Source organism: Cherax quadricarinatus, chromosome 56 (genome assembly GCF_038502225.1).
Source record: "Cherax quadricarinatus isolate ZL_2023a chromosome 56, ASM3850222v1, whole genome shotgun sequence".
Lineage (NCBI taxonomy): Eukaryota > Metazoa > Arthropoda > Malacostraca > Decapoda > Parastacidae > Cherax > Cherax quadricarinatus.
In genome coordinates this window covers 20,642,287-20,778,191 of record NC_091347.1, presented here as the reverse complement: position 1 = coordinate 20,778,191, position 135,905 = coordinate 20,642,287, and the positions used below count along the sequence as shown (strand labels likewise).

Here is a 135,905-nt window from a genome sequence, read left to right as displayed (position 1 = left end):
CCGGGCTGTAGCAACTTTCATTCTTCTCTCATTTATTTACTCCTTATTGCCTCCTCGTTATTTTAATCAAATATTGCTTTTAATAATTTGTATATTGTGGTTATGTTCCCTCTCTCCTAGCTCCTTTCTCCAAGGATTTTCTTTTCATACCTCATGTAAATTTTTCACTTTTATATTTTATTAACATCTCATTGTATGTACACTCTACGGCGATTCTACGTATTCGGTGACTGGTTTATCATACTTAATTTAAATAATTTCGAATGCTTCCTTATACTCAACGCCATTCTTACATAGGAGAGTTGGCATATTACCGACCACGTTATTCAGTTTTCATGGGTTTCTGGTGATAGGTTAGGTGTAATGGTTTCCTCCATCTAATGCATTTACTTTGGTCTCATTATTCCCACCGAGCGTACTGGGGATGAATTCTAGTGGCCACTTTCCGACCAAGCTTGAGACCCGCCCAGATCTCGCAGATTTTGGCACTAATCATCAGTGTTTGTTCTCCTCATTAGTTTCGCGTTATCTGCAAATGTTGCCATTCATAATAGCACAAATAACATGGGCGCCAGCACGAACTCTTGAGAGATAAATATTTATATCTCAGGAACAATATGGGATGGCAGCACGGACTCCGAGGGCCCCACCACTAGTTATAATCACCCTTCTGGACACTTGTTTTCTTACGTTATCCATTCTCTTACTTTCCGATTGTATTTTTGCCTATTTCTTAATTTACCCATTAGCCTTCAGTGTGAACGGAATATAAAACCTTCATGACATCAAGAAATATGCAATCAGCGAGTTGTATTCTCTGGATAAGCAGCACTTCCTTCCCTACCTTACCAAAGCTCTGATCATAGAAGTGAAGAATAGCAGCATGATAGCGAGCTCCAGCCACTGGAGAAGCTGTATTATGCTATCACGCGTTATTCTGGATAAGCAGCCACTGGGGAAGCCCAACCAACCTTCCAATATAACTTATCAAAACTAGCCTAATGACTCGTCTCGCACCCGTGGGAAGCGCTGCAAGACTTTTGCAATGTTTATATCACCTCGAGGGATGGTGGACGTCTCTCATACTTCCTCAGTGATACACAGGATGGTACACACCTCGCAAAGAATGGTGTATTTGCTAACAAAAATATCTAAATTTCCACACTAGTACTAGACATTTGAGGAGCTTGATATAAGGAATTGCACCTGCCTACCTCTTCCTAAGATCGAACCTGATTGCTTCCTCTTCCCCAGGCGCCATGAGACCTTAACAACAGTATTAAGGTGGCGTGTTCATCTTCCCCTATAATGTGTGGTGTTAGTTGTGTTGGGTGACAGTTTTACGATAAGGTGAACCAGCTGAACGTTCGTACGTTATCTGCGCCTGTCTAGTGAGCAGGTTCATCCAGGAATCTGACGCAGCTGTTTCTTCCACTAAGTGTGATGTCAATTTGTGAGTACCTCGCATGCATGACTCCAGCTCATGGCCCCCATCTGAAACATTAATGGTATATACGGTATATATACACACTGAGAGATATACATCTTTTGGTATAGATATATACTCAGAGAGATTCATCTGTGTGTGTGTGTGTATAACAAGATATACACCTCTCGGTGTATACACACTGAGTCATATACACATCTTGGTGTATATACCCAAACCCCATCATGCTTTATCCAAGAAAAATACATCTGCCACCCTACACACATATATCTTACACATGTATCCACACCTCTGACACCTTACACATGTATCCACACCTCTGACACCTTACACATGTATCCACACCTCTGACACCTTACACATGTATCCACACCTCTGACACCTTACACATGTATCCACACCTCTGACACCTTACACATGTATCCACACATCTATCTTACATATGTATACACACATCTGGCATCTTACACATATATTAAGGCATATGCCATCTTGCTATCACTTCTGAGAATATTTCTTCACGCAGTTATCAGCTAAGCCACGAATGCCAAATTAATCTGAACATAAATAGCGTAACCTGGGTTCTAGATCACTACGCTCTCCTCTCTTTTATATCCAGTTTTTTTGTTTTTTAAAAAGTATCATGCGTGACCTTTTTTGCACTGTTGTTTATATGAGACAAAATTTTTCGTGTCTTAAAAGGTTTGTCATATGTGGGGGGAGGGGCTGTAGCTGGTGAAAGGGCTCTTGATCCAGGGACTTAGAAATATGTTTTCCTTCCTATGCCTCAGACTTAATAATAATTATATTATAAAAAGTCACAGTGTATATACGCTAAGCGGTCTAGAATAAGTCACAGTGTATATACGCTAAGCGGTCTAGAATAAGTCACAGTGAATATACCTGGAGTTTACCTGGAGAGAGTTCCGGGGGTCAACGCCCCCGCGGCCCGGTCTGTGACCAGGCCTCCTGGTGGATCAGAGCCTGATCAACCAGGCTGTTGCTGCTGGCTGCACGCAAACCAACGTACGAGCCACAGCCCGGCTGGTCAAGAACCGACTTTAGGTGCTTGTCCAGTGCCAGCTTGAAGACTGCCAGGGGTCTGTTGGTAATCCCCCTTATGTATGCTGGGAGGCAGTTGAACAGTCTCGGGCCCCTGACACTTATTGTATGGTCTCTTAACGTGCTAGTGACACCCCTGCTTTTCATTGGGGGGATGTTGCATCGTCTGCCAAGTCTTTTGCTTTCGTAGTGAGTGATTTTCGTGTGCAAGTTCGGTACTAGTCCCTCTAGGATTTTCCAGGTGTATATAATCATGTATCTCTCCCGCCTGCGTTCCAGGGAATACAGTTTTAGGAACCTCAAGCGCTCCCAGTAATTGAGGTGTTTTATCTCCGTTATGCGCGCCGTGAAAGTTCTCTGTACATTTTCTAGGTCAGCAATTTCACCTGCCTTGAAAGGTGCTGTTAGTGTGCAGCAATATTCCAGCCTAGATAGAACAAGTGACCTGAAGAGTGTCATCATGGGCTTGGCCTCCCTAGTTTTGAAGGTTCTCATTATCCATCCTGTCATTTTTCTAGCAGATGCGATTGATACAATGTTATGGTCCTTGAAGGTGAGATCCTCCGACATGATCACTCCCAAGTCTTTGACGTTGGTGTTTCGCTCTATTTTGTGGCCAGAATTTGTTTTGTACTCTGATGAAGATTTAATTTCCTCGTGTTTACCATATCTGAGTAATTGAAATTTCTCATCGTTGAACTTCATATTGTTTTCTGCAGCCCACTGAAAGATTCGGTTGATGTCCGCCTGGAGCCTTGCAGTGTCTGCAATGGAAGACACTGTCATGCAGATTCGGGTGTCATCTGCAAAGGAAGACACGGTGCTGTGGCTGACATCCTTGTCTATGTCGGATATGAGGATGAGGAACAAGATGGGAGCGAGTACTGTGCCTTGTGGAACAGAGCTTTTCACCGTAGCTGCCTCGGACTTGACTCTGTTGACGACTACTCTCTGTGTTCTGTTAGTGAGGAAATTATAGATCCATCGACCGACTTTTCCTGTTATTCTTTTAGCACGCATTTTGTGCGCTATTACGCCATGGTCACACTTGTCGAAGGCTTTTGCAAAGTCTGTATATATTACATCTGCATTCTTTTTATCTTCTAGTGCATTTAGGACCTTGTCGTAGTGATCCAATAGTTGAGACAGACAGGAGCGACCTGTTCTAAACCCGTGTTGCCCTGGGTTGTGTAACTGATGGGTTTCTAGATGGGTGGTGATCTTGCTTCTTAGGACCCTTTCAAAGATTTTTATGATATGGGATGTTAGTGCTATCGGTCTGTAGTTCTTTGCTGTTGCTTTACTGCCCCCGCTAAGCGGTCTAGAATAAGTCACAGTGTATATACGCTAAGCGGTCTAGAATAAGTCAGTGTATATACGCTAAGCGGTCTAGAATAAGTCACATATACGCTAAGCGGTCTAGAATAAGTCACAGTGTATATACGCTAAGCGGTCTAGAATAAGTCACATACGCTAAGCGGTCTAGAATAAGTCACAGTGTATATACGCTAAGCGGTCTAGAATAAGTCACATATACGCTAAGCGGTCTAGAATAAGTCACAGTGTATATACGCTAAGCGGTCTAGAATAAGTCACATATACGCTAAGCGGTCTAGAATAAGTCACAGTAAACACCGTCGCTGGAACAGTTTACGAATAATAGAGGAAAATTTACTCTACTCATTATATTAGGTATTAAATTATCCCTCAGATGACCAAAAGCTCAAGCTGTGGGTCATCATAATACCCGCGTCAGGTAACACTTGTCCTGTTTCCTGACGAACCTGACTTAACCTAACCTAATATGACCAAGAATCTTAAACGGGTCAACTATATGATTAAGACCAGTGTCAGGAGACACCTGTCCTGTTTCTTGACGAATAAAACAACAGATATCCCCCCCCCTCCTCATTTCTGTCATGTTTATTGTTTGAATTATACTTTGTCAACATGTATAACGGAATCGTGTTTAAAATGAGAGGAACTAAAAAAATATCGCCATAAAAAAGGATAAAAACACTCATTTTGAGGTTCTTCTCTTACCAGGTCAAGGTGACGTTTATTCTCTCTCTCTCTCTCTCTCTCTCTCTCTCTCTCTCTCTCTCTCTCTCTCTCTCTCTCTCTCTCTCTCTCTCTCTCTCTCTCTCCCTCTCTCTTCCTCTCTCTCGCTCTCTTTCTCCCTCTCTTTCTCCCTATCTCCCTATCTCTCTCTATTTACCTAGATAGAATTATGTCATCATTCTGCGTAAACTAACACGAAATAAAAACTTATCGAAAAATAACTCCTACACACTATTATCACTCATAGCAACAATTGTCAGAAGTCTTGATAAAGCAAGGTGGCCATGTTACATACAGTCAGTCAGGTTCTGCCTGCCACTTGCTGCTGTGTGGTCTAGTGCTAGTGCCTCTCCCTCTGAATTTGCTTTAATTTCAAATCAAACTGATTTCTGTACGCCTACCCATCTACTTACGTAAAAAAAAAAAGTTCTTAAAACTAGCCCCTTTTATGTAATGATCAGATATACTCACAGTCGCAAGACTCACTATCCACTGAAAAGATTCACATGTGATGTAGGTTATTAGATGATATTAATGTTGAGTGATGATATGTGAACACTGAGAGGCAGACCTAGCATGGGAAGAGGGTGTCTATTATCTCCCATCGTTTAAATCTTCGCTTCTTGGTAAGTTATTGATTTTTGTACTGTCGTTGTAACAGATACGTTATCGTAGTAGCCTTCTAGATTGTATATAATTTGACACATCTTGTGGCAAGGATTTACGACCAGTGGGACACTTGCAGTCCCTGAGGACCACAGTTGTGGCCCTTGATGACTTGTGTCAGAGAATTATAACCTTGGCTTAAGTACGAACATAAAGATATAAAAAACTGGAAGTCTTCAGTATGTTTTGAACAAGTTCTATATAGACTTCAAGAAAAAAACATGAAGTTATTGCAATTCTTGAGTCAGCCAGTCTCTGGTGAACCACAATGGAAATATATCACTTTGACTTTTTGGGGGGGTTATTCTAGGTAATCTACACATATGCTGTTATGCAATAAGATCACAGTAAAAGGTGATTTCAGAATATGCAAAACAACCACTGTGAAAGAATAGAGAAATTCCAAGCGCTTTCGTGACTACTCACATTATCAAGGAACAATTATTGTTTCTTGATAACGTGAGTAGTCACGAAAGCGCTTGGAATTTCTCTATTCTTTCACAGTGGTTGTTTTGCATATGCTGTTATGTATGATAATTTATGTAACTGTATTTATGTGTACCTGTGCCTGAATAAAAACTTACTTAAAACGTTTTATAAATCAACTTGACGGTACAATGTACTTTTGGTTTAAATGAAACCTGTCTGTTTGATCATTAGAGTAATAACACATTTCGCTCAAAGATTATGGAAGGAACTTATTCAATTTTTACAAGATTATCACTAATATTTACATTAAAAATATTATGGGTTTACATATGCTTATCTGTCTCCACTTACACCTGCTAGCAAGCATTCATCCTCTCAAATCTCAGCAACTCAAAATTTGTAACTGACTTAATCCCTATAGTTTATAATCCACACTGCAACTAACAACTACGAAATTTGATCCCAACCTCAAAGAAAAGGTTAGGTAAGGTTCGTCAGGAAACAGGACAAATATTTCCTGACGCGGGTCTTAGTCAGATGATGACCCGCCTTTGGAGCTTTTGGTCATCTGACCGAGGCCTTCCGCTGGCTTACCGGTCCACCCCTTTAAAAATTATGGTCATTTATAACCATTGTTGTATTACCTCAAAGAAAATTCTTGCGGAGAAATAATGTGTAAACCACACCGAGAAGTTCCCTGTCAATAGTAAGTACAGTATTTATTCTGCCTGTACAAGCTTGGGTCCGAGGCTAAATGAATTCTATTCAATACTATATATCACATATCAATAAGCGATTAGAATATATGATTTAACTTTCAAAAAGACTGGTATCTGTATCAATGTAGCCTCACTCATGGGTGAATTTTTCCATATTGTCCCAGAAGTCAAACGTCTGCATCACTATCTTAGGCTATACTGTTATATTTCTAAAATTATTAGTTACATTACACGTTTGTAATACATTTCGATATATTACACATTTTTATCAATAACATCCTAACCGATCACAGACACCAGAATAGTTATTGTAAAAAAAAAAAAAAAAAAAAGGTATATCGAGCTTTCACAACTGCCTTCACTTCTCGGCCATTTTGTAAATCACAAACTACAGACATTGTTCAACAAGCTAGGAAAAATACGATGTCTGGACACGGCTCCCGATGACTATCATAAATATAAAGATAGCTCCAGCATTTCCAGTTCACTGATATTTATTTTTCCCGGATAAAATTAGTTATGTAAAATAATGTTAGCACTTTACTCCACCCAAAATAACAACAACAATCAGTGGATGGCATTATTCTTTGGGATCAAATTTTTGATAAGGGATCAGAAGCACGAACATACAGGAGAGTGCTAGGAATTAACTCTTAGGTGTAGATAAGTACCCAGGTGTTAGTTTCCTTACACCTGCCCTTATTTACCTAGCACTTAATATACTCCCTGAGGGACAGAACCTAAAGTCATTAACGGGAATGAGTCACAATGATTGGCTTTCATTGATGAATTTTCTTCTGCAAGAGGTTGCTTTGGAGTGTTTGTGAGCCGTCATCTTGACTAGCTGGAGGCAGCCTGGAAGACTTGCACACTAGGCGGAGTCCTAGAAAATTTATAGGCTAGGTGGAGGCCTCCCCTGGCAACCCTGTAGTTTATCCGGAGTCCTTTTAGAAACCTTGTAGACCAGCCGGAGTCCTTCTAGAAACCTTGTAGACTTGCTGCAGTCCTTCTAGAAACCTTGTAGACTAGCTGGAGTCCTTCTGTAACCTTGCAAATTAGCTGGAGTCCTTCTAGAAACCTTGTAGACTAGCTGGAGTCCTAGAAACCTTGTAGACTAGCTGGAGTCCTTCTAGAAACCTTGTAGACTAGCTGGAGTCGTCCTAGAAACCTTATAGATTAGCTGGAGTCCTAGAAACCTTGTAGACTAGCTGGAGTCCTTCTAGAAACCTTGTAGACTAGCTGGAGTCTTTCTAGAAATCTTGTAGACTAGCTGGAGTCTTCTAGAAACCTTGTAGACTAGCTGGAGTCCTTCTAGAAACCTTGTAGACTAGCTGGAGTCTTTCTAGAAATCTTGTAGACTAGCTGGAGTCTTCTAGAAACCTTGTAGACTAGCTGGAGTCCTTCTAGAAACCTTGTAGACTAGCCAGAGCCCTCACAGAAACATTGAATACTAGACAGATTACTCCTAGAAAACTTTTAGACTAGCCAGGTTTCTAGTGAACCTTATAGACTAGCCGGAGTACATCTAGAAACTTTGGAGATTAGATTTAGTCTTCCTAGAAACCCTTACAAATTAGCTGCAACCCTCACAGATATCTTGTAGACTAGACACTTGATAAAGACACAGACGCAACATAATGTGATCATTTTTAACAATGTTTCTTTTACGCAGTGGACTTTTTGACGCTCACTGCATGGGTGAAAAGTTGTCAATAAAGAATTGATTTACACAGCATTTGTGTCTTTATCCTATGTGCCGATATTTTCCACCATTTCTCTCCTAGACACTTGGTACTTGTGGTAGCTTTCAGTGTCCTCCCTCCTACAGGGACCTGGGAGAATAATAGAAATTGGAATCGTTAGGCTGTTCAGAGTACTACAAGGACCCTACAGAAGTAACTATGATTTTTGGGGGACTACTATATATAATTTACACATGTAATCATCCAAAAATTGTGTTAAATTGTACCTAAATAAATTGTTTATCAACAGCATTATATTAGGAAATGGAAGATTTATATGTCCTTTCTTCAGACTTAATGGAGAGAAGTGTGTGCTAAGTGGAGTGATTGTCGATAATGTTGTGACTGGTGCTACAGTAACTACTGGTGCTGCAGTAACTGCTGGTGCTGCAGTAACTGTTAGTGCTGCAGTAACTGCTGGTGCTGCAGTAACTGCTGGTGCTGCAGTAACTGCTGGTGCTGCAGTAACTGCTGGTGCTGCAGTAATTGCTGGTGCTGTAGTAACTCCTGGTGCTGCAGTAACTCTTGGTGCTGCAGTAACTCCTGGTGCTGCAGTAACTGCTGGCGCTGCAATAACTCCTGGTGCTGCAGTAACTATTAGTGCTGCAGTAACTCCTGGTGCTACAGTAACTACTGGTGCTGCAGTAACTGCTAGTGCTGCAGTAACTGCTGGTGCTACAGTAACTACTGGTGCTGCAGTAACTGCTAGTGCTGCAGTAACTCCTGGTGCTACAGTAACTACTGGTGCTGCAGTAACTGCTAGTGCTGCAGTAACTGCTGGTGCTACAGTAACTGTTAGTGCTGCAGTAACTGCTGGTGCTGCAGTAACTGTTAGTGCTGCAGTAACTCTTGGTGCTGCAATAACTGCTGGTGCTGCAGTAACTGCTGGTGCTACAGTAACTCCTGGTGCTACAGTAATTGCTGGTACTGTAGTAACTGCTGGCGCTGCAATAACTGCTGGTGCTGCAGTAACTCCTGGTGCTGCATTAACTCCTGGTGCTGCAGTAACTCCTGGTGCTGCAGTAACTGCTGGTGCTGTAGTAACTGCTGGTGCTGTAGTAACTGCTGGTGCTGTAGTAACTGCTGGTGCTGTAGTAACTGCTGGTGCTGTAGTAACTGCTGGTGCTGCATTAACTCCTGGTGCTGCAGTAACTTCTGGTGCTGCAGTAACTCCTGGTGTTGCAGTAACTCCTGGTGCTGTAGTAACTGCTGGTGCTGTAGTAACTGCTGGTGCTGTAGTAACTGCTGGTGCTGCATTAACTCCTGGTGCTGCAGTAACTTCTGGTGCTGCAGTAACTCCTGGTGCTGTAGTAACTGCTGGTGCTGCAGTAACTCCTGGTGCTGCAGTAACTGCTGGTGCTGTAGTAACTGCTGGTGCTGCAATAACTGTTAGTGCTGCAGTAACTCCTGGTGCTGCAGTAACTGCTGGTGCTGTAGTAACTGCTGGTGCTGCAATAACTGTTAGTGCTGCAGTAACTCCTGGTGCTGTTAGGTAAGACACATATGCAACAGTTAGGTATCTTTATTTTGAAACGTTTCGCCTACACAGTAGGCTTCTTCAGTCGAGTACAGAAAAGTTGATAGAAGCAGAAGATACTTGAAGACGATGTAATCAGTCCACCTCAAAACTTCAAGGGTGATTGACTGATTACATCGTCTTCAAGTATCTTTTGCTTCTATCAACTTTTCTGTACTCGACTGAAGAAGCCTACTGTGTAGGCGAAACGTTTCGAAATAAAGATACCTAACTGTTGCATATGTGTCTTACCTAACAACCTGTCGGTATTTTATACCAATTTAATGTTCAACTCCTGGTGCTGCAGTAACTCCTGGTGCTGCAGTAACTCCTGGTGCTGCAGTAACTCCTGGTGCTGCAGTAACTCCTGGTGCTGCAGTAACTCCTGGTGCTGCAGTAACTCCTGGTGCTGCAGTAACTCCTGGTGCTGCAGTAACTCCTGGTGCTGCAGTAACTCCTGGTGCTGCAGTAACTCCTGGTGCTGCAGTAACTCCTGGTGCTGCAGTAACTCCTGGTGCTGTAATAACTGCTGGTGCTGCAATAACTGCTGGTGCTGCAGTAACTGCTGGTGCTGCAGTAACTGCTGGTGCTGCTGATGATGCTGGTGCATTGATGCTGCTGCTGCTGAAGTGATGATGATGCTGACGCTGCTGGTGCTGCTGTTGATGATTCCTCACGTTTCTCACTTGCCTGTATCCCCAGGGGTATGTCTGGCTCTCATCTCTGTTTTCAGTTTAGTTTAATATGTTTATTATGCACCCCATACCCATCCTGTGGGCGGTAGTCAAAAGATTACAGAGGTACATAATTGGTCCAGGGACTGGGCCTCAAAGTTTTGATAGCTGAGCAAGTTACAGAGGTAATGAATTCACAATTTACAAAGGCAATGAACTCACAATTTACAAAGGTAATGAACTCCAGGTAGGTCTAGTCACAATCATGACAAGTTACAAAGGTATTTACAGATTACGGAGGTACACAATGGGTCCAGGGACCGGGCTCCAAAGTTTTGATGGCTGAACTAGGTACAAGGTAATGAACTCACAAGTTACAAAGGTAATGAACTCACAAGTTTTCAAACATCTATAATGCACAAGTAGGAACTACTTCTGGGATCCTCTCGTAGGTATCTGTTGAAGAGGTTCCCAGAAGGAGGTCGAAATTTACAGGTCAGTTAATCTCCTGAGTTTCTGTCTCCATGTGGGTTATTATTGGTCACTGACAAATGTGTGTGTATATATATATATATATATATATATATATATATATATATATATATATATATACAGAAGGGTTGGATTCAAGTGGGACTTGCACATGAGTTAATAGATTTATCAGAGCTTATTGTTAGGGTAGCAATGAAAGTGGGTTGGGCACAGATATTCTGTTAGTGGGTTGGATTTGTGAAGGACCTGCCCAGTATGGGCCAACAGGCTTACTGCAATGTCCCTCCTTTCTTATGTTTTTATGTTGTACAGTGCATAATACAGCACAATAATATTTATGTCACTTGCAGATGAAAGACTGTCGGAATGTCTACCAGAATCAGGACTCCTCAAAAGACAGATGGACCAGTTTAAACCAACATGAGAACATAACAGTGGGTTGTGACCGCCTTAAAGGGAGTCTTCTTCACCAGCCACTGGACAACTTTGCGCAAGAAATCAGTTCGCTCAAAAAATGCAAGGGAAATTTTCGAGTATTGCACAGCATACCTTGTTATATCACAAAGGAAGCAGGAAAGGAAGGCCTGATATTGACGTTAGTTATGCTGCTTCACCAGCAGTGTGTAAAGAGGGAAGAGGATATTGAACATCAAATCCTTGGCTATGTCATGTGTTATTATCCAGAACTGGAGGTCATCACCTTAAATTCTGTGAATAATCCAGAACTGGAGGTCACCACCTTAAATTCTGTGAATAAGAACAATTCAGTTAATAATAGTGAATCAGTAACGCAATCAACAAATTCAGTAAACTGGGGTATTTTTCTTGGAGTCATAAGCTCAATTTTATTTGTATACTTTTTAATTACAATAATATATGTATTAACAAAGATATGCAAAAAGAGAAGAAGGGTCAGGGGCATGTCTACTGACCTTGAAAATTATGAGGCTTTCCTATGAGTAATGTAAACAGAAGCTCATAAATTGATAAACTCAGTAACAGAGAGAAGAAACGTATATTCAGAGGCCAAAGAAACTCCCAGAGCCTGTAATTTATTAAATATAAAATGGTGCTCCTTCTTAAGTGGGTGTGACTTGGACCTGCCTAACATGGGCCAGTAGACCTACTGCAGTGTTTCTTAACTGGGTGTGACTTGGACCTGCCTAACATGGGCCAGTAGACCTACTGCAGTGTTTCTTAAGTGGGTGTGACTTGGACCTGCCTAACATGGGCCAGTAGACCTACTGCAGTGTTTCTTAACTGGGTGTGACTTGGACCTGCCTAGCATGGGCCAGTAGACCTACTGCAGTGTTTCTTCTCTCTTATATACATATAAATCTACAGCAACCAATGACGGCACTCAAACAGTGGTAGCTCACATGAAAATGTAAGATATGAACAATTGATTGTAGGCTAATTGCGTTTAAAGTCTATCGGCTGGCTACATGTGGCCTATTCCATCAGTAGAAAATATTGTAGTTAAATAAGGATCAGATATAAATTTAGTGTATATAAATACACTGAGAAATATAAAACTCTCTGTTGCTTATTTCTCAGTGTACATAATAATAATAAAGGTAAATGGTTATAACTATGACCATAATTGTTAAAGGTATGAACGGGTCAGCCAGCGGAAGGTCTCTGTCAGATGACCAAAAGCTCCAGCTGTGGGTCATCATATAACTAAGACCTGCGTCAGGAAACACTTGTCCTGTTTCCTAACAAACATTACCTAACATAATGTACATAACCTCGCATGCTAGATCAAGTTATGTTGAAAACAGTGAAGAAATATAGAGCAGTGGAAAAATAGAATAGCGTAGCGTCAGGAATAATAGATAACCTGCAAATGAGAATCACATTCATGTATACTTGTGAAAAAAAGTGATAAACCCGTGTGGGTTATATACAGTGCTCGTTTGTGTATAAAATAGCACAAAAAAAATGTTTCTTATATAACGGGTATGTACAATAGATATACAATATAAATAATAGAACTGTAAATTACTGTCGCTTTGAAATTTTAATACACTAGGCTGTTTCTTTTTTGGGTGTAATTAACATTATTATCTGTAACGAAAAGTTGATGTATAGTAGAACCAAAGATGTGCTTTTGTATTACACTATAAAAACCATCGAGTTATTTAATGACTTTAGCACTTTAAATATATTTTTCCACACGGCTTTAATGCTTATTTTGATAATAATAAAATAATATTCATCATTATTATTATTATTATTATTATTATTATTATTATTATTATTATTATTATTATTATTATTATTATTAATTTCCCTAGTTATAGGTAATTTTGGGGGGTCAGCGCCCCCTCGGCCGGGTCCTAGACCAAGTCTTCTGACTGACCATCTCCTTAGTTTGCACTGATTTTTCTTCAATGGGGCAAATATTTCATTTAATAAGGAAGTACTAAACCCATAGGGCAGAGATCATGCAGCGCCCGAGGAATGGAAGGTAATCAAATTTGATCCAAGGAAGGAGAAGATGGCCTCCCACCCTTCCCTTTGAAGAGACTTAGAAACAAAGACAGTGTGACTTCCTTCGTCTATTTAAAATTTTAGAACAAGTACAAAATCCTCCTAGCGTTAGTGAATCAAGAATTTTGTGTAGCTGTAAATATAGGCTGGACGGGTATAGGAATAGGCATGAGTTAAACTAGCCTAGCATGGGCCAATAGGCCTACCACAGTGTTCATTTTCAAATTCTTCAGAATTACCTGATGATAAGACATTAGAGTATAATTTATGTAAATATATGTGTCAGCTTTTACTTCGACATTTTGTCCATATTCCTCCGTCCTTATAATCAAGGACTGACTTACCTAACAATCACTGAGGATAGTTGTCCTTGGCCAGAGGAACAATTATTTCTTCCTGCTCCATTATGTGTTGAAAAAATCATGAATTCACGAACTCATAAATGTTCACTGAATATCAAAATATTTTATCCATAGTGGGACTTTCCCGGTAATTCTGGAAACATATCTTAAGTTTATTGTTATAATAAGGCACTGGACAGGCACCTCAAGTCAGTATCTGATCAACCTGGCTGTGGTTTGTACGTCAGCTTGCCTTCGGCCAGCAGTAACAGCCTGGTTGATTAGACCCTGATCCACCATGAGGCCTGGTCTCAGACCGGGTCAGGGGGCGTTGACCCCCCGAAGTCCTCTCCAGGTAACTGCTTAAACTTGTCTAAATTCAACTACACCATGTTAAAATATTGGGTATTATAAATAAATCATGACCACAAATAAACTAGTATATTTTCTACTGTTAGGTGTTCTAGTGGTACACTCTGTAATTATTATTTTACTACATGTAAACCACACAATAGCCAAATTCTGTAAACTCAGCATTGTAATCCTTATAGAGAATAAACTTTGAATTTAAATTTGAATTTGAACATAAGTCGTTGTTACTAATGATTGATTCATTTACATCATCTCAGGATCTCCCAGGTTCATTACTACTGTAATCTGTTATCAGACATATTGGGGTCTAGTTCCTGGGCCCATTAGGGGCCTCTGTAATATTTTAACTACTGTCCACACCATGGGTATGGTGTGTACAATAAAGTTAATAAAATACCATACTTTACCACAAGATTATTTTCCTGCCATAGATCACACTAGACGGTTGACTTCTTTATGTAATGAAATCTATCAGTCTAACCTATGATACCTCTACAGGATGATGATAATACCTTTATTATTATTATTATTGGGAAGCTATAAATCCGTAGGGGGTCATACAGCTCCTAAGGAATGGGACGCAATTACGTTTCTTGTATTATTATTATTATTATAATCAAGGGGAAGCGCTAAACCCGGAGGATTATACAGCGCCTGGGAGGGATGTGGAAGGCATTCAGGCTTAATTCGGGGAACTGGAGCACAGATCCAGTTCCCTAAATCAAGAGCCCCTCACCAACATCAAGGAACCTTCCTTGAGGGGTACGTTTCTTGTAGAGATTTGAACTTCAGCTTCTTGGAAGAAGAGCACTTCATTAGCATCAACAGGACCACTCCCACGAGCCCTCCTGGGGCGAGAAAGGTGCCAGAGCTAGAGCTTGCTACTACCTGCACCTCACAAGACTTCCACTCCCCAGGAGCCTCCCTGGGGTGGGGAAGATGGCAGACCAGAGGTCTAACGAGCCTCGTGAGGGCCGGGAATGGAGCTAGGCCTGGGGACAGTTGGTTCCATTATTATTATTATTATAATCAAGGGGGAAGCGCTAAACCCGGAGGATTATACAGCACAGTTGGTCCCAGAAGATGAGGAGGTACTTGTACCTCCTCCCATGGCAGACATAGGTCTGAGACACTCCCAAGACAAGGTGTCAAGGCCGGGTCACCATCTGGAAAAGACCCGGACCGGGAGAGTACCGGTGAATCAAGAACCAGCAAGACACCTTGCAGTGGGGATGGTGTTACAAGGTTAGTTTTAGTTTAATATGTTTATTATGCACCCCATACCCATCCTGTGGGTGGTAGTTACAAGGTTTATGTTCTGTATCTTCCGTTCGGAATTCCTCTAAGGGATTAGGGTCGAGTGACCCCTAATTAAGTAAGTTTATTCAGGTATACACAAATACAGTTACACATATTACCATACATAGCAGCATACGTGTACAGAACCAAGGATAATCCACCAAAAAGTCAGACAGAATGACAGAAAAATTAACATTTGGTGATTTCCCAGATTCTTTCCTGTATCTTATATTTCATTGTAACACTGACATTATTAGTTACCCTCATGTCCCAGAGGATCTTATTATCACATCCTAATTATAAACGAGATAGATACCTGTGGTATGAACTTTCTTTTTATATTTCAATATGTCATTTTTGCTCCTTGAACAGCTTGTTGAATGAGCGAAGTATATCAGTTAATAGTTGTTTGCAAATTTGTAAACTGAATTAATTTTATACAATTTCCGGTCTGAATGCAAAAAGTAAATGCTAAGATCCTTATTCTTTATATATAATGGGTTTAAAATGATCAAAACGTCTTAGCTTTGAAATTAAAAGGAGTTCTAGGTATGACCTTCCTTCTGCAGGAGGTAATACTCCTGAAGGCTACCTGTACTGTACACACCCAGGACGAGCCAGTGTAACCTGAGATGTGGTAGTGACCTGAACCTGTAGTTAACGTCATGTGCATGGTAAGAACTGATATTATTATAATCATAACTAAGGGTCGTACACCGTTATGGAGACTTATTCTTTGCACCTGTGGATATTCTAGTGATCTTCAGGTTACATATAAATTATTTTAGCCATTACATGTGCAGATAGGAATATTTAGTAAATGTTAGTTTTTGCTAGTAACTGAGAGTATTAACTGTGTATTTGTTGCATTATGTAAACTTGTAATTAAAACTTTTTTTTTATGAAGTATGTTTTTTCTTTAAATTCATTAATTTTATTTATGAGAATTTTGTGGCCTGTTATCTTATAGGTCTCTTAACTGCATATAGTGTAAGTTTATTCAGGTATACACAAATACAGTTACATAGATTATCATACATAGCAGCATATGTGTGTAGAGGACCCCAATTGAAATAAAAAGGACCCCAGTGGAAATAAAAAGGACCCCCAGTGGAAATAAAAAGGACCCCAGTGGAAATAAAAAGGACCCCAGTGGAAATAAAAAGGACCCCCAGTGGAAATAAAAAGGACCCCAGTGGAAATAAGTCACTTTGACTTTTTTTGGGTTATCTTAGGCTCTCTACACATATGCTGATATGTATGATAATCTATGTAACTGTATTTGTGTATACCTGAATAAACTTACTAGAACCTAGGATAACACAAAAGTCAGTAACTTATTTCCATTTTGATCCTTGTGATGTGGATTATATATTTAAAAGTTAAAAACAGGTACATATCTTAACTATGTAAAAGCAGTTATGTTAAAAGAAGATATACTAAGGGAGAGGTAAAATTAACATTAAAGATAAGATCAGATTATAAAATTTCTCTTCCCTTTCTGTAGCCTTATTCATAAGGTTCATTTTCTCTCTTGAACTGGCTCATGCTATGACAGGCTTTGATTATTATTATTATTATTATTATTATTATTATTATTATTATCAAAGCTAAGCGCTAAACCCACTAGGGTCATACAGCACTGATATGAGTGATGAGAATATTGAGCACTGTGCTGGAGGTCAGTGGTGGGGATAAGAGATAAGATTTTTAGATTTTTAACCCAGAGGGTTACCTACCCAGGATAACCAAGGAAGGTCATTGCATCATCAAAGACTGCCTTATTTTTGTTGGGGTCCTTCAATCATGTCCCCAGGAAGCAACCTACACCAGTCGACTAACACCCAGGTACTTTCTTGCTAGGTGAACAAGGACAACAGATGTAAGGAAACACACCCAATGTTTCCACTTGCCAGAGGTCGAACCACAGACACTCTGCTCAGCATATGAGGTGTGTTGTCTACCAGGCAGTGGGGAGTCTACCTGGAGGGCATTCCGTGGATCAACGCCCCCGCGGCCCGGTCCACAACCAGGCCTCCTGGTGGATCAGGGCCTGATCGACGAGCCTGTTACTGCTGGCCGCACGTAGTCCAACGTACGAACCACAGCCTGGCTGATCCGGGACCGACTTGAGGTATCTGTCTGGTAGGAGCAATGTGGTTTTTCTGCTGTTGGCATAGATTGCTCACGGCGCATTGTCCTCTTCGCTTTCGGGCTGAGTGGACGCACTGCGCAAACAGCTCTTGCTTTCTCTGGTGCGCAACTTCCTGTTTTCACCAAGATGGCTGCCAGCTACCGCAGGAGGAGCAACACCGTGTGTGTTGACCTTGTTAAAGGGGCAATATACCCCACGAATGCCCCTGTATTATTACCAACGATTATACGGGACACGTTTGGCATTGATGTTGAAGACTTACACGGAATAGCACTGAATGGATCATCACGAATCTTCATAAAGTTCTGCACAGTGGAGGCATATGAAAGGACGGTGACTCAGTACCAGGAGAAGAACATCATCGTATCATCTGGTCTGGAGGTACGCCTGCGGGATGCCTCAAAGTACTACACCTGGGTGAGGATCCGCAACGTTCCTTTCGAGGCAGACGATGTAGATATCAGAGAGACATTTCAAAGATATGGTGAGGTGCATGACATTACTTTAGTTCGATGGACGGAGGGGATCTATGAAGGGTTGCCGGCTGGATCTTACACCGTCAAGATGTCTTTAAGAAGACCTATTCCATCGTATGTTGTCCTGGAGGATTTTAGGACACAGCTGTACGTGACCTACGCGGGACAACGAAAGACGTGTCGCCTGTGCGGCGCTTTTGACCACATGGCGGCCGGATGTGGTAGAGCAGCAGCGCCGCGGCCTTGGGAGCGGCAAGTAGCCACGGAGTCTCAGGCGGAACCTTTACCGAAGAATTTGAGTGTGGCAGGCAAAGGTAATTGGGCGGACGAAGTGGAGGGCGTGTTGGAGAATTGTGTGACACTACCAGTGGCTTCGGATATTCCCCCGCAGGCGGGCCCGGGAGTTGAGCAGCAGCCTGTGGGGGTGGGAGAGACCGGTGCTCCACAGGAGTTATCTACGCCCCTACAGGAGATGATTAAGTCTTTCCTGGACGTGCCTGCGGAGGAGAACCCAGCTACAGACAGGAGCATTCTGACGGTTGAGAAGGACTTGATTGAGCAGATTCCAGAGCCTCTGGGGTCAGAGCCTGGCATGTTGCAGTTGATACAGGTGGAAGCTGAGGTGCACAAGGGCAATGGAAATACTGATATGGAAATTGAGGGCACATCTAGAAAGAGGGCTGGAGGCTCGTCGGATGAGGAGGTTATAACACCAGCTCAGCGTACAGGGACGAAGACGTGGGCAGGAGTGATTAAGAAAGGGCGGAGTAGTGTACAGGGGGGGAGGGGGTACAGGCGGGAAAGAGTGTACGAGAAAAGACAGAAGCAGCAAAAAGTGGAACAGACAGGACACAGAGACATAGAGGAAAGCCACCCTTTCTGAATCTTTAAGTGTCTAACGATAAACGTGAATGGCCTTAGAGCTGACGGTAAACGAGTATGGTTGGAGGATGTTTTGCGGCGTTTTAATATTGATGTGTGTTTTATTCAAGAACACAATTTCAAGTATGGCAGAGAGTTGAGGCTGAACGGTTTTAGGATGTATGTTGGTAGTTCAGGGAAATTAAAGGGTGGGGTGGCAGTGGCAGTGAGGGAGTCCAGCCCATTCCACATGCTCAAGTGGGAAGAGGGAGGGGAGGGGAGGGTGGTGAGGGTGGAAGGGATATGGGGCGAGATTAGAGTATGTTTTCTGGGGATATATATGCCGGCAGATAGTAACATACGGGTTAAGGTGAATTTTGTAAGGGAGGTTTTGCTTTTCTACATGCGGGGTTTACCAATGGTTTCTATAATAGGTGGGGATTGGAATTGTGTAATCAGGAATAAGGATGTGGAACCGAGAGGGGCAGGGTGTGTGCTTGGGGTATTGAGGGATTTGTTGAGGGATGCAGGGGTTTATGACATAGTCAGGGGCGATGGGTGGAAAGTAGAGCACACGTTTCTGCGGAGGGGTTATGCTGCCAGGTTGGATCGTATATATATAACTCGAGATATAACAGTAGAACGTGTAATGACGATAGATTTAGGTTTTTCGGACCATCGTGCCGTTTTGGCAGAGATGGCATGGGAAGGGATGGTTCGTAGGTATGTGGGTTATTGGAAAATGAATGTGAGGCTACTCCAGGGAGAGGAGGAGGGGTTGTTTTTTAGGGAATGGTGGAAGCAACTATGGGAGGCTCGCAACGAAGAGGAGGATGTTTTGGAATGGTGGGAGAAGCACGCTAAATTGCAGATTAGGGACTATTACCAGCATAGAGGAAGGGATGAGGCGAGGTGGAGGTATGGTTTACAGAAATATTTAGAGGGGCAGCTAAATGATTGTTATGAAGGGGGAGGGGGGGCTAGACATGGAGAAATAGAGGTTTTTAAGGGGAAGATTGAGGGATATACAAAACTCTCGTTTTGATGCGATACGTGTGAGGGAAGGTTTAGAGGAGGTTCTATGGGGTGACAAACCGTCAGGATGTGTTTTGAGGAGATTTAGGAATAGGCAACAGATGACCACGATTATGGGATTAGAGGTGTGTAAAGGGGTGGGGGGATATAGGGTGGGGCAGGTACTTAGTACCACCGATGGAATGAGCAATTATGCTGATTATTGGTTTAGGGAGAATTTTAAGCAGAGGGAGGGTGGAGAGAGGGAGGGAGAGATTCTGGGAGAAGGAATTCGAGGTTTTTTAGGGGAGGAGGAGAGGGCGGTAATAGAGGGTAGGATCAGTGAGGAGGAGGTGGAGGAGGCGATAATGGGCTTGAGTAGGGGAAAAGCGCCGGGCATTGATGGAATTCCTAATGATTTCTATATTACACATTGGGATTGTATGAAGGGATGTCTGGTCCGGTTGTTTAACTGTATGAAGGAAAGAGGAGTGTTGGGGGAATCGCAGGGCACGGGGGTAGTAGTTTTGGTCTATAAGGGAGGGGGGGGGAAGACCTTGGGTGCTTTTAGGGCGATCTCCCTCATGTGTGCAGATTATAAAGTTTTTGCGAAGGTTTTAGGTAACCGTATGAAAAAGGTGCTTGACCGAGTCCTACATAGAGGACAGTGTGGAATTCCAGGTCGAAGTATGCGTGAGGGGCATGGAAGAATTAAGGATTTTGTGGAGGGTAGACAACGGGGGGGGATCTTGGGGATTGATTGGATGCAGGCTTATGACAGTGTAGATAGACATATGTTGTGGTGTATTTTGAAAAAACAGGGTTTTGGTGATGAGATGGTGCGCTGGGCGACTACTTTGTATACGCCTGCAACGGTCAGGGTTCAGGTTAATGGGAAGTTAGGGTTGCCAGTGCAGATGGGGATGGGTTTGCGACAGGGTTGCCCCTTGTCTCAAATCCTCTTTGCATGCATGCAGGACCCTTTTTATAGGCTTATAGAGGAAGGAGTGTGGGAACAGGGAGAGGTGGGTCCTGGGAGATGTGGTATTGTGGGGTATGTGGATGACACCACAGTTTTGGTTGGAGGGGAAATAGGATTGGGGAATGTGGGGCGTATAATAGAGATTTTTGGTGGGGCGACAGGGATGAGGGTTAATGGAGCAAAGTCAAAGTTATTAGAAGTAGGCACGTGGGTGGGGGGGGGTTTGGGGGAACAGTATGGGTGGAACGTAGTGGATAGAATTAAGATATGTGGGGTTGTGTATATGGCGGACGCTGGGGAGGCACAGAGAATAAATTCCAAAGAAGTAGTGAGTAGAGCGATGGGTAGGATGCGCGGGTGGAGGGCTGGGGATATAACATTGCAGCAGAGGGTGGTGGTAGTAAATACACTTGTGTACAGTAAAGTGTGGGGCGTGGCAGAAATATATCCCCTGAGGTCGTGTGATATTCAGGAACTGGAGAGGGTGGTTTTGAGGTATGTGTGGGGTTATGGGAAGCCATGGCTACGGAAGGAGGTGGTGACGATGGGCGTGCGGCAGGGTGGGCTGGGTCTTATACCTTTGGACACACGAGTGAAGGCAGTGTATGTGAAGCAGCGATACTTGAGGGTGGGAGGGGAGAGGGGTAGAAGGGTGGGAGAGGTCATGAAGGATGTGCGAAAATGGTGGAAGGGAAAGGAACTACTGGAGTGTGAAGATATGGTGCGAAATTTGTTGGCAGTAAGGGAAGCAAAAAAAGTAAGGGTAAGTAGGCTTGGGAGGATAGGTAGGCAGGATACAGTGATACAGGGAGTAGCTACATACCCAATGTATGATTGGAGGGGCATTTGGGAAGACTTTCGGAAGATCAGATTAAAGCCAAGGGTTCGTGAAGTGGTTTATAGATTCTTTATGGGAATTCTAGCTACAAGGTCAGTGTTATATAGAATGGGTTATGTAGGTGCTGGCACTTGTTTGCATTGTGAGGAAGAGGAGACGGCTTTTCATGCCATATATTTTTGTGAAACCTTGGGTTTTGTAAGGGCTTGGTTAGCGAGAGTTCTGGGTATAGTGGCAGGAGGGGCAAGAAACATTTCGACTTTGAGGGCTTTGCATTTCGATGTGGGAGGGGTTTCCAAGGACATTCGGAGGGCAGTGATGTATATAGTGGCAGATTTTTTGTATGTGTCTTGGTGCATGCGGGAGGTGGGGGGTGAATATAGGGTGCGGGCGCTTGCGGCGAGTGTGTATCGTACAGTATGCAGAAATAGGCTACTATATGGGAGGTTGTGGGTAAATAGTTTTCCCTTGGGTTATCGTAATCTATCGGTAGGTGTAATGTTAGGGTTGGGTGTAGTTTAGAGCTGGATTGGGCTGGTTCTCCCTAAACTGGCATTTTTGTTCTTTTTTGAGATTAGTGGAGGATGGAAGGTGGAATAAAAGTGTGTGGTAGTGGAGCATATGGGTGTAAAGTCGTTAGGAAAGGGGGGGGGGGCGTAGGGGGGGGTGAACTGGTGACATTTGGTTGAGACAGGGGTTTTATGACTTTCGACGTCAGGTACGAACGTGAGCATGGAAGGGAACGTGAGTTTGTGTGTTTTTTTTTTTTAATACAGATAGCATGGGGTCAGGGGATGGCAGGGGGTGGCTTTCTGAAGTGTCTTTTGCCAGGTTGGTTTTGTTCATGATTGAGGTAGTACTGCCCGGTTCATGTTTTATTAGGAGCCATAAGTTATATTGTGTAACTTAGTGCATGACAGAGTAAGTCTGATATTGCTCTGGAACATTGTTTAAATGGCTTTAGATTTAAAGGCATAATACATCTCTAAGTTTGCATGAAGTGTATATACTAGACTTAGTACTGAATCTAACATTGTACAAAACTTTTATATTTAGCATAAGATGTTTTTGACGTTTTTGTATTGTGTAAAAGTTATTGTTGGTCCATTTATTTGAACAATTTTTCATATTTTGTTAGTTGTTTGTTAGTTTTTAGTTTTTTATAACTTTTATAAAATGTAAGTTAGTAAATGCTAAGATCTGTTAGTTTGTATGTACTAACTGTCAAAAAAATAACATGATTCTTTTTGATTTAGGTTATACACTTTTGTCATGTCATGTGTATAAATGTACATTGTTTCAGGCTAAGTACATGAAAAGGGGGGGGGGTTACCACTATTATGTGGCTGCAAGGGTTTATCATCCTGCACATTGAAAGGGATTGAGAGAGAGATACTATAGTGTAAGGGTTTAGTTCAATGGATTAGGTATATTTTGTGGTGAGATTATAAATTGTGTAAGTTTTGTTTTCTTGTCTTTTGACAAAAACAGTTTTTATGTCTATATTTTGGTACCATGTAAGTTTTCAATAAAATATAAAAAAAAAGATTGCTCACTGCTTTATTAAACAAAAATATTTCTCTTGATTTTCCAAAGGAAAATTCTATGATGAGAAGAATAAGAGGGTTGTCCTTGTGCAGTTAAAGCAGGAAGATGGTCAGTCCCAAGTTAGGTTATGCTATTGGTGGTATCAATACCAGTGAATTTAAATACCTGCTCTCCATGTTCATCTAGCAGTAAAATAAATACTTGGGTGTTAGTCAACTGGTGTGGGTTGCATCCTGGAGACAAAATTAACCTCTTAAGTTGCCCGAAATGCTCTGCATAACCAGGGGCTTTCTATATAGTATGTCACAGATGTCGGTTAGGTCTGTATAAGTACCTATACCTATTGGTCATTCTGCCAGTGACTGGCAATATTTTGCAAAGGTGGCTATAACCAATAATTGCGGCATTTTGAGTTTCCTCACCACCAAGCATTTATGTTTTAATTAAGGAGTGGAAGACAGGGAAGTGGTATTTTTTTTAATCAGCCGAAGCGTTAAACCCATAGTGCCTGGTAAATAGGAGGCATTCAAGTTCGAGCCAAGGAAAGAATCCAGTGCTTTATATGAGAACCCACTCATCAGCATCAAGAAACCTTCTTTCAGTATGCTTTAATAACCTGATAATTATGGGACAGTGTTAAAACTATACGAGGTCACACATTGCTTGGAAAATGAGACAATCGGGTTTGATCCAAGGAACAGGAGGTTAGCTCCAATTTCTTGAAGCAAGAGCCCATCACAGTATGGTATAGTATAGGTATAGTAGGTGGCGAGCCTGTAATTTCATTGGCAGCGCTCTCGCCTCGCACACACGGTGTCCGTGGTTCAATCCCTTACTGGGTGGAAATGTTGAATGTGTTTCCTTACACCTGCTGTCCCTGTTCACCTAGCAGTAAGTAGGTACCTGGGTTTTAGTAGACTGGTGTGGGTCACATCCTGGGAGACAAGATTAAAGGACCCTAATGGAAGTAAGACACAGTCCTTGATGACACACTGACATTTTCTTGGGTTATCCTGGGTGGCTAACCCTCCAGGATGAAAATCTGAACAAATCTTATTTTAAGGTCCAGGTTGGATTCCCATACACAGAGAATCATATGAGCAAGTTTCCTCACACCACCAGCTCGCCTAGTGATACAAGTAGGTACATCTTTATAAAGTGCACTGTCGTGGGTTGCCTCCAGTCAGCCAGCTTGGCAGCATCAAGACACCTTTCATGGAGATGAAATGGTATCATACTAGTTTTGAGTGGTAGCTTACATATGTTGGTTATGAGGAAGGTAGGGTAGTGATCACCTGTTATAGTCCATATGTGGTGTTGTGGCTGCACTTGTCTCAGCAATACTTGGTTTAGTTACAGCTGGTGGAGAGGAGCCACCTGTGTAACACCCAGAGGTGTGCCACGCTCCTACAGGGTGTGTGTGATTGAGACCAAAGAATCTCTTTCAGCATAAATGATGGAGGAAATATCCGTGGGTTTAATTTTGCAGTGACATAGCAAATGACTTATAGAAAAGATTTGTGGATTTTTTTTTCGAATGAACCAGCTGTATCCCACCGAGGCAGGGTGACCTAAAAAGAAAAACAAGTTTTTCTTTTTAAATTTAGTAATTTAGACAGGAGAAGGTAATACTAGCCCCTTGCTTCCCCACATTTTTGTCACCTCTTATGACACACATGGCTTATAGATCAAGAATTCTTTTCCACTTCCCCATGAAGAATTTATGGAATATGAATAATTATTTCCATAATGATATGATTTCACATTAACAGCAAATACAGTGACTAACAAATGTTTGTGGAAAGCATTGAATAACAAACTTTTTAATACATGTACTTTAAAGCAAAACCTCCTCCTGTCTCTCTATTTGCTCAAGGTTTTAACAATATCATGATATCTATTGTCTCCTCTTTACCAGTGTAGTGCTACAACTATGGCATCATATATGAACTTTACCTTGACCCATGATAGATCCCCTAATTATATTTAACTGCATAAAGAGTAAAGTATTATTAGCAGTCATTTAAGCTGCACTGTAAAAAAAAAATTGTTGTAAGGACAAAAAACTAAGAAAATAGGCATACTTTTTATTAGTCAAAAAGTTAACAAAATCAGCATGGATGCTGAGGCAACATCTGGTAAGTTTATATACTTAAGAGATTCTCCCTTCAAAGGGGGTTACCTTCTTGCTGTTGAAGGACTTGATTTGAGGAACTGGAGCTACCTTCTCCCTGGGTGAATCCTGATTACCTTGCATTACCCATGAATGATGTAGCTTAGGCCTAACATGTCATTAGTAGAAGAGTTCACATAAATTTACATGATTATTAAAAAAATAAATTAATGTAAAATTTACCAACATTCTGGAATTAAATTCAGTATGGATGTTGCTAAGCAAATATACAGTGGACCCCCGCTTTACGATCAGCTCCCAATGCGACCAATTATGTGAGTGTATTTATGTAAGTGCGTTTGTACGTGTATGTTTGGGGGTCTGAAATGGACTGTTCTAATTCACAATAGTATTCCTTATGGGAACAAATTCGTTCAGTAATGGCACCTGAACATACTTCTGGAATGAAATAATATCGTAAACCGGGGGTCCACTGTATCTTCATAATTATGAAAATAGTTAACCAATATCACAAATGTTCATGAAGACTAATATTTTCCCAATCTGGGTAACAATGAGAAATTTTTCTTTTAAATTTAACATGACAGACCACTGCCATTAAATACAGTAATACTAAATATTTACTATTTCACAAAACTGACTCTTAAATTATTGCATTGTGAGGTTCTATATAAGTTAATGCTATACATCAGACATAAAGCATCTTCAGTATAAATGCACTTTCAACAGATTAGGGAAACATTAAAAAGAAGTGCAATGAAACATATTTACTATTAACATTCTTTATATTAAAAAAATATCTTCAGAAATGAAATTTATCTTCTTCCCAAGCAGCTGCAAAAGGGGGGCTATAGGATGATTTTGCTTTCACAGGCAGAAATAATGAGGCAGGTTATGACATTATAAAGAATAATGTACAATAGTAGATAATGGAAAAAGTAATGAGAAAACACAAAGTTGGCAGACACTGCTTATGGAATGATCACAGAAGAGCACAGTTTAGTACTGTATGAAAAAAGTGTGCTTCCAACTTCTCTCCTGGTAGTATTTCCAAGTCATGTATACTTGCATATAAATAAAATTAAATTTAATAAAATATTTGAACAATGTAAGCAATTATGTACATGTACGTATATTCAACTGAGATTTTTATTTTTTAACACATCGGCCATTTCCCACCAAGGCAGGGTGACCCAAAAAGAAAGAAAAAACTTTCATCATCAACTGAGATACATGTATTTTGATTAAAAAATACATGGGAAGTATAATGTTTGCACTCTAAAGGAGTGGTTTGGGATATTGGCGGTTTGGAGGGACTTCTAAATCTGTCGTATTTGAGTGCCCCTGCAGAGACAGTGATTATGTATGGGTGAGGTGAAAGTGTTGAATGATGATAGTATTTTTTCTTTTTGGGGATTTTCTTTCGTTTTGGGTCACCCTGCCTTGGTGGGAGATGACCGACGTGTTGAAAAAAAAAATATTGACAACACATGGTTTATAATTGATGTATGTACAATATACAAATTAAATTTCCTTAATGCTTTTGAACAGTGAGTTATGTATAAGGAAAGGTTACAATCACAGATTGGTTTCAAAATTTTTCACTAAGAGCATAACACTCAAAGTATTACTCACAAGTGATCTCGAAGCACATTAAACTCGCCATTTACTCAAATGTATATTCATAAATCTTTTCCACTGTGAATTATTACTTAGTGATTTATTTATAGCTTTTCTACATTTTGTGCATTTTGCTGGTGAAAGATCTGCAACATTTCCTTTTCTGTACAAACATGAAAAATCTGCAAGTACATACTGTACTATACATCAAGATAACCTACTAAAATATTTTATAATCTAAAACATTACAGTACAGTACCATATATCTCAAGATGGAACTATATTGCCTGTATACAGTACAGATTTAATAAGAATTTGTATTGCAGTTTCAGTCAAACCTCACTAATCTAAAACTTGTAACACACACTAATTTTTTTTTCAGAGAATTTGAGCTTGGGAATTTGTTTAAATTATTCTTTATTTAGTATACCAATTTTTTTTCAAAGCACACATGCCTTCATTCAAGGAACCTTGGTGTTAATGAATGACTCTTGATTCAAGAAATTAAACTACCCTCCCTTACCTTAGATTAAGCCTAATTACTTCCAATTCTGTAGATACTGTATGGGCTTAGCACTTTGCTATGAATACAATGCACAAATTCAATACACACAAATTGTCCTCTGGAAAATTAAGTAGTATTTTTTTTTGCTAGACTTTCAATATTGTGACTTCAATGAATCAGGTTAAAACAACGTGCACACACACATTTCTTTAATTTGTAGTACCATATAATAAAATTGTAACACCGATTTACCGAGAAGTGATGCTCTGGCACCTCTTTTAGTCTAGACAAAATTACAAGATTATACGTTTTTTGCCAAAATAGTTTAATTAGCAGCCACAGATGGCGTTATGCAGTACATGCTCACTTATATTGTTTAGACTACAGTTGTTGACGATCCTCAATTTTTTGCAATTCTTAGCATATTTTGCTAATAATTAACCCTAACTATGGCTAGTGATTAGCTCAGCAGCTACATTACAACTCTAAAATTTGCCACTTTGGGAGCAGAAGTACTGCAATAATCTTTGTAAGTACAGTAATAAATAAATGTTTCATTTATACTGTTTAATTTAAGTTTCCAGCAGACAATAGTGGGTCAGAGATGTATTGTTGAATAATATAACCTCTGTTATTCTGGCAAAAATTAACATACATACTGTACAGCAAAGCCTAGGAACCAAGGGTTTCGGAAAATTGGTGTTGTACCTGTATTTGTTATCTGTTTGTCCATCTTACTTGGCAAGTGTGTAAATAGCAACTAATTTATGAGATAAAACAGAATGAAGCTCAGCTGAAATGTATATTGTTTGTTGGACTGGGAAACATTTTAATTAAAAAATGCCTTGGTATCTAATATCAGATTAAGAGAGGCTTGACTGAAATGAATAAGCTGATTTTAATGAATGATTATACATGTGCAATGAGAACATTGAGCCAGAGGCAAGATTCTAAAAGCAGTAAGATAACCACAGTAATTTCCAAAGCACCCAACATTTTTTTATCCATAATGCGGGAAAATTTACCACAAAGGGGAAACTTCGCAATTTGTGATAATGCATCAATACTGCAGTTCCTAGAGATTGATAAGCTGTAGCACATAACTATGACAATTTGAAAACAAAGGTTTTTAGTACAATAACAGTCAATCCTATTTACAAATTTTCTGAACAATGAATAAGCTACTTTCAGTAGCATATCCTGTAGCTGCAGTAGAGGGATAAGCAATTATATTACAGGATGGCTAAGAATGTTGAGGAAAACTTTCATGGAAACTGGTCAAAATGATCGATACAAATACAGTAGCTGTATTTTAGGTTATGCTGATTAAAATGATACTCTACTAAAGTAACCAATATCAATGGTATTTGTCATAAATATTAAAGTATAAAATATATACCAAAATGGTTATATAACTTACAGAACAAATTCTATTAAAAATTACAAAGGTGTCTTACAACCTTTAATGGCACTGTATTTTGAACTAATTTTTTTTTTTTAAATACTATAGTACATCAAATTTAACAACTTTGTTAAATGAAATAAACTTTATTTTGCTTAAATACCTATCAAAAAGTCTCGCTGCCAAGTATTCAAGAATTTAAGCCACTAAAGTACTGTCACTGACATACTGCAGCTGCAACTAATAAAATATTTGAGGATAATTTATCCAAGCTACACTATCACACAGCAATAACTTCCACAGTCCCTCTGTAAAAAGGCAACAAGTCATTGGAGGAACTGGTGAAACACTGGAAATATTTTAGCTGAAGCAGTTAGGGGACTTACCTCAAGCCCTTCAACACAGCAGCTGAGGCACACTTCACCATCCGTTTCACACAGTAGCTGGATGCAAGTTTTAGTTTGAGGTACTAGCAGTGAGAAGAACTTCACCAAGCCTGTAGTTGTGGGATGTTGGCATAAAGGTCAAGCGAGTCAGGATTGGAGAGGGCAGCCCTGTTCTTTACACACTCTCCTTGAATCATTTGTCTCACTGCTACTTCCACCTTTTTGCCACTCACTGTGTACTAAAAATTTACCATTTAAAAATTAGTCTTAATAAAAAAAATTTAAAGATTATTTCTCTACCATATATACAAAGTATTTCAGGACAAATTAGAGAACTATATTAATTGTGATGACTATTTTGAAAACTTTTACTATGTAACAGATGAGCATAAAACAATTTTAATCTTATATTACATGTCAAATTACTTTGTACCCATATTAGTGCTTCTTTTTGATAATAATAATAATAATTTGTACCCATAAATGACCCTTTCAGATTTAACACTTGTTTATATTATTAATTTATGTACTCAAACTTTATAGGAATTATTAATCTTTACATCAAAAAACTAATTGAAAGTGGGAACAAAAATACACACTAGAAAAAGACCCTTGTCTGATAATTCACTCTATTCAGATATACTCTCTTATATTTGTCACTGAGGGTAAAAGTAGTAATTCTTAGACACTATAGCTTTCTGCTTTCTATTAATTTTCCCTTAAATAATCTTATCTTACACCAATTGTTACATTGCTAAAAAGAGAACTGCTTACTGGAATTTCAGTGATAGGAAGAATAAGAGCGGGAACATGTCTGGCTGAGAGTTCAGAGCGTATGGCCAATACAATTCGGCGTACAAACTCTTGGGTGAATTCCATACATGGATGAAGCTTCAAGAACAACACTACTCTTTCTTCACCAGCAGCATTCCTCTGGCCCACACATACACTGTCACTGACTTCTTCAAACTGCTCAACTGATAAACAGAAGATTCAGCCTTTCATTCAAAGTGGCTTTGAAACATTCAATAAATGCAAGTCAATACATTTTATCATAATATGCTCAAGAAAACTCTCAAAAGGTAAAACACAAATCTTATCCACAGTTTGTGCCTCTTATATATTCTTTATCATCCTTATATCAATCTCTTTCCATATTTTCTCTTACCAATATTATATATCTCTGCACTGCCAAACCTGACACCATTTGGATTAAGAGTACCATCACTTCGTCCCAACATGGTTATCCCTCCAGTTTTTGAGTTGATAATGATATAATCTCCATGGGTCCAAGTGTTGGGATACCTTAAAACATAAATGTTAAAAACTTAAACATAATATTAAAATAATTTTATAGGAATATGCTTTAAGCCTTAAAATTTCAAAAAGTTGATGTATGTATATGAATGTTCAGGAATTAAATTTTCCCGACAAGATATCCTCGAATCAAAAAATATCTTGGTAAATTTGTATGTAAAATTTAGTTAAGTGCTTTTCATAAAGATGAAAAAGTGATTAACTGATCTTCTTACTTTGCAAAATAAGCTTTTGTATATTTTATGCCACCATCGTCATTCCAGAAATGTGTTGGCATAGAAGGAAATGGTTTGGTGCACACTAGCTCTCCTCGTATGTTGTATACAGGCTGCCCATCTCTGAAAGCCTCCACAGCCATGCCCAAATTCCTTCCTTGTATCTCTCCTTCAAAGACAGGCAGGTTGGGGTTGCTGCCCATGAAACAAGATATAATATCTGTGCCCCCTGAAAAATAAAGATACAATAAATAGATGAATGGAAGCTAAAACAGATACTGAATGTAAGACAAAATTCCTTAAGCTACCAATTTCTAGTTTTGGAGGGATATGTTGTGTATCTTTATATGTATATGCTTCTAAACTGTTGTATTCTGAGCACCTCTGCAAAAACAGTGATAATGTGCGAGTGTGGTGAAAGTGTTGAATGATGATGAAAGTATTTTCTTTTTGGGGATTTTCTTTTTTTTGGGTCACCCTGCCTCGGTGGGAGACGGCCGACTTGTTGAAAAAAAAAAAAAATCATTTAAATTATTATGTTAGTGGAGAAATATATTCTGTATGGGTTACATAATTCCTAGGAAATGGGAAACATGTTTAAATGAAAAAAAGGATTAATTAGCTTCAATTCCTTAGATCAAGAGCCCTTCCTGAGTAAATCAACGTACCCCCGTTTTCCTTTGAAGAAAGGGCGATGTAATGAAAACAGATCTTTTTACCTCCATCTACTATTCTAGTACAGTGTACTGTATTATACTCACCAGTAATGCTTCCCAACATGACATCCTCTTTAATATTATTGTAAACATAATGGAAGGAATGTGGAGCCAGAGGAGAGCCAGTGGAGAGTATGGCTCGCAATGATGACAAGTCGTGCGTTTCACGAGGTATAATCCCTTTTTCTTCCAGTACGGCCAACCATTTAGCACCTGTACCCAGCACTGTGACTCCTGAAACATGAAATAAAAATAATTATAAACAACTAGCATACCTAAAATATTCTCTGAAAATGCTTTCAATGATGCTAGTAGGAATGGCTACTTTAAGCAAACAATAACCAAAGGACAAGAAATCAGCAGAAGATCAGAATAAAGTGTTAGAAAGAAATATGACAGGCAATATAATTAATGTTTTTTTCCAATATTGTAACAATTTTTTTTTTTAACCCTGGCTGCCTCCCACCAAGGTAGGGCAACCCTAAAAAGAAAACATCTACCATCATTCATTCAAAAGTTTTCTTGCCAAAAGTGCACAGACATCACATTATAGTTTGAACATGGGAAATGAAGGATAACAGGACATTTTGGCAATTGATAGTGCTAAAAAATTCCTTATGAAATGTAAATGCAATGTAAACAAGCAAATTAGCAAAAAATAAATAAATGTAGGCAAATCAGAGTTGCAAGTACAGGTTGGCCTCACTTTACAGCACTTCACTTTACAGTGTTTCTCTAATGCAGCAGTTTTCAATTATACCAATTTTTCATTTATTCAGACTTCCTACAGTAAATATATTCATCACTCGCTATAAGCATATGCATTTTTTAGGCCTAGCTCTATTGCTCACTTAATATATGACATTGTAAACATGTTATCAGGCTTTTATATTCATTTGAAAGTGAGAAACAGTTATGTTTCACTTTACTGATTTTTGCTTTATAGCAGCAGCCCAGAACCTAACCTGCTGTATAAGTGAGGGGGGGGCCCCCTCCCCCCTGTACTATGTGTGAGTCAAGCACTGACTTTTTCTTCAGATTTTTATAATTCCAATAAAAATAACTCCAATTTTGTGCAGCTTACCTAACTTGTCAACCAGATCCCAGAGCACATTGGGAGTGGGCAGAAGAGGAGAGCCATCATACAGAAACAGTGAACAGCCAGAAAACAAGCCCACTACTAGCCAGTTCCACATCATCCAACCAGTCTAAAAAATTTGGCAACATTATTTTTTACAGTAAAGCACTTTAATGTTTATTACTTAGCATTGACAAGTGTTCATTTCACTTTGGTTATCCACAGAATGTATTTTTAACCCTTTGGGGGTTTTGGACGTACGTACTAGTACGGCTTACGCGTAGGGGTTTTTGACGTACTAGTAGCATAAATTCTAGCGCTGTCAAATCTAGTGAGAGAAAGCTGGTAGGCCTACATATGAAAGAATGGGTCTATGTGGTCAGTGTGCGCAGTATAAAAAAAAATCCTGCAGCACACAGTGCGTAATGAGAAAAAAAAACTTTGACCATGTTTTTGGATTAAAACAGCGACTTTGCACTGTATTTTTGTATGGTATTTATTGTTGTATTCTAGTTTTCCTGGTCTCATTTTATAGAATGGAAGACATATTACAGAAATTGAGATGATTTTGATTGATTTTACAATGAAAAGTACCTTGAAATTGAGCTCAAAATAGCAGAAATGTTCGATTTTTACCAAAGATCAAAAGTAAACAAATCATACCAAGCGTCCAATACACGTCAACTGGTGAGTCTAATATTCTTTCACAAGTGCGCTGATATTATTTATACCATTTCTACACTAATGCAGTAATCTGCATAACAGTAAATCTTCTAATTTTTTTTTTTTGTGAATAAAAATTCAAAGTGGAAAGCAAAAGAATATAAGAGGGGCATGGGAACGTGACTAATGAACAGAGGAAATGTTATTTTAGTGCCAGGAATGTCTTTCTTGTTTATTCTGGACTCTATTTGGAAATTGGCATCTTTTGAAATTTATGTGAAATTGGCAAAATTGCTAAATTCTGACCACTGTACATGTATTGGATAGTTGAAATCGGTAAATGGTTGGTTTCTTGTACTCATTCGATAGAAAAAATGGAGTTCTAGTGAAATAGTTATGATTTTTGTCAACTAGCACACTGGAATTGGCCGAAATTAGGGCTCAAAGTGGGCAAAATCACCGATGCGTAAACATAGCTGAGACCGCTAACTTCACGAGAGCATATTTCCGTAAGTCTTCCATCAAATTTCATACTTTTGGTGTCATTATGATTTACCTGGAGTTGGGAAAAGATTCTCTATCTTTTCATAAGAATTTTTTTTTTTTTTTTTTTTTTTTTTTTTTTGAAATTTGGCCGACCCTGAGAACAAGTCTCTGAGAGGACCTGTCAACCCCCAAAGGGTTAAATTATAAGACTGCAATTACTTACACAGTAAAAACTGCAGAAATGTGTAAAATGAAAACAGTTTCCCATGAAAATTATCTTTAAAATGTATCAGTGTTAGACATCCCATTTTGAGTACAGCATAACACAAGCACTGCTAAGCAAATACAGTGGACCCCTGGTTAACGAACTTTTTTCATTCCAGTAGTATGTTCAGGTGCCAGTACTGACTGAATTTTTTCCCATAAGGAATATTGTGAAGTAGATTAGTCCATTTCAGACCCCCAAACATGCACGTACAAACGCACTTACATAAATACACTTACATAATTGGTCGCATTTGGAGGTGATCGTTAAGCGGGGGTCCACTGTACAAGGAATCCTTGAATGAACTTATGAATACATCTTAGTAAATTGATCATCCAGCCGTACATACCCTTGTGTTCTTCCACCTGGTTGCTCGACTTGTCATGAGGACTGAACCTTCAGAAGGTCATTACAGTCTTAATTTAATACATGATATAGATAATCATCCCAAAATTAAACCCTCTTGAATACTAAGACAGTCTAAAGACCATAAAACAAACAATTCCAACAGCAACAAGTCAAGCAGAGTGATCACATAAAGCATAAGGAAGTAATAAAACCTTTTAACATTACACAACAAATGCATTATAACCCAATACAATATCATGATAAATACTATTAAAAGGAGCAAAAATACTGTGCAAGCCATTCCTCTATTAAGAACTTCACTAGTGACAGCTGATTTGCTAGACAGGAAAGTATTATAAAAAAAAAGACGAAAAAATCTAATTTACACATGAGAAATACTAAATTACACACTGAGCAGCATTTCACTCATCTCTGATCTAGTAAATAAACTATCAGTAATGCAAAGTTGAATACTTCTTGAACCTTAACTCTTCAGTTCTTAAAATTTGTATTTATTTTTTAAGCCAAAATTAAAGTAAATAGTGAAATGCAGTCGACTACTGTATGTACATGTATACTTGCCGTGGTGTAGTAAGTAAAGACATCGTCCCGAGAGAGATCACAATGCAACACATGCTCTTTTGCTATCTGAATGAGGGTACCCTGAAAAAAGTCAAGCAAAAGGCTTTATCAAAATCTATGTAATAATTTTTTATAGCTATAACTAAACTGATTAATAATTAAGAAATCATAATGAATTAACTTACAATAATTTAAGTTGAACTAAAATAATTGTTTAGGAATATTCATGCTTGTCTGTAATTAAACATCAATAAACAAATAAACTATTTCTGTAAAGTGGAGTACTGTAAAGAATGCAGTTATGATAACTGACTTTTATAAACTACTCTACTGAAAGCCCCTTGTTATGCCAAGCATTTCTGGCAGCCTTAATAATAATAATAATGGGAATTGACACAGTTACTTTTTGCTGATGATACTGTGCTTATGGGAGATTCTAAAGAAAAATTACAAAGGCTAGTGGATGAGTTTGAGAATGTGTGTAAAGGTAGAAAGTTGAAAGTGAACATAGAAAAGAGTAAGGTGATGAGGGTATCAAATGATTTAGATAAAGAAAAATTGGATATCAAATTGGGGAGGAGGAGTATGGAAGAAGTGAATGTTTTCAGATACTTGGGAGTTGACGTGTCGGCGGATGGATTTATGAAGGATGAGGTTAATCATAGAATTGATGAGGGAAAAAAGGTGAGTGGTGCGTTGAGGTATATGTGGAGTCAAAAAACGTTATCTGTGGAGGCAAAGAAGGGAATGTTTGAAAGTATAGTAGTACCAACACTCTTATATGGATGTGAAGCTTGGGTGGTAAATGCAGCAGCGAGGAGACGGTTGGAGGCAGTGGAGATGTCCTGTCTAAGGGCAATGTGTGGTGTAAATATTATGCAGAAAATTCGGAGTGTGGAAATTAGGAGAAGGTGTGGAGTTAATAAAAGCATTAGTCAGAGGGCAGAAGAGGGGTTGTTGAGGTGGTTTGGTCATTTAGAGAGAATGGATCAAAGTAGAATGACATGGAAAGCATATAAATCGATAGGGGAAGGAAGGAGGAGTAGGGGTCGTCCTCGAAAGGGTTGGAAAGAGGGGGTAAAGGAGGTTTTGTGGGCAAGGGGCTTGGACTTCCAGCAAGCGTGCATGAGCGTGTTAGATAGGAGTGAATGGAGACGAATGATACTTGGGACCTGACGATCTGTTGGAGTGTGAGCAGGGTAATATTTAGTGAAGGGATTCAGGGAAACCGGTTATTTTCATATAGTCGGACTTGAGTCCTGGAAATGGGAAGTACAATGCCTGCACTTTAAACGAGGGGTTTGGGATATTGGCAGTTTGGAGGGATATGTTGTGTATCTTTATACGTATATGCTTCTAAACTGTTGTATTCTGAGCACCTCTGCAAAAGCAGTGATAATGTGTGAGTGTGGTGAAAGTGTTGAATGATGATGAAAGTATTTTCTTTTTGGGGATTTTCTTTCTTTTTTGGGTCACCCTGCCTCGGTGGGAGACGGCCGACTTGTTGAAAAAAAAACAAAAAAAAAAAAAAAAAAAAAAAACAAGGTATACAGGCCTAGCTGACATCAATGACATACTGTACTACTATACAGAAAGCCCCTTGTTATGCAGAGCATTTCAGATAAATTAGGTCAGTTTTGTTCCAGGATGCGACCCACACCAGTCAACTAACACCCAGGTGCCTATTTTACTGATGGGGAACATAGACAACCGGTGTAAAGAAACGTGCCCAATGTTTCCACCCTCGCTGGGAATCGAACCCAGACCCTCGCCATGTTAAACGAGAGCTTTAGCCACCAAGCCACCAAAAGCTTAAAGCTAACTAATAATTACCATACAATGACTCTAGTATTTGAGAATAAGAATACTTAGTTTATATTATATTAAAGGTATTCAGGGTTTAGCAGATAGCTTTGATTATAATAATAATAGTAATGAAGGTATTCAGTAATTTAATCAAATCTAATTAAATATATATTAAGGATGAAGCTAGGTAACCGAACTGATAAAAAAAAAAAACTGGGTTTCTAATAAGAAATAAGAGTTGAAGGAAGCATGGAACAAGAGCAGGGAGAATACTGAATAAAAGACAGCTGACAGGGTGACCCAAAAAAGGAACACTTTTGCCAACATCAACAATATCACTATAGTAGTTTGCTAACTTCTGAGGATCAACTTACACCAACAGAGTGGACCATGCACTTGGGAATACCAGTGGTTCCAGAGGAAAACATAATAAATAAAGGGTGATGAAAAGGAACCTGTTCAAATTCCACCTCTTCATCGCTCTCCCATTCAGCTAGAAAGTCTTCTAGGAACATACTGTGGATAAAAGAACAAAGATCACTTATGAACATTTAACAAGAATGTAATATAGTGTAATATACTGAATGCCGTATTCAAAGCTTTGCAATAAAATGTGCACAAAAACAAAAATGAAAGTGCTGTATATCTGAACACAGAAAATGTTCCTGGTACAGAACTATCGAGCATATTTATTCTATCTTTGCACCATTACATTCTTGCATGTTAACACTAAGAAACTGCTAATTTAGTTAAAAGTGAAACATTTTTGAAAAAAATTACATATGAAATTCAAGAGTGATATTCTGTTTTTTTATAGACAGTATGTATTTTAACCCTTTAACTGTTTCAGTCGTATATATACGTCTCATGAGGTACCATGTTTGACGTATATATACACTCATAAATTCTAGCAGCTTCAAATCAAGCAGGAGAAAGCTGGTAGGCCCACATGTGAGAGAATGGGTCTGTGTGGTCAGTGCGCACCATATAAAAAAAAGTCCTGGAGCACGCAGTGCATAATGAGAAAAAAAAAACTCCGACCGTTGTTTTTTTAATTAAAATGCCGATTTTGTGGTCTGTTTTTGTATAGTATTTATGGTTGTATTCTCGTTTTCTTGGTCTCATTTAATAGAATGGAAAACATTTTATAGAAATAGAGGTGATTTTGTTTGATTTTACTATAAAAAAGAACCTGGAAATGGAGCTCAAAGTAGGGGAAATGTTTGATTTTTGCCGATGTTCAAAAGTAAACAAATGATGTCATTGTCCAATAAATGTCCAACTAGCCATTCTAATATGCAGTCATGAATGGGTTGATGTTATTTATACAATTATTACAGTATTGCAGTAGTCTGCATAACAGTAAATCTTCTACTTTTTGTTTGAATAAAAATTCAAAATAGAAAGCAAGAGTTATATCAGAGGGGCCTGGAGACGTGACTGATGAACAAAGAAAATGTTATTTTAGAGCCAGGAATGTCTGCATTGTTCATTCTGGACCTTATTTTGAAATTATCATATTTTTTAATTTTTATGAAATTGGCGAAATTGCAAATTTCTGACCACGTTATTGGGTAGTTGAAATTGGTAAATGGGCAGTTTCTTGTACTCAATCGATAGAAAAAACGGAGTTCTAAAGAAATATTTATGAATTTGGTCGAGTGGGACAATAGAATTAGCCGAAAATAGGGCTCAAAGTGGGCGAAAGCGCCGATTTGTAAATATCGCCGAGGTCGCTAACTTCGTAAGATCATAATTCCGTCAGTTTTCCATCAAATTTCATTTTTTTTTTGGTGTCATTACAATCGGGAAAAAGATTCTCTATCATTTCATAAGAATTTTTTTTTTTTTTTAAATTTTGAGACACCAGGAGACACCTCAGGATTGGGGGTTGCGACAGTCAAGGGGTTAATGGCTGGATAATTTAATTGCAAGCAGAAAAATAAATGTGCTTAACACAAGAACAAAATTAGAAAGAAAGCACTTGCCAATTAAGGTTACTGAGGATGACAAGGAAGATCATGCAAGAATACTGGTACTGCCTAAAAATAGCAAATCTATAAGAAATGTGCTGAGGTTAGAGCAAGATGAGCTATCATTAACCCTCAACTAGGGATACATGGACATTGTTTACAGGATATATGGTGGTATAACCTGTTCCTACAAACCTCTGTACAGGAAGGCCCTGCTTTAGTGTTTCGCTAATATAGCAGGTTTATTCACCACTCACTATAAGGATGAAAATATTTCAAGGTAAGTAATGTGTGTACTGTAAATGCATTTTTTAGGCCTAGTTCTATTGCTCACTTAATACATGGTTGTGTAAACATGTTATCAGGATTTTATATGCATTTGAAAGTGGAAAAAGGCTATGATTCACTTTGCAGTGGCAGCCAAGAACCTAACCTGCTGTATAAGTGGAGCCCTCCTGTACATAGCCAACTGATTAGGGAGGAACAAACAGGAAAAGAACTCCAGCACTTTCACAACTTTTCAATCTCTTATGGCATGAAGAATGAACACAGTACGTACATGAAATTTTTATGTAATCAAAGCCCTCAAGAATTAGTGAATATAACTGGAGTTGAACCCGATTATGTGAAATTTTACTTTCAGCGAAATTTTATCTTCTATGACGTATGTTGGTATCACATTATAATATATGGAAATGCCAATACTTATACAATGCATTAAGTAGACTCAAGACAAAACATTCATTAACCTAGTGATAGTGTAGATTTTTTTTTAACACGCTGGCTGTCTCCCACTGAGGTAGGGTGACCCAAAAAAGAAGAAACACTTTCACCATCATTCATTCTATCACTGTCTTCTCAGAGATGTGCTGAAAATTTAATGATGTTATGAGGAGCTAGGAGAATTAAATACAACAATTATTCTATGGACTATAATAAGTGCTGAGTGTTAAATTTTTTGTCTCCATATTTGTTTTAGGTTCAGTACAATGGTAATTCAAGTAATAAAACTTGTAGTAACTCTTAATTTTTACACTATTAATGAACAAGGTGTATACTTTTAAAAGACTAAAGACACTTACCCATTAGGAATGTCAGAAATGTCAATTTCATTCCTTTTGTGGACAAATGGAATAATGACAACTTTTTTCAAGTGTTTCAAACCAGTAACCACTTTCTTGACCTTGCCTAGATGGTCATGAACTTTACCATTATAAACTACAGCTTCAACAGTAAACAAAATAGTTGGCTCGATTTGAGTAAACCGCTCCAAGACTCCCTGAAGGAATAAAATAAGAAAATTCAACACCTTAATATTTAATAATTAACCCGTAAACGGTCCAAACGTATATATATGTTCACTACCGTACTGCCCCAACTTTTTTGAGAAAAAAAAAACATTGTTGTTTTTAATAGGAAAAAAGAGCATATGGTACCCAGGCATCCCCAATTATTTTAATATGGTGCACAGTGAGTGCTCACACCCATTCTCACATGTCTAGGCGACTCAGGCTTATCGTGGCAATGTTAAATGTAGGACACATAAAACGTATATATATGTTTGGGACACTAGCGGTAAAAACGTATATATACGTCTGGACCGTTTAGGGGTTAACTGTGAATTAAGATTACAGGATAGTATTTTTAAAGATGGTTCTATAACACACAAACACATTATAATGCAAAATTAAATTGTTACTGTAGTAAAATAAAATACAGAAAACCAAACCTGTAATGTTTACATAGTACATAATCATTATATAACATTGCAATGTGAATTATGTAAACTACAGTCCTGTAATAGTTTTTATAATAATTAATAGCAAATCATTTTTAAGAAAGACAAGCTCCCTTAATGCAATTAACCAAAACTGACAGTTCAGTTTTGATTATTATCTCTTCACATACTTTTGTGGGTTTAGTTCTTGGTTTTGATAATTATCTTTTCATATTAATATATATTATTATTACATTTGTTTTGAAGCACTAAACCTGTTGAAGTCATACAATGCCTGGGAGAATGGGAGGCATTCAAGTACAATACAAGGCCTGGGAGCACAGTCAATTATTTGGATCATGAGCCCTTCACCAGCATCAAGGAACCTTCCCTCGAGGGGGAAACAAGTTGTATTAAACTTAGCATTCAAGCTTGATGCATTGTAAGGTTGTTTTAAATCCTAGCTGTAAGGAATAATCTTAGTATGCCTGAAATCCTCCTCATAATTAGTAACTTATTAACCCGTAAACGGTCCAAACGTATATAGTATACGTTTTTTCAACATTTGAAAGTATGTAAAAAAAGCAGATCTTTTTGTTTTTTTACATTTGAAAATGTGTAAAAAAACTTTGATCTACTTTTTTTTTGTTATATTTGAAAATATGTAAAAAAAACGTAGATCTACTTTTGTAGCACTACACGTGAACATAGATCTGCTTGGACCGTTTACGGGTTAACCTTCAAACCCATGCCACTTTTCTGGGAAAAAAAATTATTTTTTGATATACCAACAAATATGTAATAAGACACAGTATGTAGTTTATGGTATTTATTTACAAGACATTTTGCCCACCAGGGATTATTAATCCATACAGATATAACGAAATGAAGCATATAATATATATATACATTATTGCATACATGTGTTCTATTGCTTTGTATCTGTATGGATTGATAGTCCCTGGTGGACGAAACATCTTCCAAATAAATACCATAAATTGAAGTAAGTTTATTTAGGTACAGGTATACATAAGTAAGTTACACAAATATAGGTGACTACAATTATCATATATAGTAACATATGTGTAAACTGTACATGAATGATATACAATACTGACAAGATGAAGAATTAAGATGTGCAGCACCTACCAAATGTTACAAATAAAGATACCCAGATGTTGCATGTGTCTAATTCTATAAATAAATTACCAAGGATAAACCAAAAAAGAGAGTCAGACGAAGTGACTTATGTTACTTGTAATATCTTGTCTTATTCAGCTTCATTTCAGTTGAAAGAGGCCATGTAATGTGGAACATTGATGTACTAATTCTAAGTTGATACAGTAGTGTACTTTTTCTAATATTGGTTTTTAGAGTTATTGTAAAAGAATCGCTATGAATTACCGTAATACCGAAGTCAGGGGATGTTGAGCTCCACACAGCTCCTAAGGATGCTGTACCTAGCATGGCCTGTATTGAAGCTGAGCAGTTGGGTACATAACCCACTACACGATCACCAGTCTTCACACCATGGCTCTTAAGTGCTCTTGAATAAGCACCAACGTGTTTATACAGCTGTTCATATGTGACTGCAGTTATGCCTTGCTGTCCTTCTCCTGTAATATTGTTTAATGTAGTCACACTATGCCTGTAACAGTCTTGCTATTATGAACTTGATGTACTTAATTAAAAAAGTGGCAGGTAAATTTAATTTAAAAGTAAAAATCTTATTTATATGACTCAAATGCAATATGCATACCATAACCAAGTTAAAATATGGCATGTGTGCAGATAAGGCTGCACTAGTTAATATAGATGAGCAGTGATATGGTATTATTGTCTTTTTCTTCTGTAAAGACATGTAGGTAGGCCTGGAGGGTGTTATCTAAAATGATATGTGAAGAAGGTCAAGCTTAGGTCTCAAAATTTACCCTTCTGTTATAATGAGCCTTGACATAATTAAAATACTACAAGTAAACTTTTAACAATAATACAGATTCAGTACTAACAAAAGTACTTCATGTTCCCTCCACAGTAATTTATCATTACAAACTAAGATATGGTAAACATGAGGAAATTAAATCTTCATCAGAGTACAAAACAAATTCTGGCCACAAAATAGAGCGAAACACCAACGTCAAAGACCTGGGAGTGATCATGTCGGAGGATCTCACCTTCAAGGACCATAACATTGTATCAATCGCATCTGCTAGAAAAATGACAGGATGGATAATGAGAACCTTCAAAACTAGGGAGGCCAAGCCCATGATGACACTCTTCAGGTCACTTGTTCTATCTAGGCTGGAATATTGCTGCACACTAACAGCACCTTTCAAGGCAGGTGAAATTGCCGACCTAGAAAATGTACAGAGAACTTTCACGGCGCGCATAACGGAGATAAAACACCTCAATTACTGGGAGTGCTTGAGGTTCCTAAACCTGTATTCCCTGGAACGCAGGAGGGAGAGATACATGATTATATACACCTGGAAAATCCTAGAGGGACTAGTACCGAACTTGCACACGAAAATCACTCACTACGAAAGCAAAAGACTTGGCAGACGATGCACCATCCCCCCAATGAAAAGCAGGGGTGTCACTAGCACATTAAGAGACCATACAATAAGTGTCAGGGGCCCGAGACTGTTCAACTGCCTCCCAGCACACATAAGGGGGATTACCAACAGACCCCTGGCAGTCTTCAAGCTGGCACTGGACAAGCACCTAAAGTCAGTTCCTGATCAGCCGGGCTGTGGCTCGTACGTTAGTTTGCGTGCAGCCAGCAGCAACAGCCTGGTTGATCAGGCTCTGATCCACCAGGAGGCCTGGTCACAGACCGGGCCGCGGGGGCGTTGACCCCCGGAACTCTCTCCAGGTAAACTCCAGGTATTCAGCAGTGTAAAAAATTTAATTGCTAAAATTATAACTGAAGAATTATTATAACAAGTCAGTGCCTGATCAGCCGGGCTGTGGCTCATACACTGGACTGTGTGGCCAGCAGTAACAGCCTGGTTGATCAGGCACTGAGCCACCATAAGGCCTGGTCATGGATTGGGCCATGGGGGCATAGACCCCAAGAACACCCTCCAGGTATGGCAGCCATGACATGGGTCTTATTCTTTTGACAATCCGATTAATAACTGAAGAAATTATGAGGAAAAGTTTAATGTAATTTCAATACTTACCCGTTGCATATATTGCAATATGATCATCACGAAAGCGGAGAAGATTTTCAGCAAAATTAAGTTTGGCACCAGTAAACCAGCGTGGTACTTGTGTGATGTTAAGAGAAGAATCCACAATTTGTGTAGGAGGTGATGAGTATATAAAACCTCCAAATTCCCACCATGTTTCCCAGAAGTCTGAATACTGCTCCACAGACCACTTGTACAACTCTTGGTAATTACCTGAAAAATATAAATTATATCTTTTATCCATTTTTCTACTTTAAGTATCTCTCATATTTTACTAAACAGTTAAAAAGGCTTATACTATGACCGGCTTCAAGTTTTTTCCTGCTTTCAGATATAGTTATGGACTGCTGGGTCAATGAGGTACCCCTACAAAGTCATCCCAATATGGATGGTCAAGCACTTCCTGCTATCAAGTAAGTGCAACTCATTCCCATACATTTCCTGCTAACAAGTAAGTGCAACTCACTCCCATACACTTCCTGCCAACAAGTAAGTGCAACTCATTCCCATACATTTCCTGCTAACAAGTAAGTGCAACTCCTTCCCATACACTTCCTGCTAACAAGTAAGTGCAACTCACTCCCATACACTTCCTGCCAACAAGTAGTGCAACTCCTTCCCATACACTTCCTGCCAACAAGTAAGTGCAACTCCTTCCCATACACTTCCTGCTAACAAGTAAGTGCAACTCACTCCCATACACTTCCTGCCAACATTTAAATGCAACTCACTCCCATACACTTCCTGCCAACAAGTAAGTGCAACTCACTCCCATACACTTCCTGCCAACATTTAAATGCAACTCACTCCCATACACTTCCTGCCAACAAGTAAGTGCAACTCACTCCCATACACTTCCTGCCAACAAGTAAGTGCAACTCACTCCCATACACTTCCTGCCAACAAGTAAGTGCAACTCACTCCCATACACCTCCTGCCAACAAGTAAGTGCAACTCACTCCCATACACTTCCTGCTAACAAGTGCAACTCTCATACACTTCCTGCCAACAAGTAAGTGCAACTTACTCCATACACTTCCTGCCAACAAGTAAGTGCAACTCACTCCCATACACTTCCTGCTAACAAGTGCAACTCCCATACACTTCCTGCCAACAAGTGCAACTTACTCCATACACTTCCTGCCAACAAGTGCAACTTGCTCCCATACACTTCCTGCTAACAAGTGCAACTCTCATACACTTCCTGCCAACAAGTAAGTGCAACTTACTCCATACACTTCCTGCCAACAAGTAAGTGCAACTCACTCCCATACACTTCCTGCTAACAAGTGCAACTCCCATACACTTCCTGCCAACAAGTAAGTGCAACTTACTCCATACACTTCCTGCCAACAAGTGCAACTTGCTCCCATACACTTCCTGCCAACAAGTGCAACTCACTCCCATACACTTCCTGCTAACAAGTGCAACTCCCATACACTTCCTGCCAACAAGTAAGTGCACTCACTCCCATACACTTCCTGCCAACAAGTGCAACTTACTCCATACACTTCCTGCCAACAAGTGCAACTCACTCCCACACACTTCCTGCCAACAAGTGCAACTTACTCCATACACTTCCTGCCAACAAGTAAGTGCAACTTACTCCCACACTCGCACCCACACCCATACGACTAGTGACTGTAAATGGTCCAAGTCGGACCGAAACGTCGTGGTAAGTTCCTCCTATGTGCAAGTTACTTGTGCACTGTATCCATGTGACTCTTACATAGAAGACGCTCCTACACCCATGCAACTCACTCCCACACCTATACAGAAAAAAAAAGTATACTAGTACAACTCCCACAATGGTGATAAACTAATTCCCATGAAGTCTTTTATTGGTACAAAGTTTCACTCTTAAGTGAAATGTACTAATAAAGGTCTTTACGGTAATTAATAGTTAATCACCAGTGGACACTTAAGTTTTCTACGTTATATTCTTGTCCTTAAGATATTCTCATACCTCTGTACATCTCTCCCAACTTCTGCACCTAAACACAGTCTAAGATTCTAGATTCTTCTAAATTCATGAGTGTTAATTGTGGTATGCATAAGAGAAGCCTGACAGGCATGATAGGAGTGTAGATAATGTAGCCAGTGGACTCCTGTGGATTCCATCTCGCATTGGTCTTCAGATATGTTAGAACTAATGATGATTTGGCAAAAGCGTATGCCTTCAGGTGGGGAGGAAATTACAACCTTGGGTTTTCAACTAGTACTTTGAGGACAGTAATACAAAAAGAGCTTTAAGTGAACTTAAATTACTCAGAAATGGAGGAAATTGATACCAGCCAGTCCATCTATCATTCTATGACGCAGGAGACGCTGTATGACTATGTGGGTTTAACGCTTAGATATGATTATAATAATTATGCAGGAGAAACCATAACTACGACGTATCCAACAAAAGCAGCAGACTTGCAGTCACTACTGCCCGGATTAGGCTGGGTTACAAGTATCTTTTGATGTCACTACCTGTACCTGATTTCGGCTAGATAATATCTGATTTTTATTACAAATGACTGCATATATAACATAAAATAAACAGAAAGACCATAGGATGCACAGTATTTCTGGCAAAACTTAGTCTATTTTTTTAAAAAATACATATTTTTTTTACGAGTCTATACATGGTTATTAACAGGAAGTTTAAAAAGATACAAGTTACAGTAAGTAAGTAAGTAAGTAAGTTTATTCAGGTATACACAAATACAGTTACACAGAATTATCATACATAGCAGCATATGTGTAGAGAACCTAGGATAACCCAAAAAAGTCAGAGTGACTTATTTCCATTGGGGTCCTTTTACCTTATTATTATAATATAAAGGTTATAATATTTTCTTATTTCTACAATGAAGATAACATCTTATTATCATACTAAAAAGACTATCTACTACACCAAGGTCATTAAGACTATCTACAATACGAGGGTCATTACTAGGAATAAGGTAAAATTTACACGTATGTTAGCTAAAAAATAGAAAATCATTAATAAAAATAATCATTAATAATAATCATTAATAAAAATATGTAACTAGTTGTAAAATATTGAGTAGAACTAATTTAAGAATTTGCAATATAATATAATGAAATAAGTTATCTGAAGAATGTTTTAGCAAACTTAGCTATAAGAAATTGAGTACATTGACTGTTCTATGTAAAATTCTCGTTGCAACAGCTGTCTGAATGAAGGGGATTGAAACACACGTCACAATATATGGAATTAGAAAAATAAACAGAAACAAGAGGTACAAATGGATGAATAAATGAAAACTCAACAAACTGCAAGATGTTTGAACATTAGAAAATTGCTGTCATGAATAACAAGGTAGAAGTGGGTTTTTTTTTTTATTAATTTTATTTTAACAACTTTGAAGTAGATGGTACAAAGAGAATCTTTGCTATCTTCTGGTAGAGTTCCAAATTTTGGAACCTTTTTATACCTACTAAGATATTGCTCGAGTCGTACACGAGGGACATCAGAGGTATTTATTTGTATCGTATATGTTTATGAGTGTTGCAGCTGTCCAGGAAGAGTTTGAGAGATGTTCTAATATTTTTATTGAGTGTCCTTGTGTTATATATATATATATATATATATATATATATATATATATATATATATATATATATATATATATATATATATATATATATATATATATATATATATATATATATATATATATATATATATATATATATATATATATATATATATATATAATATATATATATATATATATATATATATATTATATAATGTACCAGGTATAATCCTCAAGACTGCTTCCGGGAGCGTGGTAGACAGCCTTGTCTAGCTCTACCTCGCCTTATGCCAGCCACAAAATTATGTAAAAACATGTATACAAAGCAAGTTTTTATTGTGACAGTGTTAGGGTTTTTGTAAAGCTATATCATTAAAACTTACTTTCGGTTTTATTAAAGCTTTATCGTCACAATAAAAGCTTACTCTGTCCTGTATTATCAAAAAAAAAAGAAGCGCTAAACCTACAAGTCATACAGCGCAGCAGGGCAAGGAAGGGTGCAGGGGTATTGGGTAGCAAGAGGGAGAGGGATTATTATTAGGTTATGGAGTGCAGCGGGGCAGTGGATAGTGCAGGGGTAGAGGGTAGCAAGAGATTGAGGTAGAAAGGGTTGTGAGGAGTACTAGAGGCATCATCCTCAGAGTTTGTGCAGTAAATCAGTTGCTGTCAAAAAGTCGAGAGTCTGGGTTAAAGGAGGATCCATCAGCAAGAAGGGAAGATAAAGTAAGGGCAGTAGAGGGGTGATGTTGGAGGTCAGTTCTGCGTGCTCGTTGATAGAGTGGACAGTCCAACAGAATATGGCTAACAGAAACTGGAACCTGACAATTCTCACAAGAGTGGAACAGGGTGCCTCTGCATGAGATACCCGTGAGTAAGACGAGTGTGGCCGATGCGAAGACAGGAGAGCAATCTCCCAACCTCGACATTGATGACAAGAAGACGGCCAGAAACCAACACTTGGTTTAAAAGAATGTAATTTGTTATGTAGCAGATCAGACCAACGTTGTTGTCAATGGGTGCGAAGATGGGTAGCAGTTAGAGCAAAATAGTCTGTATGAAACTGGGAGGTCATGTACTGCTGACCGCGCAGCAGTGTCTGCCTGTTCATTGCCCTGTATGTCAACATGACCAGGGACCCAACAAAAAACTATCTTTGTGCTTGCTAGAGAAACGGCGTAACCAAACTTGGATACGAAGAACCAGGGGATGAGGTATATCAAATTTTCTAATAACCTGTACAACACTAAGGGAGTCTAAAACGATCACAGATGGTGACACAGGCATAGTTGCAATACGGATAAGTGCTACAATGGCACACAATTCAGCCGTAAAAATGCTATCTTTGTCCTGTAGCTCTCCCGCCATAGTATGCAACTTATCATTGCCATGCTATACCAGTGCTGGATGATCAACCCTTCCACAAGCCACCCGGATGTAACAGGTGAAGGGATTCCCTGGACTCTTTGAATACCGAAAAACCCCTCGAGGAAGGTTCCTTGACGCTGGTGAGACCCTTGTCGGTTTACCGCTTTCTCTGGTTATAATAATAATTGACGCCGGTGAGGGGTTCTTGATCTAGGGAATTGGATCTGTGCTCCAGTTCCCTGAATTAAGCCTGAATACCTTCCATCCCCCTCCACAGGCGCTGTATAACCCTATGGGTTTAGCACTTCCCCATGATTATAATAATACCGAAAATAACTAGATCTGATGGAAGCCTTATCCTGGACAAAATGCCAACATATAAGGGAAAACTAGAGCCCTGTTGAAATTTTTAGTGTTGAGTAAAACGAAGCTACCATATGCGATGCGTTAATGCATTGCTAACCTTTACTCATTTTCGTATAATAATTTGGGATTTATTTTTATGCAAGTACATGCACGTTTATTGTAATGTTTAATAAATTATGGAACAGGTGGAGCTGGAACCTAGGACAGGAGAGACCTAAAACCACTGGTCCATGTCATGGTTAAGCGCACTGGCCTGCGAGTTTTAGGACTTGTCTACCACATGTTCGAGTCTCACTCGTTCTGTGGTTTGTTTGCAGTCGTGTTATGTAAGTTTATTCAAGTATAGACACATACAGTTACATAAATAATCATACATAGCAGCATATGTGTAGATTACCTAGGATAACCCAAGAAAGTCATCCAGTGACTTATTTGCAATGATTACGCGAGTCATGATGTTTACAGTATGTTAGTGTGAGCACAAATATATTTCGCAGCGGACACTTCCATCACACCATTATACATGCTAAACACCACAACCTAAATGATGAGGAAATATGACAAACTAATATGATAATTATGTTAGAATTTATGTTCTTTATGCTAAGTATCTTCGTTTATTCAGATAGACAGGAGTGCCCATAACACAAACTTTGATATACGCATGTTCGTCCCAAGGAAAAAGTCATGGTGAAATTCTGACAATGTGGCACAAACCCAGATTTACCTGTGACTTACCAAAGGAATTAGAGTACTTTTTGTTCACAACTTCTCGGAATTCGTCAATCTTCGTTTTCTTTCTCACATCAGGCCTCCACAGGCACTTGGTCTCGCAAATTTTCTGCGTTTTATCACCAGTCATGTTTGCGTCAAACGTGGTGCATCTCCCCTCAAGAGTGGCTGTGGTGTGACTACCAGGTGATTGTTTACAACCAACCACAAGCAGCACCCACTAGGCGTGTGTGACGTCATGAGACTGGACAGCCAATCACAGCTCACACATCATGGGTGTGTACATACGTCACCGTAGACACACACTGCCACACTAAAATTACTATTTCCTTCCACGTAGTAGAACTTAATAAAATAAATCATTGCATCCTGCAGTACTACACAAACAGGGAATCCTTCCACACTCCACGGTCTTCAAGAACACGATAACTACAACAAAAACAAAATTTGCTATTATAGTTCCCAATTAAGACAATCTGGCAATCATTTTATAATGTACTCTGAGGAAAAAGTGAAGGCTATCAGGATGTGTTAGTAGTAGTGTGGACCCCCAGGCAAGGTGACCTTGTTCATGGTGCACACTCACCTAGGCCTCCTGGCCACCGCCATGGCAACAGAAAATTAACTTTGGAAGTCAAGGACCCTAATGGAAATAAGTCACTTTATCTGACTTTTTGGGGTTATCCTAGTTAATTTACATTATGTATGATAATTGTGCGTTGACCCCCGGAACCCTCAACAACTCCAGGTATGTGTACCTATGCCTAAATAAACTTACTTAGGCTGTGTTATTGTCTTTAATGATGATGGTAAAGCCGAAATAGGTATCTTAATATTAGGTTAAGAAATAATAGATCGGGTTAGCTTGTGTTAGGTTAGCTTGTGTTAGGTTAGCTTGTGTCAGGTTACTTTGTGTTAGGTTACCTAGTGTTAGGTTACCTTGTGTTACGTTACTTTGTTTCAGGTTAGCGTGTCACGTTAGCTTGTGTTAGGTTAGCTTGTGTCAGGTTAGCGTGTCACGTTAGCTTGTGTTAGGTTAGCTTGTATCAGGTTAGCTTGTGTCAGGTTAGCTTGTGTCAGGTTAGCTTGTGTCAGGTTAGCTTGTGTCAGGTTAGCTTGTGTCAGGTTAGCTTGTGTCAGGTTAGCTTGTGTCAGGTTAGCTTGTGTCAGGTTAGCTTGTGTCAGGTTAGCTTGTCAGGTTAGCTTGTCAGGTTAGCTTGTGTCAGGTTAGCTTGTGTCAGGTTAGCTTGTGTCAGGTTAGCTTGTCAGGTTAGCTTGTCAGGTTAGCTTGTCAGGTTAGCTTGTGTCAGGTTAGCTTGTGTCAGGTTAGCTTGTCAGGTTAGCTTGTGTCAGGTTAGCTTGTGTCAGGTTAGCTTGTCAGGTTAGCTTGTGTCAGGTTAGCTTGTGTCAGGTTAGCTTGTCAGGTTAGCTTGTGTCAGGTTAGCTTGTCAGGTTAGCTTGTGTTAGGTTAGCTTGTGTCAGGTTAGCTTGTGTCAAGTTAGCTTGTGTTAGGTTAGCTTGTTTCAGGTTAGCTTGTGTTAGGTTAGCTTGTGTCAGGTTAGCTTGTCAGGTTAGCTTGTGTCAGGTTAGCTTGTCAGGTTAGCTTGTGTTAGGTTAGCTTGGCAGGTTAGCTTGTGTCAGGTTAGCTTGTGTCAGGTTAGCTTGTGTCAGGTTAGCTTGTGTCAGGTTAGCTTGTCAGGTTAGCTTGTCAGGTTAGCTTGTCAGGTTAGCTTGTGTCAGGTTAGCTTGTGTCAGGTTAGCTTGTCAGGTTAGCTTGTGTCAGGTTAGCTTGTGTCAGGTTAGCTTGTCAGGTTAGCTTGTGTCAGGTTAGCTTGTGTTAGGTTAGCTTGTCAGGTTAGCTTGTGTTAGGTTAGCTTGTGTCAGGTTAGCTTGTGTCAAGTTAGCTTGTGTTAGGTTAGCTTGTTTCAGGTTAGCTTGTCAGGTTAGCTTGTGTCAGGTTAGCTTGTCAGGTTAGCTTGTGTTAGGTTAGCTTGGCAGGTTAGCTTGTGAACTTAGGTTAGCTTGTATTAACTTAGGTTAACTTGTGTTAAGTCTGAGCTGAACGTGGGTGGGAGGTTTTCATTCTCTAATTTTATGTGACCTTTTTCTTGAAAAAATATTTTCCGTTGCCTTTTTCTTATGGTTTTATATTGGGGTGAACCACAGTACTAATTATTTAACTAAAATTTTGAAATTCACTTGGGTGACAGTATTATATGACTCACGGAGCTTCTAAAAGTATTATCCAGAGGGCTGAGGAGGGACTGTTGAGATGGTTCGGACATTTAGAATGACTTGGAGGGTGTATAAATCTGGAGTAGATGGAAGGAGGAGTAGGGGTCGTTATAGGAAGAGTTGGAGGGAGGGGGTAAAGGGGGTTTTGTGTGCGAGGGGCTTAGACTTCCAACAGGCGTGCGTTAGGTTTTGGATAGGAGTGGAGGCAAATGTTTTTTATGACTTGAAGTGCTGTTGGAGTGTGAGTAAAGTAACATTTATGAAAGTATTCATGGAGACCGGTTAGCCGGACTTGAGTCCTGGAGGTAGTAAGTACAGTGCCTGCACTCTGAAGGAGGGGTGTAGATATTTTTTTTGATTGTAGTGTCAGCACGCCTGGAGTTTACCTGGAGTTTACCTGGAGAGAGTTCCGGGGGTCAACGCCCCCGCGGCCCGGTCTGTGACCAGGCCTCCTGGTGGATCAGAGCCTGATCAACCAGGCTGTTGCTGCTGGCTGCACGCAAACCAACGTACGAGCCACAGCCCGGCTGATCCGGAACTGACTTGCCTCTGGCAAGACAGTGATGGAGTGAGTAATGATGCAAGTGTTTATTTTTTGGGGCACTGCCTTGGTGGGAAACGGCCGATGTATTAATAAAAAATGTAATCATAACACGATAGCAAACAAATCACAGAACGGGTGAGGACTTAAACCCATGGCAGGTGAGTTCTGAAACAGACGCAATAACCTGTGAGTGTTAGGGTTGAAATACTAGTAATTCTGTGATTTGGTATAAAATGTTTTGTGTTCCTCAGATGCCTTGAATACGAAGGTATAACTAAATAATAATGTACAGAGATGGGATGACATTTAGTTGTGCATACAGAAATCCCGTAGTTATGCTTCAATCTTTCATAATGTGTTAGCCTAGTAAGTACAACCATATAATGTGACTTTAATGATTTATTTGACAGTTCTTGCTGTAGCCTCTTTTAACTATGTTGACTTAAACGACATTCACTGTACAGGATAATTTATATACTCCATCACATAGCATGGGTTTCCTGTCATACTCCATCACATAGCATGGGTTTCCTGTCATATTCCATCACATAGCATGGGTTTCCTGTCATACTCCATCACATAGCATGGGTTTCCTGTCATACTCCATCACACACCATAGGTTTCCTGTCATACTCCATCACATAGCATGGGTTTCCTGTCATACTCCATCACACACCATAGGTTTCCTGTCATACTCCATCACATAGCATGGGTTTCCTGTCATACTCCATCACACACCATAGGTTTCCTGTCATACTCCATCACATAGCATGGGTTTCCTGTCATATTCCATCACATAGCATGGGTTTCCTGTCATACTCCATCACATGGCATGGATTTCCTGTCACATTCCATCACATAGCATGGGTTTCCTGTCATATTCCATCACATAGCATGGGTTTCCTGTCATATTCCATCACACACCATAGGTTTCCTGTCATACTCCATCACATAGCATGGATTTCCTGTCATATTCCATCACATAGCATGGGTTTCCTGTCATACTCCATCACATTGCATGGATTTCCTGTCACATTCCATCACATAGCATGGGTTTCCTGTCATACTCCATCACATAGCATGGGTTTCCTGTCATACTCCACATAGCACGGGTTTCCTGTCATACTCCATCACATAGCATGGGTTTCCGGTCAAACTTCATCACATAGCATGGGTTTCCTGTCACATTCCATCACATAGCATGGGTTTCCTGTCATACTCCATCACATTGCATGGATTTCCTGTCACATCCCATCACATAGCATGGGCTTCCTGTCATATTCCATCACACACCATAGGTTTCCTGTCATACTCCATCACATAGCATGGGTTTCCTGTCATACTCCATCACATGGCATGGGTTTCCTTTCATACTCCACACAGCATGGATTTCCTGTCACATTCCATCACATAGCATGGGTTTCCTCTCATACTCCATCACATAGCATGGGTTTCCTCTCATACTCCATCACATAGCATGGGTTTCCTGTCATCCATCACATAGCATGGGTTTCCTGTTATACTCTATCACATATCATGGGTTTCCTGTCATATTCCACCACATATCGCTTATTTCCTGTCACCCTCCACCACGTAGTATGGGTTTCCAGTCGTATTTCACCAAGCAGGATGACCTGACCATCTCATTCTTCATTACTACCACTACGACCAATGTAACTATTGAAAGATAACTCTTTAGTGAATTACCAATATTAACCTGCTGGACAACATGAGTTAACGGGAGAGTCTACTTACTGAGATATGAACCCGCTTATTCAAGGACTCAAGCTTGTGCGTGTTTGACGGAGTCCCCCAGGACACTGTATGATGCGTGTCGAACCCATTATGAAGCACCAGCTGGAACATTAGTCAGGCACATCTATGTTGAAAATATAAAGGGTAAAACATATCGGTGTTAAAAATAAAGGTTAGCAAGGTGTGATGCAATTTCCATATTTGTCTTTCTATGTTGTCGCCTCTGTGTTTCTACTGAAAAAAGCCTGCTGAGCAGGAGAAACGTCTGGTCAACGAAGATGAAAGATGTCAAACTACTGCACATATGATTTACTTATCTACTTGGCGGTAGTGTATATTGTTACCATTGATTCTGTATTCATCGTTCACACAACACTTACTGGAGGTCTTCAATGGAAAGGTCAACGAGCCTTTTTTAATACAGTCTCGAACTTCTCAACCCTCACAATAACTTCATACACTTCAGTGAATATTATGTTTCAATATTTTTTTTTCATATGATAACATGAAAATGTGCATGGAGTACCTAGAGGCGAAAGAATGCAGAGGCACAGAGCTGGAGATAAACGCTCTTACAAGATAGTCACAGCACCAAGGGGAAGGGGGGCTGGAGGTTTCAGCCCCCTAAAGCTTCCAAATAAAGAATGGTAAATACAATAACGCTGCTTCAAAACAAGTAAGTTTCCTAGGCCTCTTTCCACCCAGATAGCCGACTCTCCCTCGGCCAGCCTACTGTAGAAATTCTGGAGCATCCCTGTGATCTTAGACCCAGAGATCAGTGTTTATATATATATCTCACAGCTGATCAGTCTGGGCTGCCTGATTTCGTCTGTCATATAATAATAATATCTTTATTTACTATGCCTAGCTGACAACAATGACATACTACTATATAGAAAGCCGCTTGTTCTGATCCGCATGTCGGGCAAATTAGGTCAGTGTCCCAGGATGCAACCCACACCAGTCGACTAACACCCAGGTACCCATTTTACTGATGGGGAACATAGACAACAGGTTGGTAGGTAAGACACATAGGCAACAGTTAGGCAACTTTATTCCGAAACGTGTCGCCTACACAGTAGACTTCTTCAGTCGAATACAGAAAGTAGGCAGGAACAGTAGAGATGTGAAGACGATGTAATCAGTCCATCACCCTTGAAGTCGTAGAATTTGAGGTTGTCAGTCCCTCAGCCTGGAGAAGTTCAGTTCCATAGTCAGGAACTATCTGAAGATCAAGCGACAGTGCGGAGACTTAAATACTGTCGGAAGGAGAGGTGCATAGTAGTAGTAGTAGTGAGAATGTAGCCACTGGGAGGTCATGTCCCCCTCAGGTCCAACAATTCTCACTTGAAAAGTTTGTCCAAAGTGTTTTCTGTACCAAGATGCCATGTGTTGCAGTGTCTGACAAGATGAACATCAAAATGGTATCTTGGTACAGAAAACACCTTGGACAAACTTTTCAAGTGAGAATTGTTGGACCTGATGGGGACATGACCGCTCAGTGGCTACATTCTCACTACTACTACTACTCTGCACCTCTCCTTCCGACAGTATTTAAGTCTCCGCACTGTCGCTTGATCTTCAGATAGTTCCTGACTTTGGAACTGAACTTCTCCAGGCTGAGGGACTGACAACCTCAAATTCTACGACTTCAAGGGTGATGGACTGATTACATTGTCTTCACATCTCTACTGTTCCTGCCTACTTTCTGTATTCGACTGAAGAAGCCTACTGTGTAGGCGAAACGTTTCGGAATAAAGTTGCCTAACTGTTGCCTATGTGTCTTACCTACCAACCTGTCGGTATTGTATACCATTTTGATGTTCATAGACAACAGGTGGAAAGAAACACATCCAATGTTTATACTCTGGCTGGGAATCGAATCCAGACCCTCGCTGTGTGAAGCGAGAGCGTTAACCACCAGGCCACCAGAGCCTGTGAGAAGTATACGGAAAACGAAGATGTCAGTGACATCAAGGGAAGTTTGGCCACAGCTCGTGGCTCAGCAGAACTGGAACCTCAGGTACTGAGGCTTGATGGAAGTCAGAAGCGTCCAGAAGTGGTCACCATGCTCAGGGCCGGATTACCACATAGGCAAACTAGGCATTTGCCTAGGGCCCCGCGCATTTGGGGGCCCCGCGGTCCAAGGGCTCTGGTGGCCTGGTGGTTAACGCTCTCGCTTCACACGGCGAGGGCCTGGGTTCGATTCCCAGCCAGAGTAGAAACATTGGACGTGTTTCTTTCCACCTGTTGTCTATGTTCCCCATCAGTAAAATGGGTACCTGGGTGTTAGTCGACTGGTGTGGGTCGCATCCTGGGACACTGACCTAATTTGCCCGAGATGCTCAGCATAACAAGTGGCTTTCTATGTAGTAGTATGTCATTGTTGTCAGCTAGGACTGTATACCATGTACATGTACTTGTAGTAAATAAAGATTATTATTATTATTTATTATAAGGGGTTCAGGGGCTCATCCAAGACTGCGCACATGGTGCAAGTGCAAAGGGGTCCCTACCTAAAAAGTTCAAGTGTTTGGAGAGTAAAATTGATTTTTAAAAATTAATCAAAACAAAAATAAATAATGAAATAAAATAAAATAAAAATAAATAAACCTAACCATAGATGGCAACACTCAACACGCCTTTGTTTACATCAGAACAGCTGTGTTTTCCCGCTAATGGGTGAGTATGGGAGATTCCTCTCCAATTTTCTGTAGTAATTACACGTTATCTAGACTTGTACTGTGACAAATTAACTGAAGTGTTGTTGATAGACATTGATGTGTATGGATAAATGTTTGTTTTCGCCTCTAAATGTTAAGGGAGGTACCTGATAGGGTTACTTGACCAGTAAAGACGCATGGACCAGTCAAGACGCATTTTTGGTAAAAATACTATAAAGAAAAACCTTAAAACGCAAACTTGACTTCCGTTTGCAGGTTTTAAAAGCACTTTGTCCTGTCTTTAAGTCTTTATCATTTCAATAACAGATCTCAATTGATTGATGTTCTACATCACTTCCGTCGCAAATACTTAGTTTTCAAGTTGCGACGGAAGTGATGTAGAACATCAATTAATTTACTACATATTTCCCCAGAAACACATAAGCCACATTAGAAAATCGTTGGTTGGGTGAAACTGAAAATTGTCCCTGCATTCTTTAATTCTCATGTCCTTATCTATGGTGGTAGGGCATATATCATGCAAAACATAATGATTAGTTTAGTTATGAAAATGGTAATATAAATACCACTGTGCATTGTTCTTGGACTCAGTACGATTTCTGTTTAAGTAAATTGGAGATCAAGGAGGATGAATTAGTAAAATATTCGTAGCCCAAATCACTAACCTAATCTATGGTAAAAGTTCTGTATATGACTCCTTTCTGGTAACGTTTTGAATTTTTAGATGCGCAGCCAGAGGAAAGGGGGCTACAAGGGCCATATCCCCCCAATTGACAGAAAAAAAATTAATAATTAAAAAAATAATAATTGATAATGAAAAAATTGTATTTGCATGATTACAGACAGTGATACATCCTCATTATGGCATCTCGTGAACGTGATGTTGGACGTTCTTATGCGAGTGGGTCACAGAAAAGAAAGAAGAAAATTCAAGAAGAAGAACAGAAAAAAAAGATGTAGGAAGCTGCAGAAAGATCACAGACATGCTCACGAAAACAGTTTCTGATGTTACCAGTACAGTTGAATCTGCAGATACGTCAGATCATACAGGAAGCCCTCCCTCCATTATTTCTCAGCCAGCATCTTCTTTTGTGTCTCCTCTCAATGTCTCAACGGACATTTCATCCACAGGCTTTTGTCTTAAAAGATCCTGCCTCATGGCAAAATGTAATCCCAGATTCTCTACGTAATGCTTTCCTTGCAGAAAACTTCAGTCAAACTCTGAACATTGACTTTAGGAAATCAGCAAGGATTTAAGATGGAAGTCGTCGTTGTTTAAAGTCATCTGTTTTATAGGAAGCTTGAAAATTCAGAAACTGTGAAAAGATCATGGATGGTATACTCTGAAAGCTCAGGAAAAGTGTACTGTTCAGCATGCAAGCTATTTTCTACCAAAGAAAATACCTTCACACAGGGGTTCAATGACTGGAAAAATTCCAAGCGTTTTGAGGAACATGAAAACAGCACCACTCACAGGAGCTGCATTTTAGCCAATGTATTTCGTGCACAGAAAAAAGGCTTATTGGATTCTCATTTGGAAAATCAAACTGAAAAAGAGCGCACTTATTGGAGAAAAGTTCTAGAAAGAGTTGTTGCTGTTGTAAAATTCTTAGCTCTAAGATGACTTGCTTTCCGTGGAGAAAATGAGGTTTTTGGTTCGGAAAACAATGGCAGTTTCCTAGGGATCATAGAACTATTAGCACAATTCGATCCATTCTTAGCAAATCATGTGTCACGCCTTGGGAATGCAGGAAGAGGCACTGTATCTTACATGTGCAGCGCTGTATAGCCCTTGTGGCTTAGCGCTTCTTTTTGATTATAATAATAATGTATCTTACATGTCATCTACTATATGCAATGAATTTATTGAACTGATGACTAAGAAGGTCCTCAATAACATCATAGCAGCTGTGAAAACTGTAAAATACTTTGCAATAAGTGTAGATTCAACACCAGATATTTCACATACAGATCAATTGACATTCATTGTTCACTTTGTCGACTCCAGTGGTTAGCCTGTAGAGCGCTTTATAAAATTCATTCCTCTTTCAGGCCATGATGGAGAAACAATGATGAATGTAGTACTGGATACTCTGCTTGAACATGATCTCTCTATTATGGATTGCCGTGGCCAGAGCTACGACAATGCAAGTAACATGTCGGGTAAATATAATGGATTGCAAGCCCGTATCAAGCAAATCAACCCACTTGCTGAATATGTGCCCTGCTAAGCACACTCTCTTAATCTTGTTGGGTCATGTGCTGCGGAGTGTTGTGTCGCTGCAGTTTCATTTTTTGGACTTTTACAAGCACTCTTTAATTTTTTCTCTGTTTCAACGCATCGGTGGAGTATACTCAAGTCAACCATTCATGGAGATGTCATCAAATCATTATCAACAACAAGGTGGTCAGCGCAGCATGATGCAACACATGCTTTGAAAGACAGCTTTGCTGAAATACGTTCTGCTTTGATCCAAATAGCAGAGGATGAAGACCAGACAGCAACTACAAGAAGCGAAGCAGCCAGCTTAGCATCAAAATTGGAAGATTTTGAATTGGCCTTACTCTGTGTGCTTTGGGACTGTATACTGGAACGGTTAAATGCCACGAACAAGACACTTCAGAAAATTGAAATTGAAATGGCTACTTGTGCTAACCTCTATGCAGGCTTAGTGGAATTTGTAAGCTCACTTCGCGATGATGAAGCTTTTGAAATGTTTGAAGAGAAAGCTAAACTGCTGGTGAAAGACTACAGTTACCGGGCTGATCAACAGCGGTCAAGGAAGAGGAAACGCAATTTTGAAGAGCCAGACAATGAAATTGTGTTGCTACCAAGGCAGAAATGTAAGACAGCTACATACTTAGTCATTCTGGATTCACTGATTACAGAATTGGTGAAAAGAAAAGAAATCTACCAGAATCTCAATGACAAGTTTGGATTTCTGTTCAAAATTACTACTATGCCAGATGCAGAATTGAGAGAAGCTGCATTAAAGTTGCAACAACACCTTTCAGCAGATGTTCAGGACACATTTGTTGAAGAAATAGCTCATTTTTCTGGGTATATGAATCAGATTAAAGCTCCACCTGAAAAATGTGCGCCCTCAGCTGCTTTGAAACATTTAAGAAATGCAGGTATCTCAGAAACCTTCCCTAATGTTGACATAGTGTATCGCCTTTACCTAACTAACACTTCCGCTACTAACTGTGAAGGAGAACGTTCATTTTCTGTTTTGAAAAGAGTGAAAAACCAGCTCCGTTCAACAATGAGCCAAGACAAATTGTGTAACCTAGCCTTGTTGACCACTGAGTCTGATCTAACAAGAAATATTGATTTTCAGAATATAATTGATGATTTTGCCAATATGAAATCCAGAAAAAAGTTTATTTAAGAAGTTAGTTTTAGTTTAATATGTTTATTATGCACCCCATACCCATCCTGTGGGCGGTAGTCAAAAGATTACAGAGGTACATAATTGGTCCAGGGACTGGACTCCAAAGTTTTGATAGCTGAGCAAGTTACAGAGGTAATGAACTCACAATTTACAAAGGTAATGAACTCACAATTTACAAAGGTAATGAACTCACAATTTACAAAGGTAATGAACTCCAGGTAAGTCTGGTCACAATCATGACAAGTTACAAAGGTATTTACAGATTACAGAGGTACGTAATGGGTCCAGGGACTGGGCCCCCAAAGTTTTGATAGCTGAACTAGGTACAAAGGTAATGAGCTCACAAGTTACAAAGGTAATGAATTCTGTAGAATGGTTACTTACGTTTATACTTTGGCTACAATCATGAACAAATTATAGAGTAATGAGCAATTCACACTTCCACACCCGGTCACAACTGTAATTTACCTGGAGTTTACCTGGAGAGAGTTTCGGGGGTCAACGCCCCCGCGGCCCGGTCTGTGACCAGGCCTCCTGGTGGATCAGCGCCTGATCAACCAGGCTGTTGCTGCTGGCTGCACGCAAACCAACGTACGAGCCACAGCCCGGCTGATCAGGAACTGACTTTAGGTGCTTGTCCAGTGCCAGCTTGAAGACTGCCAGGGGTCTGTTGGTAATCCCCCTTATGTGTGCTGGGAGGCAGTTGAACAGTCTCGGGCCCCTGACACTTATTGTATGGTCTCTTAACGTGCTAGTGACACCCCTGCTTTTCATTGGGGGGATGGTGCATCGTCTGCCAAGTCTTTTGCTTTCGTAGTGAGTGATTTTCGTGTGCAAGTTCGGTACTAGTCCCTCTAGGATTTTCCAGGTGTATATAATCATGTATCTCTCCCTCCTGCGTTCCAGGGAATACAGGTTTAGAAACCTCAAGCGCTCCCAGTAATTGAGGTGTTTTATCTCCGTTATGCGCGCCGTGAAAGTTCTCTGTACATTTTCTAGGTCGGCAATTTCACCTGCCTTGAAAGGTGCTGTTAGAGTGCAGCAATATTCCAGCCTAGATAGAACAAGTGACCTGAAGAGTGTCATCATGGGCTTGGCCTCCCTAGTTTTGAAGGTTCTCATTATCCATCCTGTCATTTTTCTAGCAGATGCGATTGATACAATGTTATGGTCCTTGAAGGTGAGATCCTCCGACATAATCACTCCCAGGTCTTTGACGTTGGTGTTTCGCTCTATTTTGTGGCCAGAATTTGTTTTGTACTCTGATGAAGATTTAATTTCCTCATGTTTACCATATCTGAGTAATTGAAATTTCTCATCGTTGAACTTCATATTGTTTTCTGCAGCCCACTGAAAAATTTGGTTGATGTCCGCCTGGAGCCTTGCAGTGTCTGCAATGGAAGACACTGTCATGCAGATTCGGGTGTCATCTGCAAAGGAAGACACGGTGCTGTGGCTGACATCCTTGTCTATGTCGGATATGAGGATGAGTTATTGGTGCAAATATTGATTGTTGAGTCACACACACCACACACACACACACACACACACACACACACACACACACACACACACACACACACACACACACACACACACACACACACACACACACACACACACACACTTTAGTTTAATATCTTTATGCACCCCATACCCATCCTGTGGGCGGTAGTCAAAAGATTACAAAGGTACATAATGGGTCCAGTGACTGGACCCCAAAGTTATGATAGCTGAACTAGTTACAAAGGTAATGAACTCCAGGTAGATCTGGTCACTAATCATGGCAAGTTACAGAGGTAATGAATCAGCTTCACTCCTATACATGGTTACAGTCATGAACAAATTACAAAGTAATGAACCACTGATACGTCCACACCTGGTCACAAGAAGTGCCTGTGAATATAAACAATTCTTTACTTTCTTGAGTTTATATGATTTGATAGTCTTATGCATGATGCAATGATAACAATAATGGTCAGTGATTTATAAAGGGAATAATAGTGCTGTAGTGGTTATGCTGAATATAATAGGTACATGATGTCACTACTTTAATAGCCTAATCTAGTTATACTATGCTGTCTTGAGTTTATTCTCTTTAAAATGCATGATTTAACAAGATAGTTATAATGGCTGTTGGTAAATGGTTTTGGTTGTCTTGATGTACTTTCCCTATTAAATTTAATCTAAATAGACAGAATGTATTTAATTAGACCTTAAACAGGCTCACTCCGACCCCCCCACCCCCACCCCCAAGCTGGAAGGGGTCGCTTCGCTTACCCGTAACTAAAAGGGGCCCCGCCGATCTGAATAGCCAAGGACCCGGAGACTTCTTAATCCGGCCCTGACCATGCTACCCTGGAAAGACGGACGGCACATTACATGGGACTACACCTATGCGTCCACATTGACTGGCACCTCTAATACTCTGAAGCTGATGGGGTAAAGGTGGCACCAGTTTCAGGGAGACCCAGATCAATAAATACAGAGGCCTGGAACCATGCTATAACTTCGTCCCATTAAATGAACATTAAATAGGGAGGATAAGCTTACAATAATAAGTAAGTTTATTCAGGTATACACAAATACAGTCACATAGATTATCATACATAGCAGCATATGTGCAGAGAACCTAGGATAACCCAAAGTAGGTACGCCAATGTTAACTATACAAGAATCACTGTTTTTGGGGGTTATCCTAGGTAATTTACACTATGTATGATAATCGTACTTATGTGTACCTGTGCCTAAATAAACTAACTGGTTCATGCTAGGACTGGCCTTGACATAATCAATCCATTCCACTCCTTTATTCCTATATAATAAAGCGTTTGAGACCTGACCTCCAGCAGGCACTACAAAATTGTGTTCACTTGCCCTGGTAGGGCAGCGCTGTATGACCCTGGGTTTAGACTTAGTTTTGATTATAGTAATAAATTAATAATACCCCATTAGCACCCTGGTTGTGGTTGTTCACTCGTCAATAATTGCCAGTAAATTTATAAACATGATTTAACTTAGCTGATTTACTGTCTTTAATACTCGGCATGTTCAGTTGTTGTGGGCTCAGTGATGACATGCATATTGTTCTTGCTAATGTATCATTTTTAAATGTATTTTGTTTTCAGATTAAGATATAATAACTTGTATAGTGAACCCGAGTAAAAACTGACTTGAAGATGGATAGATGATTAATTTTAATCGGCATTTTAACAGGAAATTGCTCGAAGTCTCAGTAATCCATTTCATATAATAAGCGTCGATTTTTAACAATGTTCTGACTGTTTCAGGTTTTTGAGTAATTATTAATTTTGGAACTTCAATTAGCTGATCTTTATAATGAAAGTTCCATCACATGACGTTAGATCAGCTGTACACAACAGTCACTGGGAGGGACTCTTGCTGTGGTAGCCTTAGTGTGGATTTCTGGCTCTGTCCATCGCCTGTCTCGCTCTGCCCGCTGCCTGTCAAAATTTCCCCATGTTCTGCCCCCGGCAGGTTAAATTTCACTACATGACCGCCGCTGCTGCCAGTTGCTCGGGGCGCCATGTATCAACTTGTAGGCCAGAGTAGAGCTTGTTGTTAGTGACTCAGCAGCACCATATCACCCTGGTTGTTTATAATAATAATAATAATAATAGTTTATTAAGACATGATACATAGTAGTTGGGTGTACAAATGCTCCTGTATGCAGAACATTAGGGGCAGGCTTAAAATTAACTTAATATTAATGGAATAATTACAGTAAACAGTTTACAATATCAAGTACAATTGAGTATTTAAACAATGAATTCGAACATTTCAATTTGGAATCATTATAGTTTTACAATTTTGTAACATTACAATGAATAATATAACAAAATTATCAATTTACTATATGTAGTCGTACAGTTTATTAATCAGATCTAATCAAATCAAATCATTGATCTGTAGTGCACTAACAGTTTATATGATCATTAGATGAGTTACAGTGTATTCCAGAGAATGGATTATTATATTAGGTAATGCTATAATAACATAGTTTGACAAGGTTTCTCTAATTATACAACTGGGTTATACATTTATGAAATAGTATAAATTATTCAATATTTGCATTAGGTTAGATTTAAGAATTTATTGATCTTTTGAGTATTTATTTATGGTGGTCCTAAGATTAGAGGAGTAACACTGTGAATAATATTTTTGAGGCAGTAGAAAGTTATTTGTTAACTATGTAGGTAAAGTTAAATTAAATACTGTGTATTTAGTTTTGGGTGAGTAGATAGTTTTTTTTTTTTAGAAAAGTCTTGAATTGATATACAGACAATATTTCTTTGGTAAGCACTGGTTTTGATTATAATAGTAATAATAATAATGGTGACTCAGATGGGGGTTGTGTGTTTAATAATAATAATAATCTTTATTTCTACATGTAGTTATTATAATAATAATTTCAACAAGTAGTTATTGTAATAATAATTTCTAATAATTATTCTAATAATTTTAAAGTAATTATAATAATTTTAGTAGTTATTATAATAATAATTTCTACAAGTAGTTATTATAATAATTTCTTTAGTTATTATAATAATTTCTTTAGTTATAATAATAATTTTAGAAGCAGTTATAATAATAATTTTAAAAGTAGTTATTATAATAATTGTAGTAGTAGTTATTATAATAATAATAATTTATTTCAGCATGATACTTAATAAGATATTTAGATATTACAAGGCCCACAGTGAAAATAACTCACTTTGACCTTTTTCTGGGTTATCCTGATGGTTAATTGACACACATGTTACTATGTATGATAATTTGTGTAACTGTATTTGTGTACCTGTATCTAAATAAATTATTTGTATATTTAATTCCGATGTCCGAGAAAAAGGGTTCAATAAGTTAGGAGCTTTAATGTCCCTTAACACAACCAACAACAATAACAAAGTCTCAGAGATAGGCGTAGCTGTCGCCCCCATTTTTTTTTTATTGTTATTATGAAGTGATTTTCGAGTTGTAGAAAGCATGCATGATGCCTACGAGGCCATTCCTATCTTGGAGAAGCTGCCGCTGCAGATTGAAGCAGTCACGGCCTATGGTAAGTCACCCACAGCACCAGACATATGACTGGCGCCCCTGACTCATAGTCTTGTGCTTCCTTACCACAGACGATAAATTTTTCTCATATTTTGTCTAGATTTGTATTTTATTACCCCTCAAGGAAGGTTCCTTGGCGCTGGTGTGGGGCTCTTGATCTAGGGAATTGGATCTGTGCTATAGTTCCTTGAATTAAGCCTGAATACCTTCCATATTCCCCCCACAGGAGCTGTATAATCCTACGGGTTTAGTGCTTCCCCTTGATTATAACAATAATGTATTTTATTACAGGGTTGTATGACTCTTAAGGGTTTAGCACTTCTTTATGATTTTGATAATGATGTATTTTATTAGTAATCCAGTTGTTTGTGTAAATGTAAGCATTCGGTCTGTTTTTGAAATTCAGACTTTTTTTTCACTTGTGGTGAAAGATATATTGTGAATGTCTACGTAAGTAATGTAGGAGTATCATAAAATATGAGTGGGCGTGGTTGGGTGAGTTGGACCCACCTAAAATGAGCCAGTAGGCCTACTGCAGTGTTTCTCCATTTTCATGTTCTTAAATGTTGCCTTTGTACATCTGTAATGTCTACAGTATATCCCCTCAAAGAAAATACTTGGATTCCAGTGAGTGGTTCTTGTTTCCAGGAAGTGGATAAATCCACTTTCATTGGATTGACTTTCACTACCTCCTGTTCCTGACGTGCTGTATGAAAATTGTGGGTTTTGCTCTCCCCAGATTGTAATAATACTTTATGAATAAATGTTATATATTTTGATATACCTACAATTTTTAATAGTGTACATTATTCCATGGTCCCACTTTGGCATAATTTCATGAGGGGAATTGTCTGAAATTGCCTTGGTTTTGCAAAAAAATATCTGTTTTGGAAATTATTTATTGACTTAATCAAACCATACCATGGACAGGGATAGAACCCTCCATCAGAGAGTCATAAAACTCCAGACATGCACACTATTGTGTCATTACAATTTCATGAGCCAGTTATTTATTGACTTATCAGCCATAATAACATGATATTAATAAAAAAAATGACAAGACCCAGCAGCAGTGGGTTGCTGGTCGCAGCCACACCGCCAACACACACCCAGACTACCTCATTATTTTTCATCATTTAACCAAAACTAGAATAATAAACGTTATTGGAGGAAGTGATGAAAGACAGTGGGTGGTTGTATGTGGGTCAGTGATGAATGGGATGAGCCATGTACTGCATAAGTAAGAAGGGTGAGATGTCAAGAACAACCTGCCAAACCTGGACCAGTGGGCCTATTGGCCCTACTAAGGCAGGTCCTCCTCAATATCCAACCTTTCTTGCTTATACAGTACATGTATATATACATGGCCCATCCCATTTATTTCTGACAAGGGATCTTGTCACTCTTCCTGTCCTGGATTTCTTTTTTAAGTACTATATTTTTGGCTTTGTCTATTATTATTGAAAAAGCCACCATTGGTCCAGCATCTTCAATAAATGTCTTGATTTTGCATATGACTTATTCTTACAATCTTAATATTATTGTCTGTACCTGTGCCAATGCATTAAAATCTGTCATTACATTGAGGATTTTGGCTGCCCATTTGTTTACAGATGATGTTCATAATTATAGATTAGTGGATTTTTTTGTGTACAGTACATTATACTTTTCAGATGGCAATCTGGTGGTGGGAACGAGGCAGGGTCATCTTCTCATGTATACAGTTACACCTGGTACCACTCGACGTTGGGATGTTGCACTTCTCTGCTCTAATAAAAACTTCTCTCGCAAACCAATTGTTCAAGTGGCTGTAATACCTGAGCATCAGATTATTGTCTCCTTATCAGGTATGGTACATTAATATGCATGATTATGTAGCCATTACTTTAGTATTAGCTGGTACTGTACTTAACTACTTAAAGAAGTTCAGCACTTTGCTGGAAGGTATATGAATGTTAATGATACTATTTTTATATACTTCTGGCATGACAGCTATTGAATAAATAAAGGTGAGCAGGTTTTCTTTCTTGGGTTACTCTACTTTGGTGGGAGAAAGAGCTTGTGTGTTAAACAAATTATTTTAATTATTTGGCTTGAGGTCCTAAGCCAAATAATGTGTATGGTAATTGGCTGAAAAGTCATAGACCTTAGATGTTAACTTTATTCCATGAATGTGCTTGTAACTCCCTCATATATTTTATATTGAATTAATCTTCTGCAGTACTTTTTTGACTAAGGCATTGTTGTTTTCTCTGTATTACAGATAATGTAGTAAGCGTTCATGATCTGACTGTCTTCAATCTACCTCTTCTCTGTATTTTGACTCAAACCAAGGGTGCAACTGCCTTTGATCTTGATATTAAGGTAAATTAATATTTTACTGAGTTCTGCTACTGTGTATACAATAATCTATCTTATCCATATTCCTTAGACATACCTTATGATTGTAGTGTTAACCATCATTAACTATAAGTTATGATCATGCTTATATATCTTTGCTTCAGTACACCTGTGTACTATTTGGACAATGTATTGGTATTGTTAACAGTACCTCACTTGTTTCACATTTGAAATATGCTCGGTTGTCTTCTGGTGTTCATCGTTTTTGAGTGATGTTTTTTGCTCATGACAATTTTTAACTTTTGATTTACAGCACCATGTGTCATTGACTGGCGATGCAGTAGTAATGGTACGTTTGGTTGTGGCTGTGAGACGTAAGCTTCAGCTTTTTTATTGGAAATCAAGAAAATTTCACCAACTTCGTGAGGATCTTGTATTACCTGACGTGCCTCGAGCTTTAACGTGGTGCATGGAGGCAATTGCTGTTGCATTCAAGCATGAATATTGGCTTGTCAAGGTTAGGATATTTATGGTAGTCTATATATCTAGGTACAATATATCCCACCAAGCATATGTACTTTATGTGTATCGTCCACCATATTTGCATCTCTTGCTTTACATTATTATTGCCTTTTACTTTTTTTTACCCATTACCCTGCATATACAGGTATAGTCATTATTTATACAGTATATTTATCATCAACCTTTCCTTTTGCTCTTTCTTCTTTATATACATTGCTTTTGATATTACCCAAATTTCAGAATCTTCGACTTCAGTGCTGGCAATCTTTTGACTGTTTTGCCTTACAAGTCTTGTGTTCCAATTCATCTGCATTATAGATCAGTTTTCATTACTAGATCAACTTTCACAGGTCAACAGCTCTTTGTTTTGGTCTTTTTTAAGATAACAAGTACCTCACTTTCTTTGCCTTCTATGTCTTATCCTGTGAACTTCTAAACACATAACAAAAGGAGACTTTTATAAGTACAGCAGTTCACTTATATGAACTGTAGGTGAGATGTATGCTAAAAGAAAATCTTTTGTCGCATGTGTCTTTTTTAACCACATGTTGGCTCAGTCATACATCAACCAGAATATTTTATATCAATGTAAATCCCCTTAAATCTTAGTAAACCTTCAAAGAGTAAAGAATCCTGAGGAGCTCATGTTGTAATTGCCAGAGAAATGGAATGCTAAAGTTTGACTAAAGAAATGAAAAACTGATAGTAATAGCTGATAAGAAGAGTTCAGTAGATTCGTAGGAAAAGGGACAAATATTCATGAATTGTTACAAAAGCTTAACCATGATTTACACAGGTCATTGGAAGCTAATAGTGTTGCTTATTTATTTTCATCATAGAAACAATTATTCATACACCAGGAAAAAAATTAAAAAGGGAAAATAAAAGTATGCATGATTTGTTTTTCATATGGAAACAATATGAAGTTAGGATTGTGATGTGGAAGTTTTTCTGTTTTATAGATTGTCAAATTTATAAATAAAGATGTGAAGTTGATTAGAATAAAAGTAAGAAAAACTCAGAAGGATAAAATTATGAAATTGATTATAATTTGCTTATTGTAGCTAACAGGCGAGCAGAAAGAGCTATTTGCTACTGGTCGCAGCCAAGAACCACTGATAACACGAATGGTAGATGGAGAACAGCTAGCCTTGGCCCATGACAAAGAAACCATTTTTGTTGATGCTGATGGGAATGCCACCTGCAGCTACACTTTAAAATGGGTTGAACAACCTCTCTGCTTGGGTGAGTCACCTTATATATTTGTTTGCATTTAATGTTTGTACCAGAGTACAGTAGCTGCACCCTGGGGAAAGGGTGGGGATGTTGCAGTTCGGTTATTTAAATTGTATGATGTCTGTGCTCTACTGGCCAACTGGTGGCAGTTGGCTAGTGTGCTAAAAAGAAAAAAAAAAAAGGAAGATTTTATTTTTTTGATGGCATTCTTATATTTATGTATACTGTACTGTGGTTGATTTTATATGTAGATTTCTTTTGACCGGTGAAAATAAGCAATGGTTCATTTAGGAAGGTGAAGCAGACACTGGCTTATGACTTGAAGGCACAAGAAATTATCTGGTGTGGGTTGTCGAACATCATGTATGCTGCATCAGTATATTGTGTGGACCAGAGTTTGGTGTCAGGAAACATAAATGCAGTGTTTATTCTTCACATAACTCCATATAACATCTGACGATGTTGAGTGAAAGCGACGAAAAGAATCCTAGGTACTGTTTCGATGATCAGTAAATGAAGGCACTCAGCTTGTTGCTCCTTACTTAAAAGCATTTTCAATCTTATATACATGTATTAGAGTAATAAAGCTTTAATTTTTAAGTAGCCTAGGCAATAAGGAAGCTTAAGTAGAAATAGTAAGCAAGTACAGATTAAAATATTCTCTACTCTCTGTGGCACTGTACTTGTCTTTATTTGGGGCTATTCAACAAATTTTTTCTATATAGGACTCGGCCATTGCAGTGATTTTCCTTCAGGCATATTTTTGTTTGACTTATTTACTGTGGTAGTCATCTTAAAAATCATACTTTGTGCACCATTGTAAATTAATCGTCCTACAAATTCATGAGCCTCCCTATGTGTTAATTTCTATTATGCAATATTTTTATTGAAGGACAGCCAATAAAATTATTTTATTTTACAACATTTTTTTGACTTTGGCTTTCACACCTAAATCTTTTTTATTCTGATAAATATTTCATACGAATTCCATAAATATCCTGATTAGAGTAATATATTATAAAGATATGGTAGGTATGTAGGTAAATTTATTCTTTGAGATTTGCATAGTGTCTAATAAAGGATAAAATGAAAATGGGAGAAAGAATTTGCATATGAAATGCTTTAAATTTTATTGAAAAAAGCAATGGTAAATGTAACTTTTCTTAAGGAATTCTTGAAGGTGTCACAGCAGCTCTTGGATACCTAATGTTTAAAGTATGATTAGCTGTTACACTTTTGCTATTTTATCTAGAAGAAAACTTCTATCCTAATAAAAATACATTATATATAGTATGGTGGTATGTTGGTTTAAAATGCATAGCATTCAAAATAAATTTTGCCTTGTGTTATACGGCACTAGAGAAATTTGTCTGTATGAATTAATGACAGTGTGACTGACAATTTTCCCTTTATATTTTTATAATAAGTGTCATTGTTTTGATTTTCCTGTGTGAACTTTATTTTTTTTAACTAAGTTTGCACAAGAATAAGATGGAAAATTACTCTTAGGATATACTGTAGATTATAAAATTAGTTTATAAGTACATATTGTATTATGAAGGAATATATCATATATAGTGCACTGCCAACATGGTTTTTACTCATTATATTGTAATAAATGATCATGAAAAGTTACTGTGAGATGTCTAATAATTTCTTGTTTATTCTTTTCAGCCTATGACAAGCCATACTTAATAGCTATCTTGTCGAAGACGATAGAAATTAAGACTACAGAACCTCAGATTACTGTACAAGTTCTCAACTTAGACAAGCCTAAACTTCTTGCAGTGGGACAGTCTTCAAAGTGAGGAAGGCTTATTTAATGCAACTTTGTGTGCACTTTTTCCTGAAATCTTTCTTGCTAGGGAAGTAGGTATTTGTGATAGTGTGAGTGACTGTGAAAGTGTTTCTTTTTCATGTCCCCCTGCCTTGGTGGGAGATGATCATTGTGTTAAAAGAAAATTGTGAATCTTTCATAACTACCTGTTTGTAGCTACAGGAGTAGAGCTAAGCTTGTGGTATTCCATAATCAGTATTTAATCTATCTTAAGTTTGTTTTATTTCTCACTTCCATACAGTATTGTTTCTTAGCAGGAGCAGCACCATGGGGGGTGAAAGCCCCTCTCAGATATTTCATCAGCATAAATGCCTCCTTAAATAAAACTACTAACAGTGGTGGGCACAGCTAAGAGAAAAGTTAGCTTCACTAATCGCTAATCCACTAACTAAAAAATTTGCTCTGCTAACCCTAAACCACTGCAAAAATTAGCAGAAGCTAATGCTAAATGCTAACCACTAACTTATTCACATGAATTCAGATTCAGTTTAGTTTTTTGGTCTTTTACTTTTACTTTTAAGACTTTTAGAACAGACTTGGAGAGCTTCCTAATAAGATATGGAATGCCAAGGTCATATGATGATCAAGTGCCACTAGTGCAAAAATAGCGATTGTTTAATTTTGTGATGTACTGCGAGCGACTGACAAGGACACCCTTGTCACTGTACTGAAGCCATAGCACCTGAACAGATTGAGTTAGCTTATTTGATTGTTTTCTTCATTAGTTCTAGTTACTCATTGTATTTGTTCATATTATTCTGTTTCTGTTCATGTTTGCATTTAACTTAATTTAGATTTTGAACCCAATAAACTACAAACAAGTACAGTGGACCCCCGCATAACGATTACCTCCGAATGCGACCAATTATGTAAGTGTATTTATGGAAGTGCGTTTGTACGTGTATGTTTGGGGGTCTGAAATGGACTAATCTACTTCACAATATTTCTTATGGGAACAAATTCAGTCAGTACTGGCACCTGAACATACTTCTGGAGTGAAAAAATATCGTTAACCGGGGGTCCACTGTACAGTGGACCCCCCGCATAACGATCACCTCCGAATGCGACCAATTATGTAAGTGTATTTATGTAAGTGCGTTTGTACGTGTATGTTTGGGGTTCTGAAATGGACTAATCTACTTCACAATATTCCTTATGGGAACAAATTCGGTCAGTACTGGCACCTGAACATACTTCTGGAGTGAAAAAATATCGTTAACCGGGGGTCCACTGTAGTTGAAAATCATGCTTAAAGTTGAAACCTTAAGGCCAGTTTATCGCTGCACCAGCGATACAGCTGTACAGGTGCACACAAATAGTTAAATGAACAAATGAAATCAAACATCAGTTTAAATCCAACATACACTTTATTTACTGCACAAGATGCATAGTATGGGTATCATGCCAAGATCAGATGATGGCAGGGCTGATTACAGTGGATCCTTGACCAACGATGGCATCATCTAACGTTAAATCTGACTAGCGATACATTTTAACGCAAAAATTTTGCCTCGACTAGCGCTAAAAAACTCGACCAACACGATTCGTTCCATCTGAGACGCGTCCACTTGTGGCCAGTGTTTACAAGCCAGCCAGCCACCGCGGTCCCATCCAAACATACAATCGGAACATTTCATATTATCACAGCGTTTTTAGTGATTGCACCTGCCTCTTTGGGAGACGGCCGACTGGTTGAAAAAAAAAAAACTGCAAAATAAGTCACCATTGGCCCCAAGAAAGCTTCTAGTGCCAATCCTACAGCAAAAAGGGTGAGAATTACTATGGATATGAAGAAAGAGATCATTGCTAAGTATGAAAGTGGAGTGCGTGTCTCCGAGCTGGCCAGGTTGTACACAAACCCCAATCAACCATCGCTACTATTGTGGCCAAGAAAATGGCAATAAAGGAAGCTGTTCTTGCCAAAGGTGCAACTATGTTTTCGAAACTGAGATCGCAAGTGATAGAAGATGTTGAGAGACTGTTATTGGTGTAGATAAACGAAAAACAGATAGCAGGAGAAAGCATCTCTCAAGCGATCATATGTGAAAAGGCTAGGAAGTTGCATGAGGATTTAATTAGAAAAATGCCTGCAACTAGTGATGTGAGTGAATTTAAGGCCAGCAAAGGTTGGTTTGAGAGATTTAAGAATCGTAGTGGCATGCATAGTGTGATAAGGCATGGTGAGGCTGCCAGTTTGGACCAAAAAGCAGCTGAAAAATACGTGCAGGAATTCAAGGAGTACATAGACAGTGAAGAATTGAAACCTGAACAAGTGTTTAATTGTGACACTGACAATGTTGTGAAACACTTTAGGAATGTCATAAAGGAATGGGAGGTACAGGCCTCTATGGACAAATATGTTGTGCGACATAGGTCCAGTGACTCAAGCTGGTCCTAGTGGCATTAAAAGAAGAAGGGAAGTAACCCCAGAAAAGGACTTGACACCTCAAGTCCTAATGGAAGGGGATTCCCCTTCTAAACACTAACACCATCCACAGTCTCCCCTCCTCCCATCCCATCAATCATCACCAGATCTTCAATAAAGGTAAGTGTCATGTAATTGTACTTGTCTTCTTCAGTTTGTGTGTATTAAAATTAATATTTCATGTGGTAAAAATTTTTTTTTTCAATACTTTTGGGTGTCTTGCACGGATTAATTTGATTTCCATTATTTCTTACGGGGAAAATTAACTCGACTAACGATAATTTCAATTAACGATGAACTCTCAGGAACGGATTAATATCGTTGGTCGAGGGTCCACTGTACTCTGGCTGGGCCTTCTCCATCACTCTGGTGTGATGCTGGTTGCCCTTCATGAGCTGCTCCAGCTAGTGGCACTGCCACAAGAAGATTGCCTGTGCTTTCCGACTACCAACATATGATATTTTTTTAGTGGACTCAAAGTTAGCAGAACTTTATTTAGCAGAAGCTAATTGGTCTGCTAACGGTTTCCGAGGTTAGCGGAAATGCTAATCTGCTAAACAAAAAGTTAGTTCTGCTAGTTAGCGGATTAGTGGAACTGTGCCCACTACTGAACACTAATAATAGTGTTGCTGGTTTAAGACAAGTCCCCTAGCCCTCCTCTTCCAGTCAGATTGCCACCTCTAAGCCCCTCCTATATAAAACTTCTGGAGCTGCCCTATTTTTTGTCATAGGCAAATTGCCACTATTTCATAACTAGACAACTTACTAAGTTCTTCACTGTATGGTTCAAAAGTAAGGCTGTTCAGTCTTTGTTTCAGTCTTGTGGATTCTGTTTAAAATCAAAATATTGTACAGGTATCAGGATCCTTTTGTAATATACAATAGATGAGACTGTTAATCGGTGAGATACGGCTGGTTTATTGAAAGAAAACTATTAATACTTGTGAGGTAATTATTTCCAAACTTCTCTTTTCAGAGGAAAAAGTCAAGTTTACGTTGCGTCATCATCTCATGTGTGGTGTTTACATGCAATCCCCATCAATCAACAGATCCCACAACTTCTAGTTGAGAAACAGTTTGGACTGGCCTTAAATCTTGTTGTATGTCAGATATTTATTTTATTCAAAATAAGTAACATTTTCATAGTACATTAAATACTTATGTGCATTAGTATACTGGAAGTTTGTCATTCAAACATTTATATGGGTTTAAAATTTGAAAAGTTGAGGAAAGATGAGCATCAACTGTCAGGAATGTTTGTGACCAAACCATGTTTGAACTACTGATCATTATTAATATTGCTTACTGTGTTATATAATAACGGTTCACAAAACTGACAAGCAGATGAATAAGACACATGTGCAACACTTATGTTTCTTTATTGTGAAGATGTTACATCAACCAGCAGCTTTATAAATCCAGTGCAGAGAATAATACTGAAGATGGTGGGAAACATGAAGTAACAGTTTCAGGTGATCAGTCCCTAAGCTTTGACGAATCTGAGGGACTGATCACCTGAAACTGTGGAAAATATGAAGATTTTTAGACAACACTTTTTCAAGGTAGAGAGACTGATCACCTCCAACTACTACTTCATGTCTTCCACCATCTCTGTTATTATTCTCTGTTCTTGAGTAACAGTCACTGGTTGTCGGAATGTTTCCACTGTAAAAATACCCATGTCTTAACCATCTAATTCTAATATGCACAGTAGATGTAGAATCATTAATGTTTACTATATATACAAGTGACAGTAGTGAAGAAGACATTTGCAAGACGAGCCTCACTCTGTGTAGAGCAAAATGTTACCCAGTAGAAGCTTGTTCTGCAACATGTGTCTTTTCATCACCTTTATCTTTGGATTAATGATGTTCAGTAGTATTATGTTTCAGGATGTGTGGGATGAAGCAGAGGATGCAAAATCTCAGATGCAAAAACATATCCAGCATTTACAAGCTATTCATCTCTTCTGTAGTAAAAACTACCCTGAAGCAATGAAACTGTTTTTTGCTCTTAACACAGGTCTGATAAAGTATTTTGCCCATGTGCACTGAACAAAAACTAAGACTAGACAGTTAAATTAATATACTGTAATCAATAGTATGGTTAAGTTCATTGCTATTTAATATTCTCTGTATTCTTGTATATTATCTCTGATGTAGGATGTCACATCTTCAGATCTCCCATTTGTCATTGGCATGTATCCGGACATGGTTCCTGAGGAGTACCGAAGCCGGCTTCGGTATCCATATCCCATTCCAACACTAAGTGGTACAGACTTAGAGCAGGCACTCCAAGCTCTTGTGCATTTTCTGTTGGAGGTCAGTAGTTGATTTTGTGATTGTCAAAATGCAAATATTGTTGGACCTTCAAATGTGATATGGTATTCAGTCTTATGATTTAAAGAATTTTATGTAACTTAAAAAGCAAGTTTAATCATAAATGAGAAATTTAGGGGTTCAAGCTGTAAGAAAATAAAATTATGTTATAAATAATTTTAGGTATACATTACAGGTGCGTCACAAGCTGTCAAACACTGACTGTGAAGCAAATGTGGAGGATAGTTCAGATAACAAGTTTTCTTCCACAGGAGCAGCAAGCTTAAAGTCTCGCAATGAGAAGCTCCAGATCATTGACACAACACTCTTGAAATGTTATGTGCAGGTAAGATTAAAATTAGAGGACGAGTATTCACATGATTACTGTATCGGTTTTGCATTTTTCACAAACATATTCATATAGATGTAGCTGATAAATACAAGCAGCAGTTGGATACTATTTAAAATGGCATTTTGCCTGTGGAGCAGTCTTTATCAAATTACATTATGCTACCTGGTAGTAGCACAATTTATAGGCAGAATAGAGAAACATAGGTATAACACAAGAAATTCAGCAAAGATTAGAGAAGCACTGCAGTAGGTCTGCTGCCTCACACTTAGTTAATCTTGACTCATGCTGGCATTTTAGGTGGTGCAAGTAGTAGTAGTAGTAGTAGTGGTGGTGGTGGTGGTAATAGCTGGTAGTTCTCAGTGGTATAACTGGTTTAATATCTATATAGCTAAATGTGATAATGTGTGATTATGTGTGAGTGAGGTGAAAGTGTTCAATGATGATGAAAGTATTTTCTTTTTGGGGATTTTCTTTCTTTTTGGGTCACCCTGCCTCGGTGGGAGACGGCCGACTTGTTGAAAAAAAAAAAATAGCTAAATGTCTGCCAATCGGACACTGCCGTTCTTCTGTGTGATTATGTTTTATGTCATGATGAGAGCAGTTTCATAGCATTTCCTCTTGTACTTTTCTCCTTTTGTTTTGTTTGAGTTTTGAATAAAATACTCATTAGATGGTTGTATGAATTCTTATGCTGGACATACATTGCATAATATCCACACCACGCATTGCTTTTACACATGATAACTCCACTGCCTCTAGCTTCCTTCTTGCTGCAGCATTCAAAACCCATATCCTCACATCCATATAAAAGTGTTATTTCGATTATACCCTGGTACATTCCATTTCTGCCTCTATAGATAAACTTTCTTTCTGCAGATGCTTCAGCACACCACCTGCCTTTTTTTTTCCTCGTCTGTTCTGTTGTTCACTTCATCTTTCATAATCCCATCAGGTTCTCTCCCAAATATATAAATACATCCACTTCCTCTATACTCCCTCCATCTAATCTGACATTCGATCTATCACTGCCTAGACTTATCGCCTTGCTCTTATCTACATTTATGTAATTTCCTTCTGTTATATACCTTCCAGAATTAGCTTGCCAATCATTACATTTTTGTCTTCAGAATCCCTCAAAAGAACTGTCATCATCAAAGAACAACTGTGATAACTCCTACTTTGTATCACATCACATTGGCTGTCTCCCACTGAGGCAGGGTGACCTGAAAAAGAAAGAAACACTGTCACCATCATTCATATATAATTACTGTCTTTGCAGAGGCACTGAGATGTCACTCCAAACAGTTAAGATGTCACTCAGTTCAGATGTCACTCCAAACAGCAAATATCCCAAACCATACCATATATCATTACATATTTGTGTAGTTACTGATTCCTTCTGACAAATCATTGACAATATATTAAAAACATTGGGGCAAGAACTATTTTGAGCACATTCTGTGGAGCATCAACAGCCCCTTGCATAACCAACACTATTCTGTGGAGCATCAACAGTCCCTTGCATAACAAACAACATTCTGTGGAGCATCAACAGCTCCTTGCATAACAAACAGCATTCTGTGGAGCATCAACAGCCCCTTGCATAACAAACAACATTCTGTGGAGCATCAACAGCCCCTTGCATAACAAACAACATTCTGTGGAGCATCAACAGCCCCTTGCATAACAAACAACAGGGTAGACAAGGATATGCTCTTTGTCAGAGATGCAAGAAAAATGAGAGGACATAGTTGGAAATTACACACCCAGATCAGTGCCAGGAATATCAGGTAGCATTTCTTCAACTTAAGATTGGTAAAATAAGTGGATTGAGCTCTTTGTCTCTTCCCTTCCTTCTTCAAGTTCAGATAAATATTGTATAATGTAAATAATGATTGAATACATAACTGTAAGCCAAGTTTATGCTCTCTCTTTCTTTGCAGACTAATGACAGTCTTGTACAGCCCCTTCTTCGAATGCGAGATAGCCGCGTTAGTGTAGTTGAAGGAGAACGTGTTCTACGGCATGCCCATAAGTATCCTGAGTTGGTTCTTCTACTTCAAACTCGTTTACTTCATCAGCGGGCTCTCCAGCTCTTGATCCGCCATGCTAAGAGATCGGACTCTCCTTTGTTTGGTCACCACCACACTGTGACTTACCTGCAGCAACTTGGTACTGTTAAATTGACACTACTCAAGTTCCTCTTGTCTCACATGAAAAGTTCAACTGCTCTGACTTACAAATGTGTTATGTTTGTATTTCTTTGCTTAGAAATGCATTATATTTTTGAGTTTTAACTTAAATGTGTTCCAGTCCTTTTTTTTTTAATTAAAAGACAGTTATTTGTATAGGAAACAATACATAAGCACAAAAAAAATTGGTTTAATTGCAATTTTCTGGTGTTAAAATTTTTATTGGCTTCTAATTTCCACATTGTAAGTGTCAGTATGTATAACTTGGGATGTTTGTAAGTTTGGGGCCTCCTGTAGATTGTATATGTTTGTTGTATAGTATGCAGTGTTGTTTAAAATTTTACTTTCACAAATTATATTTATAATACATAAAATTTCTTTTCTTTTTTTTTTACTTTTCTGACAATTCAGGTCCTCAGCAAATAGATCTGATTTTTGAATATGGGGGATGGGTGCTAAAGTCACATCCTGAAGATGGACTGAAAATTTTTATTGGTGACAAGTCCACGTCAGGTGAGGTGGATCAATTGCCGCGACCCAAAGTACTCAACTTTCTAAAGAAAACTGAGAAATCTCTAGTCATTCCATATCTGGTAAGCAGTTTGAAACTACCAAAAATATTTTTCTTTTTTTAGGAAGAAACCTTAAGAAATTATAATGAGAAAGCTATACAACTAATATGTAAGTCTTGGCCCAAATATTACAATTTTCACTTGACTAAAGGTTTAAAACAGTAAGAGAATGGATTTTTCACATTTGAATTACTAATGGATTTCAAAAAAAAAAAAAATTCTTTATAATATTCATGGAGATGTCTTAATACCCCATGAAAGTGGGAAATGGAATAGTCTTAGTGAGGATAGTAGTACGTACAGTGGTACCTTGAGTTTCAAACAGCTCCCAACTTGAACAATTATGTAAGTGTATTTTTGTAAGTGCTTTTGTTAGTGTATTTTTGGGGGTCTGAAATGGACTAATCCAACTTACATTATTCCTTATGGGAACAAATTCATTTGGTATTGGCACTTGAACAGCCTTCTGGAACGAATTAAGTTCGTAACTTGAGGTACCACTGTATAGTAATGATGTATAAATACAGGTATACTATATTGATACTGAAGTTGGGATAACATGTGCATAATTGTGACATAAAATGTCTTCATTGTTCCTGTGTGTTTTATTCAGTGATAATAATGATGTGCTTACCAGGAACATGTAATTCAAGAATGGGGAGACACTACTCCTCTCCTGCACAATGAGTTGATCCACCAGTACCGTGATATAGTCTCTGCTCCATATCAGTCAAGTGATCCAGCTAATGTAGAGGAGGTATGCAAGTGTGGTTTACCTTAAGTTATTTTTTATAAAAGCTTTTCCTTGGAGAATTTCTTTCTTAAATGAGTATTTTCTGATTGGGGATTTCGTTTAAAAAGGCACAGTGCCATTTTCATACGTACGTATAGTAATATGGTGATTGCCGTCTTGCTTCAACATCAGTACCTACAGAATGTGCAGGATCAGCCAAGTTGTGATACCTATGTGAGTAAATTTTATACAGTATTTAGAAATAAGTACACTGCCAGCACTCTGAAGGAGGGGTGTTAATGTAGCAGTTTTATAACTGTTGTGTAAGCATGCCTCTGGCAAGACAGTGATGGAGTGAGTGATAAAGAAAGTTTTTCTTTTTTGGGCCACCCTGCCTTGGTGGGAAATAGCCACTGTGTTAATAAAAAAAAAAAATAATCACCCTATCTTGGTGGATGATAAGCAGTGTGTTAAAAAAAATTGATAAAAACTAACTATGTATTAGCATGTTTAACATATTCATTGAAGGGGGCTGTAAAGGAAGTGAATGTTCAAGTGTTGGGACGAGATGTGGGCTTAAAGGATGATGAATCTGATACAGAATAGAAGCTCTCACAATTGCTCTTTGTTGATGACACTGTTCTCTTGGGGGATTCCGAAGAAAGTTACAAAGACTGATCGAGGAATTTGGAAGGTTATGTAAAAGAAGAAAATTATCAGTAAAAATGAATATAGAAAAGAGCAAGGTGATGAGAACATCAGAAATTGTTTATAGTGAATCATTGGATATCAAATTAGAGAAAAGTGAATGTACAGTATTCAGCAATTGGAAGTGGATGTGCCACAAGATGGGGCTATGAAAGAAAGTGAACCATAGAATAGATGAGGCAAAAATGGTTGTTAGTGTGTTGAAGCATCTGTGAAAAGAAGCATATCTGTGGAGGCAAAATAGGGAATGTATCAGAGTGTATTGATACTTACACTGTTATTTGGGTATCAGGTATGGACTTTAAACATTGCAGTGAGAAAGAGGCTGGTAGCAGTGAAGATGTCATGTTTGAGGGCAGTGTGTGTTATGACTGTTATGCAGAGAATTTGAAGTGTAGAAATTGGATGATAGTGTGAGTTTACCAAACGTATAATTTAGAGGACTGAGGAGTGGTTGTTAAGGTGGTTTGGACATCTGGAGAGGGTGGAGCAGAATAGATGACCAAGATCATGTATAAATCTGGGGTGGAAGGAAGAGTAGGGGTGTCATCCCAGGAAGGGTTGGAGATGTGTGGTAAAGGAGGTTTTGAGTGCTAGGGCTTGAGCATCTAGCAAGTGCGTTTGATTATGTTAAATCAGAGCGAGTGAAGACTAGTGGTTTTTAATTGCCTGACATGCTGTTGGAGTGTTTACCAAGGTAACATTTATGAAGGTGATTTAGGAAATTGTTGAGCTAGACTTGAGTCCTTTAAGTGAAAGGTACAATGCCAGCACTCTGAAGGAGTGGCAGTGGTACAGTTCAGAGGGTCATTTGAATTGTGACGTCTGCATACTACTGACAAAACAGCTACTAAATGAGTAATGGTGCATGTTTCTTTGTTTGTGTCACCTTCAGTGGGAGAAAGCCAGTGTGTAAAAAACTTGGATATTATATGTCCAAAATTTAATTTTGTATCACTAGTGTATAGGACTGGATAAAAATGCTCACCTTAAGAATGTATACTACCCTGTACAGTATGTACATATATCAGTATAACTTAGTGGTTTGAACATTCAGCTTTTAACCAAAAGGTTTCAAGTTAAATTCCCAGGCTGTGCAAGACGTGGGCAAATTTTCTTCAATCCATTGACCATGTTTCAATAGCAGTAAATTGGTACAGTACTTTTTGTGTTTGCTGCTGTGAGTTTCATCTGGGGAATGTACACTATACAGTATTTAGAGCTAAGCTTTGAAATAGGCCTAGGTGAAATAACAGTTCTGAGCCTGCAAAACTTAAATTTAAAAAAATATCTCCTTTCTGAAATTACCTCCTTAACTACTTAAGTTACAGAACATTTTCACAAATTGTGTTTTGAGAAGATAGTGCATTATTGTATTATATTAAACTTAAGTATAATTAACTTTTTTTATTATTCTATTACTGTGCCATATATGTATGACTATATATTACAGTGTCATGTCCTTCAAATTTTATAATTTAACAATTGAAACTTGTATTGCTCTGTTGTTTTAGGAGAAGGGAAGAAGACAACTTGTCCGTGAGAAACTTGTGAAGTTCTTGAATGACTCTCAATATTACACTGCAGCAACCCTCTTGGTTCATTTCCCCTATGACAGTAAGTAATGTTTTATTAGTGGTTATTATTCTCATTTTGCTTTACAAAAAAATTATACCCAAAATGCTGTTATGTATACATTTGCCACAGCAAAATTTACAGACCTTTTTATTTGCAGGTTTCGATTATGCAATGTTATCCTATTGGCATCCATTTTTTTCAGGATTGTCACATGACCCCTTAATTGAAAATTATGAGACAATTTAAATTATGCTCATTGGCTTAATAGTGATATTTTAGCAATGTAATCCCTGGAATGCAATGTAAGCCCAAATCTGAAAGAAATTTGAGCCATATTTTTGTACATATTACTATATGTTGTTAGTTTCATGGGACTCATATTTATAGTAACGACTGTATTGCTAAAGGATGTCATACGTTGAGCAGTTTTTTTTTTACTTGCTTATGGAAAAAATAGTGACACTTTTTTTTGTTTCTGGAAATAGGCAAATGGCTTTTCCCAACTCAAACAGGTGAGGGCAAACTTTTCCCCATCATTTGGTTCAATTTTCCTATCACTCAGATACAGGGGATGAAGTTCCTTCAGATAATCTTTGTAATGCAGTAAGACTCTCCCTGTCTCACAGACAACTCGTATCATTACTGCAACATAAAAACAGTGAAAGATACTATAGTAAGTTTATACTATACTCTTATGCAACAATCTGCATCTGCAAGTTCAGTCTGCAAAGTTTTATTTTACACTCCATTGCCCATGGTCCATGAGCCAATTTACAGGACCATGATACACACGCACTAGCTCCTGTAAGCCAGATATAACTAGAACAGTGACTGAAAAACATCCATGCCCTTAGCCAGGCATAACAACTTGACCACCTGTTGTACCAACATATCATTGTTTACAGGGCTACAGTTGACTTCATATTACAGTTGCTGTTCTACCAAGTGTGTCATGCTAACATTTTTCCTATTTAAACAACTCCCTACAAGAGACATAGGAATAGTATTCTCTTCAAATTAAACCTCACACTTTCCAGCATCTTGACAATGCATCCACCACTGGACATACATACGTGATTATGGACTCAATTTGTCACAGAATAAGAACCTAAAAAGAAGTAAGTAAACTCAGGTGAGGCTTCTAATGTAGATCATGTTGCTACTGCTAAGTTTATGGATTTAAAGGCAACAGTATAGGCTCATGGGTACACACAGCAACTGGCATTTAATGCTGAGGAGAGTTGACTGTTGTGAAAGTATATTTCAGACTGAGCTTTCACTTCTGAGGAGGAGAATGCATCTGAATTTTTGGCATCATAGGGCATTTTTATCTGCTCTGTGGCATTAGGAAGGGAGATTTAAAGTGTAAACCTCTGTTAATTTGTTCACCATATAGTGTACGTAACAAATTTTTAAAAAGTAAAGGAGACTGACCCTGTATCCTTCCAAGTCTATAACTATACTAACTTGACTACAGAATGTACCAAAAATCTCTGCAGGTAGCCCCACAACTGCTGCTCAACCCACTAGTATGCAGAGTTCCAACACCATGCAGGCTTCATGAATCCATTATCAGATCAGTTGTCCATCACTACTGTCCATAAAACAAAAATCTCAACATATTGTAAAATAACAAATTGTGTAATGAGGAGATAGTAAATGTTAGAACTGCTGGAAATTTATTTTTAAATTGGAAAAGGGAGATGGCCAGTTTCACATATGTATTTTTATTTCTGTACTGTAATTTAATTTGTTTTAACACTTCTTGAATATCATAATATACTGTAATTTAAACCATACCACGGGCGGGATTGAACCCACGGTCAGAGAGTCTCAAAACTCCAGACCGCTGCGTTAGCCACTGGACCAGCTAGCCACAATAAAATTCGTCCAACTAGGTATATTTCTACACCATAGGAAGGTTAGCATAGGCACCACTGTGACCACAAATGCAAGTTTTTACAGACGAATCTCCAGCTAGCATGACCGTGACGAACTCTAGCTCAAGTCCCCTCAGTGCCGTCAACATGACTCACGAAATCGTAATGACATGATTGCAAACAAACCATACCACGGGCGGGATTGAACCTGCTGTCAGAGAGTCTCAAAACTCCAGACCGTCGCGTTAGCCACTGGACCAGCTAGCCACAATAAGATTCGTCCAACTAGGTATATTTCTACACCATAGGAAGGTTAGCATAGGCACCACTGTGACCACAAATGCAAGTTTTTACAGACAAATCTCCAGCTAGCGTGGCCATGACGAACTCTAGCTCGAGTCCCCTCAATGATGTCAGCATGACTAACGTGACGGTCTGGAGTTTCGAGACTCTCTGACCACGGGTTCAATCCCGCCCGTGGTATGGTTTGTTTGCAATCGTGTCATTACGATTTCGTGAGTCACTGTAATTTAAGATTCATGGTTTTCCTTTACTTGTGATTTGTGTTGTTAACAGCTGTCCAGTTTAAGTGTTGTTAATGCTATTCTTTACCCAAGGTCTCCATGAAGAGCGAGCAGTGCTGATGGGTCGTCTGGGCCAACACCATCAAGCCCTCTCCATCTACACTCACACAATGAGGGACACACAGGCAGCACTCAATTACTGTCAGAAGCACTACACTACCTCTGGATCTGGCAGTGAGGTTAATTTTCAGCATTCTTTCTTTGGACTGCATAGTGTGCATTATTTGCACTGTAGTTACAAACACAGAATTGTGCTTTGATCCTTTCACTATCGTTCACATAGATCTACATCAGTGGGAACAGTGTTACAGATATAGATCTATGCATAAATCACATCACACTCAAATATACTGTAAGTGGCAAATTTTAGCCCAGACATGAGAAAATGGGTCTGTGTGGAGGGTGTGTGCAATGTAAAAAAATTCCTTTCCCATGCAGTGCATGATGGGAACATCTAATTTCTGACCTTGTGTTTGAGTTAAAATAGTAATTGGGGCATTTTCTTGGGTGGTTTTCAAAGTTTTATTGGTTTCTATGTACCATTTGATAGACCAGAAGTCCTGCTAGTGAAATGGAGAAGTTCTTAGGCCTGAAATAGGCCTAAAAGTGGCTGAAATGTATGGTTTGGGGTAATTTTACTGTGGAAGGGTAGAAGGTTTCCCTACCCCCTCATCTGTTTTAATGGTTTTTACTTGGTCTGATTCAATTATTGGGATGGCTTAACCCTTTCAGGGATTCTGACGTACTAGTACGGCTTATGCACCAGGGTTATTGGCGTACTAGTACGCCTAAATTCTAGCACCTTCAAATCTAGCAAGAGAAAGCTGGTAGGCCTACATATGAAAGAATGGGTGTATGTGGTCAGTGTGCGCAGTATAAAAAAAATCCTGCAGTACACAGTGCGTAATGAGAAAAAAAAAAACTTTGACCGTGTTTTTGGTTTAAAACAGCGACTTTGCACTGTATTTTTGTATAGTATTTATGGTTGTATTCTAGTTTTCCTGGTCTCATTTTATAGAATGGAAGACATATTACAGAAATTGAGATGATTTTGATTGGTTTCATAATGAAAAGTACCTTGAAATTGAGCTCAAAGTAGCAGAAATGTTCGATTTTTGCCAAAGTTCAAAAGTAAACAAATCATGCCACGCATCCAGTACACATCAACTGGTGAATCTAATATTCTTTTGCAAGTGCGCTGATATTATTTACACCATTTCTACACTAATGCAGTAGTCTGTATAACAGTAAATCTTCTATTTTTTGTGAGAATAAAAATTCAAAGTGGAAAGCAAAAGAAATGTAAGAGGGGCCTGGGGACATGACTAATTAACAGAAGAAATGTTATTTTAGGGCCAGGAATGTCTGTCTTGTTTATTCTGGACCCTATTTGGAAATTGGAATGTTTTGAAATTTGTGTGAAATTGGCAAAATTGCTAATTTCTGACCACCTTATTGGATAGTTGAAATCGGTAAATGGATGGTTTCTTTTACTCATTCGATAGAAAAAATAGAGTTCTAGCGAAATAGCTATGATTTTTGTCGTCTAGTACATTGGAATTGGCTGAAAATAGGGCTCAAAGTGGGCGAAATCGCCGATGTGTAAACATCATCGAGACCGCTAACTTCGCGAGAGCATAATTCCGTAAGTTTTCCATCAGATTTCATACTTTTGGTGTCATTATTATCGGGAAAGGATTCTCTATCTTTTCATAAGAAAAAATAATTTTTTTTTTCTGAAAAATTTTCGTCCCTGAGAACAAGTTTAGGAGAGGGCCTCTCGACCCTGAAATGGTTAAACTATGACCATTTCCCTACCTTAGTGGGAAACAGCTGGTGTGTTAAAAAAAAAAAACTTTACAAAAGGATTCTCTACCATTTTAAAAGATACTTTTTTTTTTTTTTAAATTCAGTGTCAACAGTGAAAGAGTTAAAATTGACTGCTACACTATAGTATGTGGTGGTATGTCATCCTTAAAAAACTTACTGAATACAGTAGTGCTTAGTCTTTCAGAGCTATTTTAAGCTCAATAAATATACCTGGGGTTAACCTGGAGAGGGTTTCAGGAGTCAACGCCCCTGCGGCTTGGTCTGAGACCAGGCCTCATTGTGATATAATGCAATTATCTAAGAATTAAGATAAGTGAAGAAATACATCAAGTAATACAGCAGTAACAGCCTGGTTGATCAGACCCAGATTCACTGCAAGGCCTGATCATGGACCAGGCCACTGGGGTGTTGATCCCCTGAAACACCCTCTGGGTAAGGTAAAGAATGAGCATGTGAGAAATGTTTGTAGTAAAATCCTTTGTAAAACTTACAAATGATATTATGCTAAGATTGCAAGATTATGTCGACATTGAGTAAATGCTGACTTATTGGAATATATGGCTGTGAGTCAATAAGTGGTGAAAATATACACACACAGCAAAAGGAAACAGCATAATTTATATGTATATTTTTCAACCAAATGCAGAGTTACTTAAGAAAATTGTAGTAATGTGAGTTTTAGTCAAATATGAAAATATACTGTACAGTGATTGAGCAGAATCAATAAATAGATAAGTTGGTGAGGTCTTGGTGTAAAGTAGGAATGACAAATGTAGTTGTGGAAAAAAAGAACTGCTAATTAAAGTAGACACCTGGAGGGTGTTTCAAGGGTCAGCGTCCTTGCTGCCTGGTCCATAACCAGGGAGAGGTATGAAGCATTGTAGATGCTACAATTTAGGTTGTCTCTGTAGGAAATGATGATAAGCAAATTAATCTTTGATACTTCGAGAGGCCTGATTTTCCTGTTGCATGTATTCAGGTGTACTTGACACTCCTAAAGTTGCTCGTCAGTCCTGTGGATACTAGAAGTCCCTCAGAGTCTCCGATCAAGCAGCAGCAGCAGCAGCAGCAGACAAGACAACCAGATGTGGAAGCTGTTCTTCAGCTTCTGCAGAATTATCTACACTGCATAGACCTTGGCCAGGTAAAGCTAATTACTAATTCATTGATAAAGTTTAATGGTCCACAGTAAGTTGAAAATTAAGATACTGTATACTGTACAGTAAGTTTAATTTGTAGGCAGTGTGAAATATTTATAAGTTGTTCAAATTGATTAGTTAAAGTTATTAAAAGAATAAATTTTGTATATATTATTACAAATTATATCATACTATATTTCATATTTAATGAATGATGGTGAATGCATTTCCTTCTTTGGGTCTCCTTACCTTGGTGGGAGATGGCCATCAAGATAAAAAAAAAAATATGCATATTCACAGATAACCCTCTCGTTGAAGAGTATATGTTAGACGGCATCTTGGTCCGAAATGGTCCAAAATTTTGTGCAGAATGTCTCCAAAGTGAGGATTACATTAGAACCTCAGTTTTTGTATGCCCTAGTTTGTATGTAAAACTGTAGATATTCTTTATAAAATATATTTTTTGTTAATATTTTTGGGTGTCTGGAATGGATTACCTGGATTTATATTATTTATTATGATAAATATTAACAAAAAAGCCAAGTGAGTGTAAAACAAAAGCCTGTAATTGTTTTACATGATGGTAGGATTGCTGGTGTCCTTTTTTTCTGTCTCATAAACATGCAAGATTTCGGGTACGTCTTGCTAATTCTGCTAACACTTAGGTCACACTACACATACATGTACAAGCATATATATACACAGCCCTCTGGGTTTTCTGCTATTTTCTTTCTAGTTCTTGTTCTCGTTTATTTCCTCTTATCTCCATGGGGGAAGTTGAATAGAATTCTTCCTCCGTACGCCATGCGTGTTGTAAGAGGCGACTAAAATGCCAGGAGCAAGGGGCTAGTGACCCCTTCTTCTGTATAAATTACTAAATTTAAAGAGAGAAACTTTTGTTCTTCTTTTTGGGCCACCCTGCCTTGGTGGGATACGACCGGTGTTGTTGAAAAAAGAAGATTAACAAAAAATACATTTTATAGAGAATAACTATATGAAAACTGAGGTTCCACTGTATTTGTAAATTATTCCAACCATGATGTTGTAACTTATTTTTTCAGGCAAATTAAACGTGAAGAATAAGATACAAAAGAATGAGTATATTGTAGTGTATGGTAATACAAATGTACTTATTATTTACATTCATGGGGGAGGGGGGAGTGCTAAACCTGTATGGGTCATGCAGCACCTAGTGGAATGGGAGGCATTCAGGTACAGTTCAAGAAAGGGGAGCACAGGTCCAATTCCTTACACCAAGAGTCCCTCACAGCCATCAGGAGGAGTTTAAAAACATGAGCAAACACTAAGACATTTATTGAATTAGACACATGTGCAACTCTTGGGTATCTTTATTGAGGCAATGTTTTGCCACACAGTGGCTTCATCAGTCCATTACTGATGAAGTTCTCCTTTGTATGGACTGATGAAGCCACTGTGTGGCGAAACGTTTCCTCAATAAAGATACCCAAGAGTTGCACATTGTCTAATTCAACAACATGTCGGTTCTCTGAACCATTCATCTACCATCCTGTCAGACACTGCAACTTCTTGGGATCTTAATACTTGGGAATTCTTCACTTGCCTAACCCTTGGGCACGACCTACTTCCACATTGGACAAATGTGACACCACCTACGACTGCTGCCCCTCACCTGTCTATGGTTTATAACTGCTTCTCCGCTCATATGCCGTATTCTATTCAAAATTGATGGACTGACCACATCGACTCAAGGCTGAGGGACTGATTATCTCATTCTCCTCCTGTTCTTCAAGTTTCTCCTTTGTATGGACTGATGAAGCCACTGTGTGGCGAAACGTTTCCTGAATAAAGATACCCAAGAGTTGCACATATGTCTAATTCAACAACATGTCGGTTCTCTGAACCACTCATCTACTAAGACATTTATTAGAAAACGTTATGGTCCCAGGACCTCGATCACTTCTGTGTTGTACTGTTTGCTTACTTTTTTTGTTTAAACCACGTGTTAGTATCAGTTACCAAGGTTTATATCACTCCCTTAAGTATAACACAAATACAGTACTATATTGTACTGTAATGTAAATACTGTTTGTACATACTGTGCTGTAACATAAGTACTACAGTAGGTGTCATAAATATACATGCCCGTAAGTATGCCTTTTTAGACTGTTTACCTGACAGGTTTGAGAAGTGCCAGGGCAACTTTTGCATGAAAGATAGTGCCCCTTATCATACTGCCCAATACATAATGAATTGGCTATTTTATTGTGATTTTTTTTCCATGCTTTAGTAAGTGGCCTGAAATTCACTGGGCTTAAATCCGATAGAAACCATTTGGAAACTTATTAAATACAAGCTTCATGGCATGGACGTGTCCTCTAACCCCAAAATCTTGAGTGCCATTAAGCAAGTGTGAGTAGGTATTGACTTTTCTATCCTCCATAAGCTAACTTTAGATGACTTAAGTGGTATGTCAAGAAGGATATGATAGAAACACACATGTATTTCAGTGTTACACACTGATAAAATCAACCCCCATAAATTTGTCTACTAGTTCTTTCCCAGGGGAGAGCAAGGGCATATATGCTGTCAATGTTTTTTTTTTTTTTTTTTTTTTTTTTTTTAACAGGCCTGATTCAGGAAAAAACAAGTGCCCCTTCTTCCCCTTGCCTTTTCTAGCAGGTATTTGTGGACCCACCTGCAATAGATTCTTTGATTTCTTGACTGACACTGATTTCCTGTATCAACTGTGATTCCCCTTTTCCCCACACTTTTCCTTTCTTTCTGCAACACATCTATTTCTTCCCATTTACTGTCTCTTTCACATCTTCCATGCAGTACTGAATAACCCTCATGCATTTAGTGGCTCTTGATTTACTTTTGATTAAATTTTTTTAAATGTAAGTTTGTATGTTTCAGTGAATGAACAAATCATTCAGTAAATTTTGCTCATCTTTTTTTTGTTTCAGGCACTGAAGGTCCTACCAGATGAAGTTACATTAAATCTTTTGAAGCCATTTTTCCATGCATCATTTAGCCTTGCCAGTACTGTCTGCAAACAGAAACAAATAGCTCGAGGACTCACACAGTCACTTAAACTCCAGGTGAGAGTACATATGTCGTATGAATCTTTGTTCTGTCTTATTGGAGAAATATTTTATTAAAGGACAAATAAAAATTATCAATGTTACCTTTAGTAACTACCTTATTTATTAAATATTTTGATTTATTCATTGATTGTACATCAAGCACAGATAAGTAATAAACATTTACACAAGTATAGTGTTTAAAATACAGTAGTAGAGTATTAACTTTTTTTTTCACTGAATTCAGAAACTGTATTAAATCCTTTCAATGTCATTCATGTAGATCTACCTTGACACCAGGGTTCCTCACATAGATCTACGTCTCAAGCTAAGCTGAGAGAGGCAAATTTAGCCTAGATATGAGAGAATGGGTCTGTGTGGCGAGTGTGCATGGTATAAAAAAAAATCCTGTCCCATGCTGTGCATGATGAAAAAAAGCAAATCTCTGACCTTGTGTTTAGTTAAGATAGCTACTTTGAAGTGTTTTCCAGGATGTATTTTTATAGTTTTATTGACTTGCTTTTTTTTTTTTTTCTCAAGTCGGCCGTCCCCCACCGAGGCAGGTATCATTAATTAGAGTGGCAGATATACTAATAAAATAGAGATGATTTTACTTGGTTACAGGACCAATGGTAGCTTGAAATCAACCTCAAATTAGCAGAAGATACCTAGGGATTGGCAGAAAGTGTGTATCATTCCTTTGTATAAAGGGAAGGGGGGAATGAGAGATTGTAAAAAATTATAGGGTACAAGTTTACCAAGTCTCCATGGGGAAGTGGAACAGAATTCTTCCTCCGTAAGCCATGTGTGCCGTAAGAGGTGACTAAAATTCTGGGAGCAAGGGGCTAGTAACCCCTTCTCCTGTATACATTACTAAAGTTAAAAAGAGAAACTCTTGTTTTTCTTTTTGGGCCACCCTGCCTCGGTGGGATACGGTGGGTGCGCTGAAAGAAGAGAAGTTTACTGAGTATACCAGGTAAACTGTATGGTATGATTATTATTGAAAGAATTAGAGGAGGATTGCAGATGAGCAAGGAGGCTTTAGAATGGGTAGGGGATGTGTAGATCAGGTGTTTACATTGAAGCATGTATGTGAATAGTATTTAGATAAAGGTAGGGAAGTTTCCATTGCATTTATGGATTTAGAAAACATATGCCACACTGCTCCCCTATCCACTATCATATGTTGCAAGTATATGGAATAGGTAGCAAGTTACTAAATGCTGTAAAGAGTTTTAATGAGGACAGTGAGGCTCAGGTTAAGGTGTGTAGGAGAGAGGGAGATTACTTCCTGGTAAAAGCAGGTATTAGACAGGGATATGTAATGTCACCATGGTTGTTTAATGTATTTATAGATGGGGTTGTATAAGAAGTAAATGCTAGGGTGTTGGGGAGAGGGGTGGGATTAAATTATGAGGAATCAAAGAAAAAATGGGAGTTGACACAATTACTTTTTGCTGATGATACTGTGCTTTTCGGATTCTGGAGAAAAGTTGCAAAGGTTAATGGATGAGTTTGGGAGGGTGAAAAGTTGAAAGTGAACATAAATAAGAATAAAGTGATGAGGGTATCAAACGATTTAGATAAAGAAAAATTGGATATCACATTGGAGGGAGGGAGTATGGAAGAAGTGAATGCTTTCAGATATTTGGGAGTTGACTTGTCAGCAGATGGGTTTATGAAGGATGAGGTTAACCATAGAATTGATGAAGGAGAAAAGGTGAGTGGTGCATTGAGGTATCTGTGGAGATAAAGAATGTTATCCATGGAGGCAAAGAAGGGAATGTACGAGAGTATACTGATACCATTATTATTATTATTATAATCAAAAAGAAGCGCTAAGCCACAAGGGCTATACAGTGCTGCAGGGCAGGAAGGAAGCGAGGGCATCAGGTGGCAAAAGGGAGATGGATGAGCAATAGGTTACGGATAACAGCGGGGCAGTGGATGGTGAAAGGGTAAAGGGCAGCAAGAGACTGAACTTCTTAGAAAGGGCTGAGGGGAGTGCGAAAAGTATCATCAGAGTGTGTGGAGTAAATCAGTCGTTGTCAAGAAGTCAATGAGAGAGTCAGGATTAAAGGAGGGTCCATCAGCAAGAAGGGAAGGTAAAGAGATTATTATAATCAAAAAGAAGCGCTAAGCCATAAGGGCTATATGGCGCTGCAGGGCAGGAAGGAAGCAAGGGCATCAGGTGGCAAAAGGGAGATGGATGAGTAATAGGTTACTGATAACAGCGGGGCAGTGGATGGTGAAAGGGCAGCAAGAGACTCAGCTAGAAAGGGCTGAGGAGAGTGCAAAAGGTATCATCAGAGTTTGTGGAGTAAATCAGTCGTTGTCAAGAAGTCAGTGAGAGAGTCAGGATTAAAGGAGTGTCCATCAGCAAGAAGGGAAGGTAAAGAGAAAGTAGTAGAACGAAGACGATGTTGGAGGTAAATTCTGCGTGCTCGATGATAGAGAGGGCAGTCTAACAGAATGTGGCTAATCGATACTGGAACTTGACACTGCTCACAGAGAGGAACAGGGTGCCTATCCATGAGATACACATGAGTAAGACGAGTGTGACCAATGCGAAGGCGGGAGAGAGTGGTCTCCCAACCTCGGCACTGATGACAAGAAGACGGCCAGTAACCTATGCTCGGTTTAATAGAATGAAGTTTGTTACCGAGCAAAGTTGACCAACGTTGTTGCCAACGGGTGCGAAGGTGGTAATTTCTGCGTGCTCGTATATATACTGATACCAACACTCTTATGTGGGTGTGAAGCATGGTTTGTAAATGCTGCAGCAAGATGGTGGCTGGAGACAGTGGAGATGTTGTCTAAGGGCAGTGTGTGGTGTAAATATGCACTGAATTTGTAGTGTGGATTACTGAAAGTATTAGTGAGAGGGCTGAAGAGGGGCTGTTGAGGTGGTTTGGTCATTTAGAGAGAATGGAACAAAGTAGAATGACATGGAGACTTTTTGTGAAAGTGATTGAAGCCTATCTATGCACTATTCAATTTTGGATGTGGATTTTCAATCGCATTTACAAAAAAATAAATTATTATTATAATCAAAAAGAAGCGCTAAGCCACAAGGGCTATACAGCGCTGCAGGGTAGGGAAGGAAGCAAGGGAATTGGATGGCAGAAGGGAGGGGGGATGATCAGCAGGTTACAGAAAACAGCGGGGCGGGGGATAGTACGGGGGTAGAGGGTAGCAAGAGATACAAGTAGAAAGGGGTGAAAGTATCAGAATTTGTGAAGTAAGTCAGTCGTTGTCAAAAAGTCAATGAGAGAGTCCGGATGAAAGGTGGGTCCATCAGCGAGAAGGGAAGGTAAAGAGAGAGCAGCGGGGCGAAGACGACGACAGAGGTAAATTCTGCGTGCTCGTTGATAAAGTGGGCAGTCCAACAGAATGTGGCTGACTGATAATGGAGCTTGGCAATTCTCACAGAGAGGAGCAAGACGCCTCTCCATGAGATATCCATGAGTAAGACGAGTATGGCCAATGCGAAGACGGGAGAGAGTAGTCTCCCAACCTCGACACTGGTGATAAGAAGACGGCCAGTAACCTATACTCGGTTTAATAGACTGAAGTTTGTTGCCGAGCATAGTAGACCAACGTTGTTGCCAACGGGTGTGAAGGTGGGAAGATATTACAGCAAAATAGTCCGTACATGGAATACCTCTATAAGAAACTGGTAGGTCATGTACTGCTGACCGCGCAGCAGTGTCTGCCTGTTCATTGCCCTGTATGTCAACATGACCAGGGACCCAACAAAAAACAATATCTTTATGCTTAGTAAAGATGCGGCGTAGCCAAAGTTGGATACGGAGGACTAAGGGGTGAGGTGTATCAAATTTTTGTATAGCCTGTAAAGCACTAAGGGAGTCTGAGACAACCACAAATGATGACACAGGCATAGATGCAATACGGATAAGTGCTGTAAGGATGGCATATAATTCAGCAGTAAAAATACTAGCTGAAGATAGTAAATGCCCTTGTACGACGCTGTCCGGAAACACTGCTGCGAATCCTACGCCGTCAGAAGACTTAGAGCCATCTGTGTACACAGCAATGGCATGAGAATGAGAGTGAAAGTGGTCAAGAAAAAGAGAGCGGGAAGCGACCGTAGACAGTTGGGCTTTCGAGCAAGGGAGGGAGAAAGAACAGACTCGAACAGCTGGAACTTCCCAGGGGGGTAGGGAAAAGTGAGATGCTACATGTACATAGAAAGGTGGTAGTTGAAGAGAAGACAAGAGCGAATGAAGGCGAAGAGAGAAGGGACGGAGTAAGCAGGGGCGGCGAACAAATAAAGAATGTCTACTAATATCAGTGACCATTCTATAAATGGAAGGATTGCGGAGATCATGAGAGCGTACATAGTAGCGCAGGCAATGGGCATCACGGCGATCGGATAAGGATGGAACGTTCGCTTCTGCATAGAGGCTTTCGACAGGGGAAGAGCGAAAAGCACCAAGGCATAAACGTAATCCTTGGTGATGAATGGGGTTAAGGCTAGAGAGAGTAGCAGGAGATGCCGCTGAATAGATCTGGTCACCATAATCAAGTTTCGATAAAATAAGGGTGGAATGTAGGTGAAGGAGGGTTCGACGATCAGCTCCCCACGAAAGATGAGCAAGGGTTTTAAGAAGGTTCAGCCGGCTGTGACAAGTTGCCTTCAGAGAGGTAATGTGAGGTTTCCAGGATAACCTACGATCAAAGAGGAGGCCCAGAAACTTGACTGTATCACGTTCAGGGATACGTGAGCCATAGAGGTACAAAGGATGATCAGAGATGACAGAGCGTCTAGTGAAAGTGATTTGGTGGGTTTTAGTGCTGGAAAATTTAAACCCATGTGTGGTGGCCCAATTGGAAACACGGTCGACTGCATGCTGGAGAGAATCTGTAAGGAGGTGACAGTCAGCGCCTGCACAGGCAATAGCGAAGTCATCAACATAGAGTGATGACCAAATATTTGATGGAAGACTAGAGGCCAAATCATTAATAGCAAGGAGAAAAAGTGTTGTGCTCAGAACACATCCCTGGGGGACACCTTCAGCTTGGACAAAGTCCGGGGAGAGCACATTATTAACCCGAACACGGAAATGCCTGTCAGTTAAAAAGTTCTTAAGGAAGGATGGTAGATTGCCTCGAAGGCCTAAGGAGTGGGCTTGGGCTAAAATATTATACCTCCAAGTTGTGTCATATGCCTTCTCAAGGTCAAAAAATATGGCAATAACTGAGTGGTTATTCGCAAAGGCATTACGAACATACGTATCCAAGCGCAGTAAGGGGTCTATGGTAGAACGTCCCTTACGAAAGCCATATTGACGAGTGGAGAGACTATTGTGTGTCTCTAAATACCACACTAAACGTCTATTTACTAGACGTTCCATTACTTTGCAAACTGCACTGGTAAGAGCAATGGGACGATAGTGGGAGGTTTCATGTCCCGTAGTGCCTGGTTTGCGGAAAGGGAGAACAATGGCGGATTTCCACAGCTGTGGAAGAACTCCTTGTGACCAAATAAGATTGTAAAGGCGTAATAGGACTGCAAGGGCTGACTGATGTAAATGTTGTAGCATACGAATATGAATGTCGTCGGGCCCAGCTGCCGATGATCGACAAGCTGAGAGTGTTGCCTCCAGTTCTTGAAGTGTAAAAGGCACATTATACTGTTCTTCTCTGAGAGAAGAAAAGTCCAAAGGTGCTAACTCTCTGGCAGACTTTGAGGAAAGAAATGAGGGGCATAGATGGAGTCCCTGAGAAATACGGACCAGATGATTGCCAATTTCATTGGCAACATCTAGTGGGTTTGCTATATCAACACCGGCAACCCGCAGAACAGGAGCCGGGTCAGGAGAATATTTACCACTCAGTTTTCGTACTTTTTTCCAGACTGCACTCATAGAGGAAGCAGAGGTGATGGTGGAGACATAATCTCGCCAGCAAGTGCGTTTAGCGTCACGGATGACACGGCGAGCGATCGCACGCTTCTGTTTAAAATCAAGGAGTCGCTCTGTGGTTCTATTGTACCGGTACCTGCCCCATGCAGCGCGTTTCAAACGTACTGCACGAGCACAAGCAGGAGACCACCAAGGCACGCATTTCTGAGAATGCCTGCCCGAAGTTTGGGGTATAGAATGAGAAGCTGCGGTGAAAACGGAGGACGAGAAGAGGTGTAAAAGCTCATCGATGGAGGACGAAGAAGGAACCTCTTTAAAAACAGTCAGGTGTGAGTAAAGGTTCCAATTTGCCCGATTAAATTGCCAGCGTGGGGTGCGAAGAGGTGGCGAATATGAAGGGGAAGTAAGAATGATTGGGAAATGATCACTGTCATGTAAGTCCGGGAGAACAGACCAAGTAAAGTCTAATGCGGCGGAGGAAGAGCAAACTGAGAGATCTATGCAAGAGAGAGTATGAGTCCGAGGATCAAAATGGGTGTGAGTACCTGTATTTAAAACATGGAGGGGGTGGGTGGCAAGAAAAGCCTCTAACTGAATTCCACGGGAATCACAGTGAGACCCTCCCCAGAGGAAATGGTGGGCATTAAAATCACCAAGTAACAGAATCGGTGGCGGTAATGACGAAACAAGGAAGGCAAAATCCGGAATAGATAATGCCCGAGAAGGAGAGAGATATAAAGAACAGAGCGTATACCACCTATGTAAGTGGATACGGGCTGCTGTGTAATGCAGCGAAGTATGAATAAATAGCTGATGGTACGGAATATCAGTGCGGAGAAGAAGGGCACTTTCATTAAAGGTCCCATCAGGAAAAGGATCTGAAGAATACAATAAATTATAGCCTGAGATGTGAGAAATAACAGCAGAGTGTAATTTTGGTTCCTGTAAGCAAACACCAACAGGGGCAAACTGGGAGAGTAACATCTGAAGCTCACCCCGATTTCCCCTGAGGCCGCGTATATTCCACTGTAAAAAGGCCATGATTGGCAATGATAAAGATACTTGAAATCCGCAGGTAAGGGTTCCTACGGACTAGAAGGGTTAGAAAAGTCCACATGCGGAGGCAGTGGAAAATGTTCAAGCAGCGAAGGAACGGTGCGCTGTGAAGAAAGGAGTTGCGCAGATGGAGCAGAGGAGAGAGAAAGAGCGGAAGGTGGATCAGTGTCCATTGATGGTTTGGTCTCTGCAATATATTCAGAGATTGCTTCAAGTGTTTCGGAATTCAAAGATGTCGTATGGGAGACAATATTGGGAATGGTAGGGGGAGGATGAGTAAAGATTGGAACTGTATTGGACTGTACCAAGGTAGGGGGGGGCGAAAGGGTGGAGGGAACTGGAGAAGCGTGGCAGGGGACAGAAGAGACAGGAACCTGGGAGGTGGCAGAAGAGGAAGAAACTTGGGAGGGAACAGGGGAGGAAGGTACATTACGAGGAGGAGGGTGAACCTCTGCACTTGTAACTGAGCCAGTGAGAGGGGAAGAACTAGGGACAGAGACAGGGAGGGTAAAATGAGGAGGTGGAAGATGGGTAGGAGGTGTTACCGGACCTTTTTTTGACTTTTGAGAAGTAGAGGGACGATTGGGAAGAGGTGTCGTACGAGGTCTCGTCGATACTGAGGCTTGTAAGAGAGAACTCGAAGAAGCGAGATTAGACTGAGGCGTTGAAGTAGGGACGTCTGAGCCGAGGACAGCAAAAGGATTAGATACAGGAGTGATTATGGGAGAGGTAACCACAGAGGTGGGTGTAGAAGATGGGATACCAGAAGTGGGGGGACGTTTTGAAACACGGGAATAAGAAACACGTGGGAGTCTCCCTTGGAGGCGGAGATGAGAAACTGCCATGGCATAAGGGAGACCTTCTGTCTCTTTGAGGTAACGGATTTCCCGCTCGTTTAAATAGACCTGACAACGGCGAGAGTACGAAGGGTGAGCCTCATGACAGTTAAGGCAAGAGGGAGATCGATTGCAAGACGTATTAGAATGGTCATCGGCACCACAGACTGGGCATTCGGCGATAGATCTGCAATATTTCCCTGGATGGCCAAATCGCCAGCAATTTCTACACTGTTGTGGTGTAGGGATCACCTTTCGAACTTGTAACCGATGTCCTGCTATATAAACGGAGGATGGGAGTTCTCGGCTGTCAAAAGTTAAACGAGCCACATTGCTAGGGTATCGTCTCCGCCCACGGGCAGGAAGAACGTAAGTGTCTACCTTGAGGATTGGGAGATCTTGGAGTTCCAGCTGTTCTAGAATGTCGGTGCCACATGTCTGGAAATTTTGTTGAACTATGGTATGGGGCAGAATAACGGTACCACTACAAGAATTGAGGGAATGATGTTTTTCAAGGGTGACAGGAACAGTATCTATATGGGAAAGACGAGAGAGCTCACGAGCCTGGGTAGCATTCTGTACGGTAATGATGCGCGTACCGCTCTTAAGAGCATGAAAAGAAATATCTTTACCAACATGGCGTAGGAGTGCCTTGCCAATACTATGGTCAGAAAGATAGGCAGTAGAGGAAGTTGGTCGTAAAGTGAAGAATTTAGTCCACTGTTCAGTCTGAAACTGAGCGTGGAAAGGTAGTGAAGGACGTGTCGATCGTTTCTGAGAAGAACGAGAAGGTGAAGGTGGAGAAGTATCATCAGCAGGTAATTGTCGTTGACGTTTAGGCGTGGGACCAGAGTTGGTCCGACGTGGAACGGGTCGGCGATTTGAAAATTGCCGCACCGTAGAGGGAGAGGCCGGAAGCATAGTCAGAGGAGAGCGAAGGTCTGATAAATCGAAGGAGTCAGTCGAGGCCTCAGTACCTGAAGCGGGTGAGGAAACAGCACCGGCAATAGGTACAGAGGCATGAGGAATGTCTGAAGAGTGGTCCAAAGACGAGGCGGGGTCAGAACGGGGTGCGGTATCAAGAAGGGGCCCGGGGGTACCAGGTTCATGGACTAGGGCTGCCATGGTTAGGTTACTTCTTTCTTTTTGTTTTTAAGAAAAAAAAAGAAAGAAGAAAAGAAAATAAAAATAAAAAAAAGAAAAAAAAAGGGGGGACCGGGGAGGGATAGTTCCTAGGAGGAATGAAAGGGCCAGAAATCTCCCTCCGCGCCCAAGAGGACTCGACACCGCTAGTAGCGCAGATGCAGCATGGAACCCGTGCCATACCCTACCCTTCATGCCAGTAAACCAGCAATCTGGGATAGCAACCTCACATCTGCCGAGCTACCTCGGTGGACAAAAGAGAGGGCGGCCGGATATCCGCCACAAAGCATACCTCCTTCAGCCACCACCCCCGGAATCCGAAAGGTGGCTTCCAGAGATACACCCGTCGCCCAAAAGACACCCAAAGCTACTCCGGGATACCGGAGAGGGATCGGGACATCCCTAGGCAATCCAGATTCCACGGCAAACTACGCCACCGCCAAGAAACCTCAACGGAATGGGATGGACCCCGGTGTCCTTTCCCCCACCTAGGAACTAGCGCGCCTGTGGGAGAAATCACGAAGGCTAAAAAGAGGAAGGGCAAAAGGGAGGGGTGAGGAGGAGGAGGAGGAATGGAAAAAGGGGAGGATGGGGAGGATGGGATAGGGGAGGGGAGAATGGGGGGTAATTAGGTTCGGTCTGAGGAAGAAGACCGACAGGGCTAATTCCTCAGACCAAGAGCCTCTTCACCACGCCAAGGAGCCCCCCTTGAAGAGGACAAAAAAAAAAAAAAAAAAAAAAAAAAAAAAAAAAAAAAAAAAAAAATGGCACCACATAGAGGAGCTTTGTAAAAGCTTACTCTAGCTATATCTACAATAATATCAACCTTATCGATATTAAATCTAACAGCACATTTTTATCATAAGTACCCCTCAAGGAAGGTTCCTTGATGCTAGTGAGGGGCTCTTGATCTAGGGAATTGGATCTGTGCTCGTTCCCTGAATCTTCCATTTCACCCCCCCCCTCCACATGAGCTGTATAATTCTACAGGTTTAGCACTCCCCCATAATTATAATTGTCATAAGTAAGGTATCCTTAAATTTTAAGACTTTCCTAATATGCTATGTACACTGATTTTCAAGAAATACCTTGTAACATTTTTATAAATTATTTCACATACCTTTTGTATTGTTTTATTTTGAATAACATTGTAATTATAATTACATTCAGGTCTGCTTCAGTGGAAATAAAATTAAAAAAGTTCTAACAGCAGCATTACACACTGAAGCAGCATATTTGGGCAGCCTAAAATTTATATTTATTTATCACTAACATAGATTATTATAATTATCATTATAATCAAAAACAACCGCTAAACCACACTAACGTAGAACGCTTTCATTTGATGATGTTTTGGCTATTGGTTGGGCCATTTGCATGTAAAAATCTACAGCTTTGAGGAAGACTGAGTGAAATATGACTTAACCCTTAAATGGTCCAAACGTATATATACGTTTTTTCAACATCTGAAAGTATGTAAAAAAATGTAGATCTTCTTTTTTGTTTTACATTTGAAAACGTGTAAAAAAAAACTTGTATCTACATTTTTTTTTGTTATATTTGAAAATATGTAAGAAAAAGTAGATCTACTTTTGTAGCACTACGAATTTGAACGTCGATCTCTTTGGACCGTTTAAGGGTTAAGTACTTTATTTGTCCATTTTGGTGTAATTACCCAAGTTTGCTGGGGTGAGCTCAAGCTCTTGGTCCCTTCTTTCAGTTAATTATTATAATAAAAAAGAAGCGCTACGCCACAAGGGCTATACAGCGCTGCAGGGTAGGAAAGGAAGCGAGGGTATTGGGCAGCAGAAGGGGGGAGGGGCGATCAGTAGGTTACAGAAAACAGCGGGGCAGGGGATAGTGCAGGGTAGAGGATAGCAAGAGATCGAGGTAGAAAGGGCTGAAGGTATCATCAGAGTTTGTGAAGTAAGTCAGTTGTTGTCAAAAAGTCAATGAGAAAGTCCGCATGAAAGGTGGGTCCATCAGCAAGAAGGGAAGGTAAAGAGAGAGCAGCGGAGCGAAGATGACATTGGAGGTAAATTCTGCATGCTCGTTGATAAAGTGGGCAATCTAACAGAATGTGGCTGACCGATAGTGGAACCAGACAATTCTCACAGAGAGGAGCAGGGCGCCTCTCCATGAGATATCTATGAGTAAGACGAGTATGGTCAATGCGGAGACGGGAAAGAGTAGTCTCCCAACCTCTGCACTGGTGACAAGAAGACGGCCAGTAACCTATACTCAGTTTAATAGATTGAAGTTTGTTACCGAGTAGAGTAGACCAACATTGTTGCCAACGGGTGTGAAGGTGGGTAGCTTATGCAGCAAAATAGTCCGTAAATGGAACACCTCTATATGAAACTGGTAGGTCATGTACTGCTGACCGCGCAGCAGTGTCTGCCTGTTCATTGCCCTGTATGTCAACATGACCAGGGACCCAACAAAAAACATTATCTTTATGCTTGGTAGAGATGCGGCGTAGCCAAAGTTGGATACGGAGAACTAAGGGGTGAGGTGTATCAAATTTCTGTATAGCCTGTAAAGCACTAAGGGAGTCTTTCAGTTAAACCACAGGTGGAGTTTGAGCCACTTGGCAAGCGAGTCGTAAAACTTTATGCCAGTGCGTAAGCCACTGGGCCAGCTGGCTACAATAAGATTCATCCAGCTAGGTCTATTTCTATACACCAGTTACAGTAGGGCCCCACTTATATGGCAGGTTAGGTTCCAGGCTACTGCCGGAAAGCAGAACGCCATTTTTTCCACTTAGCTGGCATTTATATGCAATTCCCTAAATCAAGAGCCCCTCACCAACATCAAGGAACCTTCCATGAGGGGTCTACGATGCTTAAAGATCCCTAGAGTGATAAAATCCATATACAGTACACTCATTACTTACCTTAAAGTATTTGTAGTCTCTTAATGGTCTTAATCTAGGGTGAGAGTTGAAAAGTATTTATTTGTAGAAAGTCATGTGTGGGAGGTAGGGTAGGGAATAAAAAGGCACAATACTGTGACTGGAACGATACACAAATAACCCGCACATAGAAGAGAGGTTGTCTTTCTTCTGTCTTGTTTCTGTTCCTTCATTATTTCCTCTCCCCCCCACCTCTGTGTTCTTGCTCTCCCTCTGTGGGCACCTAGCTCCCTTGCAGTGCTCCCCTTTCTTTGTATTTGACTGGCTCCTCCTCCTTACTTCCCCATTACCACTTCCTTTCATCTCTGCCACTACTACTACTACTAGTAGTAGTAGTACTACTACTACTACCACTACCTCTTCCTGCCTATACAGTGGACCCCTGGTTAATGATATTTTTTCATTCCAGAAGTATGTTCAGGTGCCAGTACTGACCGAATTTGTTCCCATAAGGAATATTGTGAAGTAGATTAGTCCATTTCAGACCCCTAAACATACATGTACAAACGCACTTACATAAATACACTTACATAATTGGTCGCATTGGGAGGTGATCGTTAGGCGGGGGTCCACTGTATATACCCGTCCTGCTCTACTTCTCGTTAGTGTGACTTTGTATATGGTCCAAGCTGGACCAAAACGTCGTTGTAAGCTCCTCTCTTCTATGTGCAGATTATTTGTGTAGGGTAGGGAAACCCACCTGGCTATCCCCACCATGTAAACAAACGGACGAAGCGTCTGTATGAATGTTTATGAACCATAACCAAACACCTTACATTGTGTACAAGTTGTCTCCACAGTGGTACAGTAGAATAAATAAAGACCAACACTTACAGTCTCGTGTAATTTTTAGAAGGAATGATGCTCTGACAAATTATCATTATTACAAATTATTACTACAAGTTATTATTATTATAATAAAAAAGAAGCACTAAACCCACAAGGGTCATGAATAACTATAGATAGAATGAAGGCATATGAAAGTAATAAATTTCTAGTTAAGTTACTGATGTTTGACTAGAGAAAATGTGATTCTTCCAACCCTCCCACCAACTGCTTGGTAAACAAATATTTGTCAACTTTTATATTGTGGGTGTATGTATCATGTTTGTTACATAGCATCTTTATTATGTAATTTTGAAAAAAAAATAATGGATTAATAGAAATGTCTACATTAGCAGAATATACAACATTTAATGCCCCCAAGAGATTACATGTATTTTTATTAACATGGCATCAAGAGTAGACACACACTTAGTGATTTTAATGTGTACCTGCATGCCAGCACAATGTGTAAGTATATTTAGGTACAGGTACACTGAAGTATAATTATCAGAGTACATATAAAATATGCAATAACTTTAAAACACTTGAAATTTTGGAAAATTTCCAGACATAGAGATATGTGCTCATGGAGAATGTAAACAAACCAGGTGGGATGTGCTGTATTTGAAAGACCACTTGCCATATAGCAAATTTTGGTCATAATTTGAAACTGCCATATTAGGGTCTTCTTCAGCTGTCATTGCTCTTAATCATTTTTGTTGCCAATTTATCATATTCAGTTTCTAATTTCAGACTAGTGAAGAGCTTAGTTCATGCCAAAGATTGAAGATCTTGCTGTCAGAGTATACCTACTGTGCTGTATGCAGTAAAAGATTTACCAAACATAGGTATGTATTCTGCTATGTTCATTATTACTAGCATCAAACAATAAAATTAATCTTGTATGTTTTGTGATACTCATTTTGAGTAAAGTAATTATTTTACATTAAGAAAAGTAGAATAAAAATGCTTATCATTAGGAAAAAAGTAATGGTATGAGAGAGAGTGAAAGAAGTTAATAACAGTATCAGGGATTGAAATAGATATGTAGCAGTGAGAAAGAAAATAATAAATATGGTAGTTTTATAAAGGGAGAAAAGTTGAGTTTTAAAGAATATCTTTTCACTATTGATGTTCATTTCATTTAATTTCATTGATGTGTATTTTTCATTTCAGTGCTTTTGCTTGGTATCCAAATGGAGACATAGTTCACTTTTCATGCCAGAGTCAGAGGTAACAATACAAAGCAGAAAAATTGCACTGTACCAAATAATACTTACTACTACTGATTATGAGGTTTAAGAATCTACATGAAGGGAAATGCTGTATAAGCACACATTGGTAAGTTATATGACAGTTTGGTACATAGACAGTTATTGCAGCCTTGGTTGTACCACAATCTGATTAAAAAAATATGCTACTTCATTAGCAGTGGCTGAAAATAGTTTTTCCACTATGCCTAAATACAAGATAGAACATCAAAATGCCAGCTCGATAGTGTTGTAAGAAATCTTTGCTTTCTTTAACATCATGGATTCTTCCCCTATATTTTATTAACCTGTGAACTGCCAATGAAAATTTTTCAAGAGGAGAGATCTGCCTTAGCTGATCTGTGCTCCTCTGGAAAGTAGTCTTACTGGACACTCAATCATTGCATCTTGTATTTTATTTTTTAGTGGTTATTTGTTTAATAAACATTCATTAATTCATTTTGATTTCTGTTTATACTGTTTGATCTGATATAAAACTATATTATATAGAGATTGATATATAATGAAAGTAGGGACACAAGAGCTGTAGGTTGTATGTCAAGTTTAACCTAGTACATACACTATATTGTTAATATTCCTAAGAGCTTGCCAGAATATCTCAATTGCATGTGCCTTTTGTGATATTTGACTTCTGGAAATATTTTAATAGTTTAATTACTCAATTATTAAAATAAGTTACAGACTTATAAGACTTCTTTTGTTATATATATATATATATATATATATATATATATATATATATATATATATATGCAATAAGATCACAGTAAACAGGTGATTTCAAAATATGCAAAACAACCACTCTGAAAGAATAGAGAAATTCCAAGCGCTTTCGTGACTACTCACATTATCAAGGAACTATGAAAGTGAAGCATCAAGATAGTCAAACTGTCTGTTTTCTCATCAATGTTTTTGAGAGCTTTACGAATTTGTAGTCCTGAGTTCATAGATGAGGAAATATCCAAAATTTATGAAATAGGTAATGATTTAAAATACCCAAGAAATGTAATTGATAAATCTTTTAAAGTTGCTAGGAACACTTTTTATAATCCAAAAAAGGGCAACCAGCCTTATTCAACTAAAAATATGTTGGTTCTCCCTTACCATGAAAACTTGGTTGATATGCCTTCTCTTCTTAAGACTTTTAATATTAAAGTTGTATTCAAAAATCTTGATACAGTAAAAAAACTTTTGATTAAGAATTCCCCCCAAAATGCTGATGGATGTGTCTATAAGATTCCTTGTAAAATTTGCGATAAAGTTTATTACGGTCAAACTGGTAAAAATCTCGAACTAAGATTAAAACAACATAAATATAGCATTAGAACTGGACAAGATTCCAATGCTCTATTTATTCATGTAAGAGATTTTAACCATCCAATTGATTTTCAAAAAGTTGAGAAAGTAGTATCAAGCAAGTCCATGGTCGACAGGAATATAATTGAATCTTGTTTCATAAAAAGCAGTTTTGACAATAATATGAATATTTCCTTTGGTTTATATAAATTAGATCCATTTATAATTAATAGAATTTGGGTAGAATTTAATAATACACTGGACAAATAAATAGCTTGGGGGTGAGTTTTGCAAAGGACCTATCCAAGTTGGCTCGCCGCGCGTCACGTGTTTAACCGTTGTGGGATCTGATAGTGAGGTGCTGGCCGACCCCTTATATAGCTTCCTTGGATGCTTCACTTTCATAGTTCCTTGATAATGTGAGTAGTCACGAAAGCGCTTGGAATTTCTCTATTCTTTCAGAGTGGTTGTTTTGCATATATATATATATATATATATATATATATATATATATATATATATATATATATATATATATATATATATATATATATATATATATATATATATACACATACATACATACATACATACAAAACAACCACTCTGAAAGAATAGAGAAATTCCAAGTGCTTTCGTGACTACTCACATTATCAAGGAACTATGAAAGTAAAGCATCCAAGGAAGCTATATAAGGGGTCTGGCCAGCACCTCACTATCAGATCCCACAACGGTTAAACACCTGACGCGCGCCGACCCAACTTGGATAGGTCCTTTGCACAACTCACCCCACAAACTATTCTACCCAAGAAAATTTAAAAATTATTTGTCCAGTGTATTATTAAATTCTTCCCAAATTCTATTAATTATAAATGGATCTAATTTATATAAACCAAAGGAAATATTCATATTATTGTCAAAACTGCTTTTTATGAAACAAGATTCAATTATATTCCTGTCGACCATGGACTTGCCTGATACTACTTTCTCAACTTTTTGAAAATCAACTGAATGGTTAAAATCTCTTACATGAATAAATAGAGCATTGGAATCTTGTCCAGTTCTAATGCTATATTTATGTTGTTTTAATCTTAGTTCGAGATTTTTACCAGTTTGACCGTAATAAACTTTATCGCAAATTTTACAAGGAATCTTATAGACACATCCATCAGCATTTTGGGGGGAATTCTTTATCAAAAGTTTTTTTACTGTATCAAGATTTTTGAATACAACTTTAATATTAAAAGTCTTAAGAAGAGAAGGCATATCAACCAAGTTTTCATGGTAAGGGAGAACCAACATATTTTTAGTTGAATAAGGCTGGTTGTCCCTTTTTGGATTGTAAAAAGTATTTCTAGCAACTTTAAAAGATTTATCAATTACATTTCTTGGGTATTTTAAATCATTACCTATTTCATAAATTTTGGATATTTCCTCATCTATGAACTCAGGACTACAAATTCGTAAAGCTCTCAAAAACATTTCCTCATAGATGAGGAAATATTCAAAATTTATTAAATAGGTAATGATTTAAAATACCCAAGAAATGTAATTGATAAATCTTTTAAAGTTGCTAGAAATACTTTTTACAATCCAAAAAGGGACAACCAGCCTTATTCAACTAAAAATATGTTGGTTCTCCTTTACCATGAAAACTTCGTTGATATGCCTTCTCTTCTTAAGACTTTTAACCCTTTCAGGGTCCAAGGCCCAAATCTGGAGTCACGCACCAGTGTCCAAGAATTTTCAAAAAAAAAATTTGTTATTTTTTCTTATGAAATCGTAGAGAATCTTTTTGTGAAGGTAATAAAACAAAAAGTACGAAATTTGGTGGAAAATTGACGAAATTATGCTCTCGCGAATTTTGATGTGTCAGCGATATTTACGAATCGGCGATTTTGCCAACTTTGACTCCCATTTTAGGCCAATTACATTATTCCAATCAACCAAATTCTTAGCTATTTCACTAGTATTACTTCTATTCTATCGATTGAGCACAAGAAATCGCCAAGTCAACTGTTTCAACTACAAAATAAAGTGATCGGAAATTGTTAATTTGGCCAATTTAACACAAAGTTCAAAATATTCCAGTTTCAAAATAGGCTCCAGAATAAATAATGTAGCCATTCCTGGCACTAAACTAACATTTCCTCTGTTCATTAGTTATGTTTTGAGGCTTTACAAATAAATTCCATTTTGATTTTTTATTCACATAATGAATTTTTATTCACACCAAAAAATAGAAGATTTACTGTTATGCAATACTGTAATAATTGTATAAATATCATCACCATATTTGTGAATGTATATTAGACCCACCAGCTGACGTGTATTAGACGTGTGAGGTCGTTTGTTTACTCTTGAATATCGGCAAAAATTTAACATTTCCGCTACTTTGAGCTCAGTTTCAAGCCATTTCCAGTGCTAAAACCAATCAAAATCATCTCTATTTCTGTAATATGTCTTCCATTCTATCAAATGAGACCAAGAAATCGCAAATACAACTATAAAAACATACGAAAAAACACTGCAAAGTTGCTGTTTTAATCGAAAAATCATGATTTCAGTTTTTTTCTCTCATTATACACAGTGTGCTGCAGGATCTGTTTTATGTGGTGCACACATACCACATAGATGTATTCTCTCATATCTAGGCCCAAATGTACCACTCACAGTTTATCAGAGTGAGCTGAGCTCATGGCGTAGATCTACGGTTTGGACACTCACCGTAAAGCCGTAGATCTACGGGACGGACCCTGAAAGGGTTAATATTAAAGTTGTATTCAAAAATCTTGATACAGTAAAAAAACTTTTGATAAAGAATTCCCCCCAAAATGCTGATGGATGTGTCTATAAGATTCCTTGTAAAATTTGCGATAAAGTTTATTACGGTCAAACTGGTAAAAATCTCGAACTAAGATTAAAACAACATAAATATAGCATTAGAACTGGACAAGATTCCAATGCTCTATTTATTCATGTAAGAGATTTTAACCATTCAGTTGATTTTCAAAAAGTTGAGAAAGTAGTATCAAGCAAGTCCATGGTCGACAGGAATATAATTGAATCTTGTTTCATAAAAAGCAGTTTTGACAATAATATGAATATTTCCTTTGGTTTATATAAATTAGATCCATTTATAATTAATAGAATTTGGGAAGAATTTAATAATACACTGGACAAATAATTTTTAAATTTTCTTGGGTAGAATAGTTTGTGGGGCGAGTTGTGCAAAGGACCTATCCAAGTTGGGTCGGCGCGCGTCAGGTGTTTAACCGTTGTGGGATCTGATAGTGAGGTGCTGACCAGACCCCTTATATAGCTTCCTTGGATGCTTTACTTTCATAGTTCCTTGATAATGTGAGTAGTCACGAAAGCGCTTGGAATTTCTCTATTCTTTCATAGTGGTTGTTTTGCATATTCTGAAATCACCTGTTTACTGTGATCTTATTGCATGCATGCACACATATATATATATATATATATATATATATATATATATATATATATATATATATATATATATATATATATATATATATATATATATATATATATATATATATATATATATTAAAACAGTAGCATATACAATGACTTAATCCTTAAGTTGGGCATGACTTATGTACTTCTGTGTGGGCAACTGGACATGTATATACAGTATACACACATCATAGCAAGTTCAAATGAAATGTCACACAATTTAATATATATCAGCAAGCATTTTGAATCTTATGTGCGAGATTTATATCCTTCTCAATTTTTTTTTTTTTTTTTTTTTTTTTTTTTTTTTTTAATATCTTTAGCTGTATAGCCCTTGTGGCTTAGCGCTTCTTTTTGATTATAATAATAATAATTTAATATCTTTAATTCAGTAACATACTACGAGTTACAGGTCGGAACAAAATTTTGCAGGCAGTATCATATATGATTAAAACCCCATAGATTATTTTTCCCCTGACAATAAATTAACATCAAGAGAACATTAACAATGATCCCATTAGTGTTATATACAGTACATAATATACAGTGAACCTTCAGTTTAACAAATAGTGATGCAATATTGAGCCAACAATTGTGTGGAGTCCCTTTATACTGGCAATTTTTACATTATTGGAAAATGCTAAATTAGCCACCACAGCAAGAGATGGTGGGAGAGAAGAGATGTATATTATTAACGTATTATTATACTCATAAAGAGATAAAATAATCATACAGAGCAAAACTGTATAAAAAAAAGACATTTGTATGGTATGGAAAGTTCAGATTATCATTATAATCAAAACTAAAGTGCTAAATCTACAAGGGTTGGAAAGTTCAGAGAGGAGTCAAACTTTCTACAATAGGCCCATTTAATCTAAGAAATTATATACAGTAGACCATCATTTAACATGGTAGTTACGTTCCTGAAAATGCCGTGTTAGGTAAAACTGTGTTAGATGAACTGAAAAACTTATGGAAAAATAGGGTTATGTTCCGGGGAGCCCCCAAAAGGCCAAACAGCTTTTTTTTTAGGCCAACAGATCTTATAAAAATAAAAATGAATATGTAATTGTAGTTCATTGTCATGATGTATTATGTTGTTTTCACTGCTTAAGATTACAAATGTAACAGAAATAATAGTATTTCGTACCTTAAATTGTGGGTGCTGGTGATTGTGGATGACTGTGGAGAGTTAGTTATGCTTTGGCCCTACTGGGCTGAGGTGGATGGTAGAGGTTCTGGTACTAAAGTTGATGGTTGCACTCTGGTGTGCATAAATTCTGTAATGGATTTCTGTTGTTTTACCCTGCAGTACATTATACAACTGATGGTAAGGAATCAGCTGCTCTAGACACTGTTTCAGGGTCCTATTCAGTGAAAAAGTCTAACTTGAAGTCAGTCAGTAAATCAGTCGAGTCAGTAAGTCAATCAGTCATCACACAAACTCACATTTACCTCATTCTTATGTGCTGACCCACAACAAGGCGGCAGCTTGAGCTGGGGAAATTTTTTCCATGCCCACAAACGGAACCGTGTAGTTAATTTTAGTGTTGTATAAAATTGTGTTGCAATTTTTCTATCATGCATTAACCAAATTGTACCAAATAAACTGGTGTTAAATGATGGTCTGCTGTAATATAACCGAACTATACATCAAACCTGAAAGGGTCAAGAAATTGTATAGAAAATCAACATTGAAAGAGGGACTGTTGAAGAGAAAATTGATGTTCAAAAAATTGATGCCCTGAAACCTTACAGGCCTTTTAAAAGGTGCTGCTGCAGGAAGAAAATGGCTGATTATTATTAACTTCATTGGGGAAGTGCTAAACCCAGAGATCATCATCTGAAAGGATGGGTGGTTTCACTATGTGAAGTATGTCAGTATCAGAAAAGTGAAGCAAATGAAGGTTTCTTGATCCATGAATTGGAGCTTCCCTTCCTGTGATCAAATCCCCTCTTCAAAGGAAGGTCCCTTGTCTCAGTGAAGAGGCTCTTGATCCGAGAAATTAGGCCTTTTGTCTCCTTCCTTCGATCAAATCTAATTGCACCCAACCACTCCCCTTCCTGTCCATTTTGGCCTTTGGGGATATTTCCCTTATAAATTACAGCTCCTAGGTTGAGGGGAAGGGGGGTTGTTGTCAGTCTCATTCCATCGAGGACCTCTGTGGTGGTGGTGGTGGTTACCGTAGGAAGTTGAGTGGCATGTACTCTTCAGAATATAATCAAATTAAGTGCTGAGCATGAGGGGGTCGTGAATACTCTCCAAACCCTGATCGTGTTCTTAGGGTTGCTGGTGTCAGTATTGCAAACCCTGTTGAGGTTGCCACAAATTGTGTGTCATCTTGGCAATATACCTTGAGGGTTCCATCTTTTTCCCTAGTTTCTTTCCTTCAAACCTGCAAGAGTCAGCACCTCTAGATGTGCCCTTCACAAGCCCTTCACAATCACAAACTTGAGGCATTATTTTCCTCTTGCCATCCATCTGCAACTGGGCCTGATGGCATCCATATCTGTATGCTCCAACACTTGCATCCCATGGTGCTCGTTATCCCCATAATTCCCTACAGTCTTGACTGCTCTCAAGGGGTTCTCCCTCTTCAATGGAAATTATTATAATCATAACTAAGCACTAAACCCATGATTATTATAATCAAAAAGAAGCGCTAAACTACAAGGGCTATACAGCGCTGATTAAACACATGAGAAATACAGCTCTTCAATTGAAAACTGCCATTGTTGTCTTGTCATAAGCTGGGTACTTTGGGCAATTATTCCTCACCACAGACCCATTGCTCTTACTAGAGCTACTTGTGAGTTGTTGGAATGCTTGGCTAACAAATCAGCACTTGGTTTTGATAATAATTAGCTAACAAACTTTCAGTATGGGATGTGAAAACCCATAATTCTTTCCCCTTGGTATTACGAATTTTGTGAAGACCAATCGCCATCATCCTTTTAATTTGTTGAGATACCTGCATTCATAACATGTTTGCCAATTTTTTTTTAAATTGAAGTTTATGACACCACCTAGCATTACATCTTAGCCCAAGCTCATTCCTTAGGCCTTCAGGGCAATCTGCCACTTTTAGTTTAAGGATTTCTTGTTGGAGAGGCACTTCTGTATCCAAGTTAATAGGTTTTCCCAATTTCATTCTAGCCAAAGGCTGTGTTCTTAACACCACTCATTTCCTGCTTGCTATTAATGGCAGTCTCTCTGTTCTTCCTTCTGATATTTGGTAGTCTATGTCAATGATTTTTCTATAATTTATGCAGGTGTTGACTGTCACCTTGTGACAGCCTCTCTCTCCAGAATGCTATTGATAGTGTATTTCACTGGTCCACCATTTACATGTTTAAATTTTGTTACTGAAACACATTATATTACTTAAACAAGATGGCCTGATACCACTTTGTATCTATGTGGTTCCCATATCCTTAAATGAAATATGGTCAAATTTCTGTCTCCTGTTGGAATGCTGAATGTCCTGGAAGCCTTGCATAACCTCCCTGAAGGTAGCCTACCAGAGCCACCTGAACCTCCTTAAATTAAACCCTAGCCCATCTTTCTTGGGGGAAAGGTGGGAGGGGCACTAAGTGAACCTTTATCTCCATTCCATCCTAATCTTATAAATTGGACTATGGTTTCTAGCTGTATTATACAGCCTTATCCATTATTTCTAAACTTGATCCCGTTCATCAAGGGTTACATCTGTCTTAGGAGTTTTCGTTTTTCTCCAGCTGGGCACCTACATGCCGAGGCAAACATTATGTCTTTACAAGATTGGAGCAATGTCCACTGTATTATTTTGTCTACTCATGATCTTCAAGATCCTTGTACATATGGGACAGTAGCAAAACTTAGTACAGCTTCCTTGTTTAATCATCTCCCTAATTTAGTGTGCCCCTTTCCTTTCATATTCACTTTCCATTGGGAAAAATTCCTGTGGATGCCTGAATAGAGTATGCACAAGTACAGGGTATTTGGAAAGTCACTTCTTAAAAGAAAAAAAATGTTATTTTAATTTTTGTTGCAGATACTTTATATTATTATTATAATCAAAAAGAAGCGCTAAGCCACAAGGACTATACAGCGCTGCAGGGCAGGAAGGAAGCGAGGGCATCAGGTGGCAAAAGGGAGATGGACGAGTAATAGGTTACGGATAACAGCAGGGTAGTGGATGGTGAAAGGGTAAAGGGCAGCAAGAGACTGAACTAGAAAGGGCTGAGGGGAGTGCAAAAAGTATCATCAGAGTTTGTGGAGTAAATCAGTCGTTGTCAAGAAACCAATGAGAGAGTCAGGATTAAAGGAGGGTCCATCAGCAAGAAGGGAAGGTAAAGAGAGAGTAGTAGAACGAAGACGACGTTGGAGGTAAATTCTGCGTGCTCGTTGATAGAGAGGGCAGTCTAACAGAATGTGGCTAATCGATACTGGAACTTGACACTGCTCACAGAGAGGAACAGGGTGCCTCTCCACGAGATACCCATGAGTAAGACGAGTGTGGCCAATGCGAAGGCGGGAGAGAGTGGTCTCCCAACCTCGGCACTGATGACAAGACGACGGCCAGTAACCTATCCTCGGTTTAATAGAATGAAGTTTGTTACCGAGCAGAGTTGACCAACGTTGTTGCCAACGGGTGTGAAGGTGGGTAGCTATTGAAGCAAAATAGTCCAGAAATGGAACACCTCTATAGGAAATTCATAGGTCATGTACTGCTGACCGCGCAGCAGTGTCTGCCTGTTCATTGCCCTGTACGTCGACATGACCAGGGACCCAACAAAAAACAATATCTTTATGTTTGGTAGAGATACGGCAGCGCCTAGCCAAAGTTGGATACCTTCCTTGAGAACTAGGGGGTGAGATGTATCAAATTTTCGTATAGCCTGTAGAGCACTAAGGGAGTCTGAGACTACCACAAATGATGACACAGGCATAGATGCGATACGAATAAGTGCTGCAAGAATGGCATACAATTCAGCAGTAAAAATGCTAGCCGAAGATAGTAAATGCCCCCGCATGACACTGTCCGGAAACACTGCTGCGAATCCGGCGCTGTCTGAAGACTTAGAGCCATCTGTGTACACAGCGATGGCATGAGAATGAGAGTGGAAGTGATCAAGAACAAGAGAGCGGGAAGCCACCGTAGGCAGTTGGGCTTTTGAGCAAGGGAGTGAGAAAGAACAGACCCGAACAGCTGGAACTTCCCAGGGGGGTAGGGAAAAGTGAGATGCTACATGAACATATAAAGGTGGTAACTGAAGGGAAGACAAGAGCGAATGTAGGCGAAGAGAAAAGGGACGGAGCAAACAGGGGCGGCGAACAAATAAAGAATGTCTACTAATATCAGTGACCATTCTATAAATGGAAGGATTGTGGAGATCGTGAGAGCGTACATAGTAGCGAAGGCAATGGGCATCACGGCGATCAGACAAGGATGGAACATTCGCTTCTGTATAGAGGCTCTCAACAGGGGAAGAGCGAAAAGCACCAAGGCATAAACGTAATCCGTGGTGATGTATGGGGTTAAGGCTAGCTAGAGTAGCAGGAGAGGCAGCTGAATAAATCTGGTCACCATAATCGAGTTTCGATAAAACGAGGGCTGAATGTAGGCGAAGCAGAGTTCGACGATCAGCTCCCCAGGAAAGATGAGCAAGGGTTTTAAGAAGGTTTAGCCGGCTGTGACAAGTTGCCTTCAGAGAGGTAATGTGAGGTTTCCAGGATAACCTACGGTCAAAGAGAAGGCCTAGAAACCTGACTGTATCACGTTCGGGGATACGGGAGCCATAGAGATACAAAGGATGATCGGAGATGACAGAGCGTCTAGTGAAAGTAATTTGGTGAGTTTTGGTACTTGAAAATTTAAACCCATGCGTGGTGGCCCAAGTGGAAACACTGTTGACCGCATGCTGGAGAGAAACTGCAATGAGATGACAGTCAGCGCCTGCACAAGCAATAGCGAAGTCATCAACATAGAGTGATGACCAAATATTGGGTGGAAGAACAGAGGTCAAATCATTTATAGCAAGGAGAAAAAGTGTTGTGCTTAGAACACATCCCTGAGGGACACCTTCAGCTTGGACGAAGTCCGGGGAAAGAACATTATTGACTCGAACACGGAAATGTCTGTCAGTTAAAAAGTTCTTAAGGAAGGATGGTAGATTGCCTCGGAGGCCTAAGGAGTGGGCCTGGGCCAAAATATTATACCTCCAAGTTGTGTCATATGCCTTCTCAAGGTCAAAAAATATGGCAATAACCGAGTGATTATTCGCAAAGGCATTACGAACATACGTATCCAAGCGTAGTAAGGGGTCTATGGTAGAACGGCCCTTACGAAAGCCATATTGACTAGCGGAGAGACTGTTGTGTGTCTCTAAATACCACATTAAACGTCGATTTACGAGACGTTCCATCACTTTGCAAACTGCACTAGTAAGAGCGATGGGACGATAGTGGGAGGCATCATGTCCTGTAGTACCCGGTTTGCGGAAAGGGAGAACAATGGCAGATTTCCACAGCTGGGGAAGAACTCCTTGTGCCCAAATAAGATTGAAGAGGTGTAAGAGGACTACAAGGGCTGACCGATGTAAATGTTGTAACATACGAATATGAATGTCGTCAGGCCCAGCTGCCGATGATCGGCAAGCTGAGAGCGTTGCCTCCAGTTCTTGAAGTGTAAAAGGCACATTATACTGTTCTTCTCTGAGAGAAGAAAAGTCCAAGGGTACTAACTCTCTGGCAGACTTTGAGGAAAGAAACGAGGGGCATAGATGGAGCCCCCGGGAAATACGAACCAGATGTGTGCCAAGTTCAATGGCAACGTCGAGAGGGTTTGCTACATCAACACCAGCGACCCGTAAAGCAGGAGCCAGGTCAGGAGAGTATTTACCACTCAGTTTCCTCACTTTTTTCCAGACTGCACTCATAGAAGAAGCAGAGGTGATGGTGGAAACAGTCTCGCCAGCAAGTGCATTTAGCTTCATGGATGACACGGCGAGCGATCGCACGCTTCTGCTTGAAATCAAAAAGTCTCTCAGCGGTTCTATTGTACCGGTACCTGCCCCATGCAGCTCGTTTCAAACGTACTGCACGAGCACAAGCAGGAGACCACCAAGGCATGCACTTCTGAGAATGCCTGCCTGAGGTTTGGGGTATAGAATGAGAAGCTGCAGTATAAACTGACGTCGAGAAGAGGTGTAGGAGCTCATCAATGGAGGATGAAGAAGGAACCTCACTAAAAGCAGTGAGTTGCAAGTAAAGATCCCAATTTGCCCGATCAAATTGCCAGCGAGGGCTACGGAAAGGTGGTGAATAGGAAGGAGAAGTAAGAATGATTGGAAAATGATCGCTGTCATGTAAGTCCGGTAGAACAGACCAGGTGAAGTCTAGTGCTGTGGAGGAAGAGCAGACTGATAGATCGATGCAAGAGAGAGTATGAGTACGAGGATCAAAATGGGTGGGAGTACCCGTATTTAAAACATGGAGGGGGTGAGAGGCGAGAAAAGCCTCCAACTGGATGCCACGTGAGTCACAATGAGACCCCCCCCAGAGGAAATGGTGGGCGTTAAAATCACCAAGTAACAGAAGTGGTGGTGGTAAGGATGAAACAAGAAAGGTTAAGTCTGGGATAGAAAATGCTCAAGGAGAGAGATATAAAGAACATATTGTAAACCACTTATTCAAGTGGGTACGGGCTGCAGTGTAATGCAGCGAGGTATGGACAAATAGTTGACAGTACGGAATATCATTGCGTAGAAGAAGGGCACTTTCATTAAAGGTCCCATCTGAGAAAGGATCCGAAGAATACAATAAATTATAGCCTGAGATAGGTTGGAAAACAGCCGAGTGTAATTTTGGTTCTTGTAAGCAAGCACCAACAGGGGAAAACCTGGAAAGCAACATCTGAAGCTCACCCCGATTACCCCTGAGGCCGCGGATATTCCACTGTAAATAGGCCATGATTGGCGATGAAGAAAATACCAGGAATCCGTAGGGAAAGGCACCTACGGACTAGAGGGGTTAGAAAAGTCAACGTGTGGTGGCATTGGAAGACGTTCAAGCAGCGAAGGAACGGAGCGTTGCGAAGAATGGGGTTGTGAAGATGGAGGAGAGGGAAGAGAAGGAACAGGAAGTGAATCAGTGTCCATTGAAGGTTTAGTCTCTGCAATATATTCTGAAATGGCTTCAAGTGTTTCTGAATTCAAAGATGTATGGGAGACCATATTGGAGATAGAAGGGGGAGGGTGAGTAAAGATTGGGACAGTAATGGACTGTACCAAAGTAGAGGGGGAGGAAAGAGTGTAAGGGACTGGAGATGAAGTGTTGTGGGGGACAGAAGAGGCAGAAACCTGGGAGGTGGCAGAAGAGGGAGAAACTTGGGAGGGGACGGGGGTGGAAGGCATAACGAGGAGGGTGAATCTCCACACTTGTAATAGAGCCAGATAGAGGGGAAGAACTAGGCCCAGAGACTGGAAAGGTAAAGTGTGGAGGTGGAAGAAGGGAAGGAAGGGGCAAAGAAGATTTGAGCAATGTGGATTTTTTGGACTTCTGAGAAGTAGAGGGGCGATTGGTATTAGGTGTCGTACGAGGTCTTGTCGATACTGGGGCTTGTGAGGAAGGACGCGAAGATGTGAGAACAGACTGAGTTGTAGTCGGGACGTCAGAGCCAAGGACAGCAAAAGGATTAGATGCCGGAGTGGCTATGGGAGGGGTAACAACAGAGGAGGCTGCAGAAGATGGGACCCCAGAAGTGGGGGGATGTTTTGAAACACGAGAATAAGAAACACGGGGTAGTCTCCCTTGGAGGCAGAGATGAGTAACTGCCATAGCATAAGGGAGACCTTCTGCCTCTTTGAGGCAACGGATTTCACGTTCATTTAAGTAGACCTGGCAACGGCGGGAGTACGAAGGGTGAGCTTCATTACAATTAAGGCAAGATGGAGGTTGACTGCAAGATGTATTAGAATGGTCGTCGGCACCACAGACTGGGCATTCGGCCATAGATCTGCAATATTTCGCTGGGTGACCAAAACGCCAGCAATTTCTACACTGTTGCGGTGTAGGTATCACCTTTCGAACTTGTAACCGATGTCCCGCGACATATACAGAGGACGGGAGTTCTCGGCTGTCAAAAGTTAAACGAGCTACATTGCAAGGGTAACGTCTCCGCCCACGGGCAGGAAGGACATAAGTGTCTACTGTGAGGATTGGGAGATCCTGGAGTTCCAGCTGTTCAAGAATGTCATTGCCACATGACTGGAAATTCTGTTGGACTATAGTATGGGGCAGAATGACAGTACCACTACAAGAATTGAGAGAAAGATGTTTTTCAATAGTGATAGGAGTAGTATCTACATGCGAAAGGAGAGAAAGATCATGAGCTTGGGTAGCATTCTGGACAGTGACGATGCGCGTACCGCTCGAGAGCATGAAATGAAATATCTCTACCAACATGACGCAGGAGCGCTTTGCCAATACTGTGGTCAGAAAGGTAGGCAGAAGAAGTCGGTCTTAAAGTAAAGAATTTAGTCCATTGTGTGGTCCGAAACTGAGCGTGGAGAGGGAGTGCATGATGTGTCGGTCTTTTCCGAGTAGAATGGGAAGGTAACGAAGGAGCATCATCAGGAGATTGACGTTGGCGTTTAGGAGTAGGACCAGAGTTGGTCCGGCGTGAAATGGGCGGGCGATTCGAAAATTGCCGTACCGTAGAGGGAGAAGCCGGAAGCATAGTCAAAGGAGAGCGGAGTTCAGACAAATCGAAGGAGTCAGTCGAAGCCCCGGTACCTGAAGCGGGTGAGGAAACAGCACCAGCAAGAGGTACAGGGGCATCAGGAGTGTCCGAAGAGTGGTCTAAAAACAAGGCAGGGTCAGAATGGGGTGCGGTATCAAGAAGGGGCCCGGGGGTAGTGGGTTCATGGATTGGGTTCTCCATGGTTAGGTTACTCCTTTGCTTTTTGTTTTTAAGAAAAAAAAGAAAGAAAAGAAAATAAAAATAAAAAAAGAATAAAAAAAAGGGGGGAGCGGGGAGGAATAGTTCCCAGGAGGAATGAAAGGGCCGGAAATCTCCCTCCGCGCCCAAGAGGACCTCAGCACCGCTAGTAGCGCAGATGCAGCATGGAACCCGTGCCATACCCTACCCTTCATGCCAGTAAACCAGCAATCCGGGATAGCAACCTCACATCTGCCGAGCTACCTCGGTGGACAAAAGAGAGGGCGGCCGGATATCCGCCACAAAGCATACCTCCTTCGGCCACCACCCCCGGAATCCGAGAGGTGGCTTCCAGAGATACACCCGTCGCCTGAAAGACACCCAAAGCTACTCCGGGATACCGAAGAGGGATCGGGACATCCCCAGGCAATCCAGATTCCACGGCAAACTACGCCACCGCCAAGAACCTCAACGGAATGGGATGGACCCCGGTATCCTTTCCCCTACCTAGGAACTAGCGCGCCTGTGGGAGAAATCCCAAAGGCCAAAAAGAGGAAGGGCAAAAGGTAGGGGAGGGGTGGGGAGGAGGAGGAGGAAAGGAAAAAGGGGAGGATGGAATAGGGGAGGGGAGATTGGGGGGTAATTAGGTTCGGTCTGAGGAAGAAGACCGACAGATCTAATTCCTCAGACCAAGAGCCTCTTCACCACGCCAAGGAGCCCCCCTTGAAGAGGTGCAGATACTGCACAATAAGTTAGTTTCTGTTAAAAAGTCAAAGAGGAAGTCTGCATCAAAGGTGGGACTTTCAATGAGGTGGTCTGGTAGAATAAGTGCATTAAGGCAGTGGAGACGTCAGAGGCAAATTGAGTTTTATTTCCTAAAAGGGGGGAAAGGAAAGGTGGGCATAGCTCCAAGGAGAAAATACCTACCACATCCAAGAGGTCCCTCAGCACAACAGGTAATGCTGATGCTGCGTGAAACCCACTCTCTACCCTGCCCTTCACGCCAGTAAACCAGCAATCCAGAATAGCAGCTTCACATCAACTGAGGCACCTTGGCAGACGAAAGAGGGCAACTGGAAACCCACCAAGAGGTATATCCCCTCTGGCCGCGACCTCCTGGAACTGACAGGCAGCCTCTAAATATACACCTATCACCTCTGGGATACCCAAGTCAGCTCATCACATCCCTAGATGATCCAGATTCCACAGTAAACACCACCACCAAGTGCCTCAACAGAATGGGATGGACAATGATCCTCTGTCCCTCAATCTAAGACTTGTAATTTACAAGGGAAATTCCCATAGTCTGAATGGGTAATAAAAGAGGGAAGTGCTGAGGAAAGAAGGGGAGGAGCAAGAGTAATCAGATTTGGTCTGAAGAAGTAAACAAAATGGTCCATTTCCTTAGATCAAAGAGCCTCTTCACCACATCAAGGAACCACGCTTCCCCCTCCATTAAAGGGTATGTGTGGTGGAAATATCCCTCATGCCTCTTGCTGATTTTCCCAGAAGCTAGATGCAGCAACACCAGCTCAACTTTTCCTTGTCGTTAGTTACTCATTGTCTGGAAAGGCTATAAAATATCTGCAAGAAAAAAGAAAAGTACATTTTTCCTATGAGAATGGACTTTTGAAATACCCTATACATATATTTTTTTATATAAAAATATAGTGGACATTTTTCACTGAAGGATATGACAATCTTGAAATGAAGGAAACAAGTTAATAATTAAAGTTATCCTTTATTTACAGCATCATAATGCATTTTCTAGGGATCATTTATGGCATGATTATTTTTGTCAATGCCAACATGGTTTCCATACACAAGCACTTCAGTAAGAATGCTAATGTAAAAATCATACCAACAATATGACAACTCCATTTCCAATCTTACATGAGGATAATGACATTATCATCCAAGGAGTGATATGACAAAAGCTCATGTAATTTACCTGTTTGTGTGAGCACTGAAAGTTAGTGCCAAGATGTCAAAGTATGAGACTAATAGTTTACTGGTAATAAGACTGGAATGCCATTCACACTAACACACCATACCATGCATACTTTATTAATGGACACTGGCACCAAAGCTTTTAGAACTAAGTTGTGATGGTTGTTAGGGAACTGAAGACAGAGCCAAGAGTGCTATTGCATATTCACTTGAGGTTTCATCACTTACTGATTTGTACACAACTGAATTTGGGAGACCTTTTTTTTTTTTTTTTTTTTTTAAGTATTCTAGTATGGATGTGTCAACCAGGTAAAGGTTTGATATCTAGGAACAATAAGTCTTGTCCTTCACACACACAGAACAGCATAGTCCTAACAACTTTAATTAAAATAATAACTGTCTTTATCACACCAAGATGGAGAGGAAGAAATGGTTGGAAAAGCAGAGACAGTGTTAGTGTGTGTTAGTTACTATTTTGTCCTAGGCACATGTCGATTAGACATGCGTGCGCGTATTTAGTTACCGGTTTGTCCTGTGTGTGTGTGCGTGCGCGTGCATGCATGCGCACATTGTGTGTGCATGTGTGTGTATGTGTGTGTGTGTGTGCATGTGTGTGTGTGTGTGTGTGTGTGTGTGTGTGTGTGTGTGTGTGTGTGTGTGTGTGTGTGTGTGTGTGTGTGTGTGTGTGTGTGTGTGTGTGTGTGTGTGCACCTGTCCTGCCAAGTGAGTGTGAAGCAGAACACTGTAAATGTTTTAAAATATAGTAGGATTGCTGGTGACTTTTTTCTGTCTCATAAATATGCAAGATAACAGGTATATCTTGTTATTTCTACTTACACTTAGGTCATACTATGCATGCATGTACACATTTGTATACATACCCATCATTTTTCTTCTTTTTTCTTAATAGTTCTTCTCCTTATTTATTTTCTTTCATCTCCATGGGGAAGTGGAAAAGAATCTTTCCTCCGTAAGCCACATGTGGCGTAAAGGGCGACTAAAATGTCAGGAGCAAGGGTTGAGTAACCCCTTCTGTATAAATTACTAAATATAAGAAGAAAAACTTTTAAGTTAAGATGTTTCAACATGCATGGATATAGTGCATATAAGAAAGAGATGATTGTCAGTGTTATGAATGAAAAGATTAATGGCCTAGCTCTAGGTGAAAAAAAGCTGAAGAGGGTAGGAGTGTTTCAGTGGGGAGAAATAAATGAGATTAGTTCAGGGGGTATTGGAGAGTGTTAGAGCTAAGGAAAGAGTATCAATAATGTTGAGTGATCAGTTATGGCAGGAAAAAAGTGGGAATATAAATGTATAAATTCAAGGAGTGTGTCTATTAAAATAAAGGTGGGATGGGAAAAGTGGGTTATATTAAGTGTTTGTGCACCTGGAGAAGAGAGGAGTGTAGAGGAGAGAGAGGTTTTGGGAGTTCTGAACCAAGTAAGAGTAATTGTGGGGGATCTAAATGCTAAAGTGGGAGGAACTGTTGTATTAGGCATAGAAGGTAAGGTTGGCGTGCCAAGGGTTAATGATTATGGGGAAAGTGGGGTCTTTGACTGAACTTTGTATTCAAAAATGTTTGGTAATAGGAAATACATACTATAAAAACAAGAATAGGTAAATAAGTATGAGATGATATAGGGTGTAATGACAATAGTTTGTTGGACTATGTATTTGTGGATAAAAGGTTGATGGGTAGGCCTCTGGATGTCCATACTTATAGAGGGGCAACAGATTTATCAGATTTTCTAGTTGTAGCTACAGTGAGAGTAAGAGGTAGATGAGGTACGTGGAGAATAGCATCAGCGAGTACGAGAGAGAGGTGAATGTTTATGAACTAGAGGAGGGGGTAGCTAAGGTATGATATAAGCAACTAATGGGAGAAAGATGAGTGAGAGTATAGGTAATCAGGAGGTTGAAGAGATATGGGGCAAATTTAAGAATGCTATGTTAGTGTGTGCAGCAGAAGTGTGTGAATATAGAAGGGTGGGTGCAGGAGGGAAGAGGAGTGATTTGTAGAATGATAAAGGGAGTGATAAGGAAGAAAAAGTTAACATTGAGAGGTTTTTACAAAACAGAAGTGATATAAGAAGGGTGGAGTCTATGGAGAGTAAAAAAAGAGAGGTTAGGAAAGTAAATGAGTGGTTGAGGTTCTGTCAACAAATTTCGCAAGGACAAGAAAAAGTTTTGTAGTGAGAGGAACTGCGTGGAAAGCCTAGGGAACAAATGGATTTACCAGTTAAAGACAGAAAAGGGAAGTTGAAGGTATTGAGATGGGGGGAATATTTTCAGCTGTTAAATTATGATGAAAGGGAGGTAGTGATTTCATGCATTGGCCTGGGAGGTATGACATTCTTTAGGAGTGAGGAAGAGCCAGATGCAAGAGGGGGGGGGGAGAGAGGAGGGGGGGGGAGAGAGAGAGGGGAGAGAGAGAGGGGGGGAGAGAGGGGGGGGGAGAGAGAGGGGGAGAGAGAGAGGGGGGAGAGAGGGGGGAGAGAGAGAGGGGGGGGGAGAGGGGGGGAGAGAGGGGGGGGGAGAGAGAGGGGGGGAGAGAGAGAGGGGGGGGGAGAGAGAGAGGGGGGGGAGAGAGAGAGGAGGGGGGGAGAGAGAGAGAGAGAGGGGGGGGGAGAGAGAGAGAGAGAGAGAGAGAGAGCGTGCGTGCGTGTGAAGCAGTGGGTAACATGAAAGGGGGATAAAGCAGCTGGGATTGATGGGATCAAGACATATGAAAGAGGGTGAGGTACCTAGGGATTGGCAGAAAGCATGCATAGTTCCTTTGTATAAAGAAAAGGGAAACAAAAGAGTAAAAAGAAGAAGCCTGTCGAGCATACCACGTAAAGTGCATGGTAGAGAATTAACAGCAAATAGAGAGAGCAAGATCACTGATGAACAAGGAGAATTTAGGAAGGGTAAGGAATGTGTAGAACATGTGTTTACATTGAAACATAAACATATAGGTAAAGGTTAGGAAGTTTTTGCTGCATTTATGGATTTAGAAAAGGCCTATAATAGGGTGGCTATGGAAGCAATGCAGATGTTGCAACTGTATGGAATAGGTGGTAGGTTAATGAAAGCAATTAAGAGTTTTTATGAGGATATTAAGGTCAATGTTAAAGGGTATGTAGGAGAGAAGGCAATTAATTTCCAGTAAAAGTAGGTCTTAGACAGGGATCCATGATGTCACCATGGTTGTTTAACATTTATAAATGGGGTTGTAAAAGAAGTGCATACTAGGGGGTGTTGGGGAGGTGTGGAATTATAATATCCAGTAACTAATACAAAATGAGAACTGTCACAGTTGGTTTTTTGCCAATGACACTGTGCCTCAGGGAGATTCTGAAGAGAAGTTGCAAAAGTTGGGAGGGTATGTAAAAGAAGGAAATTAAAAGTGAACATGGGAAAGAGCAAGGTGATGAGTATAACACAATTTAGGTAATGAAAGATTTGGATATCAGAGTTATGGTTAGCAGTAATCTGAAACCAAGACAACAGTGCATAAGTGTTCGCAATAAAGCTAATAGAATCCTTGGCTTCATATCAAGAAGCATAAATAATAGGAGTCCTCAGGTTGTTCTTCAACTCTATACATCCTTGGTTAGGCCTCATTTAGATTATGCTGCACAGTTTTGGTCACCTTATTACAGAATGGATATAAATTCTCTGGAAAATGTACAAAGGAGGATGACAAAGTTGATCCCATGTATCAGAAACCTTCCCTATGAGGATAGACTAAGGGCCCTGAATCTGCACTCTCTAGAAAGACGTAGAATTAGGGGGGATATGATTGAGGTGTATAAATGGAAGACAGGAATAAATAAAGGGGATGTAAATAGTGTGCTGAAAATATCTAGCCTAGACAGGACTCGCAGCAATGGTTTTAAGTTGGAAAAATTCAGATTCAGGAAGGATATAGGAAAGTACTGGTTTGGTAATAGAGTTGTGGATGAGTGGAACAAACTCCCAAGTACCGTTATAGAGGCCAGAACGTTGTGTAGCTTTAAAAATAGGTTGGATAAATACATGAGTGGATGTGGGTGGGTGTGAGTTAGACCTGATAGCTTGTGCTACCAGTCGGTTGCCGTGTTCCTCCCTTAAGTCAATGTGACCTGACCTGACTAGGTTGGGTGCATTGGCTTAAGCCGGTAGGAGACTTGGACCTGCCTCGCATGGGCCAGTAGGCCTTCTGCAGTGTTCCTTCGTTCTTATGTTCTTATGTTCTTATAAGAGGGAGTATGGAGGAAGTGAATGTGTTCCAATATTTAGGAGTGAACTCATCGAAGGATGGGTCTATCAAAGACGAGGTGAACCATAGAACTGACGAGGGAAAAAAGGCGGGTGGTGCTTCGAGGCATATGCGGAGAAAAATGTCATCCATGGAGACGAAGAGGGAATGTATGAGAGTAGTGGTACCAACACTCCTATATGGGTGTGAAGCATTGGTTATGAATATTGCAGTGAATAGACTGGAGGGAGTAGGCATGTCATGTCTGAGGGCAATGTGTGGCATAAATATTATGCAGAGAACTCATAGTTTGGAAATTAGGAGGAGGTGCAGAGTTACTAAAAGTATTATCCAAAAGGCTGAGGAAGGGATGCTGAGGTGGTTTGGACATTTAGAGAGGATGGAGCGAAACATGATGGGTTGGAATGTGTATAAATCCATAGAGGGAAGGAAGGGTATGGGTCGCCCTAGGAAAGATTGGAGATGGAAAGATTGGAAATGTACAGGAGGTTGTGTGTGTGAGGGGCTTGGGCATCCAACAGGCATGTATGAGCATATTAGATAGGAGTGGAGGCAAATGGCTTTTTGGGACTTGACAAGCTGTTGTAGTGTGAGCAAAGTAACATTTTCAAAGGGATTCAAGGAAACCTGTTAGCTGGACTTGAGCCCTGAGGTGGGAAGTACAGTGCCTGCACTCTGAGGAAGGGGTGGGGATACTTGCAGTATAGAAGGGGATCTGAACTGTAGTATTGGCATGCCTCTGACAAGACAGTGATGGAGTGAATGATGGTGAAAGTGTTTCTTCTTTTTTGGGTCACCCCTGCCTCAGTGGTAAACGGCAGATGTGTTAAAAAAAAAATATATATATAAAATACACACATACTGATAATTCACATTTTTATCTATTTAATAAATAAAGAGTAGCACCAAATCCAAATGAGTAGTGTCTATAGACACACACAGGGCATTCACTGGTAATCACAGACTGGTAGTGCAAAATGAAAATTTTGCCCAACAATAAACTCTTTATTGGTAGTTCTAGAATGCTGAAGGCTTAATTAAAACAAGGAATTCACACTGAAGATCATAAAGATGGAATATTAAGGAAGAAACTGTAGTATTGCAGGCCATTATAACAGCACAAGATAACTCACCGTTTCCAAACGAAATATTTTTTTTAAATACTGGAATGATGCTCCCTGCATTTTCAAGACCTGCCAGAGCCTTTACTCAGAGCTACATTTCTGACTGGACCTATTTTGTGTCAAATTATTCAACAGTAATGAATACTTCTTGTCTTGTAGACTGCTGAAGGGTTCTGAGGATAGGGATAAACAAGTCCCATGTCTTTCTGGCTTAAGTAAATTCACTTAAAAATCACACATTTAATGCCATGTTTAATTATGAAGCACTAAACTAAGCACCTACTTAAGACAAGTAAAACTATTGCAATTCCCCAAATGCTTTACTTTCTGATGACTTCCTGAGTGGAATGATAAACCAACATTTAATGGTATAAGAAAGCTTTGACACAGATCTGTAAATAAGAATTTCAATCTTGAAACTGAAAGTACCCTGAAAATTTACACACTATATATATATATATATATATATATATTAGTAGTGATGTTTTAAAAAGTCTAGAAGAGAATTTGAAACAAATTGAGCATGATTATAAAATGTGTCAAGCTTGATCAGTGGAATACAACCTGTCATTTGAAGTTCAAAGAAACATTTTCCTCATCCATGATATAGCCTTAGCAGTTCAAATTGAGACCATATTCTAGATTTTTTAAACTGGTCCTCATTTTCTTGTCAATTTTAGATTAATGAGAACAAAGGTATTTAAAAATGTGACTAAATATACAGTGACATACAAAGCCTAATAACAAAACTCGATGAGAAATCCTCAGGCTATAAAGCAGACACTCAATGATCATGCCCAGGAATACAGTTTCTCCACATCCAACATACATCTCATAGAAGGTCACTCACTCATGATTGGAAATGTTAGGTGTTTGGCCTGTATTAATTTTATACATATGTTTTTTCCTCATATTCATCAGCAGGAATACCTACTTCACTGCTATACTCAATATTGGGACAATGACTATTTCACATATTTCTGGAAATTAATATAGAGTACTGTTAAAAACATGATTAGGAATTGTATCACTAGTGTGGACGTGTATATTTCGTTTTGATCCAGTTTCAGACCTGTATGATTACTAGTTATCAAAACCCAATATATTAACTACATTTGTTTCATGAGTAGCATTGTTCAGGATAAAATATGTAAATAAATATAATTTGACAAGTTACCATGACATGGAAAAGGAAGGAGCCTTCCCTTCCCATGTGAAACTTGTCTAGGCACATTCCTCTACACTGCATAATACATTAAAAAATTGTGGCTCAGGAAAAAATCAATCCTAGCATCCCTCATCTCAAAAATGTAGTTTACACTGTAGTAGTTAAAACTCAACCTTGTGGTAAAGCAGAAATATTACACTTCACTAAGCCCACTGAAAAAACTTGAAGAGGAAAAACCTTCCTGTTGTTTTGTGGTAGACAACATTCATCACAATAAATACAAAAACCTAAATAAAGGCAATTCCACTGGAGTTTCTATGAGGTTAGAGCATTTTAAACTGGAAGTACATATCAGGCATGTAAATCCTGAGGTGTTGCTGGCAGATAAACTATTCTACATCCTCATACAGTTGATCCTCCCACTCCTTACTCTGATGGAAAAAATGTACATTAAACATAACATGAAATCTGAAAATAAATAAATCTTACTTATGATGAAAATATTATATAGTGATTACAAATGGCCATGTCTGATATAAATTTTAAATTTAGAAAAAATTTACCCAGTGATTTAATCTATAATGCTAATGCATTAGATTAAATCACCCTAGATATATAAAAAGTCTACAATTTATGAAACTCGTCTGATACGTCTTTTCAATTCAATGACTTGTAACCCCTTCACTGTTGGAAGCCCAGAAAATAAAAATACTCACAATGTTAGCATTAAAAAAAAAAAATTCTTCTGAAATAACAGAATCTTTTTCTGAAAGTAATGACACCAAATGTACAAAACTTGATAGGAAACTAATGGAATTATGCAGGTGCAAAGTTAGAGGTTTGGGTGTAATTTATGCATCAGTGATTTTTACCCAATTTGAGTCCTATTCTAAGCTAATTCCACTGCTCAATTCAGCCAAATTATTAGCTATTTTACTAGTATGCTTTCTGTTCTATCACCTGAGCACAAGAAACTGCCCATTCAATAATCAGATCTAATAAACAGCATAGAATTCAGTAATTTGGTCAAATTTACACAAAATTAAAAAAAAAATATTAAAAATAAATACGACATTCCAGACAATAAAGCACAATTTCTTGTATTCATTAATCACATCCTCAGGCCTCTCCTATATTATACTTGCCCTCCATTTTGAATTTATCACAAAAAATCAAAGATTTATGCTGTTTCTTGGATAATAAAATATAACCAGTAATGATTGCTCATGGTTTATGGCACCCCAATAATTATATCAGACCTAAAGAAAACCCTTAAAGAGACTGTGAAGTATATGGGGGCCTTATCTGACCTTGGGAAAACCGTCAAAAATTTAATATTTCCGATACTTTGAGCCCAGTTCCAAGCTACTTCTGGTCTTGAAACCAACCAAAATCATCTCTTGTTTCAGTAGTATATCTTCCATTCTCTCAAATGATACCAAGAAACATCCAACAGAACCACAAATTCCATTCTAGAAAAAAACTCAAAAATGTTATTTTAAACTAAACACAATTCAGAGATTTGCTTTTCCCATCATGCATTGTGTGAAGGTAGGATTTTTTTTTATAGTGTGCACACTCACTGCACAGCCATTCTCTCATACGAAGGCCAAAATTTTTTGCTTCACAGCTTACATTTAGGAGCCGAGCTCAAAACGTAGATTTACTTAAGATGATCCTGGCATTAATAATGCAGATCTACACGAGAGAGTGAAAGGGTTAATCATGTTAATAATTTTAACACTAGCTATCACAAGTCATTTTTTTTTCTAATGCCATGAATTTACAATCATTACTCCATAGTAGTAGTTTATGTAGGTTTGTGGAGCATTGTAATTAAGGCAACTTAATCCTTTTGAGAATACTATTTGTCCACATCAAAAATCAATAATTTATATAAACATGTCCCAAACATCAACCTACTTGTATAAAGAATGTAATGTTTAATGTGAAGGAATACAAGCTTTCCAAAGCAGATGAACATTATCATGAAATTTTCTTTTAGAAATTTAGAAAAATAAATTTTTTTGAGATTTTACCAAGACAGATAGAGAAATAAAACTGACATACTTCATAATGCCTGGTTACAACTGGAAAAATATAGTTAATAAACAGCCAAAGAATAATAATATCCCCCATATCAAATCTAAATTTGTTAAACACTTCAATAAATGGTCAAACCAAATAATCAACTACCTACCTTGAAAATAAATTTACCAAATTACATATACACAGAAGTTTATACCAAGGAGGTTAGAAAAGACACACCTTTAGGAAATATTAGCTCTGTGAAGGAGTGTCTGCTACTGCTACTGGCAATCCGTCCTGTTGACTGTGGTCATCCGGCAATACTTCACTCTTGCTGAGAACAGGAGCTGTCGTACCTGCGTCACTGCTACCTGAACTCTTGTCATTGTTCTTCAGAAGGCCTCGAGATGATAGGAAGCTGAACCAAATGTGCGAAGTTTGTAAGCATGCAATTTTAACACTCCAAACACAAGACTTAAAGTATCAAGTGAACAGTACTTGTTAAAGGCTTCAATTGCAAATGAACTGATGTATGTAATATAGTGTGTACAGTTATATCTGTGTGGATAATCTGAATTGTGAGGTCAACACACTTCTGGAAATGAAGCAGTTTAACAAATGATGGTGAATGTGTTTTCTTTTGGTCACCCTGCCTTGGTGGGAGACAACCATTAGGGTAAAATAAAATAATAATAAAAATAAATAATAATGCTAATAAACAGCGGTGAGTGTGTAAAAGGAGAGCAAATGAGAGTGGGTGAGGTTCTGTCAACAAATTTTGTTGAGAATAAGAAGTGTTAGAGAAGTGGGTACAGAGGTGAACTCGTGACAGTAATAAAGGACAGGGAAAGGAGAAAGCTTTTATAATGTTGTTTCACCCTGTTGAACATTATCTTCACTGACTTGAGTTCTAAACAGAACAAAAACATCTTCACAATATAAGACTGCTTTGCACCTATATCATTTTGCAACGAAATCTTCGGAACTGCAAAGACAGTGCTATATAACTACTCAATTCCATGGGAAACGAGAGAATTGATGTTAAATGTATGGGTTGTGTTTTTGTACTCTTTAATATATCATATGTACAGTAGTAATTTCAAAGACACTTTTAGCAGGGAAAACTTTTAATAATTGTGTACACAGAAAAAAAACCCTGAAGAGTCTTCAGGGTGTTTTTTTTTTTAACCCCCCTGAAGAGACTTCAGGATGCATTTATGCTTATAAAGCATAAATGCTTATAAAGAATAAATGCATCCTGAAGTCTCTTCAGGTGGTGAGGTCAGCGGAGAATAAAGTCGGGAAGGAACGATATGTATCTAGGCATCAGCTCGAGAGGTTTTGTGTTGTGCATGTTGATCCTGGACAATGTGTGCAATGGGTTTTGTTAATGTACATATTTCTCTGTTTTATTCTAGTGTCTCAGTGCATGTTTGTTTTGCCCTGTCATTTTTGTGATATATTAGTTGTGCTTTTTTTCCGCAGTCCATGAGATGGGAATGCATAGCAAATTATCTTTTATGAACTCTTAACTCTTTTATATCATTTTATTTGTAACTCTCAGGCCTCTACGTGCAAGATAATTAATCCATGTGTAAGATAGCTTACTTCAAATCTTTTCCAAAACTCACAACTAACAATGTATTTTGGATGGGGGACAGACACACACACACACCTTAATGCAACTTTTACTAATACAAGTAAAAATGTTTTAGTACCCACTGAACAACCTTAATATACAAGTCAATCTCTTATTCCCAATGAGTTAGTTTCTTGAGTGTTTTCTAAGAGGAAAAAACAGATTAAGGAAGAAAAGCTTAAAAGAAAATATTTACCTAAATGGGAGTTTATATGAAAGAAAATAATAATAAAAATATGATTACTTACTTGAAATTATCTATTAAATCATCATGGCTTTTTTCTTCTTCCTTCCCTGGCTCTTCTTCACTCACTGCTGCTTCCAAATTACTGCACACCAAAGCCATGCATTAAGTTAAACCATTAACATCAACTACACAAACAGTGTTATCTCCAAGCAAAGTTAAATACAGCATACACATTAAAATGAATCCTTGAGTTTCTACCCAACTGCATACAGTACTCTAAAACAACCAGAAGAGCTACACATTCGGCAAGAGTTTACAGAGCATGAAGTAGTATCAGGTAAACTCAAGCACATCTAAAGCAAGATGTTACCATCTAAGCAACACTCAACAATATTACTATTATTATGATAATTATATAACTATTAGTGCATTATATTCCTTTAACATATTAAACATTCTTACAAATACAATGAGTCATGGCCACATTACTATATAAACCAAGGGCCAACACATGTAAAAATTCTGATATTTCTATATTTTATGTAGAATTTTAATTGTTAAATAAAATTTATATTGTATTATGTATAATAAAGTACATTAGGGGTGAATTAAATGTGTAATCCTTTTGATTCCCTAGTCACAATAATACTGTTATGATACACAAATAACCCGCACATAAAAGAGAGAAGCTTACAACGACGTTTCGGTCCGACTTGTACCATTTAATGGTCCAAGTCAGACCGAAATGTTGTCGTAAGCTTCTCTCTTTTATGTGCGGGTTATATGTGTATCGTTCCAGTCACAGTATTGTGCCTTTTTTTGTTATTTATATACTGTTATGTTTTGAATCATGCCATTTCAAAACCCCTCATTCTGGATGGAGTTCTATATGAAAGTATGCCCCATCTTTTGCTATCCAAGCTCATAAGTTTCTGATAAAATACATTTAGGAACTGAAAGATCTAAAGCTATTTCACCCTTTACTGTGGTTTACTGTAAACCCCTCCAGCTGTCAGTGACTACTGCACTATCTTAATGAACCAGTAAAATTTACCTTAGTTGTCCTCTCTCTATTTAACTTCCTTCAAAGCAACTTCCACTGTTTGATTCACAGTTTTTACTTTAACATCATTTTCAAAACTAAATCCAAATAATTTATTATATGTACCATATAATAAAATATTTGGATTTATGTATGTTTTTTTTTTTTTTTTATCATCACACTGGCCGATTCCCACCAAGGCAGGGTGGCCCGAAAAAGAAAAACTTTCACCATCATTCACTTCATCACTGTCTTGCCAGAAGGGTGCTTTACACTACAGTTTTTAAACTGCAACATTAACACCCCTCCTTCAGAGTGCAGGCACTGTACTTCCCATCTCCAGGACTCAAGTCCGGCCTGCCAGTTTCCCTGAACCCCTTCATAAATGTTACTTTGCTCACACTCCAACAGCACGTCAAGTATTAAAAACCATTTGTCTCCATTCACTCCTATCAAACACGCTCACGTATGTATGTATCATCATTATATGTATCACAGAAGGAGGGGTATTAATGTTGCAGTTTAAAAACTGTAGTGTAAAGCACCCTTCTGGCAAGACAGTGATGGAGTGAATGATGGTGAAAGTTTTTCTTTTTTGGGCCACCCTGCCTTGGTGGGAATCGGCCAGAGTGTTAATAAAAAATAATAAAAAAAAAATGTATCAGCCTCATACAGTAACAGCACAATTCCAATTATTTTCGAATAAGTATATGTAATGAATTCATTTCCTTCAGAATAAATAGGTTCTCCCCACGAAACCTTTATTAGAAATATTTCAATAATACTGCATTAGTAATGTCAAGGTAAAAGAAATACACATTGTGTAAGTACTTGCTTCCCATCTTTGCTTTCCACAATGTTTCAGTGTAACTGTCATACTTCCATTTTGCATATTTAGCAATCAAACAATACCATAATAATATTAATTAACAAGCACACTTTGAATGCATGCAATTATACATTAAATATTCACAAGGTTATTTTTGTTAGTTCTGCTACAAGAAAATATCATGCATTTAACATAAACCAAGCTTAACCCTTAAACTATCCAAACGTAGATCTACGTTCATGTGCGTAGCGCTCCGACCTTGATTTTCCCCATTTGAAAGAACGTAAAAAACGTAGATTTACGTTTGGAGCCCCCCGCACGTGAACGTAGATCTACGTTTGAACAGTTTAAGGGTTAAATGCAATCCAGTAAACCCTCGATTTAATGGACTTCAGAAACACAAGACAAAATCCACTGGGTCACAATCAGTTTGAAAACAATGGACAAAATCCACTATTTATAGAATTGTCTATGACTTTTATGACCACAGCAAAGCAATCACTTCTTTCCACCACAGTGACCTTGGCCGGCCGGCCACCCTCTTTCCTCTCTATTAGTATATTAAATCAAGAGCTTACCAAAGTTCATTTCAAACAATAGTACTGCACATTTTTACACTTACCTCTTTTGAGGTTCACCTGCAGGAGTAACAGTGTTTTTCTGGTCATCACAGTTAGTTTCAAATGCTGAATCAAAATTCACACTGGAGAAATCTGCTTTGAAGGCCTCTTGGTTGGGTGTGGTTTCACCAAAAATGGTGTTTGAGCTATCTTGCTGAGCCATTGGAGGACCAAAGACATTGGTGAAGTCAGTGGAAAAGGTATCTTTTTTAGGATTATGACTAGGCCCAAATGGACCCATGGTGGAAGCACCACCAAATACATTGCCACCAAAGTCAGCCCAGCCAGTGTTGTCAGAAGTATCTGCCATTGGGGCTGACTGCCAGGGGTTTATGGGTTCATCAGGGCAACTGTTCTGACCACCACTAGACCGTTTGTCAAACACCTCTGCCCAGTCTGAAATTTAATAGATTTTGTTACGAAGGATAAATAGCATCTTACCTTAATTAGAACTGAAAACTAGAAAACAGAATTCAATAAATATTTAAGATGTAATTTTCCATGTGACAGAATGGCCAAGGCATGAATACATCCTACACTAAGTAAATTTCTTAATATGCCTCTTCTAATTATCATTATTTCCATTAGAAAGATGCACTAAACCCACAGGAGACAGTGCCCAAGAAAGGAGGCAATCAGGTTTGATCCCAAGAGATAGTTCTAATTCCTTGGATCATGAGTCCTTCATCCTCAAGGTGCCTTTTTTGAAGGGTCCTTTACTGTACTCTAGTTTCTCAAGGTCTGTAACTTTATCACCATTTCAAATTATCCTTACTAGCCAAAATTTTTGCCAAAACAGATACTCAATTTTAGATCGATACCAATACCTATACTTTTTAATATTTATTTTTTTATTTTTAACCCCTTTAACCGTGTCAGACCCTACAATTAAATTTCCTGCGTGTTGGGGCAAGATTTCATGATTTGTTTGCAATCGTGGCAAGTTAAGAGGCAGGACCAGGATCAGAGAATTGACCCCCTGCAAGCACATATAGGCAAGTACGTGCGATGAAGCATACTGTGTTCATGTGTGTGAGTGTATGTGAAGAACGCTGAAGTTTATGAGGCAGTGTGTGTTGACCTCTATGCTGTATCACTATTGTTCACAGACTTGCATTTTTTCATTTTGTAGCGTATATTTAACGTTATCCTTGGAGGCAAAGGGAATATATGAGAATATAGTGGTACCAACACTTTTATATGGGTGTGAAGCATGGGTTGTAAATGCTGCAGCGAGGAGGCTGGAGGCAGTGTCCTGTCTAAGGGCAATGTGTGGTGTAAATATTATGCAGAGAATTCGAAGTGTGGAAATTAGGAGGATGTGTGGAGTATTAGTCAGAGGGCTGAAGAGGGGCTGTTGAGGTGGTTTGGTCATTTAGAGAGAATGGAACAAAGTAGAATGACTTCAAGAGTGTATAAATCTATAGGGAAAGGAAAGAGGGGTAGGAGTCATCCCCGAAAAGGTTGGAGGGAGGGGGTCGAGATGGTTTTGTGGGCGAGGGGCCTGGATTTCCAGCAAGCATGCACGAGTGTGTTAGACAGGAGTGAACAGAGACGAATGGTTTTTGGAACCTGGCAAGCTGATGGAGTGTGAGCAGAGTAATATTTTGTGAAAGGATTCAGGGAAACCGGTTAGCCAGACTTGAGTCCTGGAAATGGGAAGTACAATGCCTGCACTTTAAAGGAGGGGCATGGAATATTGGCATTTTGGAGACGTGTCTAAGCTGTCATATCTGAGCGCCTCTGCAAAGACAGTGATTATGTATGAATGATGGTGAAAGTGTTAAACGATGATTAAAGATGACTGTGAAACAGAAACCTGTAAC

General features: G+C 39.2%; 3 protein-coding genes across 14 annotated transcripts in view; 1 reads left to right on the top strand and 2 right to left on the bottom strand.

Moving 5' to 3' along the window:
• Window positions 1-29,197: 29,197 nt before the first annotated feature.
• LOC128700746 (acetoacetyl-CoA synthetase) lies at window positions 29,198-49,804 on the bottom strand. The gene is made up of 12 exons (XM_053794148.2): window positions 49,621-49,804; window positions 43,589-43,810; window positions 41,808-42,019; window positions 39,769-39,965; window positions 37,088-37,229; window positions 34,908-34,988; window positions 32,570-32,693; window positions 31,531-31,719; window positions 30,770-30,998; window positions 30,406-30,542; window positions 30,012-30,214; window positions 29,198-29,476 (listed from the first exon to the last, which is right to left on the bottom strand). Exons 1-12 carry the CDS (start codon window positions 49,742-49,744, stop codon window positions 29,339-29,341), a joined length of 1,998 nt encoding a protein of 665 aa, XP_053650123.2. The 5' UTR covers window positions 49,745-49,804; the 3' UTR covers window positions 29,198-29,338.
• Window positions 43,929-104,985, top strand: LOC128700744 (vam6/Vps39-like protein). 2 transcript variants are annotated; one of them, XM_053794141.2, is made up of 19 exons: window positions 43,929-44,010; window positions 66,977-67,150; window positions 67,567-67,667; window positions 67,957-68,160; window positions 69,230-69,410; window positions 71,076-71,205; window positions 74,640-74,763; window positions 75,556-75,685; window positions 75,842-75,984; window positions 76,178-76,327; window positions 78,277-78,505; window positions 78,937-79,118; window positions 79,735-79,854; window positions 82,053-82,155; window positions 84,614-84,759; window positions 87,390-87,554; window positions 90,498-90,632; window positions 104,030-104,124; window positions 104,453-104,650. In XM_053794141.2, exons 1-19 carry the CDS (start codon window positions 43,953-43,955, stop codon window positions 104,511-104,513), a joined length of 2,631 nt encoding a protein of 876 aa, XP_053650116.1. In that variant the 5' UTR covers window positions 43,929-43,952; the 3' UTR covers window positions 104,514-104,650. The 2 variants fall into 2 exon arrangements, with proteins under 2 accessions (XP_053650116.1, XP_053650115.1); XM_053794140.1 differs by lacking the exon at window positions 43,929-44,010 and adding an exon at window positions 65,132-65,304 and having other exon boundaries at window positions 104,453-104,985.
• A 21,449-nt stretch (window positions 104,986-126,434) lies between these two features.
• Window positions 126,435-135,905, bottom strand: part of fmt (phosphatase 6 regulatory subunit 1-like protein fmt) — a 113,257-nt gene continuing 103,786 nt past the window's right edge. For 8 of the 11 annotated variants that reach the window (XM_070097158.1, XM_070097157.1, XM_070097160.1 and 5 more), the window contains 4 exons: window positions 134,082-134,475; window positions 131,650-131,730; window positions 130,003-130,180; window positions 126,435-128,165 (listed from right to left, as the gene is read on the bottom strand). In XM_070097158.1, the coding sequence (XP_069953259.1) occupies window positions 130,015-130,180; window positions 131,650-131,730; window positions 134,082-134,475 (641 nt within the window). In that variant the 3' untranslated portion in view covers window positions 126,435-128,165; window positions 130,003-130,014. The remainder of the gene's footprint in view (window positions 128,166-130,002; window positions 130,181-131,649; window positions 131,731-134,081; window positions 134,476-135,905) is intronic. The other 3 variants (XM_070097162.1, XM_070097164.1, XM_070097165.1) reach the window with 2 other exon arrangements.

Bases quoted from the DNA above. Each gene is read 5' to 3' on its own strand.
- LOC128700744 (XM_053794140.1), top strand. From the start codon at position 65,232: ATGCATGATGCCTACGAGGCCATTCCTATCTTGGAGAAGCTGCCGCTG. The intron at 75,686-75,841 runs GTCTGATAAAGT...TCACATCTTCAG, and splicing joins GTTTTTTGCTCTTAACACAG to ATCTCCCATTTGTCATTGGC. The intron at 79,855-82,052 runs GTATGCAAGTGT...CTGTTGTTTTAG, and splicing joins ATCCAGCTAATGTAGAGGAG to GAGAAGGGAAGAAGACAACT.
- LOC128700746 (XM_053794148.2), bottom strand. From the start codon at position 49,744: ATGACTGGTGATAAAACGCAGAAAATTTGCGAGACCAAGTGCCTGTGG. The intron at 42,020-43,588 runs GTAAGTATTGAA...ACAATATTACAG, and splicing joins TATTGCAATATATGCAACGG to GAGAAGGACAGCAAGGCATA. The intron at 30,543-30,769 runs GTAAGAAGATCA...TTATGTTTTAAG, and splicing joins ACAAAAGCTTATTTTGCAAA to GTATCCCAACACTTGGACCC.